This window comes from Amphiura filiformis, chromosome 14 (assembly GCF_039555335.1).
Source record: "Amphiura filiformis chromosome 14, Afil_fr2py, whole genome shotgun sequence".
NCBI classification, from domain to species: domain Eukaryota; kingdom Metazoa; phylum Echinodermata; class Ophiuroidea; order Amphilepidida; family Amphiuridae; genus Amphiura; species Amphiura filiformis.
The window spans coordinates 1,347,289-1,491,467 of NC_092641.1; the positions used below are offsets into that span (position 1 = coordinate 1,347,289).

The 144,179-nt window shown below is 36.0% G+C and overlaps 2 protein-coding genes across 2 annotated transcripts; one reads left to right on the plus strand and one right to left on the minus strand.

Moving 5' to 3' along the window:
• Positions 1-51,453: 51,453 nt before the first annotated feature.
• Positions 51,454-74,921, plus strand: LOC140169598 (uncharacterized). The gene is made up of 10 exons (XM_072192862.1): positions 51,454-51,655; positions 52,354-52,596; positions 53,786-54,052; positions 54,598-54,890; positions 58,632-58,791; positions 60,520-60,671; positions 66,060-66,212; positions 68,620-68,800; positions 70,182-70,307; positions 73,780-74,921. The coding sequence occupies exons 1-10, from the start codon at positions 51,454-51,456 to the stop codon at positions 74,010-74,012; spliced, it is 2,010 nt and encodes a 669-aa protein (XP_072048963.1). The 3' UTR covers positions 74,013-74,921.
• Positions 74,922-88,660: 13,739 nt separating this feature from the next.
• On the minus strand, positions 88,661-114,307 carry LOC140169609 (uncharacterized). Its single transcript, XM_072192873.1, has 11 exons — positions 113,834-114,307; positions 107,860-108,345; positions 107,168-107,578; positions 103,108-103,419; positions 102,380-102,466; positions 100,715-100,960; positions 94,928-95,116; positions 93,496-93,571; positions 93,039-93,121; positions 91,710-91,946; positions 88,661-89,292 (listed from the first exon to the last, which is right to left on the minus strand). The coding sequence occupies exons 1-10, from the start codon at positions 113,892-113,894 to the stop codon at positions 91,726-91,728; spliced, it is 2,172 nt and encodes a 723-aa protein (XP_072048974.1). The 5' UTR covers positions 113,895-114,307; the 3' UTR covers positions 88,661-89,292; positions 91,710-91,725.
• Positions 114,308-144,179: the final 29,872 nt, after the last annotated feature.

The window sequence follows — 144,179 nt, forward strand, 5'->3', positions numbered from 1 at the left end:
CCCCCATCAAAGATAATTTTTGCATCCGAAATGTAGAATATATGTGCATCAAGGTTTCCAGCTGCTTCTGCGGTCTTCTCTATTTCAATCTGGATTGATTGGCTCGTGCCCTCGACCTTTCTGCTCGTGCCATGCAGCGAATTATCGTCCGTTGACCTCATATCCAACCAAAGAGCGTATTTCGTCGTCAAATAATCACCTATATTCATATCAGACAGCTCCAACTCCTTCGTTATGTTGCTCATATGCCGAATCCTTCCATCTGAAAAGTGCTTAGAAATTTCGTTAAACTGCTGATGGGCCTTCAAGCCGGCGGAATATATTTGATTCGGTATTCCATCAATTGTGGTGGACACCTTCGTTATCTTGTGATTGTAAAACTTCTCCGAATCACGAGCAAAGTTTCCATCCGCTGGGTCAATAAATAATATCAGAATTCCCTTCATAGATTTCGACTGCGGGGCCAGCTGAAAATTCCAGTGTGTGTCACTTTTATTTACGACATGACTGCTATGGTTGATAACTCGGTCATACAGAACTTGAAACATGCCCCTGTGTTTCAACGTTAGCGATTTCACAAGCTCTGGTGAATTGACAACTTCGAACTCCATGCTGATGTCAGAAATTGTGTAAGAAGCTGTGGCATCCGATGATACGATTACACGTCCATAGTTATTGAATGTCATCTCGTAGGATAACCTATCCTTGAGCTCGTATTGATAGAATGGCATGTCTGCATCGAGCAATTCGAAATCGAGCGGAATGTGAAATAGATTGCTATACGCTGTGCCGATTGCTGTATGTTTAGCATCACCGTCTTTATTGCCAGCGTTGATTCTGTGCTTTCGCAAGGCTTCAGACATGAGTCCTTGAAGTATCGCTTTCTCTCGTTCATGCTTGGTTTTCCACAAATCTTGATAGCAATGAAAGATATCGCTGTAGTTCAGCGTGTACACGCTTTGACCTTCTAATTTCACGTCCAACTTGCTAACAATTGCGCGGCCGAGATTGTTAACGATTGTGCGATTGGCGTCATTATCTGAATTCAGCGTGATTTTGAAAGACAATCTTGCCGAGCCTGGTACGATAACATCATTTCGTCCCAAATCTGGAAATCTTATATATAAAGTTCCGCCCTGGTCAATTGTACTTGGATTATATGTATTCACTATGCTGCGCCTGATTCCCTTGATGCCTTTGTACTTGCGAAGTTTACGATTAGGGTTTAGTTTATATCCGAACTCACTCATTATATATCTTATATAATATAAAATGGCAGAAGGTGGATTTGAACCTGGTTTTGAAACGGACCCATGGGATGATTATGATGATGTTGAGCAATATGACGAAACTCGATTCGGGGAAGGAACTATACCAGATGAACCTGACCCTATTTCACAGGAATTTAGTAATGCCCTTGCCACAAGAATACAAGCATTGCAAGAAGCTGAACATTATAATACATTACCAGTTATTAATATATATGCTACGGAAACCACTCCTTATGAGAAAGGAGTAATAGTAAAGCATTATATCAAATTTTAAAAAAGAAGAGGTGCGGTGGGTGTTCCCCCGGAGGGTCTTTCCCAATTTCGATTAGAAATAGAAGATTATGACTCAAGAGGCCGCCCAGGAAAGTTATATACCTTATTCTTCGACGATGTACCACTAAGTCATAATGGCAAATGTTATGTAGAGAGTGGGATTTATAAACAAGCAAATGATGCAGGAAAGAGTGGTGCTCAATTTTTCAGAAATATGGGAATTACAAATTATAATTCGAATATGAAAACATTTACCCCACCTGTCGTCCGTAATACCGCAATTCAGGGTATAAATAATATACCAGCCAATCCTGAAAATATACCACTACAGGACTTGCCTTCCACAATTGAAACTGTACAAAATGACATTCAAACTTTAACGAATATTGCGAGATGTGGAACGATTTAACCAGCAACTAGCCACCGTAAGGGGTCAAATATAGGCGGCTGGTGTTAAAATTAACGAATATGATGAACAAATTGAAAAAGAAAGAGAAGGTGAGTCGTTGGATATAACTGAAGAAGACAAACAAGCAAGACGGGAGCGCATTGCAGAGCTGGAAAAGAAAATCGAATTCCAAAAGAACATTATAACTGGGTTTATTCCAAAAATGAAAACACAATTCGATTCAATCAGACAAACATACAATAAACGTATTGGAGATGAACTAACATTGGGAGATAAAATCCGCACTCTATTCCGCGAACAAGGAGTAACAATCGTGTCAGTATTAACTGCGATTGGTATGACAATTACCACACTTGCTACGTCAATTGCGCTCGCCATAAAATCAGTAACTCCAAATCCAAAACCAAAACCACCAGCTCCCAAGCCAAAACCACCAGCTCCCAAGCCAAAACCAAAGCCAGACCCAAAGCCAGACCCGAAGCCAGAACCCACTCCTCCAAAACCAACACCAGGCAGCAGAGAATGGATTAAGCAAATGCTACAAAAAATAGCGAATCTTCTAATCAAACTCGGCAGTAAAGCACTAGTCGCACTGCCCGGCATAATTGGCGCAGTTGTTAATTTCCTGCTGAAATCAGCGGCATCTGCAGTTGGATTCTTAGCTGAAAACATCGATTTTAATCGATTCGGGTATATCAACAGCGGAATTGATTGCTGTTTCAACATTTGTAAGAAATTGCCTTTGGGCATCAAATCCTTTACCAATAATTGAATTTCTTGCTTGTGATTGCGCACCCAAAATCGCCCAAACATATGTGCGGATGGAATCGTTAATTCTCGCTATAACCGCTTGCGTGAAACCCACGCCTTTGTCCAGCACAAAACTTCCAACAGCCGACATGGCATTACCATCCCCGCCGTTAAAATAAAAAAACTGAGTCAAACTATCCACAAATCTTGGGTCAGGAATTATCCTACTATGCCAACTAAAGAACCCTACCCACCTTTGATTTGCGTTGTACGTGTGTTTATCTTTAAAGAACTGAACGCGGGGATCGTGTGGCATCCAATCACCACTACCCCATTTACCACCATGGAGGCCCACATTCACAGGAATGTTCTGCCTGGGCTTATAAAGCATGATACCCATGCCGTTTGATTTATCAAGTTTTTGCCTAAAATCGGGATTGGCCGGTATGTCAAATTCAGAGCGTATTCTCTCATAGACGCCTAAATCAATGTAATTATCCAATGCATTCCACTATTGCTCATTTATCATAGGACACTGCAACTCATTAAGAAATCGGCGAATTTGATAATAAGCATGAAACCGATAGAAACTTCTAATCATAGGATTTTTGTGCCGCATTTTTTCTTTAGACACACCGCAGCCAGTTGTATCACACCAAACTGCAAAGTTCAATTGATTTTGCCAAAACTGCATAGGATTTGCCATCCAGTTATCTTAATCCTTCGAATATTCTATAGGTGGTAGATTATACTTACTCCAAATGTTCGGAAACCGCGTTGTAACACTGTGATTTATTTTCACCTGAACTGTCTGGTTTACCAAGCTGAACTGATGCGTGGGCTCAAAGACACCTCCAACCCGGTACATAGAATTGACATGTGGGTTGGCTATTACAATATTTACGAAGACCAATCATGCAGATGGGCGCGGAATGGTCAAGAATCACACGATTTCATCGTTGAGTCAGGATTATACAATTTTGAAGAACTAGTTGAACAATTGCCGGTAGTTGACGGTTTAACCATCTTTTCGTATCTATTAAAGGAAGCTGTAGAGCACACTCTCGATACTACACAGCTTAATCATGTTGCTTTTGTGCAAGACGGAAGTACCCTTACTGTTTGGATACACGGGGTGTTTAAAAAAGCACATAGCAACCCCTCAAGCGTATTTGGTTCAATTATATTTGGAGTCAAAGAATTGGGGATTGTTAGTCTTTACAGCCGAGCTATTAACAAGATGGAAATTATTCAACATTTCATTGACTATCACGTTGTAAATTTTACAGACAATGAGGTGCTTATATGAAAGGGGTCTGCCCCTTGCTCAAAAAATATATTCCTTTCATATATATCATGCCGAAGAAAGAACCTACCGCGCCGCCATTGTATCCTGAGCTTCCAACTTCACAAGATAACGGAATGACGTTCAGACTTAAACATATTTCAGAGATACGAAGCTTCCTAGAATCAGAAAATGAAACACGAAGTCGATTGCGTCGCAGGTATAAATCAATATATAACACATTCTTCTATATTAGCACCGCATCCGGCGTCGTTGCCATTGGTGCGGGTACCGCTGGAATGACGGCATTTGGTACTGGTATCGGTGCACCAATTACTTTGCCGCTTGGAATTGTGTCGATAGCTATGGGTGCAGCATCAGTTGGAGCATCCGCACTTTGCAAAGTCCTGCTTAAAAAATTTGAAAAACACGAACGCATTAAGAATCTGGCCGCATCAAAATCATCCAGCGTAAATGGGCTGGTATCCAATGCTTTGAAAGATAATGACGTCAGCAATGAGGAATTCCAATTGATTCTGGCAGAGAGAGAAAACTATCGCGAGCATAAAAACCAAATCCGTCAAAGGGTTAGGACAGAAGTTAAAGAAATGAGCGATGAGATGAAGGAACAGATTCACGAAGAGGCCGAAAAAAGGGGTTTGGAGAGAGGAAAGAAGGAAACAATGGACACCCTCCTCCGTACAGCGCAAGGGACAGCCCCTTATTTTTCAATTTAATATGTTGTTCATATAATACATGAAGAAAGTACGATTTAATGAGCACGTTGTAGTTCATATAATTCCAGTGGAAGATAGAAAAGGATATTGGGCATCTAATACCTGCCGTTTTGAAGCTAGAATATCCAAAGTAGAGCAGGCCATAGGATGGTGTTTGATTCAGAAAAAAAAACATTCACATAATAATATGGGGTTGCACCCCATACCCCGCAGCAACCGAGTGTTGAAAATAGAACTAATAGAAGAAAGCGTAAGCGATATAAAAAAAAGATATTTCCTCTGAATGAGAAACTTGATTGTATCGCTGCCACATTGGTAATTGTGGCAAGCTTTGGAATTGGATATATTTTGGCTTCTAAATATTTAGCATGATGATATCATATATGTAGTGGTATAATATTAATTTTTATTTTGAATTTTGTTATTTCTATGATATATACAACCATGACCCATATGACACTCGAAACATTCGAACAAATACTACAAAAGCAGCGACAACACAAAGACATACTAAAATGGAGGGACTTGAAAGAGGGAGAGATTTACGTTGTTGTCAGCAAGGAAACAATTCCAACAAAGAATGGTGATGCGCTTATAATAATTTTGGAGGATGAGACCAAAGTATGGACATGTTCAACATTAGCTAAGAGGCTGGAAGAAGAAAAGGATAAAGCATTCCATGCTACGTTCGGCCCAAAGGAAAAATTCAAAGTAAACAAAACAAATCGAATCAGTATTATGGATTCGATTTGGTGTGGTCTGAGTAAAGAGTTGTAGCTTGTAAATATTGTAAATATTATTCATTTTCCATTCTTTTTTATGTCTTTCAGCTCTGTTGCTCATACGATACTTCGGTTCAGATTTTTATAGATATTCAGATTTCATTCTTTTTTACGTCTTTCAGCTCTGTTGCTCATACGATACTAAAAAGAAGTTTCGCGAAGGCTCTTTCCGAGCGATAGGGAAAACGTTCAGAATGTTTATGGATATTCAGATCTGGTTCAGAACCCCTATTTTTACACTACTCGTGTGTACGTGGCATCACTCTGCTATGTTATTTGTACCAGAAGTGGAATTTTGACGGAATTTCTTTTCGGACCGGAAGTGACCCCTTAATGACATTTGACCCCCCCCCCCAAAAAAAGCATATAAACATTGAATAACAACAATTCCTCTGTTAACATACCGTTACTGGCTAATAAAAATAATTGACTGTATTTTGTTTTATACCAGAAGTGACCCCTTAATGACCTTTGCCCCCAAATAAATAAAATACACAATTCATGTGGGAACATACCGTTTTTCTTAGCTAATATAACATTTTGAATGTATTTCGTTTTATACAGGAAGTGACCCCTTAATGACCTTCGCTCCAAATCTGGGAACACCCCACAGACAATACGTCGGAGCGCGGTGAGACGCATAGACGGACATATGGTCAGTTCATACTCCGCCGAAATTGCTTTGCGGTGCGTTTCGTTGCCGCACTGCATCGTACTGCAAAATACATCATTGCGGTATCGTAATAAAGTCAAATGCATTTTAACTTGGAAATGCGACGATGTATCGGCAAAGCACCACAACGCAAAGCAATTGCGGCCTAGTATGAATGGACCTATAGACAGGCAGACAGAGATAGAGACAGTGACGTAGCGTGAGTCGGAGGGGGGGGGGCACTGACTATGATTGGGAGGCACCGGACCTGATCACAATATCCTGACTTCCTTAGTTGCAAACTAAACCGCTTGCAGAGAGATTTTATTCCGCAATCACTATTTTATAATTGGTACGAGTCGTACTTGACTCAAGGCTAAAATCACCTTTTACCCAAATTCACACGAATGCACAACATAAATACACTGTTTGATTAAGCTAACAAATTCTTTAAGGGAAAGCAAGATATGATTGGTACAAAATATGACAACAGAAAGCAAGATATGATTGATACAAAATATGACAACAAATGCATATACAAAATAACCAAATATAATTACTCTTTAAACTAATCAGTACTTAGCCAGCATTCTTCTTCTTAATGGTAACATAGAGTTCTTACAATGTTCTGGACGGCTGGCATTGACTGATGTATATATCTTTATTCACTTGTCCTGCGAATATCAGCGAAGTCCATTGTACACTTGCATTTACAAATATCCCTGCGAATAAAATCCTCACACAAAAATGACGTGGCTTTCTTCAAACACTTATCTCCTTGCACTGCGTTCTCCAAACGCGTATCTCCTCGCGCCGTTCTCCAATCACTTAAAGCCATATTATAACATTTGCTGAGGAGAACGCCCTCAATAGTTTTTCAAAATTCTGTTTTTTAAATGATTATATTGTACTTTATTAAACTAACATACCCTGAAAAAATCAAGACTATATGTGCTGTAGTTTGGTTAATATCCGAGATTTTGAATAAAACGCCGGAACCGGCGTTTTATTATTACGATGGAAATATTAGTCGAACGCGTACACGATATTGACAACACAGTACGTGCATTGCGTGCGGGACGGATATACACATCAAAGGATAGTACCGTAACACAACCGACGGAGTGATACACATTTGCGACATCGGCGCTGGTAGTAAATTCCAATTTTCTTTGGTTTACCTCGGTTGTTTGGCTCAAGATTAAAAGGGGACATATCTGATAATAAAAGCTAACATGTTATGGCAAAGAAATACTTATCTATTTTGAATGAAAATGTTATAATATGGCTTTAACTCCTTGTGCCGTTATTCTAACACTGAACTCCTTGCGCAGATCTCCAAACACTAAACTCCTCCAGGAAACAGAATTCTTTAACACTGCTCCACTGTATTTGACAGATGTGTTGTTTTATAAACCAGACTCCAGCAATTCGACAGAAGAACTTTAATCCTTTAATGAAGAAGAGCACATTTGTGTACTCGAAATCTCCTTCGTTGCTGTATTAAAAATAGCTCAATTATTGGCGATGTAAACTGGTTAAAAATGTACCTCTTTTTGAAGCACAATGTCAACCAACACAATCATGTAGAGTTTACAATCCCCCATGACATTCTGTAAAGTGCAAACTCCAAGCATCCAGCTTTTATACACCAGAAATCTATTAATAGACCATTCTGTCATATTACAACACTTCCTGTGGGTAATTCCCAAATCTTATCCATTTTATAATCCAAGGGATTTTCCCAAGATAATTAATAGGAGAATCTTCTAGAAATGAAGAGGAGTTTCCCCTAAACAATCTAAAATTAGATATGATTCAATTTGTTTTGATCACTTGATGAATGAAAGGGAATTCCCCTGAAACATGCCATAACACACAAACATAATTACTTCCAAGGTGTTTCCCTTTGTCTCATATTTCTCACGACATACTTTCAGCTGGTAAACAAAGTTAAATAATTAAATTAAATTACTCAGGCACATCACATAATTTCAAGATTATTTGAAAATAGCATAACATACCTTTTGCCAGAGCTAGAGAACTGTTACAACCCAGTATTTCCAACCGCAAATGGCATTTATCATTACATTCATGAGGCTCTACGCGAATAAGAATAGTCACAATCGGACTGTCAAATATGTTGGTAACAGATCCGCTCCCGTCGATGTTTCCAAGGAAAAGCTAATATAAAGGAGACGAAATGTGTTATGGTTAAATAAGCTTAGCAAAAGGGTCTCTGCGTCACACTTGATTATATAGCGTACCTGATTCTTGACTACTCGGTTAATTGTCTAAGACACGTTGTCGTCTTCATCGTTATTATTAACACCAGTGGCGTACCGTCATAGGGGCGCGGGGCACGTGTCCCCCATTGATTTGAAATTTACAAAATCCTATAGGCATAATAGGAAAGTTGCCGTAAAACGACTTGTGCCCCCATCAGTTACGGTACCCCCGGACTCACGCTTTGACGCTGATTAAGGTTAAATACAATTGATTTTCAAGGCTTGAATCCAGAGGGGCGTAAGTTAATAATGGAAACAGCCATGCAGAAAAGAATGAACTCACGCGTACAATAAGTGTATCAATCTGAACTAGAGCACAGACAAACCGCGGCTCGTGAGTCATCCTATAGGTTGCAGGGATAGGGAGGGGGCGACCATGATAGGACCATATGGGCTGATGGGGGGGGGGGGGTGTTTGGTTGTGGGCAGCCGTTTTCGGCAATTTTCCGGGCAATTTTCCTTTGGATTTTCTAAATTTTCAATTTTTAAAATTATCCTGGATGATATCTGTCGCAATGCTTCTATAGGCTATAACAGACCTAGTCATATGCATCAGGGCCGTAGCAAGGTTAAAAAATGTGGGGCGGCCATCACATATGTGGGGCGGCCAAAATACAAATATATGCCCAAATTGAAATAAAGATATAAAGAAAAACATAACAAAAAAGACAATTTTATCAGTATGTGTTACAAAATTAATTCCAGTTCAGCGCACTCAAACCTGTTCCAATTATTCCACTTATGTACATTAATATGTTGAGCTTACTTTTTAAAATTTTAGTAGCATGCTACCTCGTTTGCAATGAGTAATTATAATATGATACAACAAAGTTAACTGAACGAACCAAATTTAAATTAAACATGTTCAGGCAACTCAAAGCAGTCACATTCAGCCTCGTAAGCTACATTGTGTCTTAATCGACACAAAAAGGGCATATAATAACCACTAATATAACTTCATAAAATTGAGGAAACAAATTATTTTAATTTCATTAAGCAAGTTCAACAAAATATTTTTGATTGTATCGTTACAGAAGCACATCCCTTGAATACGATATATCAGTTGATAATGCGTTGTACCTTTTTGGAGTCATCGAAATCTTGCGTGATATATTTTAGTTTCCCTCCAAAACTCTGCTTCTGCACATAGTAGTTCATCACCCAGTTTGGATCATATCCTTGTGTCACAAGACCAACAACTCGCGTGGTCAACCCAAGATACACCTGCATATAGGTGCTAGGTAGAACTGTATCTTTGTCCCAATAATCGGTGTTGCCGAGTCTGCCCGCCAAAGCCCTGTGTCCATAGAATGGGTTGTATATTTCGCTAGTGATTCGCGAGTCAGGAATCTGGTAATCCTCCATTCCAAGTTGAGAAGAACATTCTGATAAATGTGATTAAAAAGAATTTAGGAGAAAGGATTTTGAAATCCAACAAGGTAGTTAAACTTCAGACAATATGTAAGCTGTTTGCGCTTTGTTATTTAAATATTGTTATTGAGTGTGCCGTTAACTACGCGTCGGTCCTTGCAAAACACTATATTTATCGCTAATATTGCCGAGTCTGCCCGCCAAAGCCTTGTGTTGAAGGAATCTGGTAATCCCCCATTCCAAGTGGAGAAGAACATCCTGATATTAAAATCTATGAGAACATGGAGATAACTTTTTAATTTAATAACACGTTGAAGCAAACAAATAATTGTGCACTTTCTGATAGAAGCGTCATAATTTACACAGATGAAGTACATGGTCCAAAGTTAATTTTAAAGGAGAAGATTGGAATGTCATCTTTCCCTGGGAAAGATCAGTCAACAGTCAAGACCATAACCAGACGGTAGCATGAGTAAGTTTATGTTACCTTGAAGGCATGAATAGTCTTGCAATGGTGCTAACTTTCCCCTGGCCATCCAATATGCCATGAATTAGTAGCACTACAACTAGTATATACAGGTCAGTTTATACTCTTATTTTATGTGTGGTTTTAAGATTTGGAGGCATTTTGAATTTGTCACCTAGTGACTGTTAAAGGTCACGAAAGGTCATAAAGGGGTAAAAATTAATAGTTCCCAATATTGGTGAATGACTCATCATTATTCGTCTGATCGTAAGGATGTTTAGTGTATGCTTATACGTTATAGAATTAGTCTTTAAAAACTAAATTTTTGGATAAAATTGCACATATTTGGTTGTACACGGGGTAAAAATGTCCTATTGCTCGACATCTACATGCCTGTTTTAATTGTCTTATTGTTATTCTAATGGTATTTGTATACAAAGCCATCTACGTCTATTTGGTAATCAAATAAATAAATAAATATTTTTATATTTTGTTTTATTTACGACCCATTTAAAGTCAACTTGGGTTGACACAGGCACTTTCTTTAGCTTTTTTTGTATATCTTATAAAAAATTATTTTGCATGTATATTCAATTGTGTTCAAATTCGTTTCTATATGTATGTTGTTTTTTAACGCACCGCTGATAAATATCAAAAGTGGCTGACTGGTGACTAAAAATGTTTTTTGATGTTGTAAATAATCATTTACCTAAAAATGTTAAATGTGTTAAGACCTCTCCATCTAAATGGTTAAGTGCCGAGATTATTAAGAAAGAAATGTGGAAGAGAGATTCTCTCCATCGACAGGCTGTTAAGTCAAATAACAGTTCTGATTGGAAGGCATACAAAACTACCCGCAATGACTGAGAATATTCAAAAAATTGCCCGCAATAAGGTAACTAGTCTTATAAGATCTGCTAAGACTGAGTATTATAAAGAATTGATCAGTCAAAATTGTAATGACTCGAGCAAACTTTGGCAGTCTCTTAAAAGAGTCCTCCCATCAAAGAGAACTTGTAAACCATCTTCCATCATGTTTGAAGGTAATGTTTTAACATCTGATGATGATATATGAAATGGTCTTAATACACATTTTGCAAATTTTGCAACTAAATTGATTAATGGTCTCGATAGTACAACTACGAGTAAGGATAATGATAAAAAAAAATGATAAATTTATTTTGAGGTCCATCCTTGACTTGCCTCTCATATCACCTGATTTTTTTGATAAGGAAAATCGTAAAATGAGCGCAACCAAAGCTACTGGTCTTGATGTCTTAAGTTGTAGAATTCCAAAGTTAGCTCGTCCTGCAATAATTAAGAGTTTAACATACATTCTAAACCTTTCTTTATAAACAGGCGTGTTCCAATCTGCCTGGAAAGAGGCTAAAGTTATTCCGATTGCACAAAGGTGGTGATCTTGATGACACAAACAACTACAGGCCTATATCTATCTTGCCTGTTGTCAGTAAAATAATTGACAGGGCCGTTCACAATCATGTGTATTCTTATGTATCGCAGCATGAAATTCTTAATAAGCACCAGTCTGGTTTTCGTCCTGGGCATTCAACAGAATCAACCCTTGTTGATACGGTGGACGACTGGCTCTCCAATATCAATTCTGGTAAAATGACGAGTATGGCCCTTATTGATTTAAGAAAGGCGTTCGATACCGCGAATCATGATATCCTGAAACTTCACGATATTGGAGCATCAAACAATACCCTAAATTGGTTTAAATCATATCTGAGTGGCAGAATGCAAAGAGTGTCGTTTAACGGAGTTGTTTCAGATACATTACCCGTTAATACAGGTGTTCCACAAGGCAGTATCCTCGGTCCACTTTTGTTTATAATTTTGTATTAATGATATGCCTGAAGTAATAAAACATGGAAAGATTTCTATGTATGCTGATGATACTACATTGTATGTCAATGAACATGATGTTAACACTATGCCAAAGGAGCTTGCGGAGGATCTTGAGGCGATAACTAAATAGCTGCATAAAAACAAGCTTTTCCTCACTACAAATAAGACTAAAGTAATGTTATTAGGCAGTAGTGCAAGATTACGTAAAGTTGATGAAGATTCTTTTTCAGTAATTGTTAATGGTTGTAAACTAGAGAGAGTTAACAAGGCTAAATGTTTAGGTGTTTTAATTAATGATGAATTACTGTGGCATAAGCAAGTAAATTGTGTTATTCAGAAATTGTTCTGTAAAATATATCTTTTAAGACGTCTGAGCACATTTCTTGATAGTAACACCCTTAATATCTTGTACAAGTCATTGATTCAACCCTGTTTTGACTATTGCTGTGTTGTATGGTTTGGTCGATATGAAAATGATGTACACAAACTCGAGGCCTTACAAAAACGATGTGCTAGAATTATTTTGAGCGTTAATTCCCAAACCTCGTCAAATGTTATGTTTCCAGTTTTAAGATGGAATTCACTTTATGACCGTTGCAATTATTTTAAAGCACTATTGATGTTTAAATCTTTAAATGGCCTGGCGCCATCATATATTTCTTCCAAATGTAAATATGTATCTGATAATCATGGCATTCATACAAGACAAGCTGCAGCTGGTCTGCTAGCATTGCCACCTTGCTCTAATGGTAATGATACCGAATATTTTAAATTTTCTTTCTCGTACAGTGGTGTTGAGGTATGGAATAAAATGAATTATGATGTAAGGAACGCCTCAACTTTACAATGTTTTAAAAATATGTATAAGTTTAAGCTGTAATACGATGTTATTAGTGTTTTCATATGTATTTAACAGTATATTTTTATATATTGAGATGTTCATTTTTTGTGTCAAATAATTGTTCCTCTACTTGGTTTGATTTGATATGTGTTAATAATTTTGTTGTACTTTTATAATTATGTAATTTTAATTTTCTCTCGTGCAATTTTTATATGATGCAGGACCCCGTGTAAGAACAGCATTTTTGCTGATCGGGTTACCCTGGGTAAATATGATGTAATAAATAAATAAATAATAATAAATAAATAAAAAGTCAACATACCAGTTGATCCCTGGGTGGTTGATCCTCGGGTGGTCGATCCCTGGGTGGTCGATACACGGGTGGTTGATCCCTGGGTGGTCGATCCCTGGGTGGTTGATCCTTGGGTGGTTGATCCTTGGGTGGTCGATCCCTGGGTGGTCGATCCCTGGGTGGTCGATCCCTGGGTGGTCGATCCAGGGGTGGTTGATCCTTGGGTGGTCGATCCCTGGGTGGTCGATCCCTGGGTGGTCGATCCCTGAGTGTTCGATCCCTGGGTGTTCGATCCAGGGGTGGTTGATCCAGGTGTGGTCTGTCCAGGTGTGATAAATCCAGCAGTAGTTGATCCAGGGGTGCTCCCTCCATTGTCGGCGTAACATCCGGTATCTGCGGTCGTAGTATCTGTAGCATGGAGGTGTATATACATGAACAACAGCTTAGAAAACGTGTACAGAACTCTGCCGCACGCATGTTCAACACTCGCAAATATGATCATATCACACCCATTCTTATGAATCTGCTCTGGCTTCCCGTACGTGAAAGAATTGAATTAAAAACTCTTCTTCTCACATGGAAAGGATTCAACAACATTGCACCATATTACACATCACTGACTTTCTCGTTCCATACACACCTGCACGTACTCTAAGATCGTCAGACAAATGTCTATTAAAAATTCCGCGATCTAATTATTCTCTGGGAGACCGTGCTTTTTTCTACTGTTGCTCAAAAACTTTGGAACTCGCTTCCCTATAATCTGAGACAATCAATTTCTGTTGATCAGTTCAAATCTAGACTCAAGACTTTCTTATTCAATACTGCGTATAATGTCAACTAATATTTGTTTATCATACTCTTTATTTTTGTTTTACATGTATTAAGGATTCTTTGGTTCATGATGATTTTATTTTGTATGAAATTGTACAGAGCTAACAATTTGGATAGTTGATTTGTTTTATTCAGCTGTACTTTTTGTTAACTCTGTTTTCATACTTGCATTCTTGTTTGTATGTGTATCTAGTTTTCTGCGCCTTGGATTAGATTGAATTTTCTAGATAAATGGCGCATTATAAATGCTTATTTATTAGTGTTATTATTATTACCTGTATAGGTTAAGATGGGCTTCTGATATTTGACTTACCATACAACAATGGTTAATCATTTCAGAAACAAATTTCAAATTGCTGGCACTAACGATGTTTTCAAAATGGTCAATTTCCTGCTCAACAATAAATACCATCATGAATCACCAAATCAGTTTGAGGTGATGAACTTACTTGCTTTTTGCAACGACAAGGTGAAAATCATAGGCTTAGGAACCGGGGGTTGTGGGCTCAACCCCTAACCATGGTCAGGGCTGATCCGCAATACCGATGATTATGATTTGCAATACAAGAGCACTTACAACTTCTTAATTATTTACCATACACAAGTACTTTTAATTAATTCCCAAAGTTGTTTCTATTACAAAATCACACAAACATTAACATTTAATCATCAAAATGCCTTTTGAATTATTATTGTAGATCACACACAATTTAACCATACCCGCGCCCTAAACCACATTGAATATTGCAAATCACCCTCATTTTAGCTCGTAACCATTTGCAAAATCCAAAAACGCCTCTGATCAGCGATAAGTATAATAGAAACAACGCCATCTTTATATTTTTTCCTTCAATGGGTTTTTGACAAACTCTTGAACTTGACTTGCTTCTATCAGTGACACATCACGTTCTGCATTTGCTAACATGTGCTAGCTTCTTTATTATATTAGACTTTATTTCAACACGGAAAGCCCAATTCAACCCATTTTTTTCTTCCTTTGGGCCGTGCATAAGCAAATATACAAAAAAAACAAAAAAAACAAAAAACAATTACAAATGCTTATTATATACTAGGCTTAAACATATCATCGGGTGTATTACACAATAGATGACATGATGAGTACTCTTCATTGGAATAAATTAAATGATAGGTGGTTCAACTATTAAATGCTTGAAAGAAATAGCTCCTGGTTACCTTCCCTCTCAGTTCACTTTTATGTATGATATTCACTCTCACAGAACCAGGAGTCAAACCAACTTTGCTCTTTTTGAACCACCATATAATAATGCAGGTAAAAGACTTTTCATTCACGTGCTACTAAATATTATTTAGAGGTTAATAACTGCGCATCGGTTATTTGGAGGGCATTGTGAAAAATCTAAACATTTTGCCTTTGGAACCGAGGAATATCCCGAGGGCGTAGCCCTGAGGATATTCGAGGTCCAAAGCAAAATGTTTAGATTTTTCACAATGCCCGACATATTACCGATGAAAAGATATTAACCTCATTCACCTACCCCTTAATATTGTCATATTTTACGCTGTTAGACATGGAATATCAACATTTTACTCATATTGTATGTTTAACTACTTGACAACTAATGGTTTAATTGCCAGAAAGTGAGAACAATCAAATAGCTTCATATTGATACCAAAATGAATTCATTTTCATCAGTAAAACTTGAGTTTGGGTGATTTGTATGTCCCCTTACCCCTTAATATTGTCATATTTTACGCTGTTAGACATTGAATATTAACATTTTCATACATTTTATGTCTATCTACCAGACAACTAATGACTTAATTGCTTTTAAAATAATACTAGAAAGTTAGAACTATCAAATAGCTACATATTGATACCAAAATGAATTCATTTTCATCAGTAAAACTTGAGTTTTGGTGATTTGTATGTCCCCTACCCTTAACATTGTCATATTTTACGCTGTTAGACATGGAATATCAACATTTTTCTCATATTGTATGTTTAACTACCTGACAACTAATGGTTTTTAAACACATTTTTTTTGGTTTTAAAATAATGCCAGAAAATGAGAACAATCAAACAGCTACATATTGATACCAAAATGAATTCATTTTCATCAGTAAAACTTGAGTTTGGGTGATATGTATGTCCCTTACCCTTAATATTGTCATATTTTACGCTGTTAGACATTGAATATTAACATTTTCATACATTTTATGTCTATCTACCGGACAACTAATGGCTTAATTGCTTTTAAAATAATACTAGAAAGTTAGAACTATCAAATAGCTACACATTGATACCAAAATGAATTCATTTTCATCAGTAAAACTTGAGTTTTGGTGATTTGTATGTCCCCTACCCCTTAATATTGTCATATTTTACGCTGTTAGACATGGAATATCAACATATTTGACATGGTTATACATAGAAAAGTAACCTTTTCTCACATTTTATGGCTATCTACCTGACAATTAATGTTTGCTTTGCTTTAAAATAACACTAACACGTTTGAACAATCAATTAGCTACATATTAATTCCAAAATGAATTCATTATCATGAGTTGAAGTTGAGTTATGATGGTTTATATTTCCCTTACCCCTTAATATTGTTACACAAGCTGCTAGCCTGCTACATGTGGAAAAGTAACTATTTTTTTACATTTTCAGTCTATTATCCTGACAAACAGCGATTGATCTCACCCCACACATATAAATATTCAAAATATTACATGAATGGCAACTTACCAAACAAATGTTGTTAATAGAACTTATATAGTTCAGCCGAGTGACATATTAAGACATGTAAAACACCCCAACCCTGAACCCTATACACACCCTGCACCCACCCCACATACCCACCCCCACCTACCCCAAACCCACACAACACAAACCAACATGCAAGCAAACATGCAAATACATAAATATTTGAACCAGAACATCAAAGTTTGCCTAGATATGCTTGATATTAAAAACAAAATTAAAAAATGGAAACTTAATTAATTTTGAAAATATAAATTGGCACAATACTAAAATTTGAAGCCAATGTCACAAAAACACCCACCCTACGCATTGTTGTGAAAAATCTGATTTTTCACTAGTGTATGGACTGGCCACTTCAAATCATGATCAAATTAAACCTAGGTTTGCTTTCAAATAATACTAGGCAGTTAGAACAATCAATTAGCTACATATTCATACCACAAAAATTCATTATTATGAGTAAAAGTTGAGTTCTTGGAGTTTATATTTCCCCCTACCCCTTAATTTTGTCCTATTTTTGGTGAATTTATGCGATTATACGTCCATACATAAAATGACCTGTAAAAAAGTGATACCACAATTTGAGTCCACTACCTACCTAGCAGTGATCTAGAGGGTCCATACTAACTACCTATGGTGTCAAACCTTGTATGTAGTGGGGGATGAACCAAGTCCTTATTTAGGCCCCCTGTGGGATCTTGCTCCTGGACTAATAGGCTAGCTGTCCCCACACGACCCCTCAACCACAATGTACTCATTCGCTCGCTCACATTCAATTAAGTAACAAAGTGGACAAAAACAAATTCAGAATGTGTTTTGAAGCACCTTTTTGTGTCGCCGCATGCTAAATCGGTAATCTGTACACACTTTGATGTACAACTTAGAGTATAAACACGTGGATGACTGTACATGATCTAATCATCCCGGCTGGAAGACGTTGAGGAAGATGTATACTATACATCACGTTCACGCGTTATATGACAATTTGGCGTACATTTCACGTATGTGATGCATGGTATATTCGGCCAGTGTGGCAAGTTAGGTCGTCATACACATTATTTACTCGGGGAGCTAGGACCACTTTCTGTGCACCCCCACAGGACCAAACCAAACCAACTTTTTTAGGTTCCTGTGATGACCCCAAAACATAATCAGGATGTTCCCAAAAATATAAACTGGCCACAAGGGGGATAAAAGGTCATCGAACTTTGCATAGGGTCAACATTTGTGTTAAAAACCATTCCAATGTATTCCCCTAGTCACAAGGATTCAGAAAATGTATAGTTTGACCTATCTAGGACGTATTGTTCTTGAGTTATAACCAAAAAAATCAAAGGTCGCATTTTTGCCTCTATAGGGGTCGAAAACAACAAAGTGCTCCAATTTTACCAAAAGAGGTGTCAAATTGTTCGTTTTGGTTAAACAAATCAAATAAGGATAGGATTGTAATATCTTGGATGCTTCGTTACCTAGGTAATACAGCAAAATAGGTCAAGTAGGCCTGTACCATTGAGGCCTATTGACCTTGACCTATTTTGCTGTGTTACCTAGGTAACGAAACATCCAAGATGGTGCAATCCTATCCTTATTTGATTTGTTTCATCAAAACGAACATTTTGACACCTCTTTTGGCAAAATCGGAGCACTTGAAATTTTGACCCTATGCAAAGTTCGATGACCTTTTACCCCCTTGGGGCCAGTTTATATTTTTGGGAACATCCTGATTATGTTTTGGGGTCATCTCAGGAACCTAAAAAATTTGGTTTGGTTTGGTCCTGTGGGGGGTGCACAGAAAGTGGTCCTGGCTCCCAGAGTAATTGTCGTGGTATTATAATTATATTGTAATTGCGTACGTCAATTTGGTCAGTTTAGTTCAAACGGCTAATAAAGAGTAATTTTACACAGAAGGGGGGGTTGTGCAAAGAATAAATTAATTATGAGTGTAAAGGTGTGTGTGTGTGTGGGGGGTGGATTTTGCACAGCCGAAAGAGGGAACAAATACTATTTATAAAATAATAAGTGTACATAAGTAAATAATAAGTAAATAAACGAATAAAAAAAAATATCGTTGCAAATTAGCATCGAACCTTCAGCCAATGTTCCTTGCCAGTGCTAGCCACGATACAAGGTCATAACTGTAGCCATTCCCTAAATGGTCGCCATTTCAGTGATTGACAGTGTCATAAGAGCGCTTTAATTATAAATATACACGAAGTACAGTGATGAGTAAGTATCAGCGAAAATTTGCCTTTATCCACATCCTAATTTTAGAGCCTTATCTTACCTGGACATCCCTGCGTATTGCATGTCTGTGTGTCACTGTCGGCACCTGCACAATCAGTTGAGGAGCCACTACTTGAAACGCATGTTCTGGTGCGAGATTGTTCCCCACCACAGCATGATGCAGAACAGCTACCCCATGCTCCCCATGCCGTCCAATCTGAAAATGTACAGTTATTGCAGAATACAATGATTTGCTCATTAGAAGTTCATACATGTCTGAAGTAAATAGGTTGTAGAGCAGGAAATATATAGACTATATTGTTACGAGTCGTACTTGACTCAAGGCCAAAATCACCTTTTTCCCGAACTCACACGAATGCACAACACAAATACACTGTTTGTTTAAGCTAACAAAATCTAAGTCTTTAATTGAAAACAGAGTATGATTGGTACATATAATAACAATATCGCATATACAATAAAATCACACAATGACAGTTTTACTATATCAGTACTTAACCAGCTGTCTTCTTGTTGGTGATCCTAGAGTTCTTGCAATGTTCTGGACGACTGATGTAATATATATCCTTATTCACTTGTCCTGCGAAAATCAGCGAAGTCCATAGTACACTTGCATTTATAAATCTTTGCACATAAAATCCTCATACGAAAATGATGATGCTTCCTCCAATCTCCTTTGCGCTGCTATCTCCACCAATATATCTCCTTGCGCTGCTTTCTCCAAAAATGGTGTTTCTTTCACCAACCATTCTTTTTCCAGGGAACAGGTTTCTTTAACACAGCTCCGCTGTTTTTTGACAGATGCGTGGCCTTCACAAACCCAGCAAACTCCAGCAATTTGACAGAAGAACTTTTAATCCTTTGATGAGGAAGAGCACTTTTGTGTGCTCGCTGTCTTCTTCGTTGCTGTATTAAAATTAGCCCAATTATTGGCTATATAAACTGGTTAAAATGTACTTCTTTTTTGAAGCACGAAGACCATCACACACATGTGGAATATCTCAATCTCCCATGGCATTCTGTAAAGTCCCAACAAAAGCCTTCAGCTTTTTATATCAGTACTCATGCAAAAAACCCATCATCTATTAATAAACCATTACATCAATCACATTTTCACAACATTGCTGCAATCTTGGGATTTCCCAAGATTAATTATACACATTCACATTACATCACTTCCTGGGGGGTTTTCCTGATGGTGCAATAATGAACTGGGGCTTTCCAAGTTCCAAACATAGCTCCGACTTTGTTTACAATAATTTGGGGAATTCCAAAATACAAGGGGTTTCCCATCTCATGAAATACTTTCAGCTTGTAAACAAAGTTAAATAATTAAATTAAATCAAATTACTCAGGGCACATCACAATATAAGAGCACGAAAAGTATCTCACGAACTATCGCAGAGTGATAGTAGCTTTAGAATGGATACTATCACCATGTGAGTGGTCATAATAACCTGTGATAGTTCATTTTAGCCGGAAAGCAGTAAATAGTAGAAATAACAAATACATTAAGGGGGTACTACACCCCTCGATAAATATGTGCCCATTTTTGATTTTTTCTCAAAAACTAATGGTAACAAAAGTTGTATGTATATTATAGGGGCAAGGAATCCAGTTATTACACTGGCATTTCAGTGACCCAAGACAAGCGGTTCGTTATTTATGATAAGAAATAAGGTACCGCTAGGATGTACCTCATTTCCTATCATATTATACTAAACCGCTTGTCTTGAGTCACTGAAATTTCAGTGTAGTAATTGGATTCCTTGCCCCAATAATATAAATAACTTTTGTAACCAGCGTGTTATTATTTTTTTGAGAAAAATGCAAAAAATAGCCACAAATTTACCACCGGGTGTAGTATCTCCTTAATCCAGCCTCTAGGTCACATAGGTTCTAATTGATGACATTTCACTTGATTAATATTGGTTGCTATGGCTGTATGGAAGTATTTTCAACGCTGCTGATATGCCACGTCGATGGGTCACAGATGTAATCATTCCTCTACCGTGCAAAGAAAGACGACGTCTCTCTCCCATAACAAACTACCGTGGTATTTCGCTTATGTCCATTGCCGCAAAAGTGTACAACAAGATCCTTCTGAACAGGATTCGACCTCACATTGATCCTTTACAAGCAACCAGGCTGGCTTCAAGTTGCTTCAAGGAGTACCAACTTCCCTTGACAGACACTTTTGTGGACTTCAAAAAGAATTCGACTCCATCAATAGGCATATCCATCATGTTTTCAGTGCTGCGGCATTATGGAATACCAAAGATTGTGGTCTGCCATCCAGGTGCTCTACAAGGACTCCCGGTGGGTTCACTCTTCACTGATGATGTGTACGCATGATGGTTCCAATTAGGGGTACTTTTCAAGAAATGTCCGCGGAATTTTCGAGGACAAAATTGTTCGCGATTGTCCAAATCAGGGGTGTTTTTGAGCAAAATTGTCCTTGAAATGAAAAATAGGGTGTATTTCTAGGACTTTCATTCACGTTTTACGGCTATAGTTTTTGTTTATTGAACTTTTTCTGTCCGTTTTTTTAATAGTTCCACACAAAATTAATAGGGTATTTTTTCTGAAAAAAATTGTCCTCATTTCCCCGTGAAATAGGGGGAAAATTCAAAAGCGACCATGAAATGGTAAAAATAGGGGTATTTTTTCAGAAAAAATGTCCTTGATTCACCGTGATAAGGGGGTGAAATGAAAATGCTGTGGATATGCGTCCTCGAAATAATAAAAATAGGGGGTTTATTTGGGGGTAAATTGTCCTTGATTTTGCCCAAAATAGGGGGTTAAATTGCTACAAATGTCCTTGATTCCCCGTGAAATGGGTGTAATTTTCAAATCCTGGAACGGTCTGACGTCCTACATTTAAATACAAACTGAACCCACCGGGCAAGGACTCCAATTATGATAGATGGAAGTATCTCAGAGCCTTTCAGAGTAACAAATGGAGTGCTTCAACGTAATGTGTTGGTACAATATATTATAGTCGTCGTATCAATTGTTTTGATATTAAAGTATCTAACCTATACTTGAATTGTCCTTTCATTTGAAACTAGTTTGGAGTTGATATGATGCTTTCTTAGTACAACAAAGTTGTGAAAAAAACAAATAAAATAAAATATATTTACCATAAAAAAAAAGGATTTTTTTCTGTTTTTGTATGACATGTCAATACCAAAACAGAATTTACTCACAAACCAATAAGAGCTGCCAGTGCTAGGAAATTGAATATTACTGATAAATATATAAAGATGGCAAAATCAGTAAACCAGTTTAAGTTTAAGTAAAAGTCTAATAAAAAATGAAATCTAATATTTAGGCATTATTTAATTACCTCACCCATCCCCACCCCAACTATCAATTTCTTGTGTGAACTGTGGAATGTTTATTGAAATGTTATAAATATTTATTTGTAAGTTTGTGTAATCGTATGTTGTAACTTATGGCAGTGTAAGGGGGTGCTCGCTTCAGGCCTTTTGGCCTTTTGAGCATCTCATTCAAATGTTGTGTCTTTTATAAATATTTTGTATGTTGATTTGAAAGAAAATAAAATGATGATGATGTATGTATGTATTGTATTTGTTTTTTTGCTCCAGAACGGCCAAAATAAGGTCTGCATTTTCGGAGCCGCTTGTTTTTATAAACTTTAGGCCATACCAACCTGTGTATCAAATTTGTCACTTTTGTCACCCGTGTAACGATTTTGACCCTAAGGCACTATACTAAACGTGTCAAGGGGCTTTATATCATTTTTGTTCGGTGAAATCCTTTTCGTTCTCCTTAAACAATCTCTTTATTGCAAAACATTTACGTAGGTTTTCTTCAAATTTAATGTTAATACTGCACGATATCAAAAATCACACGTAGAGCTATAAGCACTTAATCATCATGAGCAGTGCCATTTTGGGCTCAAATGTTCTTTGAAAAGTTAAAATGTAACATATTGCACAACATAAATAATTAGACCTGGGAAGCTTCCAATTGAAGACTATAGTGGAAGAAGAGCTCAAAGACCATATTATACGTTTTGAGATATAGGCCATCAAACATTTATACATTCCAGAACACGTTATAGTTTGAAGTTCATGTTTGGTATGAGTTGTAATGTTTATGAGATAATAACTTGTACCAATTTACAGGGTCATATAAATTATCGATTTCTTGTAATCAAGTTCAAATAACAAAAAAGTGTATATATTTGTAATGTGCAAGGTAAGACGAACAATTTGATATATCACCCATGCAAATCCGACGTTTTTGAAAAATTGACCCCACTTGACCTTTGAGTGACCTGACGTGATTATCTCCATAACCATAATAAGTCTGACATATAGCTAAGTATATATAATCGGGATCCTTACAACGTAACAAGTAATTTCATATACATGGTTGATCATTTTGAAGGGGTCAAATGCCTAAATATTTTGCCAAAATATAAATCGTCCCTAAGGCAATAGAAACAAATTAGTTCGATCTTTCGATCGACCATCGATGCTTGGTCGATCCTTATTATTTTTGAAATCAATTAATTTACTAATATTAATTGCGATAAAATAGTTATTTGTGCATGTAGTGATATTGTCCAATATAAATTTAGCGTTAATTCTGATTAATTAGTTGATTATTCATTAATAACAAGCATCGAAGCAGCATCGACGGTCGATCCAAAGATCGAACAAATTTGTTTCTGGCGCCTAAATGACTTCAAAATCACCAATAACTCATTTTCGCCAAAATGGTCGTTGATTCCTTCTTCCACCAGGGTCTTCAATTGCAGATTTTTTTACAGACAAACTGTTGCTTCAAATAATGTCATGAATAATGAATGTACAAGTTTTAACTTTAAAAACATTAAACATAATATTCCACAATATATTATATAATTTAACCACTGCATATCAATGCGAAGGGAAATCAAAAGTTATATCCAGGTCCACCTTCAGCGAATATGAGCGAATATAAAAAAAACGGCTATTGATCAAGTTTGGAATGAATTGCATTGGTGCCGGTATTATGTATCATTTCTTTGTAACCATTCATCCGAATCAAATAAAATGTACGTATATAAGGCACAATAAAATGAGCTGCGCACCGCCTTTTTAATTCTTGGATTGCAATGTCTATTTCTCGACCTATTCTCAAATTTATTCACCCCGTAATTTTTTATGGGACACCCTGTATACTATTGATAAAGTTTTGCTTGAAAATTAAAATAAAATGTATGTTAATGATAAATATTAAATGGTATTCCAATATGGTTGCCAGATCTAAAATGGGTGCCATTTGACAAAAACGGATAACATTTTAATGACTCCCCAAAACATGTCATTTTTATTGGAACGGGAACAAGAACGTATTGTAGATCATGACTGACATTCTGTTCCATTTCGAGAAGTTCAAAATGGCCGTCATATTCACCATACGATTAAGGGATCTAGAAAGAGCGTTTTGAGCGTTTCGACAGTATTTTTGGAACATGAGAGCACATCAGACATATCGAATTGCATTCTGATTCTGAATATGAAGAATGTCTTTCTGATATCAAATAGTTTTCATTTTTTGAAATTCACGATGTAATACAAATTTTATGACAAATTATTAAAATTTGATATTTTTCACATTTTTGATATATAACAGTCCTCGAAGTAAATTTTATAAATCTAATGATAATTCTTAAAGTATATATAGCTGGGAAAAAAAGCCGATGATCATTTGAAAATTTTGACCTTTTATATTGAAGATATGGATTTTTTCCCCAAAAAGACCTAATCTTATTTTGAGTGTTTTTGGGAAAAAAAATCCATACCTTCAATACGAAAGGTAAAATTTTCAATTGATCGTCGGTTTTTCATCCCACCTACATACACTTTAAGTATACATCATCAGATTTATAAAGTTTACTTCGAGAACTGCTAAATATCAAAAATATCAATTTGTAATCATTTGCCATAAAATGTGTATTACATTGCTAATTTCAAAAAATCCAAATTATTTGATATCAGAAGGACATTCTTCGTATTCAGAATGTAATTCGACATGTGTGATGTGCTAAAATGTCCCACAATAAATACTGTCCAAACGTTCATACCCCATCCCTTAAACGCTCCAAATAGGCATATGCATAACATAATGCTTGTACATTTTTGATATAATTGAAAGGAGGTGTTTACATACCATGCTTACATATCATTGGAATACTTGGTAAAATATGGGAAGAGGGCAAAATTACACATTTTTGTGACAAAAGCGCGCGAAACATGCAGAAATTTGCAATTACCTTAACACTAATTGACACCATTTGTCTTAGCTGTATCAATGTAGCATTGCATAATTATATGTTTTGCAAAAACCTTTTAGATCCGTTCCTGAAAAGTTGAACCCCCTTCAAGCGGTAAAACATAATTTTGGCCCTCGTGTACTTTGCCCGCCCACATCAAGGTATTTCTCACTCTCCCTAAGCCGCACTCGAAAATTTATTAACATATCATATACTTTATTGATATCTGCCTGAAACAGGTAAATACATAACTGCACTTTAATGAAATCGTTCTCTTATTTGTGAAAATAAAACACATTTCTTGCAACACTGTGTCAACCATCGTTTTGTCATAAAATCACATTTTACCAGTAGTTTATACTAAAGTACACCCATACACCTATAAAGTTAAACAACAACGGAGTATGACTTAGAACAGATTTTAAATAGATTCTTACCATTGCAAGTCAACTGGTAATGATACCAGATCTTCTCAACGTTGTCTCCAACCCATGGTTTGTCAACGTACACGGGTTTGAATGGTCTCACTGGTGAATGTAGATTCATTCCACCGAATCTGACACTTGTGCATTTACATGGGTCTTTATACGGTAAGACCCATCTCAAAACACCATCTTTATCTAGCTCCTGTCCCACGCTGCACATGTGTGCTCGAACTTGAATCATACTGTCTGAAAATTAAACACAAAGATAAATTACAAAGTTTTGTAAATCTATAACAAAAACAACATCAAAAACAAACTAGTGATTTCTAGTGCGCTACGCACATGCATAGAGCCTCAAGCCTCAGCTTACCACTGCCATATCTTTAGCTATCTCACGTCCGTCTCTAGAGAATCTGTTACCCTCGTTGTCTGACACACACTACCAATATATTTTGTATTTCAGTATTTCAGAACTAATCAAATCACACGCAACAGACTTTTTCTGATTCAGTAAGGATCGAACGCTTACGCCTAATCGGAGTCGGAATCACCAAAAGAGCCAGACAACGACATGCAAGAGCATGCGGGAGGATATGATCATGGATATCGAGATCAGCCATGATCGTGCATTACCCTCACCGGTGCTCATACACCCCGCTCCAAGACCCAATCGGCGATCAGCCTGGTCCAAAATCCGGAGTGAATGACCAGCTTTTAATAATCTGTAACACTTTATATAACAGAGCAAACATTTGGGAGAATGATCTGAATCGTCCAAAATATCTCTAACAAGTAATTTGGCATATCCAACACCTATATCTTACTGAAAATATTTAAAATATCTCTTCTTCGGTGACATCGCAACTTCCCTCAGCAGCGGCTCGTTCATGTCACGCGAAGTACCAGCAGGTTTTGATGACTGGGCGTGGCTGTGGTTCTGATTCTGCGGCTATTGGAGAAGAAATGGTTACTGGCAGTGGCGCCATCCCTACGTCGTCCACTTCCTCTATATCAGTCTCCGGGTGCTGTGCAGTGTAGTGTACACGTTAATCAGAACGTCTAGAAAACGGCACGGTGAAGTTGGCTCGAGATTAGAGATTAGAGATTAGACATTCGTTATTACGTTGAATATTACACTTTTAATCGTTTTTCTGCATCGATCAAGGGTACTGGAGTCATTTGAGACCGTTTTGGACTTTTTTTTTGGCCCAAAAATTTGGGCGAATTTCGACCTAAAACCCACTTTTATGCATCGCTCAAGTGTTCTCGAGTATTTTTACACCATTTTTGGACATTCAAATTTTAGCCAAAAATCGTTATTTGGGCGAATTTCGACCTAAAACCCACTTTTATGCATCGCTCAAGTGTTCTCGAGTATTTTGGACCTTCAAAAATTTTAGCCAAAAATTTCAAAATTTTTGAACTTCGTTATTTGGGCGAATTTCGACCTAAAACCCACTTTTATGCATCGCTCAAATTTTCTCGAGTATTTTTACACCATTTTTGGACATTCAGAATTTTTAGCCAAAAATGTTCGGATGTCCAAAAATGGTGTCAGAAGATTGTAGAAGACTTAAACTATACATAAGAGTTTGATTTTAGGTCGAAATTTGGCCAAATAACGAAGATCCAAAATTTTGTAAAAGCCTTGAACTAATACATGAGTTGTTTTTAGGTCGAAATTTGGCCAAATAAAGAAGATACCAAATTTTTGAGTATTTTGGCCAAAATTTTCGGATGTCCAAAAATGGTGTCAAAAGACTTACGAAGACCTGAACTATACATAACAGTTGTTTTTAGGTCGAAATTTGACCAGATAACGAAGATACCAAATTTTTGAGTATTTTGGCCAACATTTTCGGATGTCCAAAAATGGTGTCAAAAGACTAACGAAGACCTGAACAGTTGTTTTTAGGTCGAAATTTGGCCAGATAACGAATTTGCAAAATTTTGAGTATTTTGGTAAAAATTTTTGGATGTCCAAAAATGGTGTCAAAAGACTTACGAAGACCTGAACTATACATAACAGTTGTTTCTAGGTCAAAATTTGGCCAGATAACGAAGATACCCAATTTTGAGTATTTTGGCCAAAATTTTCGGATGTCCAAAATGGTGTCAAAAGACTTACGAAGACCTGAACAGTTGTTTTTAGGTCGAAATTTGGCCAGATAACGAAGATGCAAAATTTTGACATTTTTGGCCAAATTTTCGGATGTCCAAAATGGTGTCAGAAGATTGTAGAAGACTTAAACTATACATAAGAGTTTGATTTTGGGTCGAAATTTGGCCAAATAACGAAGATACAAAATTTTGTATATTTTGGCAAACAATTTTGGATGTCCAAAAATAGTGTCAAAAATTGTAAAAGACGTGAACTAATACATGACAGTTGTTTTGAGGTCGAAATTTGGCCAGATAATGAAGATACCACATTTTTGAGTATTTTGGCCAAAATTTTCGGATGTCCAAAAATGGTGTCAAAAAACTTACGAGACCTGAACTATACATAACAGTTGTTTTTAGGTCGAAATTTGACCAGATAACGAAGATACCAAAATTTTGAGTATTTTGGTCAAAATTTTTGGATGTCCAAAAATGGTGTCAAAAGACTTACGAAGACCTGAACTATACATAAAAGTTGTTTTAGGTCGAAATTTGGTCAGATAAGGAAGATGCAAAATTTTGAAATTTTTGGCTAAAATTTTCGAATGTCCAAAAATGGTGTCAAAAGACTTAAGAAGACTTTAAGTACACATACCAATCGTTTTTAGGTCAAAATGTGGTCAGATAACGAAGATACAAAATTTTGACATTTTTGGCCAAATTTTTCGGATGTCCAAAAATGGTGTCAAAAGATTGTAGAAGACTTAAACTATACACAAGAGTTTAATTTTAGGTCGAAATTTGACCAGATAACGAAGATATTAAATTTTTGAGTATTTTGGCCAACATTTTCGGATGTCCAAAAATGGTGTCAAAAGACTAACGAAGACCTGAACAGTTGTTTTTAGGTCGAAATTTGGCCAGATAACGAAGATGCAAAATTTTGAGTATTTTGGTAAAAAATTTTGGATGTCCAAAAATGGTGTCAAAAGACTTACGAAGACCTGAACTATACATAACAGTTGTTTCTAGGTCGAAATTTGGCCAGATAACGAAGATACCCAATTTTTGAGTATTTTGGCCAAAATTTTCGGATGTCCAAAAATGGTGTCAAAAGACTTACGAAGACCTGAACAGTTGTTTTTAGGTCGAAATTTGGCCAGATAACGAAGATGCAAAATTTTGAAATTTTTGGCCAAATTTTTCGGATGTCCAAAAATGGTGTCAGAAGATTGTAGAAGACTTAAACTATACATAAGAGTTTGATTTTGGGTCGAAATTTGGCCAAATAACGAAGATACAAAATTTTGTATATTTTGGCAAAAATTTTTGGATGTCCAAAAATAGTGTCAACAATTGTAAAAGACGTGAACTAATACATGACAGTTGTTTTGAGGTCGAAATTTGGCCAGATAATGAAGATACCAAATTTTTGAGTATTTTGGCCAAAATTTTCGGATGTCGAAAAATGGAGACAAAAAACTTACGAAGACCTGAACTATACATAACAGTTGTTTTTAGGTCGAAATTTGACCAGATAACGAAGATACCAAAATTTTGAGTATTTTGGTCAAAATTTTTGGATGTCCAAAATGGTGTCAAAAGACTTACGAAGACCTGAACTATACATAAGAGTTGTTTTAGGTCGAAATTTGGTCAGATAAGGAAGATGCAACATTTTGACATTTTTGGCTAAAATTTTCGAATGTCCAAAAATGGTGTCAAAAGACTTAAGAAGACTTTAAGTACACATACCAATCGTTTTTAGGTCAAAATGTGGTCAGATAACGAAGATACAAAATTTTGACATTTTTGGCCAAATTTTTCGGATGTCCAAAAATGGTGTCAACAGATTGTAGAAGACTTAAACTATACACAAGAGTTTGATTTTAGGTCGAAATTTGGCCAAATAACGAAGATACCAAATTATGAATATTTTGGCAAGACTTGAACTATACATATAAGTTGTTTGTAGGACGAAATTCACAAAAATAAGGAATTTCAAAAATGTTATATTGAACGTATAGAATTATTCAATTGCGAATGTCTAATCTCTAATCTCTAATCTCGAGCCAACTTCACCTCGCTTAGAAGGCAATCCGTGACGGGCTTAATGGGCAGGCAAAACGGTAAGTCACCTGCCAATGGAGGTGGCGTTGATGTCTCAATATATTGCGGCGATGGGCGAACCTCCGCTCACACTGGAGGCACTGTATAACGTTTGGTGCCGTTGCTTCTCGTCGTGAAGAGTATGTAAGAAACACATTCAAAGTATAGACCTCTCACCTCCACTTCTCCTCTCACCTCCCACTTTTGTTAAAGTCGTCATATTAGGTCACCTGTAATGGGTTTGAGCACTCTTAATTCCAAAGATAGTCACCTCTGATGTAAACTTGTTATAATTACGCCCCAAGAAAAAATGACGTTTTCTTAAGGCATATTTAGCACATATCTCTATGGGACTATGATTTGGTGGTGTGAGATCTTATCCTATAGTATATTATTACTCGAGAATCCTTGGCTGAAGTTAACAATATTTCAGAGTCACTCAAATTCGAGCGTCGGAGCATGCGGAGTTATAGTTAACATTTTAAAATGTTGTTTAAATTTGCAGAAAGTTGTTTTTATTATTAAATCGTTTCCTCTTTCTCTCTCTCTCTCTCACTCTCTCTCATGAGCGCTCATGTATTTTAATACACTCGCTGGATCGTGAGCGCTCACATAAAGTGAATGGAGCGAGAAAAGTGTAGTTTTAAAAAAACCGGCCTATTTTTCACGATTTTTCATATTTCTCAGTAGAATATCTACTTGAGAGTTGTATAAAACATAGAAAATGACATATATTTCCTTGAGAACGCATTTTCACTCATTTTCATGGTCCACAGTGAAAATAAACTCATGCTTTTCACTGTAATTTGAAGGGGTGTGTGGTGTCACATCCCAGCAAACACAAAACGTTTTCGACATCATTCGCAAAATGTTATAAAAGGTTGTCAGAAAACGTTTAAATGTCGGGTTATATAAAGGGTATATTAAGAGTATAAAACGTTTTCATAACCTTAAAAAACATTTTTGATAATCTACTGCTCAGCAAACAAAAATGTTTTACAGAAAACGTTGAAATGTCGGGTTATATAAAGTGTAAAAAAACGTTTTAATAACATTCCAAAAACATACTTGAAAATACGATACAAAAAAAATGTTATTTTGGGGTTGAAAAAATATTTTGCGAAAAATGTTTGCCCAAAATATTTTCAATAACGTTTTAAAAACGTTTTCATGACCTTTATATAACCCGACATTTAAATGTTATTAAAAGGTTTAGAAAAAAAACATTTTAAGAACATTTATGTGTTTGCTGGGTTCAAATATTTTACCATAATATTATTTAAGTATTGACACAATATTTGGCAAAAATGTTTGCAAAAATAGTTTACAATAACATTTTTTGAAAACATTTAAAAATATTGTTGTAGTGTGTTTTCATACAAAACGTTTTAAACCGTTATCATGCCCTTTATATAACCCGACATTTTAATGTTATTAAAACGTTTTTACCTAAACCAAAATCAAACTATAACTTATTTAAAACGTTTTTAAAACGTTTTTGTGTTTGCTGGGTAGTTGACCCGGCCTTTGGTACAAAAATCGATAATTTTTACCATGTTGAAAAATTCATGAACAAATTAATGTTCCATGTGGATTTTAATTGACTCTAGTTAATACATTTAGATGTTTCAGATGATTTTTGGGCCTTTTACATAAAAAAGTATTTTGTGTTAAATTTCTGCACTGTATATTTTATAGGCCCTTAAAGCCGGAAAGTGTATTTTTAATACGCTTTCTGAGGGGTCATTGGCAATTTTATTATATATCTCGTATTTATTTCGACTTCTTATTTTTTTGTTGCTTAAAGTTTCAGTGTTACCAGAACATTCTTTTTTACATTTTTACCAACATTATTGAAAATATATGGTCAATATCATTGTTTAAACTTTGAAAAGTGTATTTTTAATACGTTTTGGCTCCAAATCCCAAACTTAACATTCTTCATTCTACATTTTAGTGGAACTTCAAATCAATCAGAATGATAAAATCAATCACTTTTGATCCCAAAAAGCAATCAAAGTATAAAGTTTTGAAATAAATCTTGGAGAAAAATATTTTCCATTTGCCTCCAAAAGCCATGAAGCCATATAGCGAAGCCCCCTCTCTAATTATACCCGCATGCAGAGCATGCAGGGTATATTGCAATCCTGTGTTTTTTTTCCTGCTCCTCCTCCTGCTCCTCCTCCTCCTCCTCCTCCTCCTCCTCCTCCTCCATCATCTTGGTCAAGGCTAGCGCTAAAACTACAAGGGCCCCAGGGCTCATATGTGGTACACTTATGTACCCTACCTCGTAGATGTGCCTTTTGTCCATCTCGGCCCCAGAGGTCAGAGGTCATGGGCCCCAGGGGCCCAAATGTAAAAACACAAAGCATGCCATTTCTCATCAAATGAAGCAGCCTCAGGGCCTTGAGTTGGTACACTGATAGTCCCAGGGTACTCTATAAATACAAGTATACATGAACCCCACATGTCATGTACTATGGACCCCAGGGCCCCAAATGTTAAAATAAGGGGCAGCAGATTGACATGGCTAGCTCTAAAACTACAAGAGGACTAGAGCTCATACATGTGGCACACGTATGAGCCCTAAGTTGTAGATGTGCCTTTTGCTATTTTTGGCCCCAGATGTTCAAAGCTAGGGGCCCAGAGGCCCAAATATTAAAACAAAAGGCCGGCCGTTTCTCATCAAATAAAGTAGCTACATGGTTCGATTTGGTATACTAATAGGTCTTAAGAATTATATTGTTATATGTATATATGAGCCCTATGTGTCACATAATATGGGTCCCAGGGCCCCAAGCGCTAAAACATAGGGCCGGCCTTTACTCAGTAAATAAAGCAGCTACAGTGCCCAGCTTGAGTCTACCAAGAGCACCTGAGAATTATACTTCAATATTATGCTCATGAACCACATAAGTCATATACTATGGGCCCCAGGGCCCCACTTATTAAAACAAAGGGCCGGTCGTGTCTCATCAATTTAACTGGAACAAATCAACTCTCATCAGAGTTTGTACACAGATTGCTCCTGAGAATTATAGTGTTATTAATATCCACCTTATACACGTAGGACTAAACAGATCCATGGAGAATAACGTAATTATAATATAGATCATCAACGTTTAGGATGTTCCAGTCAAATTACATACACACTGACTGTTCCATTTAATTTACATACTCCCTCCGAAATGGCCACAAAATAGGCTGTTCCATTTAATTTACACACTTCCTCTAAAATGGATGTTCCATTTAATTTACATACTCCCCCTCCCTAGCTTTCCCCTAATCAAAGTGTATATTTTGAATTTCAATATATCAAATTGCATAGCCTCACTGTGAATAAGAGAACAGCAACCTATGTAGAGTAAGAAAGACGACTCCCCTGGGAGGGGACCCGGGGGTCGGATGACTTAAGGAACATGAACTTCTTGCCAGGACAGAACTACACTCACCTACCGAGCTTGACCCCGTACAGCCTACGACGGCCTCAGACAAATCTACAGACAAATCTACGCCCCTACAAACAGATCTACACCAGGCACAAAAAGAAACTCGTCAGTTAGTCATCCTTGCTGTTCAACAACCTGATAATTTTGGATGATTCTGAAATAAACATTGGACTTTGTTTTCTCATGTGACACCCTGTTCAAAAATCGAACAAGAATTGATCAAGATATGTGACTCCAAACCGTCAAACCCCAAAATCAGAAGTTGCAATATCAACAATTTTCAATCGGAACGCATCGTTGTATTGCATACAAGCACCACGGGGCCAATCAATAAAGCACACAATGTAACAGGCACAGTTGAATTGTTAAAATTGCAACTTTTGATTTTGGGGTTTGAGGGTTTGTAGGCGCATGTCTTGGTAAGGCCTTTCCATTTTCACGAACAGGGTGTCAAATGAGAAAGCAAAACGTATATTTCAGAATAATCCCAAATTATCAGGTTGTTGAACAGCAAAGATGAATGTAACTGACGAGTTTCTTTTTGTGCCTGGTGTATAGGGGATATTGATTAGTATATACATATGTACATAGCCTCATATGTAACATTTTATGGGCCCCCAGTTTCACAATTGGGCGACTTTCTTTAGAAATTCTTTATTATTTTTAAGTTGTACGTGAGTGCAACCTACATGAAGATAAAGCTTGTGATTTGGACTTTCAATTTTTCCAATTTTTTTACCAAATTGGGCGATATTTTACAATTTCTTTATTTTAAGTGCTACGAGGGTGCAACCTACATTAAATTAAAGCTTGTGACTTGGACTTTCACTTTTTACACATTTTTTCGGCCAATAGGGCGACTTTTTACAACTTCTTTATTTTAATTCCTCAGCAAATAATGACTATAAGTTTGTCTACACCGATAACATGCGGGTATAGTCGTACTTGTGTACAAATATAAGGCCCTCTAGTTCTCTCTCTCTCTCCTCGTTCGTTAGTGTTGATAACACATACATTGTCAACGATGAAAACTTAACCTGGTTGATGTATTTTTACATGTTATGAATACGAATCAGAGAGAATATATTTATTCTATGGTTTAAAACAACTTTTATGTACAAATGTTGGAATGCATTTCCTTGATTAATGGCCTTCTAACTTGCTATGTGATTAACTTCCGCTTCACCTCCGGGTTTCCGATCAGATTTTTGCCAATTACCGACGCCATTATCGACCATGTTTGAGCTTTGGTAAGCTTACTTCACAAGATAGCATGGAAATATCAGCAATTTTGAAACATCTTGGTGGGGTGTTTATTTGAGGGGGGGGCGACTATTCGAGGAAATACGGTACCTGCCTTTAACAACAAATACTGTAACCGATGCAAGACTACGTGCTATATGTTAAATGTTCTAGAGGGTCTAAACAAAGTACCCAATGTGTTTAATAGGCTATGATGTCACCGAAATGCCTACGTTTCCCAGGTTGTACCTACTGATTTCTCTATATAGAGTTATACAGTAAGAAATAGCAAACAAGTATAGTATGGAATTTGTGAAAATTTGCTGCCTGGGTGGGCAAAACATGCTCCGATCTAACTGATATTTCAGCTTAATAACATCATGTCGACAACGTGCCCTGGCAAAATTCTCAGAGAGTTCCAATTCGATCCGAGAAGTAAAAGTGTTTTGCCACACCTTATATTGGACAAGTTACACTGAAAGCCAAACTGGAGTCTAGGTGACTCTAAAAGCAGAGTCCAGCCACTCTGCGACTCTATGTCTAAAATGACTCCATATTGGGAGTCATTTGACTCCCTTGAAGAGTCATAAATGTCTTGACTCCGCTGCATGACTCTACACAGGAGTCATTTAACTCCCAATATAGAGTCATTTTAGACATAGAGTCGCGTAGCGGCTGGACTCTGTTCCTAGAATAACCCAGATTCTATTAATAGAGTACCCTGACTCCATTACAGTTTCACTCCGACAGTCCGAAAAAAAGAAAAAATAATGATACACATAGATATATATCAAGATAACAATTCAAAGTAAAGACCTAGTAAAGAATAGGAGACTTTAATCTGAGTTTCACGCCATAGGCTATTGTCAAACGACACGATGGAGAAAATTTAGTTCTTGGAATGGGAGAATAATTATACATTCCATGGTGTCAAGAGCCAAGCAATTACAGAGTCTGACTCCCTTGAAGAATCATACATTTCTTGACTCCGTCGACGACTCTTAATGTAGAGTCAATTTACCCCACAGGTAGAATCAACTGACTCTCCTATAATTATATTGTAAACGTTTCCGTCGAAAAATATTTTTTCCGTCGTCAAATACTTTCAAAATTTGTTCCTCCATGTGTAATAATTTTACTATTCAATTAAAGCCATAATTATAACATTTTCATACAAAATAGATTAGTATTTCTTAGCCATAAAATGTTAGCTTTTTCTGTCAGATATATCACCTTTTAAATTTGAACCGAACAACTAAGGCAAAGCAAAAAAAAAATGAATTTACTACCAGCGCCAATGGCGCCAATACGTATCACTCCTTCCGTTATGTTACGGTACGATCTTTTGTTGTGTAGAACACCGTCCCGCACGCCATGCACTAACAGGGTTATGAACATCGCGTATGCGTTAGACTAATATTTCCATCGTAACAACGACTGTACCTGCGTTTTATTCAACATCTCGGATTTGGATAAAACTACAGCACCTAGGGGCTTAATTTTTTCCAGGGTATCTTGATTTAATAAAGTACAATATAATCGTGTAAAAGAACAGAATTTTGAAAAGTATTCAGGGCGTCCTCCTCAGCAAATGTCATAATACGAGGGTTGGTCAATAATATCCCGCAACCATTATTTATCTCCGCTCATGCATGACTTAGATGACTGTTACTTACGATCAATAAAGTTTGTACTTTTGTCTTTCAAAACGCACAACAATTAGTATTAGAGTACCTTTAATTACGTAATCTCATTTGCATAAAGTCATTGCTATATGTACACTGACAATTGTCGACATTGGCGAGAAATTTGAATTGGCTTTGAGGAAAGTGTAACAAAAGAAGCAGAAGTAAGGACCAAAGCAGTTTACAAGCCTTATTTTTGGTATGAGGTAATCTGAGTATATTCGATTGATAATTGTGAAAGAAGAAATGTATCCGTCAACAGATCAGTCCCAGAACAACACCAAATATGGATTAAAAGACCTTTGACCTTGGATGTACAACAGCATGTTATGATCTAATGGGAAACTGTGCACATCAACAAACACCATTTCTATCAAAAAGGCAACGTCTGATATAATTTGAAACCACATAAATTACTAGAGTTGGTTCTTCTCTTGGATTTGGACCAAGCTTTAGAATATCGAATGTTGCGTTTTGAAATAAAACAAACCAGAAATTTATCACCCATTGTAAAGATATGGCACATGTACCGAATACATGTACATACATTGGCTGACCTTGTGGATTTCCTGGCCCAGCCATGCTAACCACATAAGGAGATTATACGATTAACCTAGTGCAGCTATTGTCATAGCAGGGTATTATTATGTAATACTCCTGATCCATATTTGGCGTTCTCTTGGACTGCAGATGAGGAAAGGGACCATCTTTGAACTTCACCAAAAATAGACCTATAACAACAAGCAAAAACGGTGTGAAAATCGCGGAAAAGAGCCCACACGGCAGAAGAAAGAATCCAAATTATCTCCAAAATAAAACAAAACCAAATATGGTTATTGGTATGGTATTAGAGATCATAGTCAGGACAATAGAATTTGTTGCAACAAAATAGAAATGTGCGCATGCGTTGATGGTATGCATGATTGAAAGTACCAAAAATGTATGAAAAAAGTAAAAATTCATCAAAAACGCGCTAAAATATGACTAATACAAGGTTTGCGGAACAGTAGCTGTGTGAGTGAATTGCTATAACAAGTCTAATGCTAAAATTAGACACACTTTTCGAAATTCAAATTTCTTATTCAATCCAGAGTCTCTCTATGGTGTGCTACTTTAATTACAAAAACAAGACCTTTTGAAATTCAGGGTTCATTAAGAAAGAAATGTTTATGGTATTACCACTGGGACCTCCCTTTTTTATAATCAGTAGATACCCAATCAAACCAGGTACCATTGGTAAATTTTGTCATCGATTAATCTTTCTATCTCTTATTATGTAAAGAACAATGGGTGATAAAGCCTATTCAAAATTGGAGATATTCAACACGAGTTCTTCTCTTAAATAAAAATCATATATGTCTAAAAAGAGTCCAGCATCATGCCTATGTTATCGGTTTATAAAGCTGCAAAAACCGTGCCAGATTCTATACTTTTATTCTCGAGATATTTGGAATTATGTAACAATACCTCAATTTGGCGCGAGATTGTCTTGACTACTTTTCACCATAAATCAGGCAGTGCCCATACGCTATTGTGTTTATGCTAATGTCATTACGTAATTAAGCATTCAGCATCGCTAATACATATTCGTTTTGAAAGACAAAAGTACAAACTAGAATTTAGCGTAAGTAACAGCCATCCAAGTCATGCATGAGCGGAGATACACCATAGTTGCGGGAACTTATTGACCAGCCCTCGTATGGCTTTAATACTTACTATCATTTTCAATGGTGTGAGGATTTGGTCACGCTTGCTGCTCTTGATATGTCGTGCTCGTGAGTCAGGTGCGTAGACAGGGTGTCCCAATAAAAACAGAACCCTCATGGCAACCTCTTTTTCTCCTATTTTTGAACAGTTAATCAAATATATTTTGGTATGTAAAGAAAACTTTATTCGTTAGCTTTAATAAACCGAAAGAAATATTTCACAATCAGATCAAAACTTTTGAAGAAATATACCCGTTTTTCACTTTGCCCACGGAGGAGGTTTGGCAATTCAACGATTGAAAAGGAGTACACGTACCATGCATGAATATTAGCGATTCCACAATGATTACTTACAAAATAACGAACTTGATTAGGGAATGGGCTTTACCGATGAGCTTTGGATTGTGTTAAGTGTCATTAACTTGTGGGCAAAATGGATATAGGATAGGACTTATCTTGCTATACTTGCAATTGAATATATGAATACAAAACCCACCCAAGTCCATACATTGGCCAAATTGATTTAAGCATGGGAAAGTGTTGCTATACATAGGCCTGTCATATTTATGAAAGAACAACTCAAATTCATCCTCTGTGTCTATTGAGCATGTGAAAAATAGCATGTATGAAAGAATCAACCCAAGTACATTGATTGAAATCCAGTATGTATAAAAGTCCACTTGTAACACATTCATTGCTGGAGAGTGACTTTTGAAAAAAAAATGGGTTTAATCAAGGAAAGTGTGTGGTTTATATTACATGGCAGAATGCTTATCAACATTATACATGTGTGCTTTATTTTGTATTATCTTACTATTGGCAATCCCATTCCAAATTATTGTCTTTGTATATGATTCAAAAAACCACCCAAGTCCAGAATTTAAAATGAACCCCACGAAGTCCCTGAAATGCTAAACGTCATACCTAATACAGTTTAACCCACCCATTTGCACGTACAACTTACCATATTGACCCGGTAAATCTAACTAAAGAAATAAAAATTATACACATGTTTTTTTTTTTTCTCAAAATCACTTCCCATGGACTTGGGTGGGTTTTGGATTCATGTATTCAATTACATTTTCTTGGTTATTTACGCCTATTTGTTTTATTATGTGCCTAACTTTCTTACTTTGCTGTTTCTTGCTTTCTGTTTTTATTTACAACAAGTCATTTTCTCTTTTTGGGATAAAAGATGTGCTGCTTTGCCCTCTACCCTGTTGCCTCCTTGATGCAATGAGGACCAGGGCTGAGAAAAAACTCGAAATTAAGTATTACAAATTTATGTTTTTTAAACATATGGATAAAATCAGCCGCTTCTTTTTTATATATTAGTAAATTGTGATATTACAATCCTTATGTATATCAATATCATGAGAAATATTAGGCCTAAAAATAAATAAATAATTTGAGGTTATAATTTCATCGTGATCAATTGAGACTAGCATATAAACCGTGTTAAGTCCACAAGCCCATGTATCCGATTTCCCTGTGTGATTATAGCCGTGTTCGCACAGTCGGATTTAAGTCACTTAATACCGGTGATAAGTCACTAATACCGGTTATAAGTCGCTTATTACCGGTAATAACTCACTTATATCCGAATGTGTGAACACGACTATTGTATTGCAATCTATAATTTATGTTGGCGGAATATCGATTTTAAACGTCTTATTTTCCCCAAAAAAGAGTCATTTTCATTGTCCTCATAATATTACCTTGCCAATGATATGATGTTGTCCGAGCAATATACCTGACCTTTAACGCTAATTTACCGGTTGATTAACTGCCATTTTAAATTTGCCGGTAAATGAACAACACTGATATATTTATCTTTGTTTGTTAGGCCTCCGCACTTTGTTGTTATGTGGGGGTGTGGGTGGGGGTGTGTGTAGGGGGGTGTGTGTTTATTTTTTGTAAGGTGGTTCAACACTTTTGCAGGCATTTTCCTTTTGTTGCATCTCCTCCATCTTGTTTAAAAAAAAACATATTTTGGTGTTAATTAAGTATTCTTCATACACTCTTAGAACCACATAACCACTTGTATTGAGAGGTTGCTGCGTCTAATGCACTCCCCCATCGGGGCTCGTGCATTGGACGCACCAACATCTCGGTTCGCATGCATTATTTTGTAAAATTTCACTCTCAAGAAGTAAGATGCATTCATTAACCTATAATTTGTATTTTTGATGGAAACAAATTGAATTAAATTGAACAATTGAATTGAATTGAAAAATATATGGCCGCATATTGTTGAAAAATGTTTGCAAAAATAGTTTACAGTAACATTTGGAAAACATTAAAAAAAATTGTTATAGTGATTTTTAACACAGAACGTTTTAAAACGTTTTCATTACCTTTATATAATCCGACATTTAAATGTTATTCAATTAAACGTTTTCAAAATAACATCTCTGCTTTCATTGGGCGGTTTAAATTAAAATACAGATACGTTCATTGAATTCATTTATCTTCTAAATTAGAGGAATTATGGACTTACATAACTGATCAAATTGTGTTATTTTCATGATAAAATTGTATGAATTTTATAAAACTGTTAAATAAATATATAATAGTATAATATATGTTTAGGCAAAGGGACACAACGTCCTATGCAGATAAGTCAAGTAAGTCAAAGTTTAAATCCAATTATATTATATAATATTATATTATATTATATTATATTATATTATATTATATTATATTATATTATATTATATTATATTATATAATATTATATTATATTATATTATATTATTTCAAATTCCAAAGAACTTGTCAACTATTTCAGAACCAAATAAAATTTAGTATTTGAAGCTTAAACAGTTATTTTAATAAAACCAAAGCTGGTCTTATTTAATTATTATCGATTACAAATACATTTTGTTTCATTTAATGAACATACTGCTTGTTTGTTATTTACTTCCCAACCTGCTGTACATTAACTGTATAAATGTATTGTATAACAATAACAGCAATGAGAATATATATGGCAAATGATTATAAAAAGATTGATGACGAACTGATAAGTATGATAAAACTACCAATATGATTAGAAAGCAAACATTTACCTACACTCACCGGAGCGCTTTCACCGGGTCAACCAGCGTCTCCAGCGGATGTTATTGCCCTGAAGATATTTGTTGCTAGTAATGTAGTTCTAGGACACCTCCGATGACGTCACAGATGTTGATGACGTCAAACTTGAAGATGTTGTGCCGCCCCCTTGGTTCCGCGGGGTCAGGAGGTTGTCCCAGACAGGGTCAATGTCCAACCCTTTGTCACGGTTCAGTCTGGGTCTTTTAGTTCTAATATGGATTGCTTCCAAGACCCTGCGAGGGAAGTCCTTGGACTCCCTATCTAGCATACTACATCACTAGCAACAACAATCTTCAGAGCTAATAACATCCGCTGAAGACGCCGGTTGACCCGGCTAATGCGGTGAGTGTACCAAATTTTAGTAGCGTAGATGAATAATTTTGCTTTCTTTGTTTACGTTAACCGCTACGTATGAATATACATCATTATACCAATATGATGTGTAGAAGAGCTGAAGAGACCAAAATGTTATCTAATTTACTGTTGAGAAAAAAAAGCGTGTTATGCAAAATGTTGTATCCTATTCTTCACCTAAAGTGAAATAAAACTCTCAATGGTGAATTAATATCATGTGTTTAATGAGTGGTGTTTATGTGATGACCTCCTCGAGATTAATTGCATCAAGAAAGGATCTGCGAGTGAATACGTATGGGAACATTATTAGAGGTGAAAACTAATGTATTAGTCCGAAAAGCCCTTTCAGCAGTGTCGTAGTCAGGATTTAGGAACCGGGGGGCGCATAACTTGTTAATGTACGGAAATATTTTTTGCCGACGGAAGTTGTGAATGGTTGCACCAAATTATTTTTCAATGGTTTGAAAAAGTGAAGAGCAAAAAAAATATTAGTCCATTGATCACCCAAATTGTTTTTCACTAACGGCCTCACGTGAACCGACGCCCATCATGAGGGGGTCTTTCATTTTACCTCATTATTTCTGCTTCAAATGACCAGAAAACCTTCATGGAAGTTGGTTACTATTATTATAAATATTTTCATAATTTTGGCAAAGAATAACTAAACTGAAATTTGACAAAAATCGTATATTATGGTTTTTAAGGGGGTACTACACCCCTCGATAAATCTGTGTCTATTTTTGCCTTTTTCTCAAAAACTATGAACACAGTGGCAACAAAAGTTATGTATATTATAGGGGCAACGAATTCAATTACTACACTGGAATTTCAGTGACTCAAAATAAGCTGTTCGTTATTTATGATAAGAAATAAGGTACAGCTAGGATGTACCTCATTTCTTATCATATATACTGAACCGCTTGTCTTGAGTCACTGAAATTTTAGTGTAGTGATTGGATTCCTTGCCCCAATAATATACATTACTTTTGTTACCAATGTGTTATTATTTTTGAGAAAAATGCAAAAATAGTCACAAATTTAACACAGGGGTGTAGTACCCCCTTAACGAAAACATAAAACCTAGGATTAAGAAAAAAATATAAAACCGAGTTAAAATAAAATTCAAAAATGAAGTGATCTAACAGCATTTCTGATTGGTTGATAACTTGAAATGCTTATTTCAATTGCCAATTATGACTAGGCTTTAAACTATTTATGGTCAGGCTTGTATTTGCAGATGATCTTATTAATACCTTAATGCCATCGCCATTTCTTTCAACGTACTCTTTGAGCATATTTCTGTGGTACAACTGCCTAATTTTTCGATCATATCGTTCTGAATTCGGCAGAGTGAAGAATCGAGCATTTTCAGTAAATTGAGATATTGTATGCTTGTGATTGTATTTCAGGCGATCTTTCATTTCCACCAAAGATTAATGATAAATCTTACTTCCCGACTTAGATATTGAAATGATGATTAGGACGAAACGCGCCTAAGTGCGATTAAGGGATCTAAAATGAGCGTTTATTGCGTTTCGACAGTATTTTTTGTGGGACATGAGAGCACCTCAGACCTATCGAATTGCATTCTGAATACGAAGCATGTCTTTCTGATATCAAATAATTTTCATTTTTGAAAATCACAATATAATACAAATTTTATGACAAATTATAAAATTTGATATTTTGCAAATTTTTGATATAATACAGTCCTCGAAGTAAATTATATAAATCTAATGACATATTCTTAAAGTGTATGTAGCAGGGAGGAAAAGCCGACGGTCAATTGAAAATGTTGACCTTTCATATTGAAGATATGGATTTTTTTCCAAAAAGACCTAATTTTTTTGGTGTTTTGGGGAAAAATCCATATCTTCAATACGAAAGGTCAAAATTTTCAATTGATCGTCGGCTTTTCATCCCACCTACATACACTTTAAGTATAAATCATCAGATTTATAAAGTTTACTTCAAGTACTGTTAAATATCAAAAATATCAATTTTTAATGATTTGCCATAAAATGTGTATAAAATTGCGAATTTCAAAAAATCAAAATTATTTGATATCAGAATGACATTCTTCGTATTCAGAATGCAATTCGATATGTCTGATGTGCTCTAATGTCCCACAATAAATACTGTCCAAACGTTCATACCCCAGCCCTTAATGAATTTGACCAAAAGACGTATCGTATACTTAGCTATACAAGTCAGGTTGATCTATTGTATAGTATAGCTGGAAACTCCCGAATTTTCTATATTACATGTCATATACTGTTATATTTGATACCAATGGGTAGCTATAGGTATCTTCTATCTAGTGATACCAAAATAAGTACAAACAATGCCGATATCGCTATGACGTAATTATGTCAGAGCGCCGTCGCAAAATTGGGAAATCACAGAAAATTATACACAAAAATATAGGCCAATATTGTCTTTTCTACTCAAAAATCCTTTATTTCAACTAAATATTACGGTGATAACTAATTATAACTTATAAACTAAGTTTAGAGTCTATAGCATTAGGAAATCTTACACAAAAAACCCCAAATCAAGGACGAGTGCAATAGTTTACACGAAGTTAAATGCGGATTCGTCCCCTTATGTAACTCTTTGCGCAGCGGTTGACACTTTTTGGATTTAGCATAAAGCCGAAGAACTGTAAATACCCGTTTTGAGGAATTTATCCATTGTTTCAGAACATGCAAGTGTTGCAAATAATTGGTGAACATTCACTTCTATAATATACATTTCAAATGAGTGTTTAGTTCACAAATGTTCACGAATTTTTAGAATGACCAATGTAATGGTACCAAGATTTTCAAACGCCGTTTACCCAGAACAGCAATTTTGCGTATTCGGCACTCTGCAGTATTCATAAAGATATGTATAAAACAACGGGTCACGTCGTTTTATTAAACATCTCCACAAATAGATTTTACCACGGTATATTAGTTTTTAAAGTACATAACAATCGTGCTAAATCAAAAATATTGAGGGTGTCCTCTTCAGTAAATGTTACAATATGGCTTGAAGCCATCGGCACTCATATCGTCATCCAAAGTCGACACGTGACATTCAGTTACGAATTATATGACTGAAGTTAATTAAAGAGAATAAATGAATTTGGAATTTTATCTAACATTTTATAGTAACCAAAATGTAGAGGGGGTTATTTTTTTGAGAAAAATGCAAAATTAGTCACAACATTTATCAAGAGGTGTAGTACCACCTTAAGTCTAGAAATTAGCTAGTAATTTGAGTTTATTCAAATACAATACAATCGCGTGAATAGCAGAATTTTGAAAATAATTGAGGGTGTCCTCCTCGCAAATGTTATAATATGGTGATAAGCCTAATAATATAATGTAATTGTGAAGTTGTAACCAATCGCCACTCAATTTCTAGATAAGTCCACTGATTCCACTGTAGCATTCGATATCAATTGATCAGCATAGCGCTTTAAGAGTTACTAAAGGACGACCTGTTTCTCTATCAACGTTACACTTTGAAGAAGATGAACATAAAAAGAATATGACAATGGAATTTGATGTTTCTTTTATTTTCATCATCACCATAACATTGATAGGTGAGTGCACATTTTTTATTCAAGTCTTGTGTAGAAAAGAGAAAAGAAAAGGGAAGCTGGTATTTTAGAGCATATATACAAACTTAAATGTATTGATGGAATACAAATGTGTTTTTGTATATTGATATCAAAGGATAGCCATAGGACTCATCTGTCCAATGATACCAACAATAAGTACCAGCATTATCTAAATGACGTCACTATCATATCATAAGTGCGCCCAAGCATAACTCTGAAATATTCGATATTTGTACAAAATAATGAAGTAATAGGCCAGAAATGTTAACGTAGGGCTATTTGTAAAGGTCACGTGTCAATGGGAAAGAGCACTGTGTATTGTGTATATGAAAACGGACAGTAACTGCAGTATGATCATAAGTGCGCCCAAGCATAACTCTGAAATATTCGATATTTGTACAAAATAATAAATAGGCCAGAAATGATTGATTTTGCCTAAAATATCACAAATCCGCACTCAAATCGAAAACAAAAAAACCCCAGATTTGTGGCTAAATATGAATGAAGAGCATTAAACTCTCTTTAATCTCTTTAATTTTTTGGCAAGAGCAAAAATAAATATCAGCGGATTTCCTCTGCCCTTGAAGTCTGATTGTTGTTATGGCTCCGCATGGTCCCAAGATTAGTACAAGTCACTTGGTCGCATACATTGTGTCCCAGAAAAAAATTACCGAGCGAACAAAATTGAACGTAAGTCGCGAAATAGACATCAGAATCAAAAATTAAAAATGCAGTACATAGCTTATTTTGTTGTGCACCACATACGAAAATTGTATTTGATTCGGTTGACTGGTTGTGTAGATATGAACGATTGCATAGTGTCTGCATCAATGCAGTTCATTCCAAGTTTGATCAACAGGCGCTTTTTTCATACTTGCTCAACGCTTCCTAAAGTTATGTGTATCTCATTAAATTTAGTCCATACTATCTATGTTATAATCCGACGGTGTTATGTCATTGAAGATAAATAACAGTTTGTCCGAAAAAACTTGGACTTTTGCAATTGGAAGCTTTCCAACTTCAACTCTTAATGTCGTGCAAATATGTTATATTTTAACTTTCCAAAGAACATTTGAGCCAAGAATAACAATGATCAAGTGCTTACAGCTTCACGTGTAATTTTCGATACCATGCAACATTAATGTTGAAGTTTTGAAAGATTTAAACTTTGTATTACAATTTATTGGAAATATTCCAAAAACATTAATGTGTGTGAGAAATTATTTTAAGCCAGCTGGAATTCTTTATGCAATAATTCTGTATGCAACATTTACATCAACATTAACGAAAAAATATATTTACAAGTACTGAGCATCAATTTACATGCAAGCTTTCATTTTCAACATCGTGCAGGTTTTCAAATTTGAACAAAACCAAATTAAATGTTTTGCAAGACACATATTGTTTAAAAAGAACGAAAAGGATTTCACAGAACAAAATCTCGTTGACAGTTAACCCCTAGTATGCATTGTGTTGAATGATCTTTCTTTCAAACTTGGAATGAAGTAACTTGACGTAGTCGTTATGTGATCGCTCATTTCTTCGCGATCAATCAACCGATTCCAGTCAAATTGGTGTATATAAGATGCAGAATAAAATGGGCTACATGCTGATGTTTAGATTTTTGAGTTTTTGATGTCTATTTCTTGACTTACGTCCAAATTTATTCGCCCGGTAATGTTTCTGGGACACCCTGTATTTGAGCATTTGGTGCACCTGGAGGGATAATGTAAGAACATGGTTAACGATTATTTATACACTTTTCTAGATTTTCTAGTTAGAGAGAAAACAATCTGCATGGATGATAATTGTTCAGAAATCACCATTTAACGTGTGGGGTATTGGCTGTTGCAATTTAGGATTTGTTTTGAGTGAGAATTTTGTTTGAGTGACAATTTGCATAAAAACCATTGGGTGCTGGTGGGATCTTCTCTAGTTCTTTCTATCATTACCTAAACATGTCATATCTCGTCTAAAAGGGAGCTGGGACACAGTAGAGTATGCTGATGTCTTCTTCAACTGGTCCAAAATCACCATATATTCCTACTCCACCAGCTCTGGATGTTGTTCAAATACATAACACCTTTTCCTGCCAAACCCAGCAAATGACAGTCCGCGTGGGGTATTGGTCGTTGTATTATAGGTAAGGGTATCGCGATACTGAAGTTGAATGTCGAGGGTCTTACCCATGCTAAATTAGCCATCATTGAACAACTGACATGCCAATAGAGCAACTGTGGTCCTGCAGAAAAGACACATCAGTGGTGTAGCCAGAACATATTCAAAGGGGGGGGAGGGGCAACTTTCAAGGGGAGGGGAAATTGACGATAATTGTCAAAAATGGGCCAAAAGGCACAAACAAGGTCTATCGAACTTAAATATCAGGGCGGCCAGCTGCCCCCATTAGCAACGCCACTGCATGGTTATTGTCGGTATGTCGCATGTTCAGTGATTCTTCACATTATAGTAATCGTTGACGATTACGCAGCTAGCGGGGGAAAGTCATTGTAATTAATGTAACAGTTAATGTATTCAATGTATTCAAGGAGAAAGTCAATGGATTCAAGGAGAAAGATAGCACTCATGGCTTACAAGATCTGTAAACCATAACACTAAAAATTTAGAGGATGAACTCTAACCCTACTGCTACAGCTGCTCTAAGTGTTGTCGTCGATTTTGCGTTATTATTGTCGCCGATTGTGTTAAACACCAAAGTGTCTGATCTCCAATGTCACAATGCAATAAACTACACCAGACACAAAAGGAAACTCGTCAGTTATAGTCATCCTTGCTGTTCAACAACCTGATAATGTTGGATTATTATGTAAAATACATTTTTAAGTGGACATTACTTTCTTATTTGACACCCTGTTCGTCAAAATCGAACACGAATTGACCAAGATATGTGCCTCCAAACCATCAAGCACTACGGGCAATCAATAAAGCACACATTATGTAACAAACACAGTTGATTGGTCCGTGGTGCCTGCAATACAACGATGCGTTCCCATTGAAAATCGTCAAAATTGCAACTTTTGATTTTGGGGTTTGAGGGTTTGGAGACGCATATCTCGGTTTTCACGTACAGGGTGTCAAATAAGAAAGCAAAGTCCAATTAGCAAAATGTATATTTCAAAAGAAGCAAGGACGACTATAACTGACGAGTTTCTTTTTGTGCTTGGTGTATATGTATTCAACAGTCATAGACAGATGGTTGAGCTCAATATGTGGAGTAAAGCCTACCGTAGAACAGGGTAGCTTTAGCAAGCAGGGGTAACTCTGGTCACGTTTTCCAAGTTCAATAAATCTAAATAAATTGAGAGCAAACGTTGTTTTCCCAAAAGGCTCAATATCTGATACATTTATATCGACGGGTGCATTACATACTGGTCTATCTTTAATTGTTGACTTTTATATAGTTCTTTTTTACGGAGGTCTTCCAATACAACAAATTACAGACCTCAATTTTTCCTAGATAATTATATATAAAATGTTTAATTTAAACTATCTATGATTTTTTCAAAATACGTATTTTCACATACTGATCTATCTCGAAAAAAAAACACGCATTTCTAGAAAATCGCAATTGAAAATCTTCGTATTAAGTTTACCTTTTTATAATTTAATTAGACTATGGATTTTCATGAAAGTGGTTTTAAATTAAAGCATATACTTAACCGATTTATTTAAGTGGAATCTTTAATTATATTTACGTATGTAATATTGCTTAAAACTACACTTAAGTTGTAGTTCTGTATGTGAAATCGTTAATTTCCCGATATCGTATTGAAAGTGCATTACATACTGGTCTATCTCGAGATAGACCAGTATGTGATGCGTCTAAAGTCACATCATTGTTCGCGAAATCGAGATAGCCCCCAAGATAGACCAGTATGAAACGCACTTTAAATACGATATCGGGAAATTAACTATTTCACATACAGAACTACAACTTAAGTGTAGTTTTAAGCAATACTGCATACATAAATATAATTCAAGATTCCACTTAAATAAATTTGTTAAGTATATGCTTTAATTTAAAACCACTTTCATTAAAATCCATAGTCTAATTAAATTATAGAAAGGTTAACTTAATACGAAGATTTTCAATTGCGATTTTCTCGAAATTCGTGTTTTTCGAGATAGACCAGTATGTGATGCGTCCGACGATATATGGCAACATTTTAAGAAGTCTTAAATTTATTAAGTGTTTTTAGCTTTTATAAAACTCTCTGTAGGCAATCTTTAAGTGTCCTTTTGAAAATATTACAAAAAGGTTTGTTTGTGTGTACTTTTATTGGGATAATCGACAGTGCAGAACCGGCTTTGGTACAGAACGTTAAGTTTGCACTTTGTTAATTGCCTCGACACATGAAGAAATAAATTAACGCCCTTAATTATCTTTTTAATGACAGGATTTTGCACTGGAAGCACTTAAAATAGATGTAGCGGAAATTTTTATAGCACCGCCAAGTGATGAGTATCCATTAATTGGCAAAGTAGACATTAACATTAATATGATGAAAAGTTCAATTAATTAACATGGTCGTGGATAGAATTATCTTTTCACTGTGTTGAAATTACAGGGTTTGAATGCTTTCGATGGTAATAATTAAGAACTGTCAGATTTGAAATAAAATCAGTTCGAATAGTGGGTATCCTAGTCACCTTATTTTTCACCATCTCAATTCAAAACTGATGCTTTTCTTTATCACACCATCCAACGCTTACTTAAAATGGTTTGACCTTCCCCGTCACATTACCAGGGCCGGATTTGCCTTTTTGAGGGCCCTGTGCCAGGCCAAAAATTTGAGGGTCAAACTCATCGTGAGGAAGGCATGTGCACTCAAGTTGCCAAGTTTTACGTATAAGATCGAATTTAGATATTCCGATTTTACTAGGACATTTGACATTTCTAAGCAAAGTGTGTGAAAAAAAATCCATGTCAGGCGATCTTAGCCCAAAATGAAGGTGAAATTCGCTATATAAAGGGCCATTGCGCCTAATTTTGCGATTTACCCTATTTAGGATCAAAACATGGTATATTTTGGGGCTAAAAAGGAACATACACATGGCAAATTTTTGGGTCCCAAATTTTTTGGGTCCCTAGGCCCGAGCCTATCTGGCCCAATGGTAAATCAGACCCTGCACATTACGGATATTAATTTGTTAATCTCACTTGAGAGATTACTTTCAGTCCATTCAATGTAATCCTTAGTGCCAATATTGTGTTTTGTCGTGTAGATGGGGAGGGGCATTATCGTAATATATGGGGTGTATTTTATTCTGCTTGACTAGGTGCAATATATTGGGGGCTTCATGCTTTTAATATAGTGCTGTTTTTAAAAATTGTACTTTTTATGTGTTATTATCTTTGTAATTTGTATGTGTATTTATACGTTTTATGACCAGTTTGCAAAGGTTGGTCCAGTCATATCTCAGATGTCAGTGCTTTTGCCATTTCTGCTGGACCTAGAAGCCCTCGCTTGCTGGTCTAATTTGGCTTTTCTATAAATAAACAAATGAATATAATGTCACTGACCTGACGAGATTTCGGAAGCAATTTTTGTTTGACCTTGCTACAGATACTACTGTACGGTAGTGACTTTTTATACATTTATTTTTACAATTGGTTCACTATATTGTCAATATGTTAACAGCTCATTTAGGTGTGGTGCAGACTACCGTTTGTATTCTTGAAAAAAGACCAGATGCTTCTAGAGGCGGTGTCTTAAGATGGTCTCTTCCATATAAGGAAATATGTTTTGCCAAGCAGTTGTAGCACCTAAACATACAAAATCTTGTCCAAGAAGGAAAGAAGATTATGAAGATGGCGACCTGTGGTTTTTAGACGACCCATACTTATTGATTATGAGACAAAATTGGAAGAAGGTCATACTTGATGAACTTATGTACCGCACTACATATGTGTGGTAAGAAACTATTCCTTGTTATTGTTATTAGTGTAATTATTTTTATTGTTATTATCATCGTCATCATCATCGTCGTCATCATCATCATCATCATCATCATCATCATCATCATCATCATCATCATCATCATCATCATCATCATCATCATCATCATCATAATCATCATCATTATCTTCATCATCATCATCGTCGTCGTCGTCGTCGTCGTTGTCGTCTTTATTATTTTTGAAAATTACGTTTACTTTGCGTGGAATACAAAAGTCAAGATCTGAGTTTTTTGTTCATCCAGACATACGCCAAGCACCAGTGACGGTTTCATGTCCGGCAAACCAAAATATGGAGACAGATCCAGGTAAAGCAACCGCCATGGTTGTGTACGAGAATCCCACTGCTGCAGATCAATCTGGTGCTAAAGTGAGCGTAGTGTGCTACCCACCATCTGGATCAGTATTTACTATCGGACAAACAACGGTCACGTGCGTAGCAGGAGACCACAGCGAGAACAGCGTAACATGCGACTTTCAAGTTGATATAAAAGGTAAGTCGGTCTAATGAAGTTATTTGAATTGCGTTGTATCAACAAATGAATGTCCACCCACACAACAAACGTACACACGTATTATAGATACACCCCCACACGCGTGCGCGGGAAAGGGCGCGGGAAAGGGTCACCCTTGCATGCTGAAATATATACAAGAATCCCCTCTGGCTTTAAATGACAATAACGATACCCGGCCTCTACTCTGCGCATGCCCAGTGCTGCCCCTCTTTGGCTGTTCATCTTCAATGCACATGCATGCAGGTTGTATATTGAATGACGATTTCCAATTGGACCAAAGTTTGGGTTTTGAGAGCTCTCTTCAGAGGCTGAGAACGTGGAAATATGTAGCCGGGGTCAAAGACCAAGCTCTACTGAGGACATACGTAGATGGTACAACGATATTTATTAGTTATATTGTTTAATAACGAACAAGTCACAAGCTCACACAGGGCTCACATCTAATGGTTAGTTTACTGCTACTTGACTTTTTTTTGTATTAAAGTTAATAGACTATCGTCTTCTTTGCGCATTTATTGTAATATTATTCTAGAACAAGTTCGACCTTGTACAATTACTGTCGGAGGTGTAACTTTTTAGAATTACAAGCCCGACTGGCTAGTGCCACAAAAAAAGTTAAGGTCGACCACTGACTACGTGTTACGTAGTTTTACATGTTACATCGTTCCCCATTTTAGATGTAGAAGCACCAGTGATCGGGTCATGTCCTGCAGACATGGAATTGGGGACGGATCCAGGCAAAGCCACGGCCATAGTTATATACCAGACTCCTACTGCTACTGATAACTCTGGTGAGGTGAGCGTAGTGTGTAACCCGGCATCTGGATCTCAGTTTCCTATAGGACAAACAACGGTCACGTGCGTAGCAGGAGACAGCAGCAAGAACAACGAGACATGTGATTTTGTAGTCGACATTAAAGGTAGGTCTGATCATGCTGATAAGCGTATTTTATTTTCTACCAACATCACAAACGTAGTGAATATTCAAATTGGGAATTCGGAAAGGGAGAGTCAAGTTGGCACGTGGCAGATTTTGTCTACTGTAACATCGCGAATAAACAACTTTTTGAGAAAATCGGGTTTATAGAAATGTCAATATAAAAATCTAGTCGTGTAAATCAGACATTCATTATATTTTGAGCATTTTGTAATTGATGTGAAATTTCTGTAGTAAACTAAATAGATTTTATATTAATATAACTTTCAAAAGAAATAAAGACACATGATTACTGGCAAATTGAAAGCAATAAATACAAAACGATACGTCACTATGGAAAAAACGCAACATCGGCTGTATCACATAGTGATGTATTAGACATTTTTGAGGAAATTGGTACATTAGTTTGTTATGTTCTGCTCTATATATTCACCAAAAACCTTGCCTCAAAAAGCAAACATTAAGACCATACAATAAACTCTATTGAAGAATAAACTCAATTCCTGAGATTAAAAAAAACACACAAAAAAAACACACTCCATTTTAGTTATACCAGGCAAATATGACTGGACTTACGTCTTTAGTATCGCACTTTGAACACCAATTCATTCGCTGATTCAAAACTCGCTAGTAATCAAACGCTAATATTATTTGTACCAGCGCGGCGTTCAGTCGTGCCTAGCGACGTATAGCGACAAATGTGTTCACTTTTAAGACACTGATAGGTCGTTTTTAGTGGCCTAGAAAGATTGTAAACGGGGGGTGGAAAAACGTAATTTTGTTGATGATCTGTTCTGGAGGTGTCCGAGGGGGTTCCCACTGAATGTCAAAAAAACGATTTACTTTCAAAAGTTTACTTCACCTGGAATTATTGGGGGTTGAAGGTCATTCAAGCCCTAAATTATGGCAGTTGAGCTCCCAACTCCTGGTTCCTGAGCCTATGGTTGTCATCTTCTCGGTGATAAAGCAAGAGAATTCATCACCATAAAGTACCGATTTGGTGATTCATGAGGAGAAATTAACCTTTAGTGCCAGCAATTTGAAATTAATTTCTGAAATACTAATTTTTTTTATTGAGCAATCATAGTCGTATTTTAAGTCAAATGTCGGAAGTCCTTTTATACCATACATGTATAATATACATTGTATATATACCTTGTTCCATGCTACAGTTACCACAGAAGGTATCACATCAAAGAGTCCAACATCAAATGTCCCGTCAATTAGTGAACCTACAACTACAAGTTCCTCTGACAATGGAGGGAGCACAACTGAGTTAACTACCCCTGGATCGACCACTCCTGGACATACCACACATATATCAACCACCCAGGGATCAACCGGCCCGGATTCAACCACTCCTGGATCGGCAGCCTCTGGATCAACCACCCAGGGATTAACTACCCGAGGATCAACTACACCAGAATCGACCACCTTTGGTAGGTTGACCATTTAAATTACCAGTAACGGCCCACTTTCGATTCTTCTTCTTCTTCTTCTTCTTCTTCTTCTTCTTCTTCTTCTTCTTCTTCTTCTTCTTCTTCTTCTTTTTCCTCTTCCTCTTCTTCTTCTTCTTCTTCTTCTTCTTCTTCTTCTTCTTTTTCTTCTTCTTTTTTTTCTTCTTCTTCTTTTTTTTTTCTTCTTCTTCTTCTTCTTTTTTTTTTCTTCTTCTTTTCTTCTTCTTCTTCTTCTTCTTCTTCTTCTTCTTCTTCTTCTTCTTCTTCTTCTTCTTCTTCTTCTTCTTCTTCTTCTTCTTCTTCTTCTTCTTCTTCTTCTTCTTCTTCTTCTTCTTCTTCTTCTTCTTCTTTGAACCTAAAGCGCAAACCGTGTAGAGATTTTTGTCAATTTTCTTGCCTAATATTATATATCAGGTCATTTACATGTACTTTGTTGTAATTTATGTAGTTCAGCCAGGGACCAACGCCAGATTTGCCTAAAGCTCTTTCACCATTGTTCTTTAATATTTTAATATCTGATTTATCAGCATGTTCTTCTCCACTTGGGATGGAGAATGAGCAGATTCCAGACTCACGAATTACTAGCGAGAAATACAATCCATTCAATATACACATGGCTGTGGCCGGCAGACTCAACAACATAGATTTTTGGGACACAGGTACAACTTATAGCGCCTGGATGCAGGTGTATCTAGGGTTGACAACCACAGTTGCTGCGCTTGTGACACAGGGACATGATGTTAACTGGGTGATGAGCTACTATGTGCAGAGGCAAAGTTTCGGAGGAGAACTACAATATATAACGCGTGATTTTAAGAAGGTACAAAGCACTATTAACTGAAATCGTGTTATTTAAGGGTATACAGCCTGTCTCAAAAAAAATTGTGCAAGTGAAAAGCGCCCTCTTTGGCAATTAGAAAATACCGTTGTGACATATTGTTTACATCAACGTCAAGGGCACAGTCTTAGCTCTCAAATACCGTTTGTTCTGTTCAATTTGCTCTTTTTAATCTCGAGATATGTTTAGTTAACAACGAAAGGGTAAAATCACAATTGTGCCACTTTTACTAGGGAATAGGGCTGGTACATGTAAATCAATGATAGCTGATGTTGATGCGTCTAATGCACTCCCCTTCGCATTAGACGCATCAACACCAGCGCGCGTGCATTATTTTGTCTAATTTCATTAATTTGTCTAATTTATGAACTTGTCAAAGTTCATTAACCTATAAGTGTGCAATATTTGTTTGTCTTTTAACATGTCTTGAATGACAAATGAAAACAGTATACCATGGTAAAATCATTGACATGCAGATGTATTTAATTTTACAGCAGAATGTGAAATATTTATTTATCGTTTAATTTGTCGTAAGTGGAAAAAGAGACCCACTATACCTTTATCATGATAAAACATTAAAAACAATTATATATTGTTGTGTAATTGATGCATTCTTTTGATTTCACGAAGGAACTCTTGATAAACTTGATGCTATCATTGATTTACATGTACAGCCCTCTTCCCTAGTAAAAGTGGCACAATTGTGATTTTACCCTTTCGTTGTTAAGTAAGCATATCTCAAGATTAAAACAAGCAAATTGAACAGACTAAACGGCATTTGAGAGCTAAGACTATGCCCTTGACGTTGATGTAAGCATTATGTCACAACGGTGTTTTCTAATTGTCACAGAGGGCGCTTTTCACTTGCACAATTTTTTTTGAGACAGGCTGTACTTCTGTACCGATACACTCACAAATAAATTGTTGAACTTACATAATTTAATTGATTTCTTAAAGAACTCGTTACCTCAATTGTTATGATGATGATGTTATTGAGGAGGAAGAGAATAATGACGATGATGGTGCTGTTGATGATAACAATAATAATTGATTTGATGATGATGATGAAGATGACAACGTTTCTTAAATAATAATATTCATCGTCATGTTTAACACACACAGCGCATAATGCTCTACTTAGACAGTCAGAATTAATAGGTACATTTTCACGGGAAAATTTTCTGGAAACGTGACACCCATGGGCGCAGACATATTAGCATTATGGAATGTGACCCCGACCACAGCGGGTGGTCTTCCAATGTATTTGAATAGGGAGAATTCCTCCTTTGGTGCAAAATAAGTAACTTGTCGCAAGTTAAAAATATTATTGTAAGAGTTTCCGTAGATAAATATTTTTTTCCGTAGATAGATATTTTTGAAATTACATTTTGATGATATTGTGAAGAAATTAAGATTGCATGATATTCAATAAATTTGCAATACACACATTTCTATCGAAATTGCGGCCAAGAATACTATTCCAATTCAAAATTACTAAGACTTGAATAGCGAGGTCACCGCCGGGGGTCAGAGATCAGGCTCGAGGTTACACTTACATTGATACGCATTGGTCACGTGTCCAGAAAATTTTCCCGTGAAAATATACCCATTAATGTTGACTGTTAGACTATGCCATAGTCGAATTTTGATAGATAAAAATATGTTATTATTAGTCATGATGAACGCATTCCGTTGAATTCAAGATTATACTGATGTTTATTAAAATTAAAGTGTTCAATAGTAAAATGGTGATAAAGGGTGTATATAATTAGTGACAGTAAAAGTAAATTATACGTAGGCTTATGTTATTGAATGGAAGATATCGTGCATATTTATGATGGCTCACTTCAATACTGAACAATTTTGATTTTGTAATCTATCCAATTTAACCACAAGTACTAAGCATGGTAGCACAAGACGTGCTAAACGTTGGCCTACGTCCATGCACCAAGTGAGACAAAGCGCAGAAAATTCCAAAGATTGTTGTGTTTGATGTAGTGAATGGTAATGGCACGTGCCAGGAGAATTTAAACCATAGCGAGTTCTGGGCGCCCAATCACAAGCCAGATCCATTTAAAGATGCATTACATCATGGCCAATTTTAGTAGGCCAGAAATCTTTACATAGAAACCCCTGTTAAGAATCTTAACCGCAATCCAATGTAAGTAGTCCATTTGGGAAGCTAACAGAGGGAGTACGGTGACTGAAAAGATCAGATGTGAAAATCTATCAACTGCACACAAATTAATACAAATCAGAGTTGTATAAATGAATTAGCCAGAGTAGGCAAAATGGGCATATATGTGCTGATGTTATCAACAACATTGGTACGGTGGTCCTCACTGACTTCTCAAAAGTGTTTGATATGGTTGACCACACTCTCATGATTGAGAAGTTTATTCATTTGGGAGTCAGGGGGCCATCGTACCATGGCTGTGTGATTTCATGAACGAGCGTGTGCAATGTGTTAAATATAATCAGTCACTCTCATATTTTAAAGTTCTGAAAGGGGGGCTCCCATAGGGAACAAAAGTTGGTCCTCTGAGATTTCAAGCCATAATTAATGATGCTGCCACTGATATTGCCCCAAATACAAAGTGTTGGAAATATGTGGATGACCTGACACTTGAGAATCGCACTCATTCCACGTCTGGCAAGAAGTTTTAGATGATTTTTCGCAATGGACCAGTGACCAGTGACCAGTGAACTGTGTTTGAATCCCAGCAAGTGTCAGACCCTCCAGGTGTGTTTTAAAAGAGATGTGCCCCTTCCATCTTCCTTGGATATTAATAACACACCCCTTGAATATGTTGATAATGCAAAAATCCTTGGCATCTGGGTTCAAAATGATCTTAAATGGGACAAAAACATCCTTGAAATTACTAATAAGGCCAACCGTAGGCTGTACAAGCTGCGCATGTTGAAAAAGTTCGGTTTTAACCATCAAGAACTGATAACAGTGTATAGAGGGCTCTTTTTAAGGCCTCTTTTAGAGTATTGTGACACAGCATGGCACTCATCTTTAACTGCTGGCCAGTCCAAATCACTTGAACAGCTGCAAAGAAGAGCTTGTAGGATAGTCCTGGGCAGGAATTGTACAGCTTATTCTGAAGCACTGCGTGATTGTTATCTGGACTCTGTCTGTGACAGGAGGGTGGATCATTGTCTACGGTTTGCCGAAGGGCTCTCCAATAATCACAAAACAAATGATTTACTACCCCATGTCAGGGGCAGGGTCCATGGTCGCAACCTACGCAATGCTGACAAATTGTCCCAGCTTTTTACCAGAACCTCGCGCTTCCAGGGTAGTCCAATTCCATATTTTATTAGTTTATTGAATAGTTAGTTTTTTCTTATTACCTGCCCAGTGCTGTCCTGCTAACTTAATTCATTTAGCCCCTATATGCCACTGTTGATTTTTATGAAATTTTATCCCTTTATAATTTTTATTTACATAACTTATTTTATACTGCTGTGTGATAAATTGTGTGTTGAAATGTGTCAAGTGCAATATTGTAATTTTGATTGTTGTATATAATATCATATATTTTTGATGTGTTTTGTACTACTATGCAAGTGGACTACGGAGAAGTCTATGCTCTACTTAGAGCAATGTAAGGGGTAAAGAGTCAGCAACGCTACTATATAATCAAATGTGCATGCAGAAAAAAAACCTTTGCCCAATTTGTTAAAACATAACACATTTCGTTTTCTTTATATCAGCTTTTCCTAGGTAACACTGACGGGAACGGATATGTGACCAACATATTTGACAGCCCGATCGAGACAATCCTTATTCGCATAGAGCCTTCTGAGTGTAATCTGGAATGCCAGTTACGGTTGGAAATACTTGGTTGTAACAATTCTCTAGCTCTGTCATTAGGTATTGATTTTTGTTTAAAAAATTAATCTAAAGAGTCAGGTATTGTGGTAACAGTATTATAATAATATTTTGCCAACCTGGACATGTCAAGCGTTGACAAAAAGGTCTCATTAAATATATTGTTTGACTTGAATATACACTAAGCCAAAAAAGAAACTCTTGTGAAGATTGTTCACAAGGTTATATCTTAAAATCATGTCCATCAAAATGAACCAAAATTACACACAGAATTACTTCAATACTTTACTCTAAGCACATGTCGGTAACCAACTAACACAACAGCAAAATGCGCTGACATGGAACAGCTTCCTGGACCACATTCACAGTCTAATAGTTGAAACCCAGCACAAGACATCTGTGAGAATGTCAACAAAGTCCTTACACAGATGATAAGTTCCAAAGAGTAAGTGGAATAGTGTGGAAACTACCCGTTTCTTAAAGAAAGTGCTTAAAAGCAGAACCGTTTTATAAATTGTCATCTGTTCAATGATTCTCACAGATTTCATGAGCTGGGCTCCAATTATATCAAACTACATGCAATATGAGCCCTTCACGACATTTGGTTGTAGGATTATTTACGCTTGCGTGACTTTTCTTAAGTTTTGCAGGATTTGGTCTTCCGGTATGTGTTCGGTACGGTGTTGGCATATACCGTAGAATTCCGTATAGAAGCATATATGCCTCTAACCGAGGTGTTTTTTTAACGAACGATATGAAAGGTCAATACCCTTCTCAAAAACATTGCAATAGATTGGTCTTACAAATATACATGTTTGTAGAGCCGCCTTTATCAGTAATATAGTTGTTCAAACTCCAAATAACGTTTTTGTTGAGCGTGTCTGCCTCTTGTCTCTTGTGTCAAAAAAACCTCGTTTAAAGGCATATGCTTGTAGACGGAATTTTACGGTATGGTATCGTGCTCTTGTGTGATTTTCGCTCCAGATTGAATCTGCGAGATCTCTTCCCAGCAAGCATAGACATATTTCTAAAACGTTATAATCGTGTTTTTGTTTTTTTCAAAACGTGTTGGTAACATGTCGGGTTATATAAGGTCATGTAAACTTTGAAAAAAACCGTTTCATATGGAAAAAAAAAACCCACTACAACAATATTTAAATAAATAATGTTGTCAACGTGTTTTTATTGCAAAATGTTGTCAACATGTTTATAGTAAAATAAAAATAAAATAATCATACAATTTGATTCATAAAAGAAGTGTACCTGTTGTAACACCCTCTCTCCGTTTAAGTTCTTGTAGGTATTGTAGGGCAAGTGAGGTGTTTTTTCATAAGTGCAGTTTCCTATTTTTAAAGGCGGAAGATTGGCCTTTAGCGAGTCTCGAAGGTTTTTAGATCAGCTTGCATATATTGGTGCTTTCGGAAAATTCATCTTAAACTTTTGATTGCTGCTGATTAGCCACAATGTATAAGGATAGCCTGTTGTAATGTGATTAGCATTTGGTTTTGAAAACCAAATTTATGGCAAGTGTAAAAGTATAATTATGTTGAATGAGATAAGAAAGAGTTTCAAAAATGACAAATTGGGATAGTTTCTACTCCATGGCGAATTTGCCAACCTTTTGTAACGGGCTAATTACAGCGTGGATTACGATCACTGCGCTGTATTCCTAATCTGCGTGTGGCGATGGAAAAGAATTGGCAATTTTGTTGTTAATGATGAAAAAAGAAAACAGGTTAAACAGACATTGTCTTCTTTGTGTCTTCTTAGATTGCATAAAACCTTCTGGAATTGAGTTTGTAACGGGTGTACCAAACCGTCACTATATAGAAGACCTGAATGATGGCTCAACCAGGGGAAGACTAAATCACCTGTCCGACGCGTGGACATTACACATACCTTTGTGTGCCGAGTTAATGCAGGTTAGTGAGTGGAGAAAATTCTAGTGGCGACAGAAGCATTAAAATCTATTGGTAGGGGAGACAGATGAGTATATTTTGTGGCAAAGTTTGCGCTCACGAAAACTTTTTCATTTCCGACTCGAAATGAAGGTGACATATAGTATTTGGTGGGCTAGTGCGGAAAAGTCAAAGCAGGGGAAGGAAAAAGGAAAGAAGCGTCCAATAACTACCCGGTGTATCTTCTGTGTTTCCTGTTTTACACCGATATTGGGCCCTACTTTTTCCAATAAAGCCCTTTTTGGGAGCATATCCGGAATACGCATCTTCCATCGATAAATACGAGGCCACAAAGATTCAAGACCCAAATCGGACGAAATATTTTACTTTATGGCAGGCCGTGTGTGTGTGTGTGTGGGGGGGGCATTACAAAAGTTGGAGGACATCTCCCATTCACCCGTGTCTTGGTGAATTGACTATGTAATAATCACACACTCAATGGCATAGGCCAACTTGCTAAACAAATGTATCTATGCCAACATATCACAATTAATATCGATTTGAATTATGTTATCTTCATATTTCATGCAAAAAAAATAAAAAAGACTTAAAAACCACCTCAGGTACCGATGTAATTTCAATCAAGCATTTGATTTGAACATGTTATCTTCATATTACATTAAAAAAAAAAACTTAAGAAACCGACACAGGTACCTGATGTAATTTCAACCAAGAATGTCTCTGTTTCGTAGTGAATCAAGGCCCGATAATGCTATTGACAACACATGGTACCATGCGTACAGAAGCAGGGTTCGCAGGTTTTTGCCACGGTTTTAACCACTTGGCAAAAACAATTGTTGCCAGTTTTTGCCGACAAAAACTAAAATTGATGAATAGTTCACTTTTTTAATTATTAAGTTAAAAAATAATTTCCTGAGTGTAACCCAAGGCCATATTTGGTAATTATAAGTAACGTATTAAGAAATAAAGGCATAGGTTTTCACAGCTCATTATAGTTTGTCACTCGGTCTGTGGTAACTTGTTGTAATGTCATGTGTGGCTTCTAACAAAAGGCGCTGCTCCTGTAGTATTCCTCATTCAGGACAATTCAATGCACGACCTCGGAGTTACCTGCATGACTTTTGCGGGTTATCTTGAAACATAGCCTATTTTAAAACAGTCATGGTTTCACTTCTTTTGAAAGTCCTAAACAAGGCATCGCTGATAGGATTTGCAGCTTATAGAACACACATAACCTCTATTGTATTGGCTGTGGACGGCTCATTAGAGTTTGTCACTCGGTCTATGGTAAATTGTTGTAATGAGGTGACGGGAACGCCATTTGGAAATTTGACCCTTGGGGCTCATTAATATGTGAGATTGGGTGGGATCCCGGGGATACCTATTGGGTTTGGGGAAATTGTTCTCTGGCCTAAGTTAATGGTCTGTATAATATGTCGCTATGGTACTTGCCCATGCTCAAATTATGTGGACCCGAATCTAGGGCACCCCAGTAGTAAATTAACATGTATATGCGGCAGCAGCTTTCAACATGATCTTTATATAAAAGAGGTCGTTCAGGGCAAATGCTAATTGGGGTCTTTTGCAGACACATGCTAAAAATTATGATATTGGGGTCCTTCGAGGTTAGATCCGAGAAATGGGATATTTCGGGGCAGACTGCTAAAGTGGCACATACTGTAACAGGAATTTTCCACCAAAAGCCTCTCGAGTACAAAAATGTGCTTTTTGGGCATAAGAAACTTATCCTATAGGAAATAGTTTACAGTTTTCCATTCCAGTGTTTTAAAGAGAGTAGTCAAATAGCTACATACACTTACACCACCCAAAGCCATGCAGGCTTCGGCTAGCCCAATTTCCCTACTTCATCTAGAAAGGACCAGGGATACACATAGACCATATGCAATAAACCAACCGGAACGTATAACAATTGAAAGGGCAGCCATATTGGAGGAGAGTTGTAAGATAGCTTAAGATGACAGAGGGATCGATTCCACAACCATTTATACCTATCACCTGTTTTATTGCATTTTCATGCGGATTGCCCTGTGATACCTTACGGAAGACAAAATGTTATTTAATTAACCCTAGAACTACGATGGGGGGGGGGGGGTTGTACCCCCAATATTTTTTATAAAAAAAACGCACGCATTTACGCCCAAAACGACCTAAGCTAATCGTAGATCCATCCTTTGCGCTCATTCTAGTAATAACATTTTTACCTCAGCACCTTACCCGGGGATAGGATAGGACCGGCCGTCGATGACCAAAGAGGGGGGGGGGGGTGAGGCCCACCATTGGTTTTTACAGTAAAATCAATGATTTTTATTTCGCTCTGGCAAAATTATTCCAAGAGCTACTGACTTTTACTCGTTAGTTAGGGTGAAATAGTCATTTCCTTTTTTCATGAGAAATTTCGTTTCAAATCGCATTTTTGTAGAATTTGTAGCCAAAAAGCTATTTTGTCTATACTTTTGTACATAGGCTGATTTTCACAAATTTTCATGGGCGCCCTCACATTATGATGTCATAGTGACATGATGTAGGGAATGTTTGTAGGCCTACTTGTTTGTACTTACTCCGTGCATGTACCTTAGTAACAGGTTCACGCTTGGTTTGCACACCCAAATAGCAATCCATTGACTTTATATATGTGTTGTCATCACTTTGATCTGTGGTTCCGATCACAGATAGCGTGAACTAGTTACTTTTGACGTCACACAACGACGGCGTTATCATTGAGTTAGGACGAATTGGCTTGCGAAGAAAAAGCCTGAACTCCCATTTTATAATTGACAAGGCAAGTCTTGTAAAAAAACTTAAGAAATTTAAGACAGGATTACATTAAAAACGAAACAGTAATCTTTATTGGGATCTTATGGAATTTTTATTTTGGTATTTTAACATTATTTAAGTCTTTATTTTCACTAAATTGGAAAAAAAAAAAAGAAGTATAAACATGTTAAAAATGACATCACTCATGAAATATCTCTTAATATTGTAAACATAGATAAATAATCAAATTAAATTATTCAGGGCACATCACAGTATTATGTCTTCTAAAACAAGATAAATTGTGGTGACGCAATATATATTCCTTTATACATCAGATGCTATACGTTTTTACCTAAAAATTTTGTTTGAAATATCTACTCTTTCCAGAAAGTTAACCACACTTCCCTATCCTGTTCATTAAATTAGTGTTATTTTATTTTATTCTATTATAGCAGCACTTGTCAGCTTAGCCTACTGCGGTGTAATTTACACATCGCACAGGGTTGCTCATTATGCAACCTATCCGCCCAAGGTCAGAACGAAATCAATTCAAATAACGATAGGATCGAACCATCTTGGATGTTTCGTTACCTAGGTAACCCAGCAAAGCAGGTCATGGTCAATAGGCCTCAATGGTACTTGACCTATTTGGTGCAATCATATCCTTATTTGAATGTTTTATCAAAACGAACAATTTGACACCTCTTGTGTCAAAATCGGAGCACTTTGATGTTTTTGACCCCCATAGAGCCAAAAACGTGACCTTTGACCTTTTTGGTTATAACTCAAGAACGGTACGTACTAGATAGGTCAAACTATACCTTTTCTGAATCCTTGTGACTAGAGAAATACATTGAACATTTTAACATAATTTAGGAAACTTTGAAATTTGACCTTGTGTAAAGTTCGATGACCTTTTCCCGCATGATGTCAACTATCTCTGGTAGCAGTGCAGCTTTGCCCCCACCCCAAACACCCCATCTGAGATATTGAAAGACGAGGGTTTAAAATTGTCCAACAGGTTGCTTCTTGCAAAATCACAAAAGGTGGGCACCCTTGACACCCTTAATTCCTAAAATATTCTCCCATTTCTGAAAAGTTGTTCAAATATATTTTTGTATATAAAGAAATCTTAGCTTTAATAAACCTAAACAATTATTTCAATCAGCTTACAACTTTTGAAGATATATCCTTTTAAAGAAATGTACCCGTTTTTCACTCTGTCCACGGATAGCAAACAGAGTGGTTGGAATGGGTGATGCTTTAGAGTTGTCTGCAAGATCAGCAGACCTAACACCACTTGATTTCTTCCTTCGGAGCAAAATACAAAGCAACGTGTTTGAACGAGGACCACAAGCTTAGAAGCTAGCATCCAAGATCATCGCAAACTTATTACTGCTGCATTCGGAAGTATTCGGCGCACAAGGATGGCACTCAACATAATTGATTCAATGAGGACCAGAGCTGAAACCTGTATTCGCCAAGGAGGCAACCAGGTAGAGGGCAGAGCAACACAGTAAACTCACTTCTGAAGAACCAAAGACAAACCAAACAACCCTTTTCAGGGCTACCTTTTATCCCAATAAGGAATAATGACTTATGTTGTAAATAAAAAGAAAGCAAGAAACAACAAAATAAGAAAGTAAGAAACATAATAAAACAAAAAGGTATAAATAACCAAGAAAATAAATAATTGCAAGTATAGCAAAAGAAGTCCCATCCCACACCCACAAATTAATTACACTTAACAAATTCCATAGCCCATAAGCCCACCGGTAAAGCTCAAGTGTACTCCTTTTCATCTTTGAAGTAGCCAAACCTCCTCTATGGACAGAGTGTACAACGGGTACATTTCTTAAAAAGAGCATATCTACAAAAGTTGTGAGGCGATTGAAATATTTGTTTCGCTTTATTATTATAAAAGCTAAATATTCAAAGTTTCTTTACGTACCAAAATATATTTGATCAATGTTTCTAAAATAGGAGAAAAAGTGGACGCAATGAAGATTCTGTTGTGTTTTTGGACACCCTGTAGTGTGCGTTGGTCAGTATGTATATAGTAATGCAATAGATAAGTTTGAAATGGGGGAACAGGAACAATATGGGATGGGTGCTATCTAAAATACGGGGTCTTTGTGACTGCACATCATTCACTTCATAGAATTGAGTAGCCCTGATGAATTGTGACCTTTCGTTTTGAAGATATACATTTCCCCAAAAATACCTAATTTGGAGTTTTGGGAAAAAAAATGTCAGCTTTTCATTGCAGCTACATACATTTTAAGTACATATCTTTAGATTTATAAAGTTTACTTCAAGAACGATTAAATGTCAAAAATGTCAAGTTTTAATAATTTGCCCTACAATTTTTATGATATCCCAAATTTCAAAACATCAAAATTATTTGAACTCATCATCATCTTGTATTCGAAATGCAATTTGTCTGTCTCATGTGCTCTCAAGTCACACAAAAATACTGCACAAAGATAGGTGACCGAACCCTTATACAACTTGCTTCTAATTATTAATGAATGAATGAACGAATGAATGAATGAATGAATGAATGAATGTTTTTTTTATTTTGTGATACCTTGCGTTTATTTCCCTTGATATCAGGTGAGCTTTACTGAACCAATGTTTATATCGGGGATCATTCTGCAATGTAGACCAAGGGGAACTGTTGAGTATAACTGTGTCACCAGTATGTTGATCAAATTTGGCTACGATACTTTTGCAATGGAATATATTAAGAACGCAGGAAAGCCTAAGGTAAGTTACTCAACAGTGTTTAACCTTTTGTATCTGTACCATATTATGTATTGGTCTTTTGATTTTATTTATTGACATTGCGGATACATGAATGATTATATTGGTTGAATTAGAATTGCTAAAAATGAACGACTTGCGGTGAACACTTATACGGAGCCCTCAAGAAAATAGGTTCTTTAAATTGAAATGAACCTTATATTTAAGATATTGAAAGGTTTGTTAACTCTGTGTAGAACCATTATATTTTGATCTTTATATAACCCATGTCGGTTTGTTAGAGAACCATTGAAGGATCCATATAAAGAACAGATTTGATAAACTTTTTTTTTAAGAGTGTAGAGCATTGTATTCCTTTTTCAAACAAATGCATTTCTATACACTCCCCTTGTATGCCTTCCTCATTTGTGGAATGAGCTCTCTATTTCTAGCTGTACCCGCTCAGCTCTTTTTTCTTGCTTACTTGCTATGGGCGTATAGTAGGTAGGCCGTAAATGCGATAAATAGATTGCCATTCTCCCTGTAGAGGAAATATAGCATGGTAAGATAGTGGCACGATCGACGGGAATTGTATACAATAAACACAATTTCTCACCAGGTTCGCAAATAATAAAGGAGACAAGTAGGAAAAGTAATCCCGATCATGGATTCCTACAGTGCCACATGATCAGCTTTTAAGCGATGAAGATTGGGTGGATCTCACCAAGAGTGGATCCCATGGCTTTGCGGATCACGCCAGAACAGTAGATACCGTGGTTTTATCTGCTTCGGCATACTGAATTATGGTTATCTTAAATGTAACAAAGTAAAGACATAGGGTCTAATTCGGACAAAACTGTAGAAAAGGTGTACAATTACTATCACATGGATATAGATCTGAAAGGCTACAGCAGCCTTAGTATCAATACGTTGCAGGACGTTCTAAACACGTTCTAATAACATTAAATGTGGGGTTTTATAAAGGTCACGGAAACGTTTTAAAACGTTTTGTATGAAAACACACTGCAACAACATTTTTAAAATGTTTTAAACTTACTTTTGCTTATTTTTTGGTCAAATATTTTGTCAACACTTAAAAAGCATTATGTTAGAATATTTTGCAGTAAATTTTACAAACGTTTTATACCATTTATATAGCCCGACATTAAAACGTTTTCTGCACAGGCTTCGAAAAAGTGACAAATAAAACTGGCCTTTAGGCGACCGGAAGAAAATATATTCAAAGAAACATTATTTTTTTTTTTTGCTTTCTTTTTTTGGTTTGTTTGTTTGTTTGTTTGTTGCGGGGAGGAGATAATTTTAAGTGACCGCTTAGGTTCTAATTTAACCCAACCTAATCTCGTAAACCTGAGGTCCTGGGTTCGATCCTCAGTCTCTATGGCGACACACAGTAATACGTCATGTGAGCATCATAGTAAGGTTAACAGTGCTCTTCGTTTTGAGAGTTAGTTGCAACTAACACGCATCACAAAAACATTGATACAAATCTGCCCAGAATTGTTGTTACGATTTATTTTTATACTAATAATCAAATCTTGGAATTTCCGTATCACATTCAGTAATACCTGGGCATGGGGATTTCCATATGATGCAATTCATTCATAAATCTGGGAATATATTACTGACAGATGTTGTTATTGCAAGGCGTTTTCACTACCCTCTTTACACATCAAAACATATATGCCAACACCACTCTTCCACCGCTTGTACACTATGTTTATCTTCCCATTTTTCATAATTAAACAAATGTTAATTCCGCATTGTAAAAATGATCTGGAACGTAAATTAACTAAGCTTTAAAATGAGCTCAAACTTGATGCAATCGGACAAATAATAGTTATGTAACAACAAGGAGGAAATTAAAATGTAACACCTCTAATACTACTTGGCACATTATATGAAACAAAGCGCTGTGATTTATAGTGCGCTACGCACAGGCACAACGCCTAGCCGTTGATCCACAAGCCTCAGCACACTTTACAGGTTGTCGCTGATCACTACGGCCCCATATCATTCCATAAATCATTTAACAACAACACAGGGGCTTTGCTGCTTCAAGAGTGCACACCCTAGACATTCCAGAAATATCCATCGCAACCAGGATCAGCTCCCCGAGTTTCGTACGGGTTACAACGAGACAATTAGCAGTAAGTTCCTTGTCCAGGGGAATTTCAAGTTTACTAAATTTTCCACGAGAGCGTACTTTTTTACCACCGACAGGGTTCGAAACGCAACCTCTCGCACCATAGTCGAACGCCTTATTGATTGAGCTAACTTGACTGCTATATGACCATATCTTTGTCAACAATAAGGTAATCACAATAAGGTGATATCTTCATCAACAATAAGGTAATCATATATACCTGATTTTTGTTTTCATTTAATAACTCTTTCTGTTTCTCTGTCACAGATATTTCATGTTAATCACCAAGCGACATATGCATACGACATTGTATCATTTAAAAGCGTGATGGATGCACAATTGATTGAAATACAGCCTCTCACCAGTTCATCAGACACGGGAATTACAATGAGATTTGAAATATTGACTTGTAAAGACACTGACGACTTTTTATCCCTACCTACATTTGGTAAGTTGTTCTATTTTTACTACATATTTATACGGACTATACTTTATTTCACATTCAATAATGTAAGGTCTTTCTGCTTCAAGTAAGTTACTTATTTGGTAGTTCATAATGCAGTTATTGTTAACTACATGTATGCACACAACAAAGGGGCGCTCACAATAGGCAATTGAACCCTACTGGTAGCGCTGTGTTGTAGCTATAGTGGATGAACTAGTTAGCATCATATATCAAAAAGTATAAAAGCTATGATTTTAGTACTTGCTCGATGTTTCGATTACTTAATCGTTTCCAAATATCTGAATCTTCAACCCGGTACAAGCTTTAATAACGGGGGAACATATATTTTTATTAAAAAGAAATCCTACCATCTATCCAAACTCTCCGTGTTATTCCAATGCACATTTTGCTTCACCAGGCGGCCCTGGCTTGGTCATATTTGGAAGATTGGTGTCATAAAACCGTCATAGGTACAAATTTAGTACTTACTGTCAATCAAGTATGGCTTATTCTCTACATGTCAATCTTTAAATAATTGGCATAGTTCCTATAATAACGGTGGTCCGCCTTGATGAGTAAATGACAGCAAACAGCTGCTTTTCAGTGAAAATTCCCCAAAACTCGGTCAGTGGAGCTCCGCTCGTACATGTCAATAGCGTCATTATCGATTGGATTAGTCGTCCGTAGCGGACAATTCGGTCGCTCATTGGATTAATATTATCAGGTGGTAATAAATTTGCATTGGACAATAGATTACTATATAATGCTTTAGTACTGCATATATCGATTTAATCTTCAATAAAACTTCATTTTTAGTTTGCATACGTATGCTAGTTTGTATACGTATGCAAACTAGATATGCAGCTCAAGAAATACTTCCCGAGGCACCTTCAAATATTCATTATAATGGAGTGCTTATCTTATGCTTAGGGTGAAATAAGGCTTCAAATGTGACTGCGCTGGTGATCTACTAATAAATTACTTCTCGATAGCATATTGCAGGTCTTTGTTGAACTATGCCACATTTAATCACAATTGAGCCTTCTTCTGATCCTTTCTTCTAACAGCTTTAACTCCAGCCTCCTTGGATAGGTCACTGTGTTAATGATTGCTCTATAGCGTTTAAGTAAAAAGAACTGAAAATCTATCGTAGACAAGGCGCAACAAGAAGGTGTCAGTTGATGTTTCTATCATTCGACGTACCCTCGAAGAAATATCAAGGTTTCATCCCCGTACAATCTCTTCAAAATACGAGCTCACTCATAGTGTTTTTTGCCACGCGAACGCGATTAAAACAAGCTCCAGGCCATTTGGAGAATTTCCTTTCATATGGGTACTCCTTGTTATAGTTTTAAATTTAAGTATTATTGTATTTCCTGAACAGATACCAAACCATTTTCTATCGTTGTTCCGGCTGGAGAAGGATATGTAGTTGGGGAAGCTGACGGCAGTATTGAGATCACTATTACAAGAACGTGTCTACCCAACTGTTCAAACGCAGGGGTAATTGGTAAGTTACAATTTTAAGTTTACAGCAAAATTCTATCAGCCTATAGTTGACAGCCCAACTCATGGTTGTTACCCCTAGTCCGCCACCCCCGTAAAGTCCACCCTGGTATGTACGTTTAATCCTGCTTGACCCGTGGCTGGTTTGGTGTCTGCTTACATGCTATGTGCACACCTCAGCAAAAAAAACACAACACGACTCAGTTTTAAAAGCCGCCATTATTCAATAAAACAAAAATCCGAAATAATAGATTTTATTACGGAAGACGTCTTCTTTAATTTGCTACCCCAGTTATAAAACATTCTTAAGGGTGCACGATGTATTGTTGGTCGAAGCAGTCACAAAATCGTTATCAATTTTCATTATCAAAATCAATATATCGTCGGCCGTATCACATACTGACGTATTCGACATTTTTAACATTTTTGAGAAAATTGGTATTTTAGTTAGTTATGTTCTACTCTATATATTTACCAAAAATCATGCCTCAAAGTGGCTTAATTAGTAAGATATTAATTAATTTAATTATGTCGTATTTACAAAACCTTGAAATGTCTGCATCACATAACGACGTATTTGCCGATTACCTATACTGCGCAAGCCCAGTATATCGTATCTGCAAGTTGAAGAATTTGCCGTTTCACATACTGACGTATTTGCGCGACGTATTTGCGCGTCTCTGTCAATGCACGGCAAAATTGCTGTTTTGTCCTTTTCACATACTGACGTATTTGCGCAACTGTTTCACATACTGACGTATTTGCGCGACGTATTTGTCATTTGAACGGCGAAATTGACATTAGTCCTTTTCACATAGTGACGTATTTTATTTAATATTTATTTTTTGCAGAATAAGTTATGCTCTGATAGTGATAAGTGAAATATATTGAAAATATGGTATATTTGCATTACTGTTAAACTGGTTTTAATCGACAATAATATTTTAATCAAGATTATGAGGCAAATGAAAATCGCTAAATTTTCAAGTTCGATTTTCTCGAAATGCGTATTTTGCAAATACGTCAGTATGTGACGCGGCCGACGATATTATTGAAAAAGAACACTTTCATGTTTTGCAAAGGTTCATTCTACAAATCATATACTTTGAAAACTTATGTGATTTATTGTTGTTAATAAGTTTTGTACGTTTTACAAAAGTGTTGTTGTTTCAGCCCTCTTTACAACATAACTCACGAACCACAGGGCCTACAAAAGTACATGTGATATTTGAATTCTTCTACATACTCGCTATGAAATGATTAGTGCAAATTTTGCCAAAGCTCACTACCATTCGCAAGATGCTGTGAACTACCAAATCGCAACCGTTTATAATATTTGCTAACCTTAAACACTTGAGAATGTTCTTGCAATCTTATTGATTCTTACCCGTGTGATATGACACGATATAACACACTTTAGCGCGTGCGTGTCGACGCGATACTCGTACTCGCTATTTGAACCAATCGTAGGCGCATAGCAACAACGAGACTGATCGATTCCCTTGTAAAATGTAGGATTTAACTTGATTAAAATTTGGTTTACTTATGATTAATATATTTATTTGAATTGAAGTGTTTAAGAAATGAGAATAAAGGTATTGTTTTTAGCCGCTATTCCAGTAGCGTAACTTTGGGTCAGGGTGCCAGGGGGCGACGGTAGATCGTGTGCCCCCCTTACCAAAGTTGTGCATGGTGCAGAGCAAAAGCTGCAGTGATGTAGCTAGTGGTTGTTGCGTTCGGGGCAAAGATTAACAATTCCCCCTCCTTAAAGCAATTGCGCGCGAAAATTTGCATAAATACTATTAATTATGAATTTCGGTCTTAAAACGATCTTTCAAATGACAATTTAGGTTGAAATGCGCGCGAAGCGCGCGAAAGGTTTGACTTTTACAACTTGTCGAGAGCGCAGAACCAATCTAAGTGGCACTGAATTGGTTGATTCGGCGCCCCCTAAGACAGCACCCTAGGCACGTGCCCTCCCTTGCACCCTACCTACACCACTGGCTAGCTGCTAGTCTACTTTACATAGGCACTGACAATCTCATACTGCTTATCAATTCTTTTCAACTCAAACTGACAGTGGTGACTGCAATATTTCAATATTGATTTTTTAGAGTGTTTTTTTTTTAATTTTTTTTTTTTTTATCTGTTGGGCGAGCTTTATGACAAAAACAGGCCACCATTTCATCTCTCAAGATGATTAAATTATGATGGCATAATTTCACATTATGCTGAGTTGAGTCCATGCATGTTTCACTCGCACCTGTAAGATTAATGTAAGAAAAGAGCGGTATCGTATTCAATCTGTGATTGCGACCCGGGTTCCGTCGTTTACCGACAGTCTGTGATGTACAGGCGGTGCATGATATCGGGGGAGAGAGTGGAGGGCCCCCTCCCGGCCACGCCAAACACTGTCTACATTCTTCTTTGGATAATAAATGCTTTTACCACAGCTCTTGTTAACTTAAGTGAAAGTTGCTAATTTTGATTCCTCCTTCTGTTGCTTCGTATACGACGTCGTAGTGTGACGTCAAAAACTGGTTCACGCTATCTGTGTTCGGAGCCACGATCAAACAAAATGATCACAACACAAAGTCAATGATAGGTAGCCAAACCAAGTGTGAACCAGTAACTAAGGTATGTGACGTATTCACTATGACGGCAAATAACCCCGTTTGTAATACTTCGAACACAATAATGCAAACAAATTTTAGTTCGAAAAATAGACTATAGTCGGCTGAATATGGGATATGCTTATTAACATAATATACATTATCATTTAAATTATGTGGTATTTTGATTGCCATTTTTCCAGTTGTGTCAACTGCAGACTTTACAGCGTCAGCCAGTCATGACTAGTACAATAGCAGTCTGACGCGATTCATAAACGTCTACCAAACAGTAATTAAAGTAATTACCCCCTTTATTACGATATAAACTCAAAATCTATGCATCAAATTCAAAAAATGAAATAGCAAAAGTAAACCCAGGTTAATGCTGCAAATTTTGATACCTCATATTTCTGGATTTCCAAAATTTGTGGTCATGGTGACTGCTTGAATGAAAAAGCTGCATTTTCAAAGGTTACACACTAAAAAGCTACTCAAGTCGGTGTACCATTACATTACCATTCTCTACATGACTGGTCAAGATTGACCCGCGGTGACCAGTGACGCACTCTAGCAACAAAAGCGCCATTTTCAATGGGTTTAGGTGCAACTTTTGAATGGGGGTCTTTTTATTCAAAGGGTCACCATGACAACAAATTTTGGGCTATTAAGATAAATGATGCATCAGAATTTGCAGAACAAACCTGGGTTTCCTTTTGCTATTTAAATTTTAAATTTTGATGCATAGATTTTGAGTTATTATCTCATAATAAAGGGGAGTAATTACTTTTTGGTAGATGTTTACAGTTACGATCAAATGAAAAATATAATTAATATCAAATGACATGTATTATTATTTCGTTTCAGTTGTGAACACAGCAGATTATACAGCGACAGCCAGTAGTGATTATATTTCTTTTCAGAACGAACCCGTAAACTTCATGCCTGCCGCGACTAATGCTACAGTTAGCCTGAGTATTGTTGATGACGTAATTGTAGAACCGGATGAGAGTCTTGTGGTGTATATTGCAATTCAAGTAAACGGTGAAATTTATCATAAATCGTTTACGTACATCACTATAACAGACAATGATGTTTAAAATCACTTTTGAGGCGGGCAAATAAAGGCTAAGGCGAAGCGTCCAAACAAATCCCTTTTGTGAAAGGGAAATCCCTTTTCGAATCCCTTTGGAGAAATCCCTTATATTTTTCGAGGAATCATCAAAATGTGTGTCTGTTGATATGGGTATGGGTAGCGGCTGGAAGGCCTCGAATCCCTTAGCTTGACATTGAGTTCAAGTTATACAACATAATAGCCACTTGAGATGGTCAGATACCCCAATTAGAGCTATTGTTATCAAGTGGCTGTAAAACCAGCTCCCGAGGAGCAGTGCTATTGATCGTGACTACAAGGGCCTATCTATGTTTGCAATCGATAATGGGCTATTTTCAGTGCGTGTATGAAATAGTTTAACAAACTAACTAAAAATATGGAATTTTGCGTGTTGTCATTATCATAATCGAAATCTACATGAAAAATAGCGACAAAAAGCCCAAACATGCGTATGTGTCGTAAATAATAGGCCTACATTGTACATCAAATAAAATTCAGAGTGAAACTTGTGGCAAAATAGTGATATTGATCTCCTTCATGCACTATGCGTCGCCCATTGTGATCTCTCAAGTGGCACTCGATGATCGTAAATAATCAATTCCCGACATGACATGATGCAGTCATGTCTACAGTAGAATTCACCTCGACCTTTGCAGGACTTAAACCCCACTAAAAGCTATTACACCAAGATAACACTCATTGAAACAGCTCAACTGATTAAATCGGATCTTCTCTGGCTGGGCACATGTGTCTGCAATATAGCAATGAGCTGCTATAATACAGCTTCAGTTGGGTAACCGATTATAAAGGAAACGCAAGGAAACAATGGTAGTGGACCTTTGTTCACGAAATGAGACAATGGCCTGATTTTTGTTAACCAGCATTCTTGAAAATGAGCAACATAATGATTGTTGACTTAACACGGTTTGGAAATAATTTCTTCATATTTTGGTGTTATCTGTCGTTTACATATCCTTCCTAAAACACAAAAGTGCGACCTTTTGTCAATCACCTACAGTACCCAATGTCGGCATACTATATAAGAAACTCATCATGATGATTGCCAGAGAATAGTTTAAATGTAGCTTGTACCATATTTTTGTGGCATCCTTCAGAAGTGAGCGGTCCGATACCAATATTTTCGGTCAAATAACCATTCAATTAACACGGGGAGTTGGCTAGCTATGCCTTGCCCTCACTCATATTTCACAAAAGTGCGACTATTTCTGAACATCTAACCTAGCTGTAATTTTAGGTCATGTTAGCGAAATATATTTGCTAGAAGTTTGGAGAATAAGTTAAATATTGGCTGGTTATTTTTCACTCAGTGATGTTAACTAGGCAAGTGCCCATTCTTCCAACATACATCATTTGTAGAGGTCACGCGTCAATGGTGAGAGCACTGTGTATTGTGTATAGGAAAACGGACAGTAACTGCAGTATGAATGAAAATCTCAAGTAGTCATAATTGGTTCGATAACGGATTTCTCGGTCGAATCTTCAAAGGTGGTGAGGATTCGTATCAAGTCGTACAGCAAAAACTTCTTTTTGAATGCCCTAGATTTTTTTCATGTCTGTTACGCCAAAGGGGTTTGACAAAGGGATTTCCCTTTTACAAAAGGGATTTGTTTGGACGCTTCGCCTAAACAGAAGTAAAACAAAGAAGGACACACATTACAAAACCAGGTCTCTTAAAACGAGGTGCAGTATTATTTTGAAGGTGTATGAATTTAGCTGTATGACTCTGCTGTTGTATTAGCTGTTTACTATTATTTAAAATGGTAGTCAAAATATTAAAATTTTGAAAAAAAATAGTGATCTTAAAGTTTTGGAAGGTAATAAGTTGTGTCAACTTTGTAACACAAATTAGCCTCAGAGGCGCTAAGGCTTTTACATAGTATCTTTATTGTATCTCTCTATCTAGGGGTGAAATGGGGAGCTGTTAGGAATATTGTATATTGAAGGCAGCCTAAATTTGTGAGCATGCCTTGGGCATTGTATGGCAGGTAACATGTTCAAACGACAGCGGAATAAATGTAAAGCGCTTTAATACCCCTGAAAGGCGCTGAATAAATGCCAACATTTTTTTAAATTTATTTACCTTTACTCCTCAAATAATAAAACTAGAATTTCTTCCAATTTTACTATGACCCCTATATGTTTCATCGAAGGTCATAATGGGACAAAAGTTTTAAATTTGTTCTATAATGTTGTGATATACCTCAAATTGTTCCTCTCATTGATAGGAATACAAAGGCAATTGCCATATACCATTTGGGTGCTCAGTTCATGAGTTACAGAGTAAAGTAGGTCAAATGTCAAATAGCTCATGCACAGCGGTTAAATTGTCAAAATGCATCTATTAAAATGTAACTTGTCTCAAATTATTCCTCTCTACAAACGAAATAGGAAAATAAATTGCTTGTGCAATTTATAACCTCAAGATGAGACTAGTTTCAATGAAATTGGACCATTTCTAAAATTTGACCTCTGTGTATGGAATTTTTAATTATGCTGTAACCCATGAACGAAGCACCGTAGAACAAAATGACATTTTGACCTTTTTTATTTCTAGCAATGGGATTGACAATTTGATATTATATTACAACATTGTCAAGTTTTGGACCCATTGTAAACTTCATGGCCCCTTGGAGATCAGTACCAGATACTGAAGGGGCTACCCTGGTTAAAGAAAGATTAAATACATAAATAGACCTATCGTGGGAAGCACAGGGGGCAGATGGATCCAATTCTAGTTTTATTATTTGAGGTGTAAGAATGCCAAACACATTGGCTCCACTAATGTAGCACAATAACACCCAATCACACAGCACCATGTACTGATACTATTAAAAAAGATATTATGCGATTTATATTTTGCGTAATTTCAATGTCCGCATCAACTGAAATTTTGAAAATAAAGCTTTTTTTGTGGATACTTATTCACTCTTACCAAAAGGTTCCAAGTAGAGCGGAAAAGGTTCTCAGACTGCCATGTATGTAGAACCTTTTAGTTCTACAAACGATTAAAGGCCCTTTCAGTTATTTGCTCATTCGCACAATCGTAAAAATCATAAAAATTCAGATTTTGGTGCCTTTGTCATTGCATAGATGTGCTAACATAGCCTGCTAGTGGTTCAGCCGAAAGCCGTGTATTTAAGACAAAATAAGGCATTATCCATGAAAATTGTAATTTATATACTTACAGTATATAAATTAGCTACATTTAGTTGAACGGGGGCTGTTGGTTTCTTTTTTTTTGCAAAAAAAATGGGGTTCTGCAAAGGCGAGAAGGAACCTATGCGTATAAAAAGGTCGTGTAAATGCCAGAAAAAAGAACCATTTTAGGGTTCTTATAATTCTCTATAACCCCTGTCCTGTATGTAAAACCAACAGAACAATTAGGCATACCATAAACAGAGGATGCTTAAATCACGAAATAACCAAATGTACGCTATGACCACCAACAATTTGCACTAACTGTAATATCAATGCACACAATCTTGTAAAGTAAAAATAATGTGTATTTAAAATTCTTACTTGAATGTGAAAATATTCCAAGTCATAATATACGATTTCTGTCAGTTGTTTATTTTGCCAACAGCATCATTGCTTGTACTATTTAATCACAATTGGACACAGTATGGTACTTTTACAAAGTGATAAAATAATATTAATAATGACGGTCACGAAAGTTTAATGTTTTAAGCCGAAATACTGAGATGAAAAGAAAGAAGAACACACTTACTATTTCAATCGATTAACCGCCGAGATATGTCATCGCAATTGCAATAATTAGACAAAAATAACTGTTTTCGTACAAAGACAACAAATTTGACTGGTTCCATTATACAAATATGTTAAAACATTAAGTTTAAAATAAAAATATTTAAAGATATCGTATATTATGGCTTTCAATTTGAGTGGTGAAAAGGAGTAGAGTATATTTTAAGAGTGTTCCAACAGTAAGTGGACCCATAAGTTTTAACTCACGAAAGATACACATATTAATCACTTTGATTATTTACTTTTAAATATTAATTGCAATATTAACCAAAACTATGTTTGTACTGGATAAAAATATAGCATTGATGATTTTTCCTTCACGAACGGAAACCAACCGTTATCTGCGATGCTCGTGTATATTATTTGAGTCTCTAATTGTCTTAGGGTGAAGTATTTAGGGCCGGATCATAGTCGTTGAGACTCATGGTAGCAAAACGATGACTAGTGAAGAAGATTCACTTTTAATCATGATCAACCCATTATATTTCCGTGTGGAGCAGTTGGATGAACTCTATCACGGAAATATTGAGCTCAATGGTTCGATCCCCACCGCTTCTGATTGTCATCACTTCTCTAATGTCAGTTCGCTGTGCTGCTTATAGTTGTGTTCTTTTCATCCTAGAAAGAAATTTTGCGTATCTCGTCTCGTCATGCACAGCATTTATTTTTAAAATTCATTAATATTCGACTAAAAATGATGCGTCCACTTACTTTTGAGATATCCTGCTCTCGAATACACATGTACAACTTTTGTTAGAAGTCGTTACTTTAGGGTTCATTTCAATATTTTCGTAAGGATTCTAAGTGTGATACAATATTTGATTTGCATACTCTGTTCTCTTTCCTCAAGTTGAAAGCAATTTTTCGTAATCATCAACAAAATTAAACGACAATTACTGAAACTACTGTAAGTAAATAGTGAACATTCGTTATATTTTAGAGAATACACTGTTACCTTTCCTTTCCAAGCGGTATCCAGTCATGAAGGTACGTACCTCATTTATCAAGAATAAAAATGGACCTTTTCATTTTTGTATGCAAATGGAAAAGATCAATAAATATCTCATCTATAGAGGTTGTTTTCGTTGTCAAATATTGAATACATATTTGGCATGGATATATTCTCCACAGTAAAATGTAAATTTTGTACATTTATTTTAGCCCTCACTAATTCAAATAATTTTGAAGCCGAAAATCAGCATAAAAGAAATACTCTTGAGTGGCCTTTATGACACGTTTATTTAGTGTTGTTGTTCGAATTTGAATTACATATTTGCAGTGAACACTAGTATGAAGTATTACATTATTCAACGTTGGCTGAAATTACTCAATAAAACGGAGGCCACAAGTTGATTTTAATTAAATAAGTTCAACAAATTATGTATGAGTGATAGAAGAGTATGCAGCTTTATTTGAACACACGAAGAAACTTTGCCAAAAACATTGAACCACAACCTCCCTGCAAACACAAAACATTTTCGACATCATTCGCAAAAGGTTAAAAAAGGTTGCCAGAAAATGTTTAAATGTCGGGTTATATAAAGTGTATAGGGTATAGCGTTTTCATAACATTCAAAAACGTGCTGTGATAACTTACTACAAATATTCTAGCATAATGTAATTTAAGTGTTGACAAAGTATTTGGCAAAATTGTTTGCAAAAATTATTTTACAACATTTGGAAAACATTTTAAAAATATTTTTGTAATGTGTTATCATACATAACCCGACATTTAATGTTATGAAAAAATGTTGACCAAAACCAAAAATCCAAAATATAACCTGTAAAAAACGTTTTAAAACGTTTTGTGTTTGCTGGGCTAGCGATAATGCGGTAGTAAATGTAAATGCGATTTATTATGCGAAAAAAATAGCACATAAGATAATTTCTAAAGAATCTCATTCATTGTTATTATTAAAAGTCTAGTATTACAGCCAAAAAGACCGACATCTCATAATTAGATAAATAAATAATACATAATTAAAGATTTTTATCACATTAAGCTGATGTTTAAGGTATTGATGATGGTCAAATATATTACCTGAAGTTGTTTCTCAACACAGGTTGGTACTAGTAGACAAGAATTAATTATCAAGTACAGATTATACAAAATCGTCTGCTAAATGTAAATTTTTTACATTTGTACAATATTATAGTAGACTGGATAATATGTGTTTCTGTAAAGAAGATGAGGCATTTTTAGTAGAAGTTGGGAACCACTTTTGACCCAATGAGGTCATTGTCATTTTGAAATGACATAATTATGACCATTTAAAAATGGCCATAATTATGACCAAACTATAGCATGTAAATTGGCAAATTTGAAATCAGTACATTGACAGTAACATCAGTGGTTTCCAATTTCTAGCTTAATGCTGGTTAACGAAATTAACAGCCCCACTCCAATGTTCTCCTTCAAAGCAGTGGCGTATCCAGGGGGTCGGTGGGGGGATGCCACCATATAATTTTTCAGGGATAAAATGGACGGCAAAGAGTAAAGTATCATTAAAATGACTAAAATGGGACAAAAATGACAGATGGGGAAGAAAATTTGGCTTTGCTCCTCGAAAGCAAGATTCTGACTACGTCCCTGCATTAGTAGTATGCTCAGAAGTTTTTTGAAGCCCAGTTAATATTTTAGAAAAATGCCATTAGGTTAAAAGTTAAGAGGTTATCAACATCTTGTCCTCCCACAACTGTAAAATCACTGGCGTGACACCGTTAATAATTAATCAGTAGCTATTTTTGTGAGCCAAGTAAAAATACAGATGCGCAAAGTCATCATTCCTCTAATTTCAGCCCTTCCTTTTTAAACGTCTAACGAGAGGTATGTCCTGCCTGAAGATGTCAACCTGTGCAATTCCACTTGATGATTCAAATCAATCACATGAATGCTGAACAACTCTGCAAGACGTTCCGTCACAAGCCAGTGCTTTTACTATTGTGGGAGGACAAGATGTTTCATCTTTCAACTGTTTACATAACTAAATAGACAAATAAATGAACAAATAAATAAATAAATAAATGAATAAATAAGCAAATAAACAAATTAATATTGTCAGAACAGATTATACAAAAGTGTCTGTAAAATGTGAATTGTTTACATTTGTACAATATTATAATAGACAGGATGATATGTGCTACTATAAAGAAGTTGATGCATTTTAGTAGAAGCTGGGAGCCACTTTTGACCCAATGAGGTCATTGTCATTTTTAAATGACATAATTAAGACCATTTAAAAATGGCCATAATTATGACCAAACTATAGCATGTAAATTGTCAAATTTGAAATCAGTACCTCGACAGTAACATCAGTGGTTTCCAATTTCGAGCTTAATCCTGGTTAACTAAATTAACAGCCTCACTCCCACTTTTCTCATCAAAGCATTGACGTGTCCAAGGGGTCGAGGGGGATGCCACCACATAATTTTTTAGGGATGAAATGGGGACGGCAAAGAGTTATGTATCATTAAAATGATTACAGTAAATGGGACAAAAATTGACGGATGGGGAAGAAAATTTGGCTTTGCCACTCGAAAGCAAGATGCTGGCTACGTCCCTGCATCAAAAACGCGATTTTGGCATTAGTAGAATGCTCAGAAGTTTTTTGAAGCCCCCGTTAATATTTTAGATCAGAGATATGTTTAGCTTTAATATAATTATTATATGGTATGCGCCGCTGAGATGTCTTATTTTGCCTCTAATTTCCAAACGGTTAACTAAAAACTTTCTGGATTTAGTCACACAGTGCGAACCAAAATAAAGAAAACAGTTTGAAAAATGCCATTAGGTTAAAAGGTTATTTGGTCAAAATGCTCTCTCTAGTTGATAGCTGCATCAACATCCTGTCCTCCCACAACTGTAAAATCACTGGCGTGAGACCATTAATAATGACTTAGTTGCTATTTTGTGAGCCGAGTAAAAATACAGATGCCCAAAGTCAATTAAAATCATTAAAATGTTTCACCACTTTCTTTACTGTAATTGACAGTCCTAGTCTTTACTGTAATTGACAGTCCTACTCCTACATGGCCATCATTCCTCTAATTTCCGCTCTCTTTTTTAAACGTCTAGTGAGAGGTCTGTTCTGCCTGAAGATGTCAACCTGTGCAAATCCACTTGATGATTCAAAGCAATCACACGATTGCTAAACAAATCTGCAAGACGTTCCGTCACAAGCCAGTGACTGTTGTGGGAGGATAAGATGTTGAATCATCTTTCATCTGTTTACTTAACTAAATAGATAAATAAATGAACAAATAAATGAATAAATAAATAAATAAGCAAATAAACAAATTAATATTGTCAATGGCTCGGTTCAAGTCTTTCGTTTTCGATAACATTAACAGTTTTTTACGGATTTTGTAACTCCAGACTGTAAGTTCTAAACTTGATGGACTTGCTGAACAGGGACCTATTAAGTTCCTGAAAACGTGACACGTCAAATAACATATTTGTGACCCCTTCCCACAAAACTCGATTCATATAAAATTGTACTGTTTGTAAAATATTTAAGTTTTAAAAAAGGCATCAAATTTATTTGTTTTTGTACCATGTACATGTGTCAAGTTTCTTTTCGATATTTAGTATTAAATGCAATAATGAGATAAACATAATTTAATTTTCCGAAATACACAGCACTATAGTGCTAGGGATTTAACAACAATCAATATTTATTTCGTAAAAAAATCCTCTTAAATTGACATATTTTTACAGTGTGCATCTTTTAGAGGCATTTATTTTAAATGATATCTGATTAACATGTTTCTATTGTTGACTCTGATATGCATGCCCTTAAGGACTCGGATAGCGATGTTTTTACGTATATTTTGTTGGACCTAAGAGCACACCAGACATATTTTCAATAGGAGGAATGTCCTTCTGATATCAAATAATTTTGAATTTTTGAAATTCGCGATATAATACACATTTTATGGCAAATGATTAAAAATTGATATTTTTGAAATTGAACACTCCTCGAAGTAAATTGTATAAATGATATGTACTTTAAGTGTATGTAGCTGGGATGAAAAGCCGACGATCAATTGAAAATTTTGACCTTTCATATTGAAGATATAGATTTTCCCCCAAAACCTGAAAATTGTTTTGGTATGTAGTTGGGTGAAATATAAGTTGAAAATAATTAGTCAAATTCATTTTAAAAGATCGTACATTATGTCTTTTCATTCATAAATGAAGGTAAATATTGTATGCAGGTCTTATCCCCCATGTTGCTGTTTTTGTCTGTGCTAATAGCGCCATCTCTCTTTCACATCTAGCGCGCTGACAACAAAATCCAATTTCTAATCCGAACAATAAACCTGTTACTACTCCCTATTCCAGAAAAATACAGCACTATTTTTTTGGATTTAAAAAATTCTGCCAAATGAAACACAGCTTAATCCTAATTATTCATTAAGTTCTAACTGGCAATAAAAGTTAAATTTCACTATTGGACCGAATTTATGAATTAAGGATCAAAAACATGCATTTTTAGGGTGTTTTTCGCATGCTGTGACAATCAAGTATAAAGATTTGTACGAGGTCTAATTTCAATTTATGCATTCTAATTTTTGGAAAATACATGTTTCATTATTAATATTAAACTATAATCTAGTCAACTGGACTTACTATTTTTGAGTGGGAAATTTTCACGTCCAATCCTGAACGCATCATCAGCCCTACTGATGATGCGTTCAGGATTGGACGTGAAAATTTCCCACTCAAAAATAGTAAGTCCAGTTGACTAGATTATAGTTTAATATTAATACTGTTTACTACCTGGATGAATGATAATCTTCACAAACGTACATGTTTCATTCTTATAACCAATCATTTAATTCAAGTTACACAAAAAGTGAAAATTTGAGCAAAATTTCCACATATACTCAATATTTTGGATGCTTAGACTTGTATTAAGTTTTTGTGACTCGATTGTCATGCTAGAAATACATGTTTTTGGCTCTTTTTTCAAGAAATTGATAAAAATAGTACACTTTTTCTTTTATCTTCAGTTATTAAATTAATGATTAGGATTGAACTATGTTTCATTTCTCAGAACTTGATAATATTTTTTTAATCCCAAAAAATTAGTGCTATATTTTTCTGGAATAGTGAGTAGTATGTTTAAAACAAATTTATTTGGGGTCACTACACAAGTTGAATAAACTCATATGGCAACAATGTTCACTGTGTAATGCACACATTGTAATCGATATGTTAACAATAGGAAAGTCGTACCCACAGACGGTGATAACTGTTAATGAATCACCGTACCAGTTCTAAATTTTATACTGTAACTTGGACTTATTTTGATAAAGAGGGGAGACAGATGTCGCCTTGACACCGTTTACCCTCCCCCGAAAACCTTAAATAGCGAAACAATAAAACAGTAGGCATTGTTTAGATTTTTTTTTATTCGCAAAATAATTTTATGACAAATTTACATTTGTTTAATTTGTTCATAACAAAGTAAAATTTACAATACATATATATAATGATATGTACTTAAAGCGTATGTAGCTGGGAGGAAAAGTCGCCCATTTTGAAAATTAAGCTTTCGTGTTTTTTTCCCAAGAGACCTCCAATTTTAAGGTGATTTTGGGAAAAAATGTATATCTTCAATATAAATATGATGGATTTCATATGATGGATGGCTTTCCCTTCCAGCTACATACACTTTAAGTACATTATTATTATATATATTTGTAAATTTTACTTCGAGGACTGTTAAATATCAAAAATATAATAAACTTTGTATTATATGGCGAATTAAAAAAAATCAAAACTTTTTTCACAATGATCTTCCACCTATTCAGAATACAATTTGGTGTGTCTGGTATGCTCTCAGGTCCCACAAAAATACTGTGCAAAGGTGGGTGACCGTGATCATCCGTCCTGAAAAGTGGGAGGGGAGGGGGCGGAAGGTGGTGTATTATCCGTGTCCGAGATGTGCTCTCACATGAGTTGAAATGACGCAGGAATACTGAGAGGTATACTGAGTATATTGACATCTACAAAGGTATAATGATATAATAATAGTGTAGAAGCAATGCAAATATTATATTATTGGTAACTGGCAGCTTTAAACCTAAATTTCAGATTGGGTTAAAAAGGTGACATGCTGATTTGTCCAAATGTTTGTGGTTGTAATATGTTAGTAAATGCCATCATGTCGTCCGAATACTTGAACTTTCATGTTTTCAATGACTTAACACGTACACTGCCCACGATGCTTGAAAGTAAAGTAAGTATAGGTAGGATGGAGTGTTTTTTTACCTGGTGTGGCATGTTGGATCCGAACAAAGCGAGGGTGCTCATGTGCAAATATGTATTTATGTACTTGAAACCAAAACAATTATTGCGCTACTCCCAAACTTACTTTGCAGCTATAACATTATATTTGAGAGCAATAAAGTTTATGAAGATCACTACTACTACTACTGCTACTGCTACTACTACTACTACTACTACTACTACTACTACTACTACTACTACTACTACTATTACTACTACTACTGCTACTGCTACTGCTACTGCTACTACTCAGTGATTGCTACTACTACTACTACTACTACTACTACTACTACTACTACTACTACTACTACTACTACTGTTCTACTACTACTATTAATACTACTACTACTATTATTATTATCATTATTATGATTATTTTGTTTCTCCTCCTTCTTCTTCTTCTTCTTCTTCTTCTTCTTCTTCTTCTTCTTCTTCTTATTATTATTATTCTTATTCTTATTCTTATTCTTATTCTTCTTATTCTTAGTCTTAGTCTTAGTCTTATTATTCTTATTCTTATTCTTATTCTTATTATCATTATTATTATTATTATTATTATTATTATTATTATTATTATTATTATTATTATTATTATTATTATTTATTTATTTATTTGTTTATAGATTTATTTATTTATAATTATGATAATATATGGATTTTTTTTTAAATTTCTAAACCAAATCTTCAGTTAAACAATAAAACAACCATTTATTTCTTTTTATTCTTCATGCTTATGCTTTGGCTATGAACTTGTTCAACTCATTCGTGCATTCACAGTAGCTGAATACAAAGTATTAACAAATTCAGTCAACTTTATTATTAATAATATGTCACTCATGGTTAAAGAACATGTACATGTTTTGTTGTACTGGTGATATCAAATGGTAGGTTCAAGGTAAAACTGGTTCAAGTTTTATATACAGCAAAGCGTTAGCTTTTTTGAGAACAGGTTCCTGTCATTTTTACACACACAATAAAAGTTTACTGTAAATATTTAGATTGTATTCATCTGTCTTGTATTATTTTGTGGATGAATGACTGAATTCAAACCATAAACAATAAGTATTCTACAAAGTCTGTGCTTAAATACTGAAAAACAGTGGAAAACATTTTCTGAATTATTTAAAAATATATGCTTTATTTTGTATGTCTCTTTGTACAAACATGTTACAAGCAAACTTTTGGAACCAGCGAACATTAGGACCAAAAGGTTCTGATTTATGAAATATGAAATCAATAAAAAATGTCTGCACTGAATGATTCCGTTTTCTTTCATTGGTACAGACATTAAAGGAAAATGTATGACTATTAAACGTATCTTATGTTTATAATGACCATGATACGGGATTATCATTAACACAATTCAAATTAATCCAATGTTTACAATAATGTAGTGTTTAATACAAAACACATTCCAATTATTCTATATAGTTATTAACATTAAGGTATCCTGATAAAATCCTTTTATAAAAAAAATAATTATTTTTGAAAAAGTATTTCGCAATTAATAAAAAGAAGTATTGATCGATGAAAATAGAAATAAATACACGTGATGGCATACATAACTCCCAAGGAAACCAGGTGGGTTCCGTAATTTCTTTTAACACCAGGATTGTGTCTTACATATAGTGGAACCAATGATTTAATGATTTTGGCATCATTACACCTCAAATGATCAAACTATAATTGTTTCCATTTTTTCTATGCCCCTATGCTTTCCACGAGGGGCTTAAGGTCATAAGGGGGGGGCCAACATGTAAAATTGGTTCCACCATGGTGTTAAATGCTGCCAGCCAGTAAGGCTTGTTAAGTTTGCAAAACGCTCACTCATGTGTGTAACATGCATAATGCATACTATTGTTGTACCCTTTTACTAACCTTTTACTACCATTTGCGTTTGAAAATTACAGCAAGTTATAATAATTTAAAGTGCATGGCACTCATAGACACGGTCAAAAATTATGTGAATGCAATGAAATGTAATTTTATGCAACGAAATGCATCTTTATAATTTGAAGGCAATAATATTGCATTGTTCATTATAATATATAATAATGTGTTACAGTTAATTAAATACAAGTATAATTACAATTTTATACAATATATTAGACACACACTACGCTCTTGTGTATTTGATCATGATAAACGAAATAACGAACAACAATACATGGTGTCCCTGAAAGAATTTTTATGCGCAAGCCATAAATAAATGATGTGCTTGAGGAATAAATCAGCTATCAGGTACTTTTTGAATTTTGACCACTGATTACACTTTTCTTTAAATATAAGAGTTTCAAACCTTTCCACGGATTCAAATATCAATCAATGATCTGCATTAGGAGTGCCAATCACGAGACATGAGGCGTCTTTGGTATTTGACTCCGTGAACGGTTGAAAATGAAGTGTTTTCGCACAATTCTTCTTATTCTTTTCATGTGATATCTATTTTATTCCTTAACCTTGTCAACTATTAACTGTTTGGTTTGTCCAGGCGTCAAAATACAAACAAATTAATGTTTCCGACAATACAGTTACTTAGTATTTCGTGGACACCATGTATAACCAGTAACTCATCACCAGTTGCAGGGGCGGTAACAAGGAAGACATGGGGCATTTCACACCCAAAACTTGTTGTTTCACCATCAAAACAAAACAAAAACCATCAAAATGTCTAGTTCGGGTAAAGAATTCAAATTTAAGAAAAATGTCAGATTTGTGGTCCCTTTTGAATTCCAATTTGACACCATTCTCCCAGGAAGCCCTTCAACATGTATATACTAAAGTTACGTATAGTTTCTTACTCTCTAAATGTAAAAGAGTGAAAAACCACTCTGAATTTCAGAGTGAATTTAAGTTAGCTCTAAAAGAGTGGGGTTTAGCTCTAAAAGAGTGAAAACAGTACACATAATTTCACTCGCGATTTCGAGTGAGCCTCACTCGCTCAAAAGTGGCGCAAAATCTCACTCACTGTCAGCCAATCAGAAGCGCCGAAAATCGGCCGATGTTTGTTGAACTTGTGTAACAAAATGGCGAACAGTGTGTGAATGAATGGCGAAAGAAAGCGGATTTGATGAAGAAATAGACAGCATACTCAATAGTGATTACATTTATGTGTAGGTCATAACTCGTAGCAAGTATACACTTGGTCTGGAGACAACGGCGCGGCGGCAGTAAGCTTAAGTCATATGTGAGCAGTTTGTTACCGGCCCAGTGCCGGTTTACATGTACGCATATGTAAGCTTATGTAGGTTAATGCCGCATCACGCTTCTCCAGACTGTGACCGTAAACATGGTATTTGCCAAGTGTTATGTCCTACACCTAAGTGTACTCACCAATGAACAGTTTGACTATTAGCTTCACTAAATCCATAGTTTTCATCATTCATCCCACACTGAAGTTCGACACATTGTGTATGTGCTTAAGCTTTAGACCAGTTCAATATTCCTAGACCGGGCCCTACCTAACCTGGGGCCTAGCCTCACAACAATTTAAAGCACATAGTAGCTGTTATGAACTGCTGTGATATTCTTGTATATAAAATAGGCCTAAATGAATAAATAAATGCTCTTTTCTGATTCACTCTTTTCCGGAGTGAATTTTTCACTCTTTCTTGAGAGTGAGCTTCACTCTAAAAGAGTTGTCACTCAGATGGCTCTTTGAAAGAGTGAGATTTCACTCTTTTTGAGTGATTTTTCACTCTTTCACATTTAGAGAGTAGGGTTTTATAATGTTTAATACATGTTCCAGGTTAAAAACATCATTAAAGGTTGTGAAAGATTTGTTTTGGCCCCTGAACATGTATAAAACATCACCACACTATACGAAACTATACGCAACTTTTGTGTAGCCTACACATGTTGAGGGGCCAAATGGACTTACGGTCTTCTTGCGCTCAGGTCTTTAATTACGGGTTTGGTAAGTATATAGGCATACATTTTAAAAGTCAAATTTGAGAGGGATAAACCTCACAGTGATTGTTTCATATACAGCGATTTTACCACGAATAACTCAATTTAATGGAAAATGTACAAAAGGGTATCACAATTATGTCACATAACTATACATAAAATTGTATAAAAATATTATCATATTATTTAGGACACGTGTCCGCAAAACACAAGCAACATCTATCAATAAATAGTCTAATATATAACAGAGTTCATCAAAACAGCATCTTGCGACCTAAAACAGAAACAGCCAGAGAAACAGACAAATAAACAAGAAATAGTTTCAGTGAAATTTGTTACATACCTGGTTCAAATCGTAAGTTAAAAGAATGCGCGCGAAAATTAAATTTTGAGTCACCAGCCCTTAATAATTATATAACCTCCTATTTTTGGTCTAAAAACCTCTATAACCCCAGTGTATGCATGACACATCCATTCCGAAGAAAATGACAGCCCCTTATAGCAAGGAGCATAGTGACTTTGAGGGTTCTGATGTTATTGGGACAAATGTTCTAATGCTGTTGAAGGTTATTATATGGGTTTTTTTATGCTTTGATTCCAGACGGGCGTAAGTTAATAAAGAAAGGAAGAAAGAAAGAAAAGAAAGGGAGAAATAAAGAGAGAAAGAAAGAAAGAAAAAAGAAAGAAAGAATGAAAGAAAGAAAGAAAGAAAGAAAGAAAGAAGGAAAGGGAAAACGAAAGGAAAAGGGGTAAAGGAAAAGGAGAAAGCATCAACATACGCAATTGCTTGATCTCAAAGCGGCTACATAATTACAATTGCGTCCGCTAATTAGCTGTTAGAATAAACAAGCATATCACTCTGAAATTTTGGACGCACCGATGGCGAAAAACCTCTTATTTTGCAAAACTAGCTCCAATTTAGAGTGAAAATGAAATAGCAAGTGCCAGAATGTTGAGAAATAATGTAGGTAGTTAGATGTCTAAATTAACCGTAGTGGAGAAATCGATAATATAAAAAAATACTTTTATGTCATGTAAGATTCTCCACAATGTTCCCCAAAACGAGCTTCTAAAATTTAATCAGTACTGCATTTAGTTCTCATAAATGGTGACACTATTTCTTTGATCGATTTTTAACACAATACAAAAATGGACAAAGCAATCACTTGGCGTGGTTTTATACGGGGCACACATTTGAATAACATAAATAACATGGAACGCGTTTCGGGTCTTATGAACATGGTGCGTAAAAAGGATGAAAACGAAGGATTTTCAAACGGATTCTGACAATTTGTATAAACATATAAAAATTAATGTAAAGCTAAACCCAACACACCAACGTTTCTCTCATTGGGATATTTAATTGGTGAGAAAACTTGATTGTAGAGAACAAGTTTATACGTCTTTTTTACTTTTTTTATACGTCTCTTTCCGATCCCTTAAAAAGTAACATACTCTAAGTAAACTTTGTTCATTTCACTTCACCCGGCTGTAATTTGAATTAAAGAGTGACTTGAGTTCAGATATTTCATGTTTTGTGATTTGCAACCACTTGTTACCTCAAAATGTCAATATTACAACACATTTTCTTTGAAAGTAATCGAAACTTCATATTTACTACGAAAAATAATGTGTCACATTACTATTGAATATCCATTAAAGTTGCATCATACTATCTTGAATCTTGCCAGGAGTATTGTTGGGATATTTGGATAAAATGCATACATTTATTAATTTTGTCCAAATTTTACATGTAAACCTTTTAGAGGAATTTTTCAATATGACCTGCTTGTTATTAATTATTTGATGCATTGTGTTATTCATTAAGAAAATAAGATACTACAGTGGTAACTCGTTAACACGAACCCTCTTAACATGAAGTTCCGCATAACAAGAAGTATATGTTTTACATTCCCACGCATACATTTCACATGTTACTAGAATTGGATAACACGAACTCCTGATAACAAGAAGTAAAATTTGAATTCCGCACAATGAGTTTCCACTTTATAGACATAAGTTAATCATTCGAATCTTTTCCTCCTCCAAGTATTATGTTGATCCCATTTCAATTTCTATTTTTGTGTGCATTGTTCGTATTTGATGAAAGATTTAAAACAATGCTGGTGAGATATACTGGTTACTATCAACCATTACCTTTCGATATAGCCCAAGGTAATTTGATATTTTCCAAATTTTGCATGGTACCACTCCTTAGGGGCTGTGCAATAATTATGAGCCCTGTGGGAGGGTAAAATTGGGGGAGAAACTTTTGGCGAACCGAAAGGGGGGCAAGCAATTTTGGCAATCCGAGAGGGGGGCAAGCGATTTTTGGCACGCATTCATGGGCGCCTTTTTAATAAAACGCTCTAAAAAGGCTTAGGAAAACAGTACGGATACGCTTAAATATGCAAATTTTCCTGCTCGCTGCGCTCGCAATATACATCTAGACCATTTAAGGTTTGCAATTTGGGATCCAAAAAGTTTGGCATGTTCAAGGGGGGGGCAAAGAATTTTGGCAGGCCGAGAGGGGGGGTGCAAGCGATTTTTGGAGGGCCGAGAGGGGGCAAGCAATTTTTGGCGAGCCGTTTGGAAATTTTGCACAGCCACTTATTTCGTACAATGATTGAGATTCAATGTCCTCAAATCTTTTCCCAAAACTCTTTATTTGGAAAAGATTAGCATACTTACTTTATAGCATTAATGGCTAAATCCCTGGGTATAGGTTTACGCGTCCGTTATAATAATACGCCCTGCTTCTCGGAGTATTACTGAATGGTGACGTTTGTGGAGCATTTATACCAGATGTTTTGATCCCACGTGATGCGGTAAGTAACATGCGCAGAAAAACCAATATGGCCGCCAGACCGACCACAACGACTATAAGACACGACATGCTGATAACAGCAATGGAAGTGTCACTGAGTCCTGAAAAATATTGGTGCATAGTTAGCAACTATACACCTAATCCAGGAAACTACAGATTTGGTAAAAATTAAATTTGAGACTTCCCGGCATGCGCGTATTTTTTTAAAGGTTTGTGTTCGCTTGGATGAAATCAGTATACTGAACAGTGTTTTTGTTATATAAAAATATTCTAAAACACCTTCATTTCTTTTGATTAAAATTTTCACCAAAACCAAACACGATTGCAACACCCCAGCAAACACAAAACGTTTTCGACATCATTCGCAAAAGGTTATAAAAGGTTGTCAGAAAACGTTTAAATGTCGGGTTACATAAAGGGTATATTAAGAGTATAAAACGTTTTCATAACCTTAAAAAACATTTTTTTGCTCAGCAAACAAAAATGTTTTACAGAAAACGTTTAAATTTCGGGTTATATAAAGGGTATAAAAACGTTTTAATAAGATTCTAAAAACATTCTTGAAAACTTGATACAAAACATTCTAAACAGAATGTTATTTTGGAGTTGAAAAAATATTTTGCGAAAATGTTTGCCCAAAATATTTGCAATAACGTTTTAAAAACGTTTTTTTATGACATTTATATAACCCAACATTTAAATGTTATTAAAACGTTTAAAAAAAAAAAAACATTTTAAGAACATTTCTGTGTTTGCTGGGTTCAAACATTTTAACATAATGTTATTTAAGTATTGACACAATATTTGGGAAAAATGTTTGCAAAAATAGTTTACAATAACATTTTTGAAAACATTTAAAAATATTGTTGTAGTGTGTTTTCATACAAAACGTTTTAAAACGTTATCATGACCTTTATATAACCCGACATTTTAATGTTATCAAAACGTTTTTACCTAAACCAAAAGCCAAAAGATAACATATTTAAAACGTTTTTAAAACGTTTTTGTGTTTGCTGGGACGTTTATAACGTGTTAAAATATCATTGTGTTTACTGGGAAAATCTCCATGATGAATAAAAAGGGTTGATGATGTTTTTGAGCGGATCATCCTGCTTTTGACTGACAACAATGAAAATCAATGAAACAAAAAGAAATTAAACAAATAAAATCACAATGTATCCGTCATTATTTACCTGGTCTGGCGCCGCCACCATCATCACCACCATCATCTGGAACAATGTCATTACATAGAGTACCACCAAAACCATCTGAACATCTAAAAAGAACCAGGTTTTAATAATAATAATATTATAATATAATAAAGCACAGTTGACATAATCAGACTACATTGTTACATATTCGTAAATAAGTGAACCTTTGCGATACCAATCGACGTGATTTTTGCGTTATTCAAAATAAGAAATTATATACTAGTATACTGACCCATGAAGCGCTTTCCACGATTCGCCGAACGCGAGTAATGAATTACAGTATGCCATCCACTCGCAATGTGATTGACGAGAGCCATAATGCAATCCATAGTTACACTTTATTTATAGTAACCCATATTTTGAGTAAAAAGCTGCCATCAATTAAAAATGACACATAAGGAATGAGTAAATCAAACATTAAAATGCCAAATAGACTTACTGACAAATTGCAGTATTCCTTCCAGTGTTACTGACACACACTCCACCATTACGACAGAAATTTGGCGGGCAAATGTCTGCATGAATGAATAAAGTGAGAACAAACGTGTTTGTTAATCATTGTTAAAAACAAACAACGTTCAGAATCTAAATTAATAGTATTGTTGGTGAAGTAACAAAATAGATCTAAAAGAACCCAAACTTTGGGAATTATTGGCAAAATACAATATATGCGATCTCCTTTTACCGACTTTCGAATACGACCCGATTACACGTATGACATATTCTTTCGGTTGTATTTTTCAAACGCTGCACTATATAATGTTTTTGAATTTTGGATGTTATAGACTTCGTACAAACGAGAGCGTACTTCATTTTGAATCAGCTTTTATTTCAACATAATTGTTTACGTGAAGTCAATTGACCTGAGGTCACCCGAGGTCGATAGTTAAGTGGATGTATCTATGCATAGGGGGTGGGGTATGGGGTGAGTGGTTGTGTAAACATCGTTGTAAAGGACAATACACTATAATTTCGTACTCTTCTTTTTTAATATGAATTTATTTCTGATCCCGTGACTATTAGTTTTGATGAGATATACATTTTGATTAGGTATATGTGACCGTCCACGGCGAATGAGCCGTAAATTCCTCTCCAGTCAATTTTGTTTTATTTCGTGTTTAAAAATAAACATCATAAACTTAAAAATGGTATATCATTTGACTTCAAACGATATCCAGAAGCGGAGTTATGGTTAGTTAAACTTTGCTCCTTCAACAAAATTATAGCTTTTTTTCACTTCTATGTGTGTCTCTTTTTCCACATTGCTTGCAAAAAATATCAAACAGTCATAATTGGCGGTCATTTCAAATCATCCCCAAGTCAACGAGGTTTAAGAAGGTTCTCTCATTGTTAAGTGTTGGTTATGCATACCTATACAAAATACAATGCCTGGTAACCCACCACTTGAAAAGGATTTAGCAAAAGCAAACAAAGACCAGAGCTATTAAAAGTTCTACATGTATAGCCATCTAAGGTAGAAGCTTATTATCCACTTCAATAACAGGATTATTGATTGGTGTTGTGATTATCATAATAAGACAGATGTCGCGCCAGCTTAAGCGACCGATGAATACGACCTTCGTACACATTTTACACCATAACTCAGAATACAATTTAGGGAATTTACGGCTTGTTTGTGCTGCCGGGTCACATATTATCACTTTGAACCAACAATCTTATAGTTATTGTTTAATTCTAACAAGTAACTATTCAAATTGACAAGATCTCAAACTCATTATTTGTCAAGATTACCCATTTCATTTTGAAAAAAAAAGAGGGAGGACCCTCGGAATACTTGTCAAATTTAAATAGATTTGTGAGGAGTTAATTTAAAGAATGTACAGTTGACATGTAAATGTGAACCATCTTACCACATATATCACCGACGTTATCGAAATCGCCATCCTCCTGCGAAGGGTTCTTATTTAATGGGCAATTGTCACATTGATCTCCCCGCCCATCGCCATCCGTGTCTTCCTGATTCGGGTTAGGATTATCCGGACAGTTGTCACATTCGTCCCATATACCATCATTATCAGTATCAGGATCGTCTAATATGTCTAATAAAGATGAGTCAAAATATGAGTCAATTTAAGTATTTTTTAAATCTTTTTAAAGTGGTAAATTAAACAAACACCCAAGGCAAGTATCATTTTTTACCTAAGGCTGTTGTTTGCTTTAACCAAGCAATCCTTTTGGAAACTTATTATTTATCTAATACCGTAAAATTCCGTCTACAAACATGTATGCCTCTAAATGAGGGTTTATTTGACGAAAGAGACGAGAGGCAGACACAGGGTATTTGACTTTCGCCTCTTTCACCAAAAAACCCTCGTTGTAGACGGAATTCTTTGAACTGGAAATACATGAACTTCACATGACGAGCGTCGACAATACCTACCTTCGAAGCAACAACAAATCACAAGAGATAGCACACAGGTATAATGTACGTCGTATAGGGCAAAATACAATTATTAGAGAGCTTGCGATTTTCCAAACGTAGACGTAGGACGTACGTTAACACGTACGTTTTTACGTAGCTATGTATTGCAGTGAGGCCACATACTTTACCAACGCTCGTGTTGTGGCGCTATGTCCTATTATATAGTCAGTCATCTGGTGATTTGTTTTGCATGAAATCAGCCCGGGGTAGTCGGTGGGATCAGGGATCAATAAAGGGATCTTAATCCTCTCTACGTCATACATAAATTCGCCCAGTCTCATTTCCCTAATATTAAATTTAAAAAAAAATGGAATTTCAGTTCGGCACAGGTGGGCCTCGAACCCACGCCGCTGCTACATACAGAATACAGAAGTCCAGCGCACTAATCCACTGGACCACATGACAGTTCGGTAGCCATATTGAATTTTAAACATATAGTCTATAGGCAACTCCAACATTGATCGGGTATAGACCACTTGACATGTGACGTCATTGCCCGGCAGTATGCGCGCGAATTATGACAATTTCCATTGTTCTTTACCCTGCAGTGTGCGTACGCATCGTAGTTTGCACAGGGCACGTCCATTTCAAATCGCCCACCATATTTCATATAGTACAAGAAAGCCATTGAACAGTGTAGCGGTTTGTTTGAGCATATCGACAGACGAGTCCCTCGCCTTTGTTGATAAACAATGATTTCATATTAGCATAATGACAGTGCTCATCAGTTAGTAGCCACTTGGTGAATAGATGGGCATTATCAGCTATCAAAGAGATGTCTTATGCAGCTGACAATCACGATAGAGGCTTGAAAACATTTTGTTATAAACCCAAAAGTGATATAAGGACAAAACTGTGCATGTTGGTACTTGATTGTTTGGATTCTTATAATTTATGTTGAAAATCCCTTGTGGTATTTTTTATGTGTAGTGTATATTGTTTATAAATTATACAGCTTTTCAATTTTGGGCATTAATGCTCTGTTGCACTGTTTTCCTCAACCTATTTTATCGTAGTGCATTTCTTATGTGTGTGAGCCAAAATGTCGTGGTAGATTGCAATCATGCTTTTGTTGAACTGCACTCCGCCATAACTACGGTGAAGGACACCGGTTCAAATCCTTTGTTTGGAGCCAATCGATAAAAGAATGCAGGGCCTTTATAAGTTAAGAAGTGACGTAATAATCCCAATAGATGAATACAATGTTTGAATAGATCGCCCCAACGCTCTGCAGGGTCTATTGTTCTATTGTTTCCGATTAGAGCGCTGACATATTGGAAAATGTTGCCAATCAATATTCATGAGAGTGTACATTCAACGTCCAGTTTTCGAAATTGGGCGACTTGTGCTTGGCAGGTGCGAAATACATCTGACTGGGCTCAATAATTACGTAACGCACAACGGCATTGATGTCATCGAATGGCTGCTTAGTGCTGTTATGTGTTAAGTTTTATAATAATTATTATTACATTTATTTTCCTTTCTTTTCTTTCTCTGTATTTATTCTTTCCTAGGCCTACACTAACTTTATCACTCCCTCGTTTCAATATAAATATGTCCTTATCTTTCTATTATTTTATTTACTTCTCATTATTTCTTTCTCTTCATTTGTCCTCTTTCTCCCTTCCTGTAGGCCACCTCATTCTCCATATCGCTCCTCCCCTTTTCCTCCCTCATATCCCCTCTCAAGACTTCTCACAGGGGGGAATTTGCCCCACCCCCTTCCACCGCCGCTATTTCTATGCCAATCTCCTTCTTAAAATAAAAGCTAAATGGACATTTGTGAAAAAAACCTTTATAGGCCTATAGTTATACTTACATGTATACGCAGCGATTTCCATTATAGAATACTATAGAAATGTGAACCTGGCAGCTAATACATTCTGAAGTGTAGTCGATCAGCAGGGGCATTCAATTTATAATGAAGCGTCTAAAGTCAGGTGGGTGATAAAAAAGATTATATCGACACCTAAAGCCTCCATTATAGAATTCAGACCCGCACAAGCGCACATTTGAGATACGTGAGTACAATGGTACCACTTTACACATGACTGCCCTTACACATGACTGTACTGTGGTCACTTATTTATACTCGCCTGTTGGGTAAAGCGTTAATATGATGTCGGATCAGTGACCAATTTAATGGCGGAACCCATTCACTGCCCTTTGTTCGAAACAATGGTACCACTTTTATGAATAGCCTGTCGCAACTTCTAATCGGCATCAAACGAACAAAAGATTATATAATCTATTGCGACTCTATTTCTATTTAAAAGCTCTTTGGATCGCCCAACCATGCCAACACAAGCAGATTGCACTAATCACCTGTGTATGTCTGCAAACATAGATTGAATACAATACAGCTCTTTTCAAAAATACTAATCTTATAGGTGCGAGTGAACATCCTTTCTTTGACATCTATGGTACAATGCATAGGTACCGCGTGAACGTTGTAGTGCAGGGCGATATAATAAAAATTGTATTCATCTATTGCTATGGTAGTTAATCCGATTAATTATGTCACTTCTGCGGTGAATAAACTCAGCTTTAATTCACAATGACTCATTTACATAGGCTTTGGCAAAAGGTCGTGTTCATTCGCTCGAGATACTCTAGCTAAAATACAGGTTTACATTTACTATCTTACATTATCTTGCTGTATTTCAGCTAGAGCGCCAGACAAATAAATAAATAAATAAATAAATAACCGATCAGGAATTGTGCATATTTGAACGTGTTCCTAATGTTCCTAGAATATCTGAGCCAAAATGTCCTTGCCCTCCCCACCCAACTTTCGACATGCAAAAAAAATGCTTGCCCCCCTTTTGACCTGCCAACCAATCTTTGCCCCCCCCCCCCACCCCTATAATACTTCACCACCTCGGGGATACACAAAGTTATTGCACCACCACTCAGCTGTAAAAAAAACACATGATATTTTGGCTATAACATTCGTAGAGAAACACTCGTTCTCTACGTTTCATTTACCTAGACTCGAGGTAAAATCAGCCTATTTCCACGTGGAACCATGGTGGAACGTAGTCCAAAATGTCAAATCGCAAGGTAATTTTTTATACCCAAAGTATCACACACATTTCAATGGACAATCTCTGCGTATGAATATTGCGTTTAAATTTAGTCAATTTTTAACACATCGCTGTACCTTTATTATAATGATTTGTTACAAATAAAAATGATCATAATAATAATTAGACTTTCCTTCGTACGTTCATTATCTTTGACCGTCTTTAACATATTGTGAAATGGACAAATTTTGTGCATTTTCAACGATGTATCTACGTCGATTTCGCACGTGGAATATCTTCAAAAATAGCTAAATACGTGACCTCGCTTCGATACAGGAGAGTGGTTTTGAATAGATCAACGTACGTTCGATGTCTACGTTTGGAAATCGCATTCTCTCTATTATGTCAAGTTAAAAGAATCTGTTGGAAACGGCTTATCCTCAAAAATAGCCTGCGTAGTTAATTCAAATTTGGTTAGCGGCCTGAGCATTCGATCCTACAATGCTAGACAAAATAGGTTGGAATAAAAAATATAATGTGCAGCTTGTAATGGCCATATTTTCGTTATTTTTAGAGTGATAAAAAGGCGCTTTCTATAGCGTCAAGTCTAAACATTACACTTACCCCAATACCTCCCCCTGCCCCACCAATCAATATTGGGTACTACTGAGCGCACATGAACAAAATGTCATGTCAGGATCCAACATTGATGGGGGAACGGGGGCTCCTTTTATCCAGGGTTGTTTCTAAGGCTACCCGGAATTACATTATGACACATGTTTTATGGCTATAGTTTTTTTTATTCTTCGTCCGATTTACATTTTACATTACATTACATTTTACATTAGGAGTAACAAATTAACTGTCTTAATTATTCTGGTGTCACTAGTGTAAGGGAACGGGCAATATACATGCAGCCTTTATTTTGAAGTACATGCAATTCAACTAAACTAGCTCATATAATATCATAAATTGTATCATAAGTGTTGTACATCCAAGAAATGTTCATTTGACCTTTTACATGTAAATGAAATATTATAAAGGCAATTCATGAAAGTATAATATGAGAAAAAAAACATGACAAAATGAAAAAAAAAATGTTTTTCAAGTTAAAGAGTAGACAAAATCCACAGGAAATCATTTTTTTTGTCTTCAGTAGATAGTTAGTGGCTTGAGCTTTCGATCCTACAATGTTAGACAAAATTGCTGGGCCAAAATTAATAAGAAAACATCAAAAATGTTTTGGCCCATTTCCCCTCATATTGCAAAGACCTTAAAATTCGACTTTTATTGCCAATTAGAACAAATTGAAGGATTAGGATGTAGCCATGTTTCATTTGGCAAAACAAGATAATATTTTCATAAGTTTCAAACAATTAGTGCTGTATATTTCTGGAATCAGGAGTAGACATGATTATATTTGCACGTGGACGCAATAGGTGAACGTGTAACGTAAATTTGACTGCTGTAACCAATCAGCACTCTTGAATCACATCATACTGAAGTCATATGTTTACGTACCGTGTTCCCATACAAAATCCTACATGTAATCCTGACAATTGAATCCAAAACCCACCCAAGTCCATGGGAAGTGATTTTGAGAAAAAAACCGGTGTATTATTTTAATTCCTTCAGTTAGATTTACCTGGTCAATATGGTAAGTTTTACGTGCAAATGGGTGGGTTAAACTGTATTAGGTATGACGATTAGCATTTCAGGGACTTCGTGGGGTTCATTTTAAATTCTGGACTTGGGTGGTTTTTTGAATCATATACAAAGACAATAATGTTGGAATGAGATTACCACTAGTAAGATTATACAAATTAAAGCACACAGTTATGTATAATGTTGATACGCATTGTACCATGTAATATAAACCACACACTTTCCTTGATTAAACCCATTCTTTTTCAAAAGTCACTCTCCAGCAATGAATGTGTTACAAGTGGACTTTTTATACATACTGGATTTCAATCAATGTGTTACAAGACTCAAATCATGGACTTGGGTTGATTCTTTCATACATGCCATTTTTCACATGCTCAATAGACACAGATGATGAATTTGAGTTGTTCTTTCATACATATGACAGGCCTATGTATAGCAATACTTTCCCATGCTTAACTCAATTTGGCTAAAGTATGGACTTGGGTGGCTGTTGTATTCATATATCCAATTGCTTTACTCACCTCGTATGCCTGGACAACGATCACACGCATCCCCATATCCATCACCATCTAAATCAGATTGATCTGGATTTCCATCATTTACACAATTATCACATGCGTCACCGACGTTGTCATTGTCGGCGTCGGTTTGGTCAAAATTTATGTCAATTGGGCAATTATCGCACGCGTCACCGACTCGATCCCTATCACGGTCTTCTTGGTTGGCATCGGGGATAAAAGGGCACACATCAGGTTTGTCACTAACACCTGAAGAATAACAACAACAAAAATCAAGGCAAATATATGTAGATCACTATAAGCTTACATTGCACACAAACATGAACTAAACTCAACCCAGAAAGTATCGAAACGATTATAGATGGTCAGATATATCAGGAACTTAAATATATAGCAAAAACTTATTTAATGTGTATAAAGCGCAGCTTTCTCCTGCGGATTTTGACACCTCTTTTGTTGCTCTACAATATCATTTGGTCGAGTTATGGGCGCTTGAGTGGCTTCAAGTCGGATTTTGCACTTGGCTCCTATTCAAGCCAAATGCTTTCGTCGTGTACACACCCCATACACAAAATCAAGACAAAAGACACCGATGTGCTCTGTTTACTTAACCATGAACTTTACTTTATTTTACTCCTTCGACTTCCAACTTCAATACTTGCTACCCTTTAATTTGCTCTCAATGAGAGAAGACACACCTTATTTTGCTCTGAGTTTGCTGTCTTCGTTTGCTACTTATTTCAATTTGAACTTGCCTTCAATTTTTTACTTGAATTTGTTTTTAAACTACAGCATGTAGTTCTTGTTGTTTGCTTTATATTTTGTTGTCTGTCCCTATCAAGCTAAGTGCAACCTTCAAAATCCGACTTGAAGCCACTCAAGCGCCCATAACTCAGCCAAATGATATCGTAGAGTAACAAAAGAGGTATCAAAATGCGCAGGAGAAAGCTGTGCTTTATATACATTAAATAAGTTTTTGCTACATATTTCAGTTCTCGATATATCTGACCATCTATAATCTTTCTGGGTTGAGTTTATTATAAATTCGTTATTGGTCAGAAGCCACATTGTCTGACTTACATGTAATATCAAGCTACATGCATTTGCCCTCAACAGGATCTACAATAATATAAAATAAGCTTTGTAAAATATCAAAAACTCCATAGCTACATTCAAAATGTCAAGGATTTAAAATAAAGCATACGGGATTTAAAATTCAAATCTGTAAGATTAATTTTAAATCTAAAATTGATTGGTCCCTAATTACAACCTTAAGGACTTTTTTTTAAATATTTGTAATTTAGAGTGTAGACCAAGTCTAACGTTAGACCTTGTCTAACTTGTTTTGTGCATACGGACCTGAGTGTCCAATAAAGAAGTGAGTATCAACAACCTGGTATAGAATCAGTAATCTGAACTAACTATCAAGATTAGTCCTGCAGAGACTCAACCTTTTGGTACTTTTAAAAATACCTTATTCCATATTATTGTAGATCCTGTTAATATGATTAAGGGCAAAAACATGCAGCTTAATATTAAATGGGTATGTTAGAAATAATAAAGGGTAAGAAAACTAAATTAAAGTTATCTCTCCATAAAGTGTAACCTCAATAGTTAAGTCTGGTTTAAAGTTAAACCTGGTCTAAAGACATAAATCATATAATTTACCATCATTATCGTCGTCGTCGTCACATGCATCTCCTTCGCCGTCTTGGTCATTGTCTAATTGATTACTGTCATCAATATATTGACACACTGTAAAGAAAATTAACACTAATATATTGACAGTCTGACTATAATGGGGTGGGGGTGGGGGGGTGTATGATTGATTTGTGTCATATTAATCAATCTAATAAGCTAATAAATCAAAGCAGCAATGTATGATTTGCATAAAGAATAGATTCCTATTTAAATGTTAGTTTTTACTGATGACATTGTCCCCTTTTAATTTCTTGCCAAACAAATGAGGTAAATTGAAGAAAATTGAAGAATGTTGCCGTTTCATTCCAGCGCCTACATTGCGTGCATGTATTAGCTCGCCGGTCATATTAGTATCATGAATATTGGCGGAGCTTCATGCAGCTGGGATGTACAAACAAGACATAAGACGAATAGCAATATGCAAAAGATGAATAATCTCCGGATTTAATATGAACATTTAACTTTTACTGTAATTCAGGCTTAGTCTGTCACGTGCTATTGAGGGCATCGCTGTAGAGAAAATCACACATTGTGACTTTAAGTGCCCAAGGTATCACTCCAATTGGTGTACAAATTAGGGGGTCATTGGTATATCAGTTATAACCACTACTGTAAAGGTGTACTGAAGGGTTAATTTTTCACAATTCAAACTGTATAGACGTACTACTTTATAAATATACACACCACGTGTTTACCTGTGCAATCAGAGAAAACTGAGCCTGTTGTTGCTGTAGACGTCCCTGATGGACAGCGATCACAGCCAACTTGAGCACCTGCGCTTTGATAAAAACCCTTTCGACAGGGAATGCACTCAGTACTTCCTACGTTTGGTTGGTATGATCCTGGATCACATTGAAGACACGATGCCTGATTATCACTCGGTTGGTATGTACCTGCCAGGCACGGATCACAGTTAAGTGAACCTAGACTAGACTGAGCCGATCCTGGTTCACATGGAGTACAAGGAGCAAGCCCAGTTGACGAACTCTCACCTGGCGAACAATACGCTGTGGAGATATTTCAATTGTACACAATGTATGACCCATTCTTCATATCCGCAACATGGTGGCGGATATGAAGGCCTCAAAAACACCAATTGTGAAATTTCTATTATTAAGGATGTCATATCTATATTACACATGAAAGCACAATACTATTTAAATTTTAAAAAGGAGGAATATAAAATCAATAATTACCCGATGACTTTTAGCAACCCCTTAGCGCCGTGTATGAACAGTAATAGCTAAAGGACATTAATGTACAATTTCTTAAAAAGTATACATAGTATAACAACAGATAAATTCTCAAGCTTATTTCATAATCTTTTTTTGGTATATAGAATTTGCTATGTTCCTGGTTCTGTGGGAAATGATCACAACACATTAATTACGATATCGGCAATTTCGACTTCGTTAATGTGCAGGGTGAATGTCAATATTAGTACAGTATAAGCAAGCAGCGCCCCGATGCTGTTACCACTTGACCTTGGCACGGTCTGGATCTTGATCACAAAGACACATAATATAGTACAGAGTGTATCAAAATGATTGGTACCCATCAGTTTCCAGTGGTTATGGACAAGACTGTCACATCAAAATACAACAAAGGAGCTACCTAATTCATAGATGAATGTTATAAAAGGTTATTAATCTATAAATTATGGGCATTTCAAGAGGATCTAATGTTGCATATGGAAGATTCAGGCTTGTCAATAAACACCAAAACTGATGGGTACCAATCATTTTGATACAGCCTGTATGTGTTCTGGGGACAGGGCCCAGTGGCAGCGGCCGGACTGTAGTTCAGTTTCGATAGTTTAAGGGCTCTGGTATGAGCGTTTGGGCAGTATAATTTCTCAACTACTAAGTACTATGTTCAAAACTATCTGTAAATCTAATGTTATATGTGAGCCAATCAAGCAAAAATAATTAGGACAATATCGCCAAAGTTATTTTGATTTTTTAACCCATTTAAAGGAAATCTGTACCATAAACTAATCAATGGCTAATATAGTTATATACCCCTAACTTAAACAGAGGTGCGACCATGCAAAACAGAAGTGACCTTTGACCCGGAAGTAACGTTCGACCCTGAGTGACCCTTACACAATCTTTGACCCCTACATGACCTCTCCTCAAATGCGCCAATTGCATCAAACACGTCAATATTGTGGTGAAATGAGTAAATGAGCGGGGAAACGAGTAAATAAGTCAATGAAGAGTGAAATGAGTCAATAAACATGTCAATGAGTAAAATGAGCAGCACGGTTGTTTGATGGGATCATTTATTAGTTTTTCAAACAAAACATCATGTATAACCAAATTTTAGGCTTAAACAGCTAAAATTGATATCGTGCTAATGTATACAGATGCTTGTGAGACGTTCTCAACTTTAATTTCCGCTCTTTTACAAAATTATTCACTTTTATAGTATTTTTTAAAGCTTTTTTGGATATAAAATGTATCTATTACTGCCAAAATTAAACTGTCCAATATTTTTACATGGACTCATCAAACTTGTGTCCTTCAGACTTAAGGTGCGTTCCAACTAGAGAGGGCTCCCTCTTGTGCTCAGCGAGCCGTTTGCGTAAAGGGCGTTCCGTTTCCCCAATGGTCAGATTTGTTAACGACCCACCTTTTCTTAGCTCGTTCAGTGTCGGAAGCGTTAACATCCGACACAGGAGAGGCAGATTTCATGGGTTTAGAACGTTCCAACAGTACAGCGAACTTCTTTCGCTGGCGAGTCTCACAAGTTTTCCACGTAGACTCTCGCGGATGCTTGCACCAAGTTTTCACTAAAATTCACTTCCGTGTAAACATCCACAGGTAATTCTGTAAATAAACGCTCATCGACATCTGAAATCATACGTTTCGTGTTGATAATAGTGGCATTGATTTGACTAATTCTCTCATTCATAAGCATAGATTGAGTATTGCGAATGATTCTAACAGCGTTAGGGCCTCTGACCGATGTTTTGATCTTTAAACTCGACGGGGTGACTCTGTGATGTTTACAATGCATAATTCGCTCCAATTTTTCCAAAGATCTTGCATGGTTTAGGGTCATCCGGCCAAAATCGCGATCGAGACGTTTGTGTAGGTTAAACTGTTGAGGTTGATCCATGTTAGAATGAATATTTTAAACAGTTCTCTCAACAAAATAGTGACTTACTTTTAATATTTCATCACCACATCCGTGGGACTTCATCATAATTGTGACAGGAGCGGTAAAGCTAATCACGTGACTCACGGGAAAACCCGGAGTCACGTGACATTCTTTGTGCACTAGAGAAAGGACACGAAGCGCTGCTTGTACTACTCGATTTCTCATCGGCCTTCGATACTATTGACCACCAGCTCTTGTTTCGGAGGTTGGTTAGCAGATATGGCATAGCCGGTATCGCATTGTCGTGGATTACATCTTACTTAGAAAATTATATGTATAGACGAATCTAATTTCACGCATTCCTATACCTTAATGGAGGGTATTTTAAACTGCATTCTATCACCCGTGTTACACGTAGACAAAAGAATGATGACAGTTTACAACACAAAATAATCTAACATCGATTTTTAAGCGGCTTTTTGGTGTTACGGGGACCCAAAGATGACCGACCAAATCCTGACCATGACTTGGCTCGTTGGATTCGTCTATATAAACCCTGCCCATTTCCCATCCAGGGAGCAAGATACTGACAATCTTGCTGAGAGTGATGTGCTGGTAACCTCTCCTCTCCAGGGCTAACAAGCACCTGTGCCGGTCGCATATCTGCTTTTTCATACTTCATCTTCATTGTGCAATCTTCACCCAGCCAAAGTTGTGTATTATATGGGGCGAGATATTGATGATCTCGTCGAGAGTGAAGTGCTGGCAACCTCTCCTCTCCTGGGTTGCTCATCATTGTGCCGGTCACACTTTTTGATTTCGTCGCTATTAAATTCCTTTGTATAATATTTATTTCTGGTTGTATTATTTTATAATTTATACATTGTTATTGCTTGCATGACTGCTTTTATCTTTCTTTATGTGCCTGTATATAATATGTTTTTAATCATGTGTACTTTTAAGTGTATTAAGTTTTAAGTACTAAGTAAATGTATTAGTTTTAAACCATCTCTTGGTATTTTATGTAAAGCGCCTACAGGCTTATGCATTGGGCGCTATAGAAATCTCTCTTATTATTATTTTTATTTTTATTATTATTATTATTATTATTATTATTATTATTATTATTATTATTATTATTATTATTATTATTATTATTATTAAGATTTAAGCAAACATTACTGGGTAGATAACAGGGACTGAATTTGGTCAGTTTGAAGGAATTGAGTAAATCGCCTGTATCAAAATAGCAGTGTATTTTTCATATATGCAGTAATATGCTCAGCCTTATCACAAAATAAACAATAGCATTGACCTTACCCACCAATCAGTAAAGCCTATTATAATCAATCCAATAGTAAACATGCTTAGAAAAAAGGCAAAAAAGTAGAGTTGGCTGCCATTGTCTCAATACAAGATAAGATGTGCTAAAAAGTCCTTGTCATGTCGGGCATTGCAGGATTAGATAAAGGGATACACACCAGGGTATGAGACATTAGGAATTATTTCCAGCCTCTTAACCACAGGGTTGATGGGCTACAATAGCTATTCAAGACACAGTGTATGTAAGGGATAAACTGTGCATATGAGATATGGGTTCAAGTGGGGGAAATGTTCACTCCGTGAACACAAATATATATGAATACTCACCCAGACAAAACTCAGCAGAATTGGATCCTGTTGTAAGCGTTGACATATCTGTTCCACATAGGATACATTCAGTGCTGAATTCCATATCTTGATAGTAGCCAACATCGCATGGCTTGCACTCGGTAGACGCTGAGTTTTTCTGAAAGGTCCCGGGTTCACAAGGAAGGCAAACAGCGGAACCAGAATTAGGTGCATATGTCCCAGGATCACATAAAACGCACGAGGAAGCAGCAGAATTAGGCTGATATGTACCTGGTTGACAATTATTACACGAGGCGGCACCAGCATTGGCTTGGTAGGATCCCGGTTCACAATCAATACACGATAAATCTATTCCAGATTCGGGTTGGTATGATCCAGAATCACACGATGTGCATACTGAACCTGACGACTGGCTACCTGGTTCGCAAGCTGCAAAAAATACGTAAAGCAAACCAAATGTATAGCAACTATTTCAGGTAAACAAATCAAGCAATTTATATTCAAGACTTTTAAACTCTTTTGCCATTTCGGATGATGACTTTCTGAAAGTCATATGGACCACTGCTTATCCCTTGGAAACCAACTGTTATTTTTGCAATTATGAATTTGGGAAACAGCAGAACTTGAATATTTTCAAGTTGTATTTATTTTGATACCCTGTAAGTTTGGTACCCTATAAGTAATTAAAACTAAAATTTATATACCCATACCTAGCACTACTGTAGCTGAAACGGAGACAGAAACCGAGTTTGGGCCGTCGGGAACAAATGTAGCACCTACAGCTATATTTGGAAAGTCAATGGATCCTAGAAAATTAACCGTGCCAGCACCACCAAAACCTGCTGATATTTTACTGTCACACATGCCAGTTACAGGGGGGATACAAATAAGTAATCCAAGAACATCTCCTGCTTCGACCGCAATGCGAGACGATTCTGGTATGATGTATTCATTTGGCTCACCACCTTGTATATATACATCAGTAACCACGGTAAGATCGACGATTTGGTACCTGCCGCCTCCGATTGGTCGTAGAACTAGAAATGTGATAGGCGCTTTATCGGTTGGAAAAAACTTCCATGTTGTCAAAAGACCATTGCACAATACTTGGTCAGAATCGATCACAACGATATTATGAATGCCTAAAGACCCCAAATCGGCCCCATGGTCCACGATATTTGCTTCCGGGAAACACTCTGTAACATAGGAAATGAAGTTCATACAAAATGATCATTATTCATTATTATTTTGAAATATGAACCAATTTACGTTCAACACTATAGACATAAAAGCCAGAGTTCTTTGATATTATAGCTAGAAAGATCATCGTTATGTGATTCCGGCAAAAGATGTCATTTTTCATTTACTTGACTTTTAACTTTAAAATATTATATTTTAATGATCAGGCAAGCGATGACCAAACCCTTGTTTATTTTCTAGACCGTGTTTATCGAGAAACTACGATCTAAATCTCATCGAGAGAATAAACAGCACCTCGATAAAAAAAGCCCCAACCCCCCCCCCCAAAAAAACCAACAACAACTAGATATGTTGCGGTCTTGTAAGACCACGAAGTCCAGCCGTGACCTTGAAATGACCCCTGGTGACCTTGAAATGATTTTGGACAAAATTGTCTTTTCGTGAAAAGAAAAAACAATTATATAAAACAAACATTTGACCTTGGTTGGCCTCTGATGACCTTGAAATGACCTCCATAATTTTTTGAATCATATAAACATCACATATCAATTTCAATTCAAATTGAAAAAAAAATGTGCAAGTTTACCTCTTTTGACCTTGGGTTGACCTCAGGTGACCTTGAAATGACTTCCATCATATTCTAAATTATATCAGGATCACATACAGTAATTTTTATTCAAATTGGACCAACTTTAGAATTGTACACCTGTTGACCCCAAAACAGACCCCTCATCAGTGTTTAAGCCAAATCTGATTAAAATCCTATATACACATAATGCTAGAGCCCTTTTGGCATTATTATGATAGTGAATTTTAAAGTGATTTTTAGTAATGAACCCTATTTGACCCCTGTATGACCTTGAATTCAAAATATTTGAAAACCCATAGACAACAGCTACCCGGGAACAGCTAATGTCAATGCATATGTGTCAGTCGCATCTCTGTACCATGTAATTTGTAGGAAAATGAGCTTTTTGAAGGTATTTGGTTATGTGTCAAAAGTTATTAATCCGTTAAGTGTCAAATGTAAAGGCTGGAGTAGTGGAGCATCTGTTCTAGTCTGATCATAATCGCTCAAATAATGAAGGAGCTAGAGCATTTATGTCAAGGTTGTGAGAAGAAAGAACAAGCAGAAGAAGAAACTGCTGAAATGCAAGATTCCAACCGAAGTTCGGCTGGTTGGACTAACTTGAAATGACCTCCATCATATTTCGAATCATACATGAACCAGGATCACATAATAAGAGCTTGTTTCCAAAAGGCGCTTAATCCACTAAAAAATGAGTTATTGGTGTCAATGTATAGTGTTACATCATTAGTTTCACGAAATCAAACTATTTTTTCCAAAAGGAGCTCAATCCCATTACAGGGTGAGCCAGAAATTTGACTTTTTTTTTTCAAAAGGCGCTAAATCCATTTCAGCTTGTTTCCAAAAGGCGCTAAATCCATCCGTCCAATCACTGTGCTCAGTAGGCCATTAAAGACTACAATTACATAGGACTATTCTCCTGTTGACAAGGCAACTATTGATCAAAATTTAAATCACAAAAGTTTAGAATTTCAACTTGTACCCGCACTAGTACACCCCAGCAAGCACATGACAATTTGCGTGTAAAATGGAATGATTTGACAGAATTTTCGTTGTAAATTTTTGAAAAAAAATTTGCCCAGTTTTTTCACATTTTCAAGCTTTTGGTGAATAAATATCATTACATTGTTAAAATAAAGTGCAGTGTGCTTTATAACAAAATATTTGTGTGTATTTTATTTAATATTGCAAATTATTTTGAATATCATTATATATTTTGTTTCCAAACAGCGCTAAATCCACGGTTATTGGATATTTTGTTTCCAAAACGCGCTAAATCCACTTCAAGCTGTTAAATAAAAGAATACTTACAATTAAACATTATAATCAGAATCTAAAAAACAGGTGTTTTTGTAGTTACTGACATGAGAACTAACATTTAAAACTAAAAAATAAATGAATAAATACCATGCAATAAGGCTTTTAATTTAAAAAACGTTGATTTTCTCCAATTTCACTAATATGGATTTAGCGCCTTTTGGAAACAATTAAGCTATATTTTTCATTCAATTTGGACAAATTTTAGAATTGTACCCCTTTTGACTCCATAGCAGACCCCTCTCCATGTTTAAGCCAAATCTGATTATAACCCTACATGCACGTAATGCTAGAGCCTTTTTGGTACTATTCTGATGATCACAGCACTTAATATCCAGCAAATAGTGAATTTTAAGGTGATTTTCAATAATCGACCCTATTTAAGGTTGGTCTGAACCCTGGAATTATGGAAACTTTCGGGCCTCATAACTTCTAAATTGTTGGTCTAAAGTATATAAAAGTATACATATTTAGAATGGCAAAGACTTGATAAGTTCATCTGTGAGGTCAAATTTGGGCCAAAATGGCACTTTTGGCCCAAAATCCCAAAAATAACGGGTTTTGGCACACTTCTTTTTTGTGCACCGTAACAAAAAAATTCTTGGGCCAAAAGTTTTTTTGAAACTAATTTTTAAAAACTAGATCAAAATATCTAGGACCCGTTTTTCATTTTTTGAATTTTGACCAATTTCACCAAACATATTTGAAATTTGTGCCAAAATCGGGCTTTTTTATGATTTTTTTGAAAAATCAGCATTTTTTGACCACTTTTGGCGCAAATTTCTCAAAGTTAGTCGAAATTCAAAAAATGAAAAAACGGGTCCCAGATATTTTGATCTAGTTTTCAAAAATTAGTTTCAAAAACATTTTGGCCCAAGAATTTTTTTGGTACGGTGCACAAAAAAGCAGTTGGCCAAAAACTGTTGTTTTTGGGATTTTGGGCCAAAAGTGCCATTTTGGCCCAAATTTGACCTCACAGATGAACTTATCAAGTCTTTGCCATTCTAAATATGTATACTTTTATATACTTTAGACCAACAATTTAGAAGTTATGAGGCCCGAAAGTTTCCATAATTCCAGGGTTCAGACCAACCTTAACCCCTTGAACTCAAAATCTAATGTAAGCACATTGTGTCAGTCGCATTTCTGTACCATGTAATCTGCAGGCAAATAAACATTTTGAATGTATTTGGTTAATTAATGACCTTTGACCTCAAATCTGTGTACACCCTATATGCCCGGCTATAGTCACGTTCAATGTCCAAATATCATACTGTAACATGTAATCTGTAGGAGCAGAAGCAGTTAAAAGTCACATTTTCACAAATTTACTCATGCGTGACGTTTGACCCCATATGGGTCATGTCACATATAAAAGCTGGGGTAGTGGAGCTGAAAATTGAATGGTTTAAACCCAATGCACACATTTATTGGTCGAGCTATGAGTTTTACTTTTTTGCCCATTTTGCCCATTTTTTTTTATTTTTCGTCATCTTTTTTAGGTCAAAATCGACTGATCTTTAACATGCCTAGAGCAAAAAAAAAAAAAAAATAGAAAAAAAAAAGATTTTTGGTGGGTCTATTTCCGGACTTTTCCCCCTACTTCGGGAATTCCATACATTTCCGAAACATTTACATCTATGGGGATCTATTTCAACAAAATTTTTGACGTTTCGTAGTTCTTTGTAAGTCTCAAAATCCATCGTAACTTAAGGACACATTGTAAAATACATTTCACTAATAATCTACCCCTCTTAGAGACTGCCTAGAGATTAAATGTAAGGATATGTTTTTATCAATTTTAGACAAAGTTGCTTCGATCTAGGAGATTCGCTTAAAACAAATGACCGAACCATAATGGGTGAATCTGCCAGTGGCCGCTCCTACCCCGAGGGGCAACAGAAAATGTAAATTTTGTCGCCCCCTGCAGCAACATCAGCCCGAAAAGGTTGACCTAATTTTCCCCAGTCAGGATGGCGCTCAAGAATCTAAAAAAAGGGGATTTGCCATTTGGTCTAATACCATTTCGTCTAATACCCATTTCGTCTATATCCATTTAATCTAAACCCATTATCCATTTAATCTAAACCCGTCTATATCCAGTACGTCCAATAATCATTTGGTCTTATAACCAATTGGTCCGATTACCATTTGGTCCGATAACCATTTGGTCTAATAACCAATAAGTCTAAAACCATTTAGTCTAACAACCATTTAGTCTAATGCCCATTTGGTCTATAGCCAATAAGTCTAATAACCATTTGGTCTAATAGCCATTTGGTCTACAAAGCATTTGGTCTAACAAGTCATTTAGTCTACTGGCCAATTGGTCTACTAACCGATTGGTCTAATAGCACGTGTGAGGCTGCATAGGCGCAATAACGCTATTACACATACTGTGAGTGTGAGGTCATAGACCAGGGTCACCGTGGTCTTAAAGGAGCGCGTTTCATAAACAGTGTAAACAGGTCTATAGGCCTACATGTATTATCTACACGTAACTCCATATACAAATGACATGAAACCTAATTTGTTTTAATTTTGGAATGGCAATACCGGCAAATGCCCTGCACCCGCTGTACCCTCAGTGATGCGTGATGAGCCTATTATCATATTAACCTTAAAAGACCGAGGAAAAAAGGACAAATAGTCCGGTAAAATGTCACTTTCACTCGAGTAGGCAATACCTGCAGGCTACATGTATTAGTCTTCATTTTTTGGATACATCAATAAACAATTGATACATATGTAGTACCTTTGTTTACATGTGCTCATCTCATTACACATGTTCGCCTCATTACATGTATTTTCAGCCCGTAACCTGTAGTAGACGAAATGGCAATTTTTTTAGACGCATTGGCAAATAGACGAAATGGTATTAGACTAACTGATTATTAGAACATAAGAGTATTGGACCTAACGATTATTAGACCAAACGGTTATTAGACCAAATGGTTATTGAAAAAATATTAGACCATTTGGTTATTTTTCTATATGGTTAGTAGACATACCGTACTGGATATTAGACCAAACAATATTAGACTAAATGGACATTAGACTATATGATTATTAGACTAAATGGCAATTAGCCTTTCTGGTAATAGACCAATTGAATATAGACGAAACGGGAATTAGACCAAATGGTATTAGACCAAATGGCAATAGACCGAAAACAATTGGGAGGCAGTTTAAAAAAAATTGTCTCAATATTTTTTTATATTAAAGAATTAGAGGTGTTACACCCCTACCCCAACTAACGTCCACCACCTCGAACGTTGGCCCTCCTGGCGACCAAAAAGGTAAAGTTACAGTAGTTTTCAAATATTTACCGCCTTTTTTCCATTAATATTTCTTCATGTCGCCCCTTCTTTACGTCCCTTCATCTTCCGCCGCCCCTTCTTGTTGGCCGCCCCCTACTTTTACCTGCTCACGCCCCCAAAGCTCCACCCAAAATACGCGCATGTCTGCCACTGCTTGAGCCGAACAAAACTATCAACTACCTATTGAATGGGAATCTTAACGGAGTCTCTAGTTGAGGCATTTGTATTTGAAAAGTATAAATACAACTTCATACTTACGCGCATTCACGTTGTAAATGTACAGCAAAATACAATGCAGCAGTGTTGGTAACCTATCCATATTCTCAGTGTTGACTCTTGACCAAAGACATCAAAGGTGTTAATGCATTGCTGCAACCTTAAGCAAATCTCAAGTGCCAAATCAGTGTGTTTTGCAATTTAAACAGTCAATGAGAATACTACTACTTATATAATATATATGTAATAATATTAATATTCAGGTCTCAAATATCAGCGTTCTTGTCCCATTTACAATTATTAAAGATATCAGAATAACCCCGAGAAAGTTGCAGGAGGTGCTAGGAGTAGAGTGACGTCGATAAAGTTGCAGGATTGGTAAAAATAAAACTTGTTAGTTACTTTTATCACGTGGTAATCGTTACTGTTGCCGTGCCTATGTACATGATGTACGCCAAGTGCCAAAAGTACTTTCATGGCTCTATTCCTGGAGCATGCGAGTAGTAATGTTCACAATATCCGAGGCATGCATCAATGAATTAGCATGGGTACATGATCTGTATGGTTTGTTGCTACAAAGAGGTCAGGTCAACGGGTGACAGCGAGCCGTCTAACCAGACAAGGCGTCCTTTACAGTAGCAGAGTCTACTAATGGGGTTCTGTGCGCGGGTTATGGTGAAATAAAACATTTTAAAGAAGGCTTCTTTGTACAGGTGTCCCAAACATGCTACATCTCTTGAACACATTATATTATGAAGAATGTGAACAGATTGTCGCAAAAAGGAAACTTGTACGATTGTTTTGATATACAAGAAGTCACAGGCCAGTAGCAAGGTTGTAAAATGTGGGGCGGCCATGACAAATGTGGGGCGGCCAAAATACAAATATATGACCAAATTGAAATAAAGATATAAAGAAAAACATAACAAAAAATGACTAGGCCTATATAGAAAAAAGGGCATGCAAGCTCATTTTCAAATTTCCTTGTCATTTTCTTTACAAAAACACCCCCTAAAGCTGGCTAAGCCTTCAACGGAGGTGCTAGGTGATAACAAAAACTAGAAACACTACTGTGATGCGAGAAAAAAATATACGTGCGGAAGTTGTTTTTTTTTGTTTAGGCCCAATGGTTTTACAGAGGGACATTCGATGAGGTAAATGACGTTGCTGGTCGAACAGGTGATGATCTGTTTTATTGGTTTCTTTCATGTGACTGCAGCTTTTCTGCGGACTCTCTTAATAAACTTATGGCCTTGACTGATCTTCCCGAAAACGTCATCTTTGGACCACCAATGACGTCACCTCCCTTTATACAAACATTCCTCAGGACGAAGGTATCCGTGCGTGCAGGGCCGTCGCTAGACCATTTTCTCAGGGGGGGGGTCGAGACTTTTTTTTTGCTGATATGGCCTGATTTACCTTTTGATGGCCCTGGGAACGGCAACATGATTGCCATCTCTGGCTCTTTGGATAGAAGACACCCCTCTCCCACAATTGTAATCCAAGTTTTTTTTCCAAGCTGCCCCCAGAATTCTTTTACCTGGAAAAGGGCACAGAAATGTGATAAAGTGCGCTAAAATTTCCTATTTCAATGCTAAAATTCAAAGGGGGATGTACCGTACGTATAGTCACCGAGACAGGGGTCAAAATGTCCAAATCGTCCCACTGATCTGCTACTAAAAGAACATTACCGGGATACATGCGTGCGAAAAATGTGCAATTTCAATGCTAATATGAAAACAATTTAGGAGAATATGTGCCATAAATCGTACCAACTTTTGGTAATTTAGTCCAGGTATTTTGATCCAGTGTACAAGTTTTATGCTTTTTTGCAGGCAAAAATTGGATTAAATGTGGGTCTGAAATAGACCAAAAGGAAGATGCAAATCTTAAATTTTGTCACAACATATCTGTCGACTGAGCAGGGTAGGGGACTGACTTGCCACCCTGCCCTATGGCTAATCTCAATTGGTGCTGATGGACAGTGGTGTAGATGTTTTTTGATATACAGAGGGATGGGGTTGGCGAGAGCGCGCGAATTTTTTTGCCATGTTGAAGCTAAACTGGTGAAATATGGTGCAAAAGTGGAATAAATTCGCGCAAAGCGCGCAATAATTGGCACTGTTGTAGCTAAAATGGCCAAAATGAGGTTAATTTACTCAGAAACTCACATACAGGCGTCAACATTGTATGGACCATCCCCCAAGCAAAATATTGGGGGGGGGGGGGATTTGATGATGCGCACATAATTATTTTGTCGATCTTGCAAAGTCATTAGTTCTTTGACTGCATTACATCAACACGCCTGGCCAACATCATTGTAGGCCCAATATAGCGGCCTAAAAGGGGCTATATTACGAACTTATTGTAGTTTTCCCCCTCTCTCTCATGTGGTGTGAGAGACTCACCATATATGCTCCAGTGGTGTAGCTAGGGGTTGTATAATGTAAGTAACCAACTTACAGCCGCAAAGCGGGTTTTTATCTTCTCAATTCTCAATATAGTGATAGTTCATCTATTTCATATTTTTACCTATATTTTATTCGTGTGTTGTGAACACATTTTTAACTATAAACACACAATGACTTCACACTTCACACATTCCATTTCTAATCTAATACAGTAGTGCATTTGTCAGTTTATTGAAACCAAATATATTCTGAAAATAAAGACATATCGATGGTTGAGAGCCAGAAAGCCTCAACTCACAACCACCTGCTCCCACAAAATGAGCATAAAGTCGCCAGGGCACTATAGAAGATACAGTCAATTAATCATGACAAAAGTCAATAGAAAACAAACATTTAGCGAGCCTTGATTATTATTCGGACTAGTCCCACAAAATGAGCATAAAGTCGCCAGGGCACTATAGAAGATACAGTCAATTAATCATGACAAAAGTCAATAGAAAACAAACACATTGTGAAGGACATAATGATTTTTGAAGACCAAAGCAAAGAGCTAAATTGATGCTCATTTTGTGAGAGCTGGTCATAGTGAGTTACGGCTTTCCGGTTCTGAACCCTCAATATACTGGTCCGGTTCAAGTCTTTGGTAATGAAATACAACACTCTCCTTAATTACTCTGTTTCATATCCGATTCTGCAATAGAGAAATGTTAATCAAATTTAGTAGAAAGTAGTTATAAATTGTGACCTGCAACCTTCCAGCAGACCTGATATTGAGACTGCCAATTTAGTGCAGAAAAAGGACGATTATTAGGAATTATATTACCCTTACGACCCATTATTCAAAATAGCGCACTGTGATTTGTTAAAAAACGTCACGTGAGAGCCCATTATTCTGCAATAATGGGTCAAGCGCCGTAACACATTCTACGCACAGCATTACGCTTGGTTACGCGTGCAGTATTTCCACGATACGCGCTGTCAGTTACGCGTACGCGCTCCACCTTGAAGTAAACAACTTAAAATATTTGTGCAAAAAATGATATTTTCTCTTTAAATCGCACTATTTATGGTAATAGAATAGAAATAAAGGGTGCAGCATTATCCTTTACACGCAAATAATGTGTCCTCGGCAGTAAAAACGTTTAAATAATGGGTTCGGCTGCGCCTCACCCATTATTTACGTCTTTACTGCCTCGGACACATTATTTGGGTGTAAAGTATAATGCATTACCCTTTCTTAAATAATTGTTGACTGCTGTTAATCACCATTCAGTGCTGTGTATTTGTTTGTGTATCTCGGATATTTAATATCAAAAACAGTACAATTCTGATATGTGCCGATTGTTGTGGAAAGGGCTCATAAATATATTACTTGACGTGTCACGATTCCGGCACTTCAATGGTCCCTGTCCAGCAAGTCCATGAAGTTTGGAACTTCCGTTAAAATTGTCATTGTTGTCCAATACGAAAAACTTGAACCGAGCCACTGACAATATTAATTAATATATTTATTTATTAAAATTAATTAATTTATGTATTAAAATTAATTAATTAATTTTTTATATGGCTCAACCAATATACTTAAATTGTTTCCTTTAACCCTATATCTACGAATGAGGGGGAGGGCGGGGGTGGGTGGGTGTGATGTGGTGTTTGAGGTGAGGGTTGTACCACCCCCTAATATTTTTTATTCGTCATAAATAAAACGTACGCGTTTACGCCCAAACGACCTAAGCTAATCGTACATACATCATTTGCGCTCATGTTGGTGATTACATTTTTACCCAGCACCTTACCCGAGAGTATGACCGGCCATCACAGATGACCACAGAGGAGGAGGAGGGGGGGTGGTGAGGCCCAATGATTTTCATTTCGCTCTTTTGAATTTATTTTTTATGACTTTTTACTTGTTAGTTAGGTGAAAATAGTCATTTCTTTTTATATGTTTGTCATTCTTTTGGTATCACTAGATACCCATAGCTATAAAATAGTACCAAATATAACGGTATATGACGTTTATAATTGAACATTAAGGGGAGGGGGTCGCAACAACCCCTCTTCGTAGTTCTAGGGTTAAATGGGAGACCATCACCCAAACATTTACTTAGTTGCCAATGAATGAGTCGCTTGGATATTAGAGGCAACATTGGACATCGCAGTGGCGCATGCCATCTATTAAAACTAAACATATCTGAGATATAATACATGTATTAACTGGTGTATCGAGAAGCATCTGAGCATTCTTCCAATGCCATAATTGCAATTTTGGTGGTGGAAAGTGGGGTGAGGCTGTCAATTTGGTCGCCCACCTTTAAGCTTGATTAAGCCATATATTATGCGTCGTTAAATCAAAGTGAAATATTAAGATTATTATCTAGACAATATTTCAGAATATCAACTTCCATAGGCCTTATACATAAAAATTGCATTTTAAGTAGAAATTGGAAACCATTGGTGTAGCTATCGATGTACTGATTTCAAATTTACCAATTTGAATGATAATGATTGGTCATATGACCAAATAAATAACAATGACTTCATTTGGGTCAAAAAGATTACATGTTCCAAATTCACTTAAATGTAGGACCACATAAAATATTTTTTCTGGTCCTAAAACAGTATTCAGACTTTTTATTGTACGTAAAATATTGTATGTAACATATATACGTTATTTAATCTATTGCCATTCTATTTACAGTAATGTTTAAGTTCTAAAGAATATTTGATGACGAAAAATCGATAATATATTTCTGCTAGATATTATATGTAACATATTATCGATTTTTCGTCATCTAACATTCGTTAGAACTTAAACATTACTGGAAATATAATGACAATAGATTAAATAACGTATATATATATATGTTACATACAATATTGTACGTATAATACTCGGAGTCTGTGGAGCGCTTAAACCGTGAATTGGATGAAATGGTTTCCAACTTCAACTAAAAATGCCTCATCTTCACTATAGAAGCACATATCTGAGATTTTCGTCCAGTATATCATTATTGTATAATTTATATAATATATTTACATTTTACATTTTGTATAATGTAATTGTTTCCTACCAGTTCCGGTGACTTCTCTCTAGTCCGAAGGGTCGCTAGTCCGACGGTTCTATAGTCCGAAGGGTCGCCAGTTCGAAAACCAAATTAAGTTCACTAAGCCGTAGGTTCTCTAGTCCGAACATAGAATAAGGGTTATGGTTAGGGTTAAATTTAGCGAGCCTTGATTATTATTCGGACTAGCGAACGCTCAAACTAGAGAACCCGATACTTGAACTAGCAATATTTGGACTAGTGAAACTTTTTTCAGAATTACGTGTTAGGACTAGCGAACCTTCGAACTAAGGAACCTTCGGACTAGAGAGTTGTCACCCTAGTTCCCACCTTGATAAAAGCCTTCAATTTACAGCAATATCCCAGCAAACACAAACCGTTTTCGACATAATTCGCAAAAGGTTATAAAAGGTTGTCAGAAAACGTTTAAATGTCAGGTTATATAAAGGGTACATTAATGGTAAAAAACGTTTTCATAACAATAAATAACATTTGTTGGTAATTTACTGCACAGTAAACACAAATGTTTTACAGAAAACATTTAAATGTCGGGTTATATAAAGGGTATAAAAACGTTTTGATAACATTCCAAAAACATTTTTGAAAACTTGATGCAAATCATTCTAAACAGAATGATATTTTGGGGTTGAAAAATATTTTGCAAAAAATATTTGCCCAAAATATTTACAATAACGTTTTTAACATGTTTTCACGACCTTTATATAACTCGACATTTAAATATTATTAAAACATTTTGTAAAAAACATTTTAAGAACATTTATGTGTTTGCTGGGTGCAAATATTTTAACATAATGTTATTTAAGTGTTGACAAAATAGTTGGGCAAAAATGTTTGCAAAAATAGTTTACAATGACATTTCGAAAACATTTTCAAAATATTGTTGTAGTGTGTTTTCATACAAAACGTTTTAAAACGATTTCATGACCTTTATTTAACCCGACATTGTAATGTTATTAAAACGTTACCTAAACTAAAACCCAAAATATAACTTATTCAAAACGTTTTAAGAGGCATTATCTGTTATTTTGGAGAATTTTTTGAAAATGTTTGCCACGGTCAAAAAAATGGATTTCCTTTAAACTTTCATATTTGATGGACCTTGACTTAAAACAATGATAAAATAAATTTCGGAAAAATATCCCCGTTGCCATGGTAACAGCCAAATGTCCATTTTAGGCCTATTTTCACAATTTTTACATTTTTCAGCAGTCAAATTGTCAAGTTTTGAAGCCAGTGTTACTAATATACACAATATATATATAATGTTTTCTTTATAAGGTATGAATAGGTCAAACCTTAGATTCCGCATTGACAGTATAAAAATAATCACTAGATGTCAGGGTGGGTTATACCATTTATTTGAAATAGGGGTGTTTTTCAATTTTTGGAAAGTATGAAAATATACCAACTTTGTATAGCTCATAACCCATATCGACCACAGCATGTTGAGATGATACATTGGTCTTATGAAAAATTTACATTTGAGCTTGGGGAAAAAACATCTGTTTATACAGTGCTGCCAGACATTTTCCTATTTTTTAGAAATTCAGCACAAGTCTCACCTTAAGTTAATGATGTAAAAATGAAACTTCACCCTTTCAAGAAACATTTTTAGAAAGAAAGTTAATTTCATATCAAATATGATCAGTTATTATGGTCAGTGTTGTTCTAAAGCAAATGGGTGTTGCCAAAATTGGGGTTTATTGTAAGATGTGAATATTTTTCAGCTTTTTACAAGTCTTAAAAATACCAAAATACAATGGCATGCATTCCTAAAATAAAGATGTGAAAATGAAACATCGACCTCATCATGTTGAGATGATACATCGGTCTTATGAAAAAGTTACATTTGAGATTGGGGAAAAACATCTGTTTATACAGTGTTGCCAGATATGTTCCTATTTTTTTCGAAATTCAGCACTAGTCTCACCTTAAGTTGAAAATGAAAGTTTATTAGTTTACTGCCATAATTAGGGTTAAATAGCGAGATGTGGATATTTTCAACTTTTTGCATGTTTTAAAAATACCAAAATACCATGCATTTGGCATGCATTCCTTAAAAAAATATGTGAAAATGAAACATCAACTTCACCATGTTGAAATGATACATATTTGGTCTTATGAAAAATGTACACTTAAGCTTGGGGAAAACATGTGTTTATATTGTTTATACAGTGTTGCCAGATATTTTCCTATTTTTGCATTTTTCTCAAAAAATTATAGCGCATTGGTGACAAGTAAAATATGTATATTATAGGGGCAAGGACTACAACTTATGCACTGGAAATTTTATTTCAGCGCAGACAACAGTTGTGGAGTTACAGTCAAAAATGAGGGAAAACCAATATTTGATCAATGAATCAATAACTACTTGCCTTGAGTTGCTGAATTTTCAGTGCAGTAGTTGTAGTCCTTGTCCCTATATCATACTTATCTTACTTGTCACCAATGCGCTATAATTTTTGAGAAAAATGCAAAAATAGGCACAATATTGGCTAGGGGAGTAGTACCACCTTAAGTTAAATGATGCGAAAATGAAACTTCACCTTCACAAGAAAAGTTTATTAGACTTACTTTCATATTAAATTTGATCAGTTGTATAAATGGTCAGTGTTGTTCCAAGCCACATGGGTGTTGCCATAATTAGGGTTTAATAGTGAGATGTGGATATTTTCAAAATTTTCAAGTCTTATGGGCTCAAATAGCGATGTTTTTACATATTTATTGTGGACCTGAGAGCAAATCAGACATATTTTGAAATTTGCGATATAATACAAATGTTATGGCAAATGATTATAAATTGATATTTTTGAAATTTATCAGATCTCAAAAGTAAATTGTATAAATCTAGTGATATGTACTTAAAGTGTATGTGGCTGGAATGAAAAGCATCATAGATTTTTTCACCTAAACACCTAAAAATGTAGGTCTTTGGAAAAAAATTATCTTCTCTATGAAAGGTCAAAGTTTTACTTTGAGGACTGTAATATGTCAATTTTTTTTTTAAAATCAATTTATATAATTTACCCTACAATTTTTAAGGTATCGCGAATTTAACCCAAAAAAAAATCAAAACTATTTTATATCAGAAAGACGACATTCATCGTATTCAAAATGCAATTCCTGATGCAATTGTCTGATGTGCTCTCAGGTCCGACAAAAAGTACTGTGCAGAGGTGGGTGACCAACCCCTTAAAATACAACACAGAAAACAACAAATATATATACTTTAAAATAAACACAAAATGGCATAAAACTTGCAGATACTTCGGGGTTAAAGCAAAATAAAAAATCGCCATGTGTTGATAAAAGTTGTCTGAGTAAATATCCGTTTCAAGTAGAAAAAGAGGACTACTGGGCACAGTATACATCTGACATAACCCCGGAGGGGGTTCCATAGGGTACCATAGCAATTTTGGTATATCGATTGGTGGTCAGATTTTGGTGCTTTTTGGGTGTTTTTTGTGAAAAATTGGAATATTATAGCTATAACTTTAATAAGGTGTCATTTTAAAATTGAAAATGTATCCACATTTCACTAAAAACTCAATTTACATAGTGGCATCATTCACGTGGTTTATTCATGGCAGCGATTTAAACAATATAAAACCTAAAGTGAAACATGCGTTGAATTTTGAATATATGTGATAATATCTGGCAATACTGCATAGAAGGAAATATTTTCCGAACTCAAATTTAGAAATTCACATACTAAGTGTTCTTAGGTTAAATTTTAACCTTAATATTGTTAATTCCACAGTAATTTAGGGATGTGTATTATTTTTAAGACTTGTAAAAAGCTGGAAATATCTAAATTGTCATATCCCAGATGATCAAATTGAATATGAAATTAACTTTCTTTCTAATAAGATATGTTCCGTATGAAGGTGAAGTTTCATTTTTATATCATTTAACTTAGGGTGAGACTTGTGTTGAATTTCGAAAAGATGGAAAAATATCTGGCAACACTGATGTTTTTCCCGGCCCCCAAGATCAAAATAACTTTTTCATAATAGGCCAATGTATCATCTCAACATGACGAGGTCGATGTTTCATTTTTACATCTTTATTATAGGAATGCATGCCAAGGTATTTCGGTATTTTGGTATTTTTAAGACTTGTAAAAAGTTGAAAATATATATATCCGCATCTCACAATTAAATCCCAATTATGGCAACACCCATGTGGTTTAATACAACACTGACCATTATAACTGATCAAGTTTGATATGAAAAAAACTCTCTTTCTATTAAATGTTCCTTGAAAGAGTGACGTTTCATTTTCACATCATTTAACTTAAGGTGAGACTTGTGCTGAATTTTGAAAAATAGGAAAATGTCTGGCAACACTGTATATACAGATGTGTTTTCCCCAAGCTCAAATGTAATTTTTTCATAAGACCAATGTATCATCTCAACATGCTGTGGTCGATGTTGAAATCGGAGCACTACCATATGGGTTATGAGCTATACAAAGTTGGTATATTTTCATACATTTCAAAAATTGAACAACACCCCTATTTCAAATAAATGGTATAACCCACCCTGACATCTGGTGATTATTTTTATACTTTTAATCCGGCATCTAATGTTTAACCTATTCATACCTTATAAAGAAAACATTATATATTTATTGTATATATTAGTAACACTGGCTTCGAAACTTGACAATTTGACTGCTGAAAAATGCAAAAATTGTGAAAAGAGGCCTAAAATAGAAATTTGGCCGTTACCATGGCAACGGGGATATTTTTCCGAAATGTATCCCATGTGTGTTAGTTTGAGGTCAAGGTCAATCAAATATGAAAGTATAAAGAAAATTTATTTTTGACCGTGGCAACACTATTCTCAAAAATAACAGATCGTTTTTGTGTTTGCTGGGATTTTAAAAGGTACAAGATGCAAATCTTAGAGTAACAAAATTATAGGCTCACACTTTAATTATGTATTATATATATATATCTACGTCGTAATTATGTCGACATATTGATCTGTCTGATTTGGTTGTGATATATTAGACTTTTCATAATAATAATTAATAAGATTCCTTGATGTGCTATTTTGTTATCACAATGAATACATCAATTTTACTACCACAAAATACACATTGAAATACACATTTGTCTCTAGGTTGTGGTTCAATGTTTTTGGAAAAGTTTCTTTATGTGTTCAAATAAAGCTGCATACTCTGTTCTATCACTCATAAATAATTGGTTGAACTTACTTATAAAATTAATCGACTGGTTGCCTCAATTTTATTGCGTTATCTCAGCAAACGTTGAATAAAGTAATACTTAAGGGACACACCATTTAACTTCCAGGGGGCTAGAAATTAAAAGAAAAAAAATCCCACCTAACTGTTTTTACAATAATGATATAAAAACACCCCCCACACTCCCACCCCAACACACACAAATTCACCGCCCGACCACAACATTTAGCCCCCACCTTGGAAGTCAAATGGTGCGTCCCTAATCACTAGTGTTCACTGCACTTAAGTATTAAAAATTCACACAACAAAACTAAAGAACTTATGATAACAGCCATTCAATGATATTTGTTTTGTGATGATTGCAAAACTCATGTTGGTGACGAAAATCATACGAAGCTGAATGTTGTGGCCGTAGTAGTAAAATTTAAATACAACACTAAGGTGGCTTTAGCTACAACAACTCGATTGTACCAAGTTGTAAGTATTGCTTGTTTTGATTAAATCATTTATTCAAATTGTAATTAATCAATACAATTGAGGCAACAAGTAACTTCAATCTAATTATAAAGATAACTTGAAAATCAATTAGAGCTGAATTAACTCGTAAAAGTAATTCTATATAATTAGTGTTACAGATTTTGATTACGCTGAACTAAAACTAAGTTTATAACCAATAATGGGGGAAATGTCATTTTTAATGTATCTAACATTGATGTGAAATGGATACCTGGATAAAAACTAAGTCAACAGACGATTGCTTACCCTAGTCTACAATTTTAAAACAAATCCATCATTTGCGGTCATTTGAAGAATAAATAGGGCATGGGATAGGAGGTGTTGGAAACCCAATCAGTTTTATAATAGCGCTAATTTTAGTAATCAATAAAATTTATTAACGAAAATCCCATAAAATTCCGATATGTTTCAATTAAAGAAAAAATACATTTTTTAATTATTGATGATTACGAAAAAGCGTTATCAACCCGAAGAAAAAAATGTGAATCAAATTTGTAACACAATTCATACCAAAATATTGAAATGAACCCTAATATGAAGATTTCTAAAACAAGTTGTACAATGTATACTCAAAAACATGATATCTCAAAAGTAAGTGGACGCATCATTTTTGGTCTAATATTAGTTTTAAAAATACGAAAAATTCCTTTCCAGGATGAAAAGAAAAGAACTTTACGAGCAGAAGGAGCTCGAGAGAACTGACATTATAACACATTGAGAGAGAAGGTGAAAATCAAAACCGGTGGGATCGAACCATCGAGCTCAAGGTATAGAGTTCATCCAACTGCTCCAAACAGAACTATGATCAGGCTGATCATGATTTGATGGTGAACACTTTTTCACTAGACATCGCTCCTCTATCATGAGTCTCAACGGCTAATATGCGTTCCTAAATACTTACAAATAAATAATCACCGTGTTTAATATGTGTTTCGAGTCGAATTCTTACAAAATTTCATAAAGCTGTGGGAAATGTGATTTTTGTTCTTTAATGGTGCTAAAACTTATTATATGATGGGTCCACTTACTGTTGGAACACTCTTATAATACATACGCTACTCATTTTAACCACTCAAATTGAAAGCCATAATATACGAATATTCTTTAAATAGTTTTTTTACCTAATGTTTTAACATATTTGTATAATGGAATCAGTCAAATTTGTGTTTTTGTACGAAAACGGCAATTGTTGTATAATCATTGTAATTGCGATAACAAATCTCCAATAGAAGTCCGTAGTTAAACAAGCGAAATAGTAAGTGTGTTTTTTTTCTTTTTATTTCATCTCAGTATCGCGGCCTACAAAATTAATCGAACAGCAAACTTTCCTGCCCGTCATTACTAATATTATTTTATCACTTTTTAAAAGAGTAACAAAATAAACAACCGACAGAAATTGTATATTATGACTCCAAATATTTTCACAAGTAAGAATTCTTATATACACACTGTTTTAACTTAACAAGATTATGTGCATTGATATTACAGTTAGTGCAATTTCTTCGTGATCATTAAGCGTACATTTGGTGCATTTTTCTTACAAGGGTGTTTCACGATTTTAATTAGCATCCTCTTTTTATTATGTTTCAACACTCTTATAAAAAACGTTCTAGGGTTCTACATATAGAACAGGGCTCTAGGGAATTACAAGAACCCCAAACTGATTCTTTCTTTTTTAGTGCTTTGTAAAACTATTAAATGTTCTATGGCAGCTTAAGAACCTTTTTGATTTTACTTGAAACCTTTATATAAGGGTGAATAGATATCCACAAATTCCATCAAAATTCCAGTTGATGCGGACACAATACCGTTGTTAAACACTACATTCTTGTAGTAACTGAAAGTTGGCTCACTGGAGATGCTCGCGATAACCGTGCGTTAGCAGATATTTCCAACACGCTTCCTGATTATGCTGTTTACCATAAACCTCGGAAAGATCGCGGAGGAGGCATCAGTGTGATTCTTAGAAAGGGGTTTGAAGTCACTGAGAACCATAGTGATTCATTCTCTTCGTTTGAACTTATGGATTTGTCTGTGTCCTCACATGGGCAACAACCTTTCAGACTATTGTCTGTGTACAGACCTCAACGATCGAAGCGTAACAAGCTGAAAACTTCAACATTTTTTAGCGAGTTTGCCACATTACTGGAGACAATTTCCATCGTTCAATGTCGCGTTTTATATGCTGGAGATTTTAATTTCCATATGGATGATGAGAGTGACCGTGATGCTCTACACATGCTTGATCTTCTTGAATCAGCGAGTCTTCGTCAGCATGTGACCGAGGCTACGCACATCAAAGGACACATTCTAGATCTCATCATTTCTCGAGATACGGAGAGTCTAGTAACACAAACATCAGTTCACCGTGGTCTTCCATCTGACCATTATGCAGTCAAGTGTGAACTTGATGTTGCACGACCTAATGCAACGAAATGTTCTGTCCGTCACCGTCAACTAAAGGACATTGATCTTAGTGCTCTTCGTGATGATGTTGTACACTCACCACTCATATTGACACCTGCTGATGATCTTGACGAACTTTCTGAACAATATCACACCGTCTTGCGCACGATTCTTGATAAACATGCTCCCGAGAAAACGCATGAGATTACCTTAAGACCTCATGCACCTTGGTACGATAAGAGCCTTAGAAATGCCAAAAGGAAGAAGCGTTCTTGTGAAAGAAAGTGGAAAACATCTGGTTTGGAGATTCATAAGCAAATCTTCCAAGAAAGCTGCTGTGACTATAAGAAACTTCTTGATAGTGCTAAGACAAAATACCACAAGTCTGTCATATCAAACTGTGATCAGAAACAACTGTTCAGTGTCATCGACAAATTGTCTGTTGCACAAAATCCAACGGTGCTACCATCAAATGAATCTTCTTTAGATCTTGCAAACGAATTTGTGAAGTTCTTTGATCAGAAGATTCAGAAGATAAGAACATCACTTGACAACGCTTCTGTCTCTGCTTCATCTGTTAATGTGGCTGACAAGTGTGATTGCTCTCTTGCAATTCCAGGAAGTTTCCGAGGATTATGTCCGCGAAATTGTGATGCAGTCGTCCAAAGCATCCTGCACCCTCGATCCGCTGCCAATGTCGCTATTCATGCTCTTGGTTGATGATCTTCTGCCTGCCATTACAAAGATCGTCAATAAATCTCTTTCAACTGGTTACTTCCCGGACACCTATAAGGTGGCTCGCGTCAAGCCTCTTATCAAGAAGCCTTCTCTCGATTGCGAGGACATGACAAACTTTCGTCCAATATCAAATCTCCGGTTTGAATCAAAGCTGGTCGAACGCGTCGCTGTGAGACAGCTTCAAGCTTACTTGAAAGATAATGGACTTCAAGGCAACAAACAATCTGCCTACCGGGAAGGCTGTAGCACAGAAACCGCACTTCTCCGTGTCTGCAATGATATTCTTCAGACTATAGATAAGGGTGATGAGGCAGTTCTGGTTCTGCTCGACTTCTCGGCCGCATTCGACACTATAGACCATCATGTGTTGATTGCGCGCCTCGAGGACCGATACGGAATCGGTGACAGAGCACTAGACTGGTTTGCATCGTATCTTAGCAATCGCAAGCAAGCCGTTGCCATTGATTCCGTTGTCTCTGATCCGCTCCCATTGGATTGTGGCGTACCCCAGGGGTCGGTTGCGGGACCCGTTATTTTTACTTTGTATAGTGCACCGATTGAAGATGTTGCTTCCGCCAATGGAATCCAGTGTATGACATATGCAGATGATACCCAATTGCATATCTCTATGAAACCTTCGGACAGAGATGTTTGTATAGCTAAACTTGAACAGTGTCTTGTTGATATAAAATCATGGACCATTCGTAACAAGCTCCAGTTAAACGATAGCAAAACCGAAATCGTTCACTTTACGTCGCGGAACAAGAAGACAACAGCAATATCTGGTGTCAAAGTAGGCGATACAACCGTTAAACCTACTTCTTCAGCTCGCAATCTTGGCGTTATCTTAGATAACAAACTCTGTATGACAGAACATGTGAATAACGTTTGTCGCAATGCCACTCATGCCATCAGAAGCATTGGGAGAATCAGACATTATCTTGATCAAGTCACCACCGAAAAACTGGTTCACGCATATGTCACCTCGCGCTTGGATAATTGTAACTCGCTTCTCTACGGACTGCCTGACTGTGAGATCATGAAACTTCAAAGGATCCAGAATACTGCGGCAAGATTGGTAACGCGTACAAAGAAGTATGACAGCATCTCTGAAATTATGCGCGGACTCCACTGGCTTTCCATTCGCCAAAGGATCGCATTCAAGATCAACCTACTCACATTCAAGGCCCTTAATGGACTTGCTCCGCCGTACTTATCAGAACTCATCACGCCGTATGCTCCATCCCGTTCACTTCGTTCATCATCACAGAACCTTATCAAACCTCCTACTCGTCGTCCGCGCACCGCCTATGCACAGCGATCCTTCATGGAAGCCGCTCATAGAGAATGGAACAATTTACCTCAGCATGTCAGGCGTGCCTCATCAATTGACGTTTTTAAAACAAAACTGAAAACCTTTCTTTTTAATCAATGATTGCCTTTGTATATATGTATGGCATCTTTTATATCAATTTTTGTGTGTCATCGCTTCCGTGCAATTTGACAATATTTACTTAGTGTTTCACAGCTGGTTCTGTGTACGTGTCTAAATTTAATATGTTTTAATATGCATGCATCTCACTAGTTATTTGATTATTCCTCATTGCTTGTATGTAATATGTAATATGTATAGGGATGCTGGAGCGAGGGTTCCCGCCATTCCGTGATGCACTTTTTTTTTCTGCGTTGGCGCTGCGGTCTGGCGAAATCAGTCCCTCCAGTATTTCTGTTTCTTTGAAATTATTTTTGTGTAGTTTTTAAGACTGTATTTTAAGTACCAGTAGTAATTTGTAGTTTTAAGATTGTATTTTTCATGGTTTGTAAAGCGCCTTGAGACCCTGTTGGGTTAAAGGCGCTTAATAAGTGCGGCTTATTATTATTATTATTATTATTAAACGGACCAATTAGGCCTATGTTGTCCTAGATTTCTGATGGTATAAATGGGTGACCAGCCTGGGGCACACGGCTATCGTTACTTCCAATGCGAAACCACTCTACATGTCCTCCCACAATTCAAGACAACTTCCATTTATTACACTACCAAATAAGTACAATACGGTAGGCCTAAGAAAATTACCAAACAGTTATTTTATGTATAACTGTGTCTGTTTCTTAATGTCTGTCACGATGGCCCCTGTCTGTGGGAATTTTCACAATGTTCTGCTCGTTCCGTTAATAAATACGATTGTTTCTCCATTTACAATCATGACCCCGTATAGTAGATTGTCGCACTTGAAACTTTCAAGTACACGCCCAATTTCCGACTCAACATTTGAAATTCGCCATGTGGCCCTCATATCTAAAAGATTTGGTCACCCCTGCTCTACTTGGTGCATTAGCAAAGAGATAAAATAAATTGTTATGTGCGCAAGTCACCTGGATCTAATAAAATGGTATGGGCTTACATTACACCTTATAGCACAACTACCGTTAAATCTATTAATAAGGTCCGTAATCTTGGTATTATTTTTGACAGTACTATGTCTATGTCAGATCATGTAAATGGGTTATGCCGTACTCTTAATTTTCAACTCCGAAATATTTCTCGTATAAGGCGGTACCTCAATGAAGAAAATTGTCATCATGTTGTTCGAGCCCTTGTGAGCTCCCGCCTCGATTATGGTAACTCGCTGCTTGCTGGTATCACCGAAGCCCAACTCGCGAAAATTCAACGCATTCAAAACAAAGCTGCTCGCTTGATTTTCGGTATTCGTAGACGCGATCATATATCACCTTACCTCACCCGTCTTCACTGGCTCCCAGTCAAGCAGCGAGTTAACTTCAAAATCCTTGTTCTCATGTATCAGTGTATTAATAACAGTGCCCCTACCTACTTGTCTGAGCTAATTTCTATGTACAACACCCATTCCAGCAAACGTAATCTTCGCTCATCCAAGGACGCTACCAGACTTGCTATTCCCAGGACCAAAAGATCTGCAGGTGACCGTGGGTTCTCAGTGTACGGTCCTCGCCACTGGAATTCACTGCCCACTTCCATCAGAGAGGCCCCGTCACTGCAGATCTTTAAAAGGCATCTTAAAACCCACCTTTTTGAATTGTTGTAATTTCATTTGTTTTTATTTGGTCTGTGCAGCGCTTTGAACTGTGAAAAAGCGCTATAGAAATATTGTATGTATGTATGTATGTATGTATAGTCATTCAACATGCAGTAAGTCCTTACGATACATGCACAGAGTTAATTTATATGTTTAAAGTAGTAGTGTCTTTTCTGTTCTGTTCACATACGGTGACCCGTTCCTACCAAAACCCACAACATGTCGGCAGACATAAGAGATAAGTGCCTTTGAAAATATATATTATAGCATAATAATATAAGTCAAACTTGTGAAATTTACCTTTAGTTGTGATGTTAATTTCAGAAAATGAAAAGTATTGTTTGACAGTCCGATGGGTCATTAGTCCAAAACCCCAAACCCTAAACTCTAACCTTAAACTTAATCCTTATTACAACCTAAGCCCTAACCCTAACTGTAACCATGTTCGGACTAATGACCATTCGGACTAATAATAATAGGCTGCTCTCAAAATTATTGCCTGTTTATTTTTGTTCATCCTAATTCAGTTCTGATTATTTCTCTGAATTCTCCGAATTGCATTGCACTTACGCCTAAAGAACATCTTCAAACGTTTTACATAGTACAAAACAAATAATACGTGTTAAGTGAAAACTAATATACTAACCCAGCAAACACAATATGTTTACCAAAAACGTTTAAATTTCGGGTTATATAAAGGGTATAAAAACGTTTTAATAACATTTCAAAAACATTTTGAAAACTTGATACAAAACATTCTAAACAGGATATTATTTTGGGGTTGAAAAATATTTTGTAAAAATGTTTGCCCAACATATTTGCAATAACGTTTTAAAAACGTTTTCATGACCTTTATATAACCCGACATTTAAATGTTATTTAAACGTTTTAAAATAAACATTTTAAGAATATTTCTGTGTTTGCTGGGAATATACTAAATAAAATGTCAAATTTAGACATGTTCCGTGTTTTTTTGGGCAAAAATGTGAGCAATTTGACTACTAACACTGGTAAAATTACAACACCAGATCCCTTTGAATAAGTTCATCAGGACTGATATGATTAAATTAAATATCAGATTTTGTTGTACAAGTCCAGAACTTATTCTTTGAGTCATGTATACGACCAGGCATCTGCAAACAACTACACACCCTGGGGATGAGAGTAGGAGGACCAGAGGTGGTGCAGCGGCTGCATCGGCGCATTACTGATGAAATTTTCCGCACGAAAGATGAACCGTCTAAAACGTGAGTAAATTTCTGGACTTGTACAACAAAATCTGATATTTAATACAACACCAGATAATTTACATTGAATAATGACAAATATATACCAAATGCTCAATAGCTAACATTATACAAAAGGCACATTAGCAATTGCCCATGATATGAATGGAAAGCTGATTTACAAGGTATTTATATAGTGTCTCATGTAATTCAATGCGCAATATATTAACCAGTGATTACATTTATTTTGTCAATAATCATATGCACATCTCATTATTCCCCTAACACATTAAATATTACAATATCTTTCAAAATGTTGATATTTTGGTTAATGTTAAACTATTAACTCAACACATACATATAACATACAAAATCTGAATAATTAACCTTTTACAACATGTCAACAATTACAGTTATTTAACAAAAGACCAACTTCCAAGAACTTCACAATTGCAAATAGTTTATTTCTAAGTGGATATGAAGCTGATTTACGATACATTTATAATATTGCGTGCTATGTAATTATTCATGTGCAACAAGTGATAGCATTTTAATTTCATTTTTCAATGCATTTTGTGTTCAACGGTTTGCACGTGTCATTATACCCCTCCAAAAACTTAACATTACGATTTCTTTCCCATGTTCTTCTGGCTACCAACTAACTTGAAAGAGCTTAAATATGGATGCAAAGCCATTTTACATTACATTAATGTTGTCTCTTATATAATTATTCAATGTGCAACAAGTTCGTGGGATACGTTTGTTATTTTTCAATGCATTTTGTATTGAACGGTTTATATATATATTATTATACCCCTCCAAAAACTTAATGTTGCTATTTCTTCGCAATGTTCTGGCTACCGACTAACACAATAGTAAAAAGATATTACAACACAACATCGATCTTTGATGCAAATATTAAAATATCTAGTCACCAATTAAAGCAATGTTAAGGGGGTACTACACCCCTGCCCAATTTTGTGCCTATTTTTGAATTTTTCTCAAAAATTATAGCGTATTGGTGACAAGTAAGATATGTATATTATAGGGGCAAGGAGAACCAAAAGTGTGGCTAAATTGCCCATGGAAATTCATATCTGTTAATTATTTGACTTTTTTGGTGTATGAAAAATATTGAAATCGTCTCGCAAACGGCAAATAAATCTTTGAATATTACTCATGTACTATATCTTATAATCTGTACTGAAAAATGTCACAAATTTCCTAGGTTAGAGTTACTTACTTGATGAATGACAACTTGAAATTCTTCCTGGAGCTTTTATCATATTGAAGTGCATGCAAAGTTATAGCAAAAATGTATTTTGCAAACGGTTATGTTGCACGTTTTCCGCGTTGATATAGCAAAATACATTGACCAAATTCTATCTGGTTGTTGTTGCAATAGCTGCCTAATGCTCATATCTTTCAATAAATCGTAAATGTACGTAGCCTATATATTAATAGTTTATTGTGTTATTCCAGAGACATTCAAACATTCAAACAAGCAACTCTTCTGAAAGACATTTACAATTTTTATGTAATTTATAAGATTACAGCCTGGTTGTTTACGATCTGTGTTTACATGTAGCAGCTACTTCAGATACCTCCTTTTTGGATAGACCACACGACGTATTGGTCAGTCTATTCACCGGGCACACCTTGCCAAGTCATGCATTATGTGAGATTAATAATAACAATGCCTACATCATAACCGACGATGTTTCAACGGGTGTTACACTTTTGCAAGTACATTATGGAGGTGGACAAATATTTATATATTAACATTTAATATTAAAAACGAAATCTAATAAAGTCACCGTATACCCGGCTGTTTTATGTAGTGGTACAGCTTTTATTCAAAATTAATTTTGGTCCCCCCTTTCAGATGGGGCTTAGCAACTGTTAGACTGAGTATTACAGAAAAAGAGGATTGTTTAATCAATAATCATGATAATTGCATCTTAATTTCTAAAGCCATGCCTTTTTTAAATATTAATATTTGTTTAATCATCGTCTGTTATAGTAACGTATGTAAACGAGTCATGATAGATTTCTCCATTTACTTGAATTGCAATATACACCACCAGAATCTCGTTCGGCTCTACATCGGCGTCGTCAACGATACTCAGGCTAACTGTAGCATCAATTTCACCAGGCATAACATTTACGGGTTCTTCCTGAAGAGGAATATAGTCAACATAAGCTGTTGCTATATAATCTGCCGTGTTTACAACTGGAAAGAAATAATAATACGTGTAATTGAATATTAATTATGTTTTCTTTACTACGGCTGTGTCTTTTTTCTTACAAGATCTTCTTCTTACTCAGCCGTGACGTTAGGTTGTGTCTTATATCGTACAGGTTAGATAGATAGATTTATTATTATCTTTTCACTCATTATATGATACAAGAATAATACATAGGAATAATACATTATAAAGCTAAAGATATAAAGAATAATACATATATAATAAAATATGGAAATGCATAATACAACGACGAGTGCAGGAATTACAGTTGAGGCCCAGAGGCATGTAGCTCTGTAACCACTTGATACAGGTGTATGGCATTTATTTAACATGGCAGCAGGTTGGTAGACGACAAAAGATGCCGAGTCCGACCAACCAACTGTAATGTCCATCAATGACATATCCTATGTTGAAAATTAAAAGAAAACATGCACATGTTAAATACTAATTATTGAAAGTAAATTAATGATATTAGTGACCAACATATTGATGAAGTACACATGAAAGAAAAACTGTATGTATTGGTAAAAAAGGCAATTAAGAATAGCTTTGCATAAGATGATGTTTATACTTTTTCCGGAATTGCTTCACTGATGTCGAGCACTTGATACCAGAATCAATAACATTCCAACAGCTTTATACCTGCATAGTTAATAGATTTATCACAAAAGACTTTCTTGACTCGAGGTAAGATGATATTGTTTTTATATCTAGTGTTTATAGCGTGAATTTCAGAGTGCTTTGTAAAAAGGTCGTCAAAACATTTGATAATAAGCAATTTGTATGTTTATATATGAATGCCCCAAGCTCTAGAGCGTACATATATTTGATGCTTAAAATATTATATTTAAGTAGCAGTTTAGTTTACTTTAAACCATCTGTCTATATGAGTAAGCTCTATATTCATAACTGTTTCTACCTCCTCAAGTTGGCTGTGTGAGAAAAAACAAATTAGTATCATCTGCAAAGGATATAACATCGAGAGAATTTGTAACAAGATGGATATCATTAACATACAAGATAAAGAGCAGTGGCCCCAATATTGACACATGAGGCACGCCACAAGTGATATTTTTGCTCTCTGATGAAGCACCATTGTAAGTTACAAACTGTTTTCTGTTACACAAATAGTCTTTGAACCAGTCATAACATACACCTCTGAAACCATAATGGTATAATTTACTAAGAAGTATTGAGTGATCAATGGTATCGAACGCTTTCGATAATTCCAAGAACGCTTTCGATAAATCCAAAACAGCTGGTATCCTAGGTAAGGCTAAGCTTCTCGTAAGTAACATTTCTCGTGAGGAAAGAACGGCCCTTAAAGACCTCAAGGCTGATAAAACGATCGCTATTTTACCTGCCGATAAAGGCAGAGCCACGGCGGTGTTGAACAAACAGGATTATACAGACAAAGCTCAGAAATTGCTTGATGATCAAAACAATATGAAAGACTTACCAAAGATCCAATTAGTCAGTACAAGTCTAAACTTGTTACCATCCTTCAGAACCTTGTTAAAGACAATGCTCTAACCACCCTTGAGAAAAGGAAATTGCATCCCACATCTGCAGATACTCCCAACTTTTACGGGCTTCCGAAAATACATAAGACTGAAGTCCCTCTTCGGCCGATTGTATCATGCATGGGGTCTATATCATATGATGTCGCAAGATTTATCGCTGACATTATTGGCCCCCTAGCGGGGAGAACGCCGTACAACCTCAAGAACTCTCAGGACTTAGTTGAAAAGTTGAGTACGGTCAAGATTGAGGATGATGAAGTTCTTATTTCATATGATGTTTCCGCCTTATTCACAAGCACCCCGGTTGATCAATCAATAGACATCATTCGCGAATTACTGGAAAACGATGACACTCTCTATGAGCGTTCCAACCTGAACCCGGACCAGGTCATTGAACTCTTGTCTGAAAACGACATATTTTCAGTTCGATGAGTGTCTTTAACGCCAACGTAAGGGGGCGGCGATGGGGTCCCCAGTCTCTCTCATCGTCGCAAACCTATTCATGGAGGATTTTGAACGTCGTGCTATTAAGACAGCGCCCCATCCACCCAAAGTCTGGTATCGTTATGTGGATGACAGTTTCTGTATCATGAAGAGCGCGCATGTAGACGAGTTCACACAACATATCAACAGCATCAATGACGCCATCAAATTCACCACGGAGTCGGAAGTCAACAACTGTATTCCTATGTTGGACACTCTGATCACGAGACAGCGTGATGGCACTGATGGGTCCTTGACGTGTGGTGTATACCGAAATCCTACCCACACGGACCAATATCTAAACTTTGGTTCGCATCACCCCTTGCAACACAGGCTGGGTGTAACCCATAGAGCTAGCACAATCATTACACGCGAAGAAGACAGACAGCAGGAGTTGAATCATATCAAGCAGAGTCTTCACCAGTGCGGCTATGAGCCATGGGTTTTCGCAGTCAGTGATAACAAGGAAAAGGACAAACAGAAAGCTAAGTATCAAAATAGATCCCCGGCCAAAGGTAGTGTGGTTATCCCCTACATACAGGGGGCATCTGAGACTGTTGCTCGCCTATTTCAAGCTAAGGGCATTCGCACACACACTACAAACCGGTGAACTCGGTCCGTTAGAATCTCGTGGCCCCTAAAGATAAAACCGCCAAGGAACAACGTTCTGGAACTGTTTACCACATTTCATGTGATAACTGTCCTGCTGCCTATGTTGGAGAATCCGAACGCACGCTAAACACCAGGTTGAATGAACATAAGCGCAAGAGCAACACCTCTTCCCCAGTTTCTCAACACGCCAAGGCCACTAAACACACCATCGCGTGGAAGGACGTGAAAGTGCTGGATCAGGACTCCAACTGGTTTAACCGAGGTGTAAGGGAAGCAATCAACATCAGACGCCACCCCAGTACTCTCAACCACAGTTGTTGGAAGGGATTATTTATTAGTTTTTCAAACAAAACATAATGAACAACCAATTTTTAGGCTCAAACAGCTAAACGCGATATCATGCTAATGTATACAGATGCTTTTGAGTCATTCGCAACTTTAATTTCCCCTCTTTTACCAAATTATTCACTTTTATAGCATTTTTTAAAGCTTTTTCGGATATAAAATGTGCCTATTAATGACAAAATTGGTGGCGCTATTTAGTTACTGGAAATTACTCTTTCAAGCTTTTAATACAAATTATTCCTTTTATTGTTTGATAAAACATGTTTATAAAATTTCCTTGTTGCTTGTTGCACCTATTCCAGCTGTTTTAATAGCAGTATTAATCACCTACCTCTTGCAAATAAAGAAATATGATTTAGGATAAATAGCGCCATCTATAGTTTGCATTTAGTTAATAATGAAGCCAATTCTATACACATCAAACAACCGTGCAACAAGGACAACGGCCACCACCAGCTACCACCGGTTTACGAACCTATTCTGTCACATGGCATCGCCAGCTCTTCATGTGACAACCCAGATCAATAACCAGTTTCCATCAGTTTGAAAAAGACACAGAGTCGTCGTGTCGAAAGCTCACGTTTAAAATTCTACCAATATAGCAGTAAATTTGTTTTCATTTACTGCGTCCGTAATTTTATTCACCAAATCTATCACTGCCATATATGTTCTGTGGTTCTTTCTAAAACCATATTGGCGCTTATATAGTTTGCTTATAAGTCTAAAACCATTTAGTCTAACAACCATTTAGTGTAATACCCATTTGGTCTATAGACAATAAGTCTAATAGCCATTTGGTCTAATAGCCATTTGGTCTACAAACCATTTGGTCTAACAAGCCATTTAGTCTACTAGCCAATTGGTATACTAACCGATTGGTCTAATAGCACGTGCGAGGCTGCATAGGCGCAATAACGCTATTACACATACTGTGAGTGTGAGGTCATAGTCCAGGGTCACCGTGGCTAAAGCATGTTTCATAAACAGTGTAAACTGGTCTATAGGCCTACATGTATTATAAAAACATGAAACCTAATTTGTTTTAATGTTGGAATGGCAATACCGGCAAATGATCTGTACCCGTGGCACCCCCGGTGATGCGTGATGCGTGATGAGCCTATTATCATATTACCCTTAATAGATGGATGAAAGAAGGACAAATAGTCCGGCAAAATATCACTTTCACTCGAGTAGGCAATACATGCAGGCTACATGTATCAGTCTTCATTTTTGGATATATCAATAAACAATAACAATTATTCTACTGATACATATAGTACCTGTGTTTACATGTGCTCATCTCATAACTATGAATGGCCAAGTGGTCCAAAAAACGTGTAAGACAAACGTGTAAGGTTACACGTGTAAGATTGCATCTTATACACGTAAGAAATGCATCTTATACGTGTAAGGTTGCATCTTACACGTGTAAGAATGAAGCGGGATTTTTAATTTGACGAATCACAGAGTAAGAGATCACAAACAACCAATCATCTTACGCGTTGCAAACATCGACCAATAATATGTAAAGACGTTTTTAGATTTGTAAACACCCACGACTTCTTATACGTGTAAGATTTTGAATTTAGTGATGGACGATACGCGATATTATCAGATATTATTGGCGGCGTACCGAGGATAAGTATAGAGCTCGTCACGAACATCCTAAACAAGGCATTTTCTAAATTTGTATGAGTGCTACAATGTCCTGTATTGTATGCCGAAACTCTGTCAGGAATTGTTCCGATTGTTGGACCGTCACGGTCACAGCCCAATTTATCTAACTTTCTGGTTACTTTTTCTCAGATATCTGGAGTCAATTTGTACTCAATATCAATTAATTTCAAGAGGTCAAAGTATTATCGATATCGTGGCTGAGATTATTTGACGCTCGTCGTATGTTTTAGTCAAACTTGAATACCGTCCATCCCTAATGGGCAATTCTTACGCGTGTAAGAAAAGCTATGTCGAGATTTCATTGGTCAAAGATGAATACGCGTAAGATGATTGGTTGTTTGGGGTTTAAATATGGGTTCTTTATTATGATTCGTCAATTTAAGCAACCCGCTAGATTCTAAGACGTATAAGATGCAATCTTACACGTGTAAGATGCCATCTTACACGTGTAAGGTTACACGTATAATCTTACACGTTTTTTGGTCCACTTGGCCATTCATACATAACACTTGCTCGCCTCATTACATGTATTTTCAGCCCGTAACCAGTAGTAGACGAAATGGCAATTTTTTAGACGAATTGGCAAATAGACGAAATGGTATTAGCCTAACTGGTTATTAGACCATAAGTGTATTGGACCTAACAGTTATTACACCAAATGGTTATTAGACCAAATGGTTATTGAAAAAATATTAGATCAAATGGTTATTAGACTATATGGTTTGTAGACATACTGGATATTAGACCAAACAATATTAGACTAAATGGACATTAGACTATATGATTATTAGACTAAATGGCAATTAGCCTTTCTGGTAATAGACCAATTGAATATATACGAAACGGGAATTAGACCAAATGGTATTAGACCAAATGGCAATAGACCAAAATGTCATGTGTATCTAAGTAAACATCTCAAAAAAACTAACCTTAAGAGATCTGTTGAATACAAGACGTTCAAGAATCTTTGATAGAATGGGTAAAACAGAAACAGAACGATAGTTTGCAAAACAAATCACTTTCATCCTTCTTATACAGGGGAATGACCTCTGCACTTTTCAGACAGTCTGGTACTCTGCCAGATTATTTTGAGAATTTCACGTTCAGTAATGGGTGTAAATAGGACGCTGTTGTTGTTCTTTGAAAGATAATGTGAATAGTCAATGCCAGGAATACTGTCAATTGATTGACCTAGAGTTGGACCAATGTTTATAAAGAACTCGTTAAACCGTTATTTTTGTCCCGAAATTTATTAGACTGTTTTAAAACTTTATTCTTATTCAAAATATTTTTTTAAGTTTTCCAAGTATTTCTCATATCATGCTTGTAATTTTCTAATTTATGAGTGAAATAATTGTTCTTAGCTTTCCTTAGCACAGACTTTAATTTGTTTCTATAAAGGTTCTTATACGGTACCTTTACATTGCTCTAGCACTCACATTCTTACACCGATTTTGACCTAAGTTGGTCACAACCATCATTGACCATGGACCTACATGTCACAAGTAATTCGTGTGGTCAAATGTCACGCATAGGGGTCAAAAACGTGTTATTACTTGTTATTACCCAGTGCCTATGGGGGTGTACACATAGTTGGGGTCAAAGGTCATTAAGGGGACACTTCCGGTATAGAACGAAATTCCTTCAAAAATGTCACTTCTGGCACAAATAATAGAGCAGATTGATGCCACGTGCACACGTGCATTGACATTAGCCAATGTCTAGAGTGATGCCACGTGCATACGTGCATTGGCATTACCCAATGTCTAGAGATTTTGGGGTTAAAGGTCATTAAGGGGTCACACCACGACTGTGTTCGTGGTCTTAAGCCACAGCTATGTCTAGTTCTTTATTCGTACCTGGCTGGGGTGGAGGTTACACCCCCAGCTGGGGTTACACCCTCGGCTAGGTATTGTTAGGCTGTTGGTTTCTGTCAATATTGCTCTAGTAAGGGGTACGTGGGACAGCAAACCTCATGACCAGGGAAACATTTTGGAACATTTTGCAGGGGTCAGTTCAAAGGTCATCTGGGGCCAAAATCTTATAATTCAATTTTCTGGACATTTGCAAGGTGTGTTGGGCTCAAACTTGTTGACAACAAACCTCATGACCAGAAAACATCTTGGGACATTACAGTTCACTATAAGGCTATTATACTAACATGGGTTATAAGTGGTATGAACCTCGCGCCAAACGCACGAGGACCGCGTTAAAGAATTGTGAAACTTCTTTAAAAAAATTACATCCTTTATAGTTTGGGGTCAAAGATCATTAAGTGGTCACTTCCGGTGTAAAACAAAATACCTTCAAAAATAGTTTTTAACAAAGAAAAACATAGCATAGTGACGGTATGCTCACACATGAATTGTTGTTACCCAGTGTAGACGTGGTATTTTTTTTATTTAGGGTCAAAGGTCATTTAGGGGTCACTTCCGGTCTAAAACGAAATACCGTCAATAATTTTTATTAGCCAGGAAAAACAAAGCACAGTAACTGTATGTTAACACATGAATTGTTGTTATCCAATGTTTATGTGTTTTTTTATTTGGGGTCAAAGATCATTAAGGAGTCACTTCCGGTATAACACGATATACCTTCAAAACTTTTATCAGCAAAGAAAAACAAAGGACAGTAACGGTATGTTCACATATGAATTGTAGTTGCCCAGTTTATATGTGATATTTTTATATTTGGGATCAAAGGTTCGAAGAACTATAAGTTCCAAAGGCAAAATGTTTAGATTTTTCACAATGCCCTGCAAATAACTAATGCGCAGTTATCAATTTTTTTATTTTATTTATTCATTTCAATCTTTATTAAATACAATTACATCAAAACAGATCGAAAAGTAGACATACAAATCCAGACAAGAGTATGGCATCAGAAAGAATTCAGTTGCCATATCTCTGCAGGAGTAAAATGGATGAAAGACAGTAAACATAATATATTAAAAACAATAAACATTTCAAGATATGTACAGATTACAAAAGCACCTAGGAGATTGACCAGTCCTGGTCATATTTGGAGTAAAAGATTGCATATGAAGCCAGTATTGCACGTTTACTGAGGTTGGCTTGAAATTTCTTGCACAGTATTTTGTGGGGTTTATTACCCAATGAAACAGAGGTGAAAATGTTTTGAATATTGCACTTATTGTCGTCAGTAATGAGGCCTCTGCTGCCAATTTCAATAACAAAATAATTAACTACTTATTTATAACTCCCTTTAATTTTCACGACCGACAAAAATGCCACCCCCGTTTGTCACGCCACTGTTCTGGAACACTGAAATGGTTCAAATTAATTTTATGGAAACTCTTTGCAAATAAAATAAAATATAATTGTTTTCGGTATTATCTGGCTATAAAAGATTGTATAACCCCACCCAAAAAACCCTCCTGCAAATGGTTGATACGATTATATCGCACTCATCCGGCGCTTTATACAGTTCGGTTTGAATTTTTTTTTTAAATCATCATTGGGCGAAATAGGGTTTTTTGTCTCACTAGTGGACGATTGTTTTGTTTTGTTTTTTTGGTTGTTTTACTTCAAAACCCGTCAATGCCGCCCTGTAAATTTAATCGAAATTGTAAAGCCACTTGCCTCAATTTTCAATCTTTCTATCACAACAGGTATTGTCCCTCAAAAATTAAAAGTAGCAAAGGTAATACCAATCTACAAAAAAGAAGACGCTGAAGTGTTTTCGAATTATCGCCCAGTATCGGTATTGCCTTGTTTTTCAAAGATACTTGAAAGATTGGTTTTTAATAGATGTATTGCTTATATTGACAGTCATAAAATACTTAATGATAATCAATTTGGCTTCCGCAGCAATCACTCTACTTATATGGCCATTATACATTTAGTGGATAAAATTAATAATGCGGTAGAAAAAGATGAAACTACTATTGGAGTATTTTTAGACCTTTCAAAGGCTTTTGATACTATAGACCATAACATATTAGCCCACAAATTAGAACACTACGGATTCCGAGGCATTGTACTGGACTGGTTTAGGAATTACTTAAGTAACAGGAAACAATATGTATATTATAACTCGTGTGAATCCAACATGAAAGATATCATATGCGGTGTCCCTCAAGGTTCAATATTGGGACCTCTACTATTTATACTTTATATAAACGATATTGCTAACACATCTAACGTACTTAGCTTTATTCTGTTTGCAGACGACACCACAATACTATACTCGCATAAAGATATAAGAAGCAAATTTTGGTTAATTAACAATGAACTAAAGGAAGTCAGTAATTGGTTCAGAGCAAACAAATTATCAGTAAATGCCAGTAAAACCAATTATATGATTCTGGGAACACCACATATGACGTCCAAGAATTGGATAAATATTGATTCAACAACAACTGTCTGTAATGTAGATGTTAAGATAATTTTAGACGAAATCGTTCTAGAAAGGGTAGATAATACCAAATTCCTGGGAGTACTCATAGACGAAAACTTAACATGGAGGTGTCATATTAACTGTATAGCAAAAACTATTTCAAGGAATATTGGTGTAATGAACAAACTCAAATTCTTTGTACCAGATCGCATTCTTTATTGTACCTTTATTCAACCTTATTTGAACTATGGAATATTAATTTGGGGAAACACATGTAAAACATATTTGGATAAAATTGTGAAACTCTAAAAATGGGCGATACGGACAGTTGCCAGTAGTCATTACAGAAGTCATACAGCCCCCTTGTTTGCCAAATATAACATTTTAGCAAACAATGACACCTATAAATTAGAATTGGGAGTTTTTATGTATAAGTACAGTATTAATGAATTACCGAGCTTATTTGACAGTTTATTTACCCTACGATCTAATA

Excerpts from the sequence above, each read along its gene's own strand:
- LOC140169598 (XM_072192862.1), top strand. The coding sequence starts at position 51,454 with ATGGAGACAGATCCAGGTAAAGCAACCGCCATGGTTGTGTACGAGAAT. Across the intron at positions 51,656-52,353 it reads CTTTCAAGTTGATATAAAAG|ATGTAGAAGCACCAGTGATC; the intron begins GTAAGTCGGTCT and ends TCCCCATTTTAG. Across the intron at positions 58,792-60,519 it reads TTCTCTAGCTCTGTCATTAG|ATTGCATAAAACCTTCTGGA; the intron begins GTATTGATTTTT and ends GTGTCTTCTTAG.
- LOC140169609 (XM_072192873.1), bottom strand. The coding sequence starts at position 113,894 with ATGGATAGGTTACCAACACTGCTGCATTGTATTTTGCTGTACATTTAC. Across the intron at positions 95,117-100,714 it reads TCGTTGTCCAGGCATACGAG|ACATATTAGACGATCCTGAT; the intron begins GTGAGTAAAGCA and ends CATCTTTATTAG. Across the intron at positions 93,572-94,927 it reads TAACGTCGGTGATATATGTG|ACATTTGCCCGCCAAATTTC; the intron begins GTAAGATGGTTC and ends TCATTCATGCAG.